The 134,165-nt window shown below is 62.3% G+C and overlaps 6 protein-coding genes across 21 annotated transcripts in view; all 6 read left to right on the top strand.

Annotated features, from left to right (window-relative positions):
- The window catches only part of PACS2 (phosphofurin acidic cluster sorting protein 2), a 60,342-nt gene extending 15,331 nt beyond the window's left edge, over positions 1 to 45,011 (top strand). The window contains exons 2-25 of one of the 6 annotated variants that reach the window (XM_060145067.1): positions 17,776 to 17,863; positions 20,888 to 20,977; positions 22,325 to 22,450; positions 23,419 to 23,581; positions 24,097 to 24,170; positions 24,523 to 24,579; positions 25,767 to 25,826; positions 28,776 to 28,933; positions 30,521 to 30,611; positions 30,976 to 31,050; positions 32,081 to 32,223; positions 33,674 to 33,806; positions 34,093 to 34,197; positions 34,487 to 34,593; positions 34,930 to 35,084; positions 35,536 to 35,646; positions 36,119 to 36,227; positions 37,006 to 37,038; positions 40,540 to 40,582; positions 41,996 to 42,038; positions 42,342 to 42,477; positions 43,274 to 43,500; positions 43,761 to 43,874; positions 44,555 to 45,011. In XM_060145067.1, the coding sequence (XP_060001050.1) occupies positions 17,776 to 17,863; positions 20,888 to 20,977; positions 22,325 to 22,450; positions 23,419 to 23,581; positions 24,097 to 24,170; positions 24,523 to 24,579; positions 25,767 to 25,826; positions 28,776 to 28,933; positions 30,521 to 30,611; positions 30,976 to 31,050; positions 32,081 to 32,223; positions 33,674 to 33,806; positions 34,093 to 34,197; positions 34,487 to 34,593; positions 34,930 to 35,084; positions 35,536 to 35,646; positions 36,119 to 36,227; positions 37,006 to 37,038; positions 40,540 to 40,582; positions 41,996 to 42,038; positions 42,342 to 42,477; positions 43,274 to 43,500; positions 43,761 to 43,874; positions 44,555 to 44,673 (2,560 nt within the window). In that variant the 3' untranslated portion in view covers positions 44,674 to 45,011. Of the gene's footprint in view, positions 1 to 17,775; positions 17,864 to 20,887; positions 20,978 to 22,324; positions 22,451 to 23,418; positions 23,582 to 24,096; positions 24,171 to 24,522; positions 24,604 to 25,766; positions 25,827 to 28,775; positions 28,934 to 30,520; positions 30,612 to 30,975; positions 31,051 to 32,080; positions 32,224 to 33,673; positions 33,807 to 34,092; positions 34,198 to 34,486; positions 34,594 to 34,929; positions 35,085 to 35,535; positions 35,647 to 36,118; positions 36,228 to 37,005; positions 37,039 to 40,539; positions 40,583 to 41,995; positions 42,039 to 42,341; positions 42,478 to 43,273; positions 43,501 to 43,760; positions 43,875 to 44,554 lie in introns of those variants that run through there. The other 5 variants (XM_060144980.1, XM_060145256.1, XM_060145161.1 and 2 more) reach the window with 5 other exon arrangements.
- Positions 45,012 to 48,279: 3,268 nt separating this feature from the next.
- TEX22 (testis expressed 22) lies at positions 48,280 to 67,903 on the top strand. The gene is made up of 8 exons (XM_060142259.1): positions 48,280 to 48,515; positions 48,924 to 49,157; positions 51,307 to 51,696; positions 56,717 to 56,835; positions 65,250 to 65,348; positions 65,973 to 66,121; positions 67,337 to 67,464; positions 67,550 to 67,903. The coding sequence occupies exons 1-8, from the start codon at positions 48,408 to 48,410 to the stop codon at positions 67,727 to 67,729; spliced, it is 1,407 nt and encodes a 468-aa protein (XP_059998242.1). The 5' UTR covers positions 48,280 to 48,407; the 3' UTR covers positions 67,730 to 67,903.
- A 6,221-nt stretch (positions 67,904 to 74,124) lies between these two features.
- Positions 74,125 to 111,779, top strand: MTA1 (metastasis associated 1). Of its 8 annotated transcripts, none has more exons than XM_060144349.1 (21): positions 74,125 to 74,249; positions 87,907 to 87,974; positions 92,458 to 92,551; positions 95,687 to 95,737; positions 96,135 to 96,261; positions 96,780 to 96,843; positions 99,186 to 99,303; positions 102,298 to 102,400; positions 103,175 to 103,274; positions 103,919 to 104,107; positions 105,424 to 105,498; positions 105,632 to 105,690; positions 106,081 to 106,196; positions 106,437 to 106,588; positions 106,683 to 106,872; positions 106,967 to 107,056; positions 107,950 to 108,102; positions 108,233 to 108,268; positions 110,993 to 111,024; positions 111,312 to 111,463; positions 111,552 to 111,779. In XM_060144349.1, the coding sequence occupies exons 1-21, from the start codon at positions 74,222 to 74,224 to the stop codon at positions 111,700 to 111,702; spliced, it is 2,148 nt and encodes a 715-aa protein (XP_060000332.1). In that variant the 5' UTR covers positions 74,125 to 74,221; the 3' UTR covers positions 111,703 to 111,779. The 8 variants fall into 8 exon arrangements, with proteins under 8 accessions (XP_060000332.1, XP_060000512.1, XP_060000420.1 ...); XM_060144621.1 differs by lacking the exon at positions 74,125 to 74,249 and adding an exon at positions 76,272 to 77,117; XM_060144529.1 differs by lacking the exon at positions 92,458 to 92,551 and having other exon boundaries at positions 74,166 to 74,249; positions 87,824 to 87,974.
- Positions 111,780 to 115,651: 3,872 nt separating this feature from the next.
- On the top strand, positions 115,652 to 121,202 carry LOC132517110 (cysteine-rich protein 2-like). Its single transcript, XM_060143766.1, is given in 9 exon segments — positions 115,652 to 115,960; positions 115,963 to 116,077; positions 119,054 to 119,148; positions 119,229 to 119,286; positions 119,643 to 119,783; positions 119,866 to 119,934; positions 120,014 to 120,108; positions 120,428 to 120,485; positions 120,568 to 121,202. Coding segments are annotated over 9 exon segments (930 nt in total). The 5' UTR covers positions 115,652 to 115,729; the 3' UTR covers positions 120,636 to 121,202.
- Positions 121,203 to 124,537: 3,335 nt separating this feature from the next.
- On the top strand, positions 124,538 to 129,878 carry LOC132517165 (cysteine-rich protein 1). Of its 2 annotated transcripts, XM_060143893.1 has the most exons (6): positions 126,952 to 127,694; positions 128,301 to 128,366; positions 129,268 to 129,362; positions 129,434 to 129,491; positions 129,572 to 129,618; positions 129,744 to 129,878. In XM_060143893.1, exons 1-5 carry the CDS (start codon positions 127,589 to 127,591, stop codon positions 129,610 to 129,612), a joined length of 366 nt encoding a protein of 121 aa, XP_059999876.1. In that variant the 5' UTR covers positions 126,952 to 127,588; the 3' UTR covers positions 129,613 to 129,618; positions 129,744 to 129,878. The 2 variants fall into 2 exon arrangements, with proteins under 2 accessions (XP_059999964.1, XP_059999876.1); XM_060143981.1 differs by lacking the exon at positions 129,434 to 129,491 and having other exon boundaries at positions 124,538 to 127,694.
- A 3,081-nt stretch (positions 129,879 to 132,959) lies between these two features.
- TEDC1 (tubulin epsilon and delta complex 1) overlaps positions 132,960 to 134,165 on the top strand; it is a 9,190-nt gene continuing 7,984 nt past the window's right edge. For 2 of the 3 annotated variants that reach the window (XM_060143542.1, XM_060143634.1), the window contains exons 1-4: positions 132,960 to 133,145; positions 133,243 to 133,321; positions 133,629 to 133,831; positions 134,121 to 134,165. The exon at positions 134,121 to 134,165 is cut by the window's right edge and continues 111 nt beyond it. In XM_060143542.1, the coding sequence (XP_059999525.1) occupies positions 132,999 to 133,145; positions 133,243 to 133,321; positions 133,629 to 133,831; positions 134,121 to 134,165 (474 nt within the window). In that variant the 5' untranslated portion in view covers positions 132,960 to 132,998. The remainder of the gene's footprint in view (positions 133,146 to 133,242; positions 133,322 to 133,628; positions 133,832 to 134,120) is intronic. The other variant, XM_060143461.1, reaches the window with a different exon arrangement.

Genomic DNA, 134,165 nt, shown 5'->3' with positions numbered 1-134,165 from the left:
CCACGGCGGCCCTGCTTGTCAGCGCACGCGGCCCAGGTGCTCTCCCGTCACCGTGGGCCTCGCTCCGCCAGCCCTCGTGGGCGCCTGTCCCTGGACTGTGCTGCCTGGAGGGAGCCTGGGGACTCGGGGTCCCCAGAGAGAAGGCGCTGGCTGCTTGCTGGTGTGGCCTGGGGATGCGCCTGGACAGGCCGGGCTGGGGCGAGGCCAGGGTGGTCTCTCTGAGCCCTGGGGAAAGCTGAATGTTAAAGGAGCCGGGGAACGGGCCGCCTCCTTCCAGGGCCACCCCCGAGTGTGCCCTCCCCCCTCCCCCCCCGCCCCATGGGAAGTTGGGAGTGGGGCAGGAGTTGGGTAGATTTTGGCAAAGAAGCAGGAGGAAGGCCATCGCCTTCACTCTGTCCAGGCAGACCGCAGGGCTTGCGGCCAGCTGGGCCCTTGTTGTCCCGGCTGTGAGTCACCTGGACCACAGCTTCCCGCCTGGAGCAAGACTGAGCGGGGCCACTGCTTGGTCCCTGAAGTCCCCTGTGGTGCGGTCCAGCCGGCAGGCTGTGCAGGAGGGCATGCGGCCCAACCAAGGTGCTTGTGGCCTGCGCCGTCCTCTGCACCCAGCTTCCCTGTGCTGGCCTGGCCGAGGAAGGGCCCCCCCCGCAGGAAAGTGCTGGGCAGGGGCTCTTTCCCGCCTGGGGACCCCGTCTCCCTCGCAACCAGGACAGTGCGGGGCTCCCCTCCAGTGGCTAGTGAGGTGTACCCGCGTGCCCAGGGCCTCTGGTCACTCAGGCGGGGCACAGAGGCCCAGAAGGCCCAAGGAAGGAGGTTCTGATGGCCAGGCCCGGGTCCTGGGATGGCTGACGGCTCTCACGTGTAACAGCCTTGTGGCCGGCTGGCTGGAGCTCTCTGGGTCCTGGGCCCTGTGTTGAGGTTATGCGTGTGTCCCAGTGTTGTCTGCCCAGCCCCCTTGGGGCGGCCCTCCCTGCTGTGGACACAGGGTGCTCTCTGCAGGCGCCTGGGCCCATGTGGCCTCTACCGGGTACCCGTGCTCAGCCCGGCCCACCCACCGGCCGGCTTGTCCAGCGTGTGGCCATGCTGGCCTCTGACGCAACACCCACCACTCCCTTGGAGGGACTGGCTCTTCTGCCCCCTCCTACCCGTGCCCTGGCCCCCGTCGCAGGTTAGCCTCTGCTGGGGCAGGAAGGTGGGCTCACAGTGATCCCTTCCAGGGGTCCCGGCCTTGGTGTTGGGGTGCCTGACTGTCCCTTGCTTCCTGCAGGGCCATCCCAGCCCCACACCGCTGGCAGGGAAGCTGAGAAGGCACCTCTGACCTTCTCTCCTGATTAGCAGGAAGCAGCCATGTCCAGATAAGGCTCGATCAGCAGAGAAAGCTGAGCTGGGCCAGCGAGAGCTGGCAGCCGCCTCAGGCTGCCGGAGGAAGGTGACCAGCGCTCGGGATGCGGGTGCAACTGGAGCCCTTGGCCCCCAGCAGGCTCTGCCCCTGAGAACCCTCCAGGCCTCCAGGTGCCCCAGTCTCACCCTGCGGCCCTGCCGTGACCAAGCTGCGTGGGCCTGGAGCCTGAGCCCCCAGGGTGCCGTGTGTGGGCCGGCCCGTCCCAGGGGGGCAGGCCGGGCGTGGGGGCCGCGTGGCCACCTGCCGCCGCAGGGCCCCCGCTCCCACCGGGGCAGATGCAGGACCGTGCAGACAGGGTCAGCTCCTGGAGACAGAAGGCCCCTTAGTTCTCCCTCCCACAGAACACCCAGCGCATGTGGGGCCACAGAGGCAGGCCCACACGTGGCCCCGGTTTAACCGCTGACGTCCTGGGTGCCGGCAGAAAACCGGGAGAGTCAGCGTCCTCCTCGGAGGGCCAGCCCGGCTCTGGGAAGCCCGGGGGCGCTCTCCTTGTGCGTCGCGGGCTGCCCGCTGTGCTGGGGTCTGGGCCCAGCCAGCCCCTCGTGGCCCGTGTGGTCGCCCTGCGCCCAAGCTGAGTGCTGCTGGCGGGACTGTGGTGGGGCGGCCACTCTGGGCAGCGGTCTGCAGCCCCTCTAAAGGCCCGGCCACGTCGCCACGTGGCCAGCACATCACTCTTTCAGAAGAAGAGGAACAGGGGCCGCATTCACGCTTGCACACGCGTGTTCAGGGCGGCTGCCCGGAGGGCCCAGTGCTGTCCCGACACCTACTGGGTGGGTGAACCCAGGACGTGGCGCCCCTCAGAGGAGCCACACGTGTGAGCCCCTCGTACCGAACGTCAGGCCGGGCGGGGCCCCTGTGGGCTGATGTCGCGGTCCTGGAGTTAGAGGGGACGCTTGCTCAACGTCGCCAGTGCTGAATGCCGCTGGTGGTGTGTGTGCTTGAGCACGGTTGAAATGGTCGATTTTACATCGTACACGCTTTACTACAGTGGGAGAGGTTTTAGGGAGGAGGGCCAGGGACGGTTCCAGATCCGAGGAGACCAGCCAGGCAGGCCGCCGACAGCAGGGAGGACAGGCGCCGCGGGCGACGGCCCCTCGCTTAGCGTCCTGATGCCCCAGCTCGCTCTCAGCCCGGTCGCCCCCAAAGCCTAGGTGCCCACGGGGCGGGGTCCCTGGCTGGTGGCGGGGGGGTGTTTGCTGAGCTCTTGCTGCAACTTTCTGTGGAGCTTGAGCTTTTCCTCATAAAAGCCAGGGCGGTGGGCGGCGGGCGGCGGGCGGCGACCCGCGGGCCCCGGAAGGCTCTGGAGCCCCAGGGCGGCGTGGGTTACGGGTCTGCACGCCTGTGAGTCGCCTCTGCGCCGTCGCCCGCATTTCTGTGGGTTGATTGTCTTTCTGCTGCTCCTCTGTAGGCGCCTTTGTACTTGGGACATTAGTCCTTTGTCTTCTGTCGGCATCGCGGCTCCTTTCCCGCATCTATTGTCCCGTCTCTGAGTCTGCTTGCAGTAACGTCCACGTTTCCCGTCTCGGGCAGAGTTTGTGTCTCGAGGAGCTGGGGGAGCCGCTACGTTGGGCACATCTGGCCCCCTTCCTCCGAGGACCTGGGTGCACGAGGTGCCGTCCTAGGCCCCGGACCTGGTCCCATCCCTGCGGAACTCAGCCCTGCTTAAGGGGATGCGCGGTGATCTGGGACAGACACTTCCCGCCTGAGCACCATCAGTGAGAGGGGGGTGAGGTGGGACGAGGTGGGATACGGAGCTCCCTGATGTTGGGGCGCCAGTCAGCAGGGCGGGGCCGGGCCCCAAGTGCTGGGCCCGGGGCTGGGAGTGCAGGACGTCTCTAGGGCCTTCCCAGAGGCTGGACAGAGCCAGTCACTGGGCTCTTTCGGCAAGGCGCCTCCACACCGGCTGGCGGCCACAGGACAGGGCAGGGTCCTCCTGGGGGGCTGGTCGGGTGGCGAGCAGGCTGAGGGGCTTCCAGGAGATAGGTAGAGCCCGGGGCGGGGGGCCTGGGATCGGCCCCTGGGCAGTCAGGAGGGAACGGGCCGTGTTTCGGAAAGGACTACGCGTTGGGCTGGAACTTCTAATTTTAGAGTGAAAATGTCAAGAAGAGCCAAGGTGGCAAAGATGGTGGTTGGCATGCAGAGGGGCACTCCTGCCTCCTTCTGAAGCCAGCAAGACGAGGAGTGGCCAGAGACCTGGGGGGAGGCCCAGGAGAAGGAGGACATGGGGGCCCAGGACCACCGGGTCGGGCCCGCTGCAGGGGAGCCCAGGACAGGCCCAGCCCTCAGATTCTCCAGAGGGCGGAGGCACAGGCACCGGGGCGGAGCCCGGAGCCCTCGTCGTGCCCGCTCTGGATGCGAGCAGACGCCGGCATCCAGGTCCGACAGTGACGGTCAGCAGGAAGCGTCAGCCACAGCACGGCCCTGCACCCGTGGAGCGGGGACAGGACGCTCCGGATCGCCCAGCTGGACGGCAGACGCGGACGGGCTCGGCGCAGGAGCCAAGTGCGAGCTGAGCAGCTGTCGCGGGGAGCGGAGCGGAAACAGAGGTGGACGGAGACGGCGAGGAGATACCGTGGGCGCTGCGTGTGGAGCGAGGGGTGTCTTGGCGCTACTTCCGGAAGGAGCCCCCACCCACCGCCGGTCCTCCCGCTGCCCTTGGCCCTGTGCTCTGTCCATTCTGTCCACAGGGCGGCCAAGAGCTGCCCTCCGCAGGCCATGCGGGAAGGTCGCTGCCCTGCCAGAGCACGCAGAGCCTCCCCCCGCGGCAGGCGGGCCCAGGCGGGGACAGTCCCCTCCTCAGATGTCTTTGCTTGTGACTGGCCCTGTCGCTTCCGTCCTGAGGGGGGCGAGCAAGGGAGGGGGTGAGGTCCTGCTGTGGGGCCCCCCGCGCTCTTGGTGGGCCTGGAGCAGTTGGGTGAGACAGCCTTGCTTTCCTCTTAGGGTTGGGGAGCCCTGTTGAGGAAGAGTCCCTCTTAGCAAAGGTTTTCATTTGTTTGTTTTTGTTTTTCTCTTCTTGGCCGCCCCATGTGGCATGTGGGATCTTAGTTCCCCGACCAGGAACGGAACCAATGTCCCCTGCATTGGCGGAGTGGAGTCTTAACCACTGGACCGCCAGGGAAGTCCTTTAGCAGAGGTTTTTAATCAGAAGTTAAAACCAAGCCTTGTGCACTGTTGGTGGGAATGTGAAATGGTGCATCTTCTGTGTAAAACAGTGGATAGAGCTGCCCCCAGACCCAGCAGTCCCACGTCCGGGCAAGTATCCTGAAGGAACTGAAAGCGGGGTCTCCAAGAGATATTCCTCCCGCCCGCCCCCCCGCCATGTTCCTAGCAGCACAGTTCACATGCGCTGAGACTGTGCTCATCAGTCCATGTGGTGACGATGACCCAGCCTGAAAACGAAGGGGTCCTGACACAGGCTGCATCATGGAGGGACATGCTGAGTGACGTGGGCCAGTCACAGAGGGACAAATCGTGTGTGATCCACTCGTATGAGGTCCCTAGAGCAGTCGGATTCATAGACAGGAAGCAGGAAGGTAGGGCCGCGGGCTGGGGGACGGGAGGGCAGTGAGTGTTGAATGGGGACAGAGTTTCAGTTTTACAAAATGAAGAGTTACGGAATGTGGTCGTGGTGGCACAACCGCGTGAATGTGCCTGATGCCCCTGGACTGGTTCCTTGAAGGTGGTAAATTTCACGTTGTATACATGCTACTGCAATAGAAAAGGAGAGAGGTAGCTTTGCCAGACTGTCCCCCAGACATGGCTGTAGCAGTTACAGCTCCCAGGGTGGGGAAAAGTTAGAGCCGGATGCCTCAGGGCTCACCAGCCCTGACCCTCACGCTGCCTGGCTGGACTCCAGCGGGGGCCCAGGGAGGGGCTCAGGGGCCCACCCGCCTGGGGTCCTGCTTAGGTGGGGAGCCATCTCCAGACCCCAAGGCCTGCTGAGCCCCTGGTGGGGACTGCCCTTCCCCCGCTCCTGGCCCACGTGGGGCCCTGGGGACCCTGTGGCGTTGCGCCATCAGGGAGCCAGTCCCCACCCGCCACCTGCCGCTGCCCTCCCCTCCCCCGCAGCTGAAGGAAGCGCAGGGAGTTTGGTTTAAAGGAGGCACTGCCCTGCTCCTCTGGGACCCCAGTGCCCCGGGGCAGCAGGGCCGGCGTCCCACACGCAGGATGTGGGGGTGGCCAGTCTCCCAAAGAGGAATCGGAGGCTTTGTGCTCTCTGCAGCCTCATCTCCCCACCCCACCCCACCCCACCCCACCCGGAGGCCCTGCCCCCACCACCTGGAGCCCAGGCTCCGAAGCTGGGTGGGCTGAGGTCTTTTGTCTGGGGCTGGGCGCAGGTGCTGGCCAGGTTTCCTGGGGCAGTATCGGGGAGCGGGGCCTCGGGGGAACCTCAGCTCCCTCCACTGCGTGGCGACTGGGGGGGTGCTGGGCAGGCTGCCCCCCCCCAGCCCCTGGGGGGCATTAATCGTGAGACCTTCCCGTCAGTGGGAATGCCCTGCGGGCCTGTGTATAAAAATATCTGCAAAACCAGCTTTCTGTGAACTTTCTAAAATGTCGCTTGTTTCGTCACTCACAAAATCCAGGGGTGTCGGGATACGGGGGCTCCTCACCCCCCAGCACGCCTTCCCTGACCTCGGTGTCCCGGCATAGCCTGACCCCACGGCAGAGCCCGTGCCCCTGCTCCCCCCCCCATAGTGTGTGCTCAGGTGGGCCTTGCTGAATGACACCCCCCCCCCCCGGAGGCCCCTGCTGCTCCTGCTCTCCCGTTCCCAGGGTGCTCTGCTCATCTTCCTGTCCCCGGCCCCCATGCCAGCCTTCTGTCCCAGGGCCTGTGTCCATTCAGCCCTGGCCCTGACCCCATGCTCATGTGATCCCTGCCCTCCAGGGCCCAGGCCCAGCACCCCGTGCCGCCAGGTCTCCCGAAGAGTCTGCCTCTTCAGGCCAACCCCAGGGAGGACGGGGCCGACGCCCCCCTAGGGCGCCATCTCCCCGCCCCCTTCCTCTTCTCTCCCTCCCCCCCCCACCCTGCTGGCGCCGCCCTTTTCCTCCAGACTCTGTCCAGCACCTTGGCCGGCCGAGGACCAGCCCCGGGAGGCCTGCCCGCCTTGCGGGCGGGGGTGGGCACTGTGCGGCGGCCCAGGCGCCCATCCCGTCAGGGCCCATGGGGCCCACTGACCTGAGAGCACATGGAAGCCCCAGCCCCACGTGTCACCCGGAGGGACAGCGACCGGGCAGCGTGGGCCCGGCCCCACCTCCTGGGACCCACCTGGTGGCGGGAGGTGGCTCTGAGGGGGCCGCAGCTGCCTTCAGCCGGATCACAGCCCAGCCTGGGTGTCTAGTTGCCCTGGGCTGTGGGCGGCGCCGCAGCTCTGCTGACCCTCACAGCCGACTTCCTGGGCACGCCTCGGTCTCTGCTTTGCAAGTGCGCGGTTGTCCCCTGGGTCCCTCAGTCCTGTAGGCCCAGCTCTTCCCGCACAGCAAGAACCAAAGACCCTGAGGACTGAAGTGTGTGTCAGGGCCTCTCTCACACCCACTCGGGGGCACTCCCTTCCCAAGGGCAGAGGCATCTTTCACACCCGTCTTTAAGGTGATGCCCCAGTCATAGCGGCTCCTCCCCCCACCAAGGACGACCTGTGGCTGGACATCCTAGTGAGATGCTGCAGGAAGGGGCGGGCACTCACACAAAGGGAGACCAGCTGCTTTGAAGAGGCCACCAAACATGGAAAGACAGAGTAGAGGCAGTTCTTTGCTGTGCGTGCGCATGTGCAAACAAAGGACGGGGAAATCCCCAGGTGGGATTCATCTGGACGAAGAGGGACCTGGGCCAGGGTGGAGCCAGGGAGGTGCCTGGGGGTGGCTGGGGGGCCTCCGAAGCACGTCTGTGGGGGGCTTGTGACACCGGGGCACTAGGTGGGGGGCTTGGGCCCACCCTCCCTGGGGTTATAGGGAACCCCAGAGTGGCAGGGAGGCTGCCCCTGTGAGGAGGATCGTGGACCGCCACGTGCTGTCAGAAACCCACGTTGGTGTCGTGCGTGGGTGTCGATTCTGAACGCTGAGAGCCTCTTTAAGTGCAAGTGTTAGAGAATGAGAGACCGAGCCTTCAATCACAGCATCATCTGACTCAAGTTATGTAAAGAACAGGGCAAATCTTAGAAAAAAATAGAAGAATGGAGGTAACAGAGCGAGCGTAATGAAATAAGAAAACAATATGAAATATTAACAAAAGCCAGAGTCAACTGCTTGGAGAGACTAATAATGTAGTAAACTTTGGCAAAAGTGATCAAAAGAGAAAGCACACGTAAGCAATTTGGAGCGAAGCGACAAAGTCGAAGAACGCTAAACAACGTCAATAAATATGAAGAATAAGTATGATGCTTTTCTAGAAAAAATATGAATCACTTACTAATTGACTTAGTAAAATAGAAAATGTGTACAGACCAGTTACATCAAAACCTCCTCTCTTCCCCAAAGCGCACCAGATGGTTTTATTTGTGAATTTTACCAAATGTTCAAGAAATAAACACTCTCATATGACGTGTTCCAGAGATGGAAAAGATGTTTAAAAAGAGGCAAAGCTGTCAATTTCATGAGGGCAGTAGAGTCATCAAAACTCCGAGAGGCAGCACAAGGGTAGGGTTGACCTCGTGGACATAGACGTGAAAATCCTAAAGAAAATGTTGACCCCCCCCCCAAAAAAAATCCCTACAAGGTATAAAGTTGCAAAAGCATTTCATGAAATAGGAATTATCTCCAGAGTGTGTGGGTGATTTACTTAACAGTAGACTATTTATTATTTTTATTACATTCAGAGTGAAAGAGAAAAATCATATGATCTATCCAGAAAAAACATTTGATGAAATTTAAGAGACATTCTTAGGGATGTAGAAATAAACAGGAACTTTAACCTGTTACAGGGCACCTGCTAAAAATCTACAGACCTTCACTATCCAGTGTATTAGCCTACATTTGGCTATCGATCAATCCGTTTATCCATTAAAATGTATGATTCACTTCTGCAGTAGCACCAGCCATATTCCAACTGCTGGCTGCTGGTTACCACATTAGAGAGTGCAGCTATAGAACATTTCCATCACTGCAGAAAGGTTACCGGGCTTCGCTGCCGTGCACACATCATTCTTAAACGCTAGAAATAGTACCTCTAAAACCAAGAAGGAAGGTAACTGCTATTATCCTTGAGGTACTGGGCAGTGCAGCAAGACGTGAAAAGTAGATAGGAATGGGTTGAAAGAAACACAGCTGCCATTTGCAGATAGCATTGTTGTTCAAATGGACAATACAAGAGCATACAAGCTGCTAGAACCAGTAACGGTTCTGGAAGGTTGACTGATACAGGATCAGCACACAGAATCAACAGTGTTGAAACACCTGCAGTGTTTCAATTTGAAAATAAGAAAAAGAGTGTTATTCAGAAAAGCAGCTAGTAGCTTGTCTAGGAATCAATTGGCCAAAGGGCATTAATGACTTTTGCCAGAGAACCAGCTAACCACGTACTCAAGGACGTAAAACACCTGAGTAAGGAGGTGCTGAGGCTCCGTGACGACCTAAAGATGTCACTTCTCCTTAAATGCCATTCAGTTTTGTAAAATTCCATGAAGGAATTGAACTTGGCAAGCAAATTGTGAAGTTTATATGAAACAGACAAGCAACTTTAAAGAAAAATGAAGTATTCTTGTGTTTAGGGAGTGTTTTCCTTAGCAGATGCATGTTTATTTAAATAAGCTGTACTGATGAAAACAATATGCAGTTGTCAGAAGTACGGACAGATTGACCTGTGGGACATAGAGCAGGACACAGAAACACACAAATGCAGCACGCTTCAGAAACAGCCTTCTTCATCCATAAGGAAGGGATGTACTCTTTCAGAATTGGTTGTGGGAAAGGTGGGCATCCACATAGGAAATAATAAAATCAGGTCCCTACCTCACACCATACACAGAACAGCTCCACATAGATTAATGACCTCAGTGAAAAGAGAAAAAAAATTGGGAGGAGGGGTGTGAAATTAACGAATATATTATCCAACAAGCATAACTCATAAAAGACATTTAATTAAATAAACATTGTCTGGAAACCCACTCATGTGACAGCCTGCAGCTAGGAGATGATAGATGTGATGTACATAGGCCAATGGTTACACCTAGAATAAAGGAAGAATCCCAAGACAGGAAATGCCAGTGCGGTAGAAAAATGGGCAAAGGTTGTGGACAGGCAGGCCATGGAATCGCTCACGGCCAGCAAGCACCCGAGAAGCTGCGCAGCCTCCCTGGAGGTCAGGGCGACACCAGATAAAACCACCGTGAGATCCCCCCAAATCTAGTGATTCTGTTCGTTTGGGGGGTGGAGTGCTAGGGGCTGAATTGTGTCCCGCCCCCACCAAATTCATGCTGTGAATTTGACTCTCCCAGTGCGTCGGGATGTGACTGTATTTGGAGACAGGTATTCAAAGAGGCGATTAGCTTAAAATGAGGCCGTAGGGCAGGTCCTTCTCCACTATGACTGGTGTCCTTAAAATGAGGGAGATCTAGACGCACAGAGAGACGCCGGCGTGGGGGTGGGGGGGCGTGCACAGAGTGGAGGCCGTGAGGGGCGGCCGTCTGCCAGCCAGGGAGAGAGGCCCAAACAGATCCTTCTCTTATGACCAGAGGAAACCAGCCCTGCAGGCACCCCGATCCCAGACCTCCAGCCTCCAGACGGTGAGAAACAAATGTCTGTTGTCTAAGCCGCCCTGTCTGGTATTCGTTATGGCTGTCCCAGGACACCAACACCCCCTGGGCCAACAGGAGTGCATATTAACCCCACAGCTTGGGGGAACGGTTTGACAAAACCCCCGGACAGGTTGTGACTGTGTGGAGCTGACCCAGTAACCCCACTTGGGCAGAAGGTGCCCACACAGCCCTGTGAAGACAGGGCCAGAGCGTGTAGTGTCGGATCACTGGAGCAGCCTGAACGGCCATCACGGGGAGATGGAGAAACCATGTGCTCGTACAGAGAGGAAGTACACAGCGGGCATGGGGAGTGCACACTAGTGACGTGCCCACGGCTCTCAAAAAGAAATGAGAGGTGGGGAGAGAAGGGCAAGTTGCAATAGCACACTCAGGGTGGTGTTAGCACGTGACTTGAGAAACAGAACGACGCATGCTGACATGTACATGCAAATTTAGTGAAAATGGGACGTGCCTGGCCGTCCAGAGCACAGCCGATGTCTCTGTGACAGGGAGTCAGAAAGGCAGAGCCACCTGAAGGTGCTGATTCCTGCCTCGTGTACAGCACAGAGTTAGGGGTCCAGGGCTGGCTGGGCCCTCTGCCGTCCCGAGCGTGTGGCTTCCACTTCTGGGTCCAAGGTGGCTGCCTAGGTCCTGCCATTGCATCTAGGGGGAAGGCAGCGAGCAAGGGCTTGCCACCCAGAACGTGATCACACGGCCTCTGCTCGGGGTCCGCCGCCCCGGCTGCTCAGTGGCCGTGCCCAGCTGCCCCAGACAGGACTGGGGTCTCTGGCCAGGAGGCAGGCGCCCAGCTAACATGGGGGAGGCCTGTTATCAAGGGAGGACGGGGACGCCGGAGTTGGGGGACGGCTGGCAGTATCCTGGGAGGAGACCCCTCCTCCAGATGGTGGTTTCTTCGGAGGGAGGGGGTGGTGAGCAGCGCACACAGTGGGTTTCTGTGGTCGTGGGTGCCTTGTTTCTCTAAGGAGGTCTGCAGCTGGCAGGGAGAACATTTGTCAGCGCTTGGTGGTGGGTATGTGGGTTTTGTGGCATCACGCTTTGTAACTTTTCTCTGTTTTAGAAGACAGGCCGGAACGCTGCCTCTCTGGGTTAGGTGTGGAGCTTGGCTTTTTCCTCTCTCCTGCTCGGCGCAGACACAGTCCGAGGAAAGAGCACACTGGCTGTGAGCGAGGCCCCCTCCCGTGGAAGACTGGGTTTTCACCTGCTGATGGGGTGGCGTTTTATAGGGCCTGTGTGTCACTGCGGAACCTAGTGCCATGCAGGGCGTTTGATGGAATAATGGCCCCAGCTTAGCGATGAATCACTGTTTGTGGGGGCTTCGCGGTGTATTTGTTTATGGTTTCCTTGAGGGCCAGGCATTCTGCAGTAATCTTGCCCTTGGCTGCCGTCAGGCCTATCTCAGAACCAACCTTGGCTAAAGAGCAAATAGCATTTACTCTGTTGATCTGGCTCAGGCTCTGGGCGCAGGGGATCCTTTCGATTCTTCTGGCGTTGTTTGCACAGATAGCATCAGCTTGAACATACCTTAGAACACACACACACCCCACAAGAAATCCCGAATGGCTGTAGGTGTCACAGTCACCTGGGAGATGAGCCTCTGAAGTGAGTCTGTCCGGGGTGCAGACGGGCTCGCTGCGGATGCACGGGCCCCTCCTTACGGGCTGGAAGCCAGGCCCTTCGTGGAGCGGTTTCTTAACTGCCATGTGCTCGTGGGCACCCGGCTCTTCTTCCTGCATGGTCCCCTCTGCGCTGTGGACTCTGAACGCTGGACTCACCCCGTCCCCAGCCAGATGCGTCATGAGGGATGTCAGCTTCTAGAAACGGGTGTTGTGAAAGCCCTGAAAATAAGAGATCGAGACCCTGAGACGCCCACCCCCAAATAAGGGCTGGAAAGTATTTTTTAATGATTAATTGATTCAGAGCAGGATCCAAATAAGGCCCCCGTTTGGCAGTTGTGGCTGGCGCACCTTCAGGTCTTCTAGGTTTTTCCAGCTCTTGAAAAGGTACTTTAAAAACCTACATGCAGGGCTTCCCTGGTGGCGCAGCGGTTGGGAGTCCGCCTGCCAATGCAGGGGACGCGGGTTCGTGCCCCGGTCTGGGAGGACCCCACATGCCGCGGAGCGGCTGGGCCCGTGAGCCATGGCCGCCGAGCCTGCGCGTCCAGAGCCTGTGCTCTGCGGCAGGGGAGGTCACATCAGTGAGAGGCCCATGTACCGCAAAAAAAGAAAAAAAAAAACGTACATGCAGGTACTTCCCTGGTGGTGCAGCGGTTGAGAGTCCGCCTGCTGATGCAGGGGACACGGGTTCGTGCCCCGGTCTGGGGGGATCCCGCGTGCCGCGGAGCGGCTGGGCCCGTGAGCCATGGCCGCTGAGCCTGCGCTCTAGAGCCCGCGAGCCACAACTACTGAGCCCACGTGTCACAACTACTGAAGCCCACGCGCCTAGAGCCCATGCTCCGCAACAAGAGAAGCACCGCAACGAAGAGCTCGCCGCAACTAGAGAAAGCCTGCACGCAGCAACGAAGACCCAACGCAGCCAAAAATAAATAATAAATAAAATGAATTAATTAAAAAAACAGAAACCGTATATGCAGTAAAATTCAACCCTGCCTGCTTTTTTGTCTGCAGCTCTGAGCCCTGTCACCCCGCAGGCAGGGCAGGACGCCCAAGACCGAACCTTGGGGCTCCTGCTCCACTCTCCGCCCTGTGCCCTCTGCTGCCTCTCCCGGAAGGTACATAGGTGGGCGAAGATGCAGGGCGCGACCTCTGGACTCTGGCTTCTCTCCTGCAGCGTGCGTGTGCGCCCCTGCATGCGTGTGCACGTGGCGGGGCTCGGTCCTCTGGTCCCCCAGCAGCACTCCCTGAGGTGGATGGCCTGGTGGCTTTGAGGGACATCTGGGTTTCCAGTTTGGGGCGAATGTGAACTCAGCTGCTGTGAATGATCGTGTCCGAGCCTTTGGGTGGATTCCCAGGGTGGGGCTGGGGGTCCTGGGAGCTGATGCCCCACCTGCGGGGTCACGGCCCCCCTCTCCGCCGGCTCGCCAGCACTGGCCTTTGGATCTTGTTTCCGCCTTTGTAATCGGTGTGTGGTATCTAGCTCTGGCTTTAATTTGCATTTCCCTAATAACTAATAATGTTGAGCATCTTTTCATGTGCTTATTTATTGCCCATATGTCTCTTTTGGTGAAGAGTCTGTTGAAATCTTTTGCCCGTTTTTATTGGGTTATTTATTTTCATATTGTTGAGATTTGAGAGTTCTTCATATGCTCTGGATAAAATCCTTTGTTGAATATGTGATTTGCAGATATTTTCTCCCACTCTTAGCTTGTCTTCTCATTTTCTTTATAGTGTTTTTCTCAGAGCAAAGTTTTAAATTTTGATGACATCCAATTTATCAGACTTGCTTTTTCTATTCTGTTGATCTGTACGCCTTTCCTTTGTCAACAGCACTGTCTTGATGACTGTTGGTTTATAGCAAGTCTTGATGTCAGTGAGAGGTGCCCAGCTTACTTTGTTCTCCTTTTTCAAAGTCATTATTTTTTTCTATCGAAGTGTAGTTGATTTACAATATTATATTGGTTTCAGCATAGTGACTCAATAGTTTCACAGATTATACTCCATTTAAAGTGACTGTAAATAGTGGCTATATTCTCTGTGCTGTACAATACATCCTTGTAGCTTATTTATTTTATACATGGTAGTTTGTACCTCATACCTTCCCCTATACCTATCTCTCCCCTCCCGCCTTCCCTCTCCCCACTGGTAACCACTAGTTCTCTATATTTGAGTCTGTTTCTGCTATATGCATTTATTTATTTTATTTTTTAGATTCCACATACAAGTGATAGAGTATCTTGTCTTTCTCTGCCTGACTTATTTCTAGGTCCACCCATGTTGTAAATGGCAGAATTGCATTCTTTTTTATGGCTGAGTAATATTCCATTGTATGTACACATATACATGTACATGCACATATACATACGTACATACCACGTCTTCTTTATCCTTCCATCTCTGAATGGACACCTAGATTGCTTCCATGCCTTGGCAATTGTAAACAGTGCTGCTGTGAAAATTGGGGTGCGTGTATCTTTTCAAATTAGTACTTTTTTTTTTTTTTTTTTCAAATTAGTACTTTTGTCTCTAACCGATATATGCCCAGGAGTGGAATTGCTGGGTTATTTGGTAACTCTATTTTTAGTTTTTTGAGGAACCCTCCATACTGTTTTCCTTAGTGGGCTTCACCAATTTACATTCCCACCAACAGTGTACGAGGGTTCCCTTTTCTCCACATCCTCTCCGGCATTTGTTATCTGTAGACTTATTTTTTTTCTTTCTTTTTGCGGTACGCGGGCCTCTCACTGTTGGGGCCTCTCCCGTTGCGGAGCACAGGCTCTGGACGCGCAGGCTCAGCGGCCATGGCTCACGGGCCCAGCCTCTCCGCGGCATGTGGGATCTTCCCGGACCGGGGCTCGAACCCGCGTCCCCTGCATCGGCAGGCGGACTCTCAACCACTGCGCCACCAGGGAAGCCCTGTAGGCTTTTTGATGATGGCCATTCTGACAGGTGTGAGGTGGTTTTGATTTGCATTTCTCTAATGATTAGTGATGTTGAGCATCTTTTCATGTGTCTTTTGGCCATGTGTATGTATTCTTTGGAAAAATATCTGTTCAGGTCTTCTGCTCATTTTTTAATCAGGTTGGTTGTTTTTTCAATATTAAGTGGTATGAGCTGTTTATATATTTTGGATATTAACCCCTTATTGGTCATATCATTTGCAAATCGTTTCTCCCATTCCGTAGATTGTCTTTTTGTTTTGTCAGTGGTTTCCTTTGCTGTGCAAAAGCTTTTAAGTTTAATTAGGTCCCATTTGTTTATTTTTGCCTTTTTCCTAAATTATTATGATTATTCTAGTTCCTTTGCCTTTCCATATAAACTTAAAAGTCAGCTTACTAATAACTACAGAAAAGTCTTGCTGGGGTTTCACTGGAATTGCCTTAAGTCTGTAGATCTAGTTTGGGGAGAATTAGTGTCCACGAGTCTGGCACGTCTTCTTTGATTCCTTGTGATAGCAGTGGGGAGTTTCTAGCATGCAGATTGTGCATTTATTTTATGAGATTTAGGTATTTCTTTTTTGTAAATGGAAGGTGTTTTAAACACTGACTTCAGTTGTTCATTCCTAGTATATAGAAACGTGGTTGCCTTTCATATGTTGAACTGATGTCCTTCAATCTTGCTAAGCTCATTAGTTCTTGGAGCCCGTTTTCACATTCTCCTACATTCCTTGGGACGTTCTACATAATGATTGTGTTGTCTGCAAATAAGAAGAGCTTTATTCTGTCCTTTCCTATCCTTCTGCCTTTTGTTCCCTTCTCTTGCCCTCTTTCCCTGGGCAGGCCTTCAGTGCCCACTGAATTGCAGTGGTGAAAGGGTGCGGCTTTGCCTCGTTCCTGATCTTAGGGGACAGTATTCTCTCTCGCACCATCCAGCGTGATGTTCGCGGGGGACCTTTGGACGTGCTCTTAATCAGGTTGAGGGGATTCCCGTCTATTCTTCATTCACTGAGAGTTTTTACTCATGAATGGATATTGAATTTGTCAGAAGTTTTTCTGAATTGACTGAGATTTTATGTTTTTTCACATTTAGTCTGGTAACGTGTATCACATTGATTTCAAATGTTGAACCAACCTTGAATTCCTGGAACAGACCCCCTTTGGTTATGGTGTATTATCCGTTGTTCCTTTTATATATGTCTGGATTCAGTTTGCTAATATTTTGTTGAAGATTTTTACATGTGTGTTCAGAAAGGAACTGGTCTGTAGTTTCCTTTTTTTGTACTGTTTTTGTCTGATGTTGGTGCTGGTATCAGGGTATTTGCTAACCTCATAAGATGATTTGAGAAGTATTCTTTCCTCTTCTGTTTGCTGGAAGATATTTTGTAGAATTGGTGTTATTTCTTCTTTCGCTCTCTGGTTAAACTCATCTGGAGTTTTCTTTTTCAGAAGTGTTTCATTATTAATCCAACTTCTTTAATAGATCAGGCTGTTGTTTGTCCTGGTGGGTTTGGGCAGTTTGTAGCTTCCGGGGATTTGGTACGTGGAATCTCAGTTCTCAGAGTTGTGTGCACTGAGTTATCTGTAGTGTCCCTAATCACGTTGTTCCATGTCTGTGAGCTCTGGAGTGATGTTCCGTTCCTTCTTTGATTCCTGATATGGGTCATTTTTGCCTTCTCTCTCTCTCTCTTTTTTCCTTTGTGTGGCTGGAGTTTTTGTCAATTGTATTACTCTTCCCAAAGAACCAGAATTTGGTTTTATTTTTTCTAATTGTTTCTTTTTTTTTTTTTTTTCTAATTGTTTCTTTATCTTCAATTTCATTGTTCTGCGTTTATCCTCATTTCCTGCCTTCTCACTTTGGGTTTAATTTGCGCTTTTCCTGGTGTCTTAAGGTAAAGCTTAGATTGTATAGTTGAGAATGTCTTTCTTTTCTAATATAAGCATTTAATGCTGTGAATTCTCCTCTCAGTACTGCTTTAACTGCATTCCACAATTCTTGACATGTTGTTTTTCACTTTCATTCCACACAAAATACGTCTAATGTCCTTCCGGGCTTCCTCTTTGTCCTGTTGGTGATTTAGCAGTGTGTGGTTGAATTTCCCAAGTAGCTGGTGTTTCCCAGCTGTCCTTCTATTGCTGATTTCTAGCTAACTCCATTTTCGTCAGAGAACATACTTTGTGTGATTCTGGTTCTTTTAGTTTGTGCTTGTGAAGCATTGTTTTATGGCCCGGGATATGGTCTGTCCTGGTGAACGTTAGCTGCTTTCATCCGTCTCCTTCTCTAGCTTTTTCCCTGGCCCTGCAGAATCAGAGCAGCCCCCATGGCAGAGGGACTGAGCTGTGAGAGTGGCCCCGCCATGAGGGGTCCTGCTGGGCTCCCCTGCTTCACTGCTATGTGTCAGGGACTATCAGGGACGCACTGTGTCTGTCTGTCTCCAACCTGCAGCAGTCAAATAAGGGGCATCCTCTGCCTGGGAAGCCCTGGTGTCTGTCTCCTGGCCCCTCTGGGCTCAGTGGAGGGCAGATGACGGTCTCCAGGGAGACAGGCTGAGGTGAAGCCCAGCTGAGGTGGGTGAGGCCTGTGGGATGGGTGGGACCATGTGGGTGGGCAGGACCCTGGAGAGGAGGGGGCGGGGCCTCGAGTGGACCCTGAGGGCAGGGTCCCTGGGAGGCCTGTGCTCTGGCAGCTGGGAGTGGGATTCCCAAGCACTGGTACCCTGGTCCCTGGGGGCTTCGGGGGTGTGTGGTCTCAGGTTTCCTGTCTGCCCGCCTGTGGACCCACCCAGGCCACCTTCACCAGAGGGAGACCCTCTGCGGAGGGGTGCTTGGTCCAACAGTCTGGGGGTGCTGATGGGTGCCCCCTACGTGCAGGGACCCCAAAGATGGCTCCCAGCCTGGCCGGGCCTGGGCATGGGCTCCTGGGATACGTGAGGGCCAGTGTCCATGAGTGACCGAGGTGCTGGGGTCAGAGAGCCCGCGGTCCAGCGGAGGCTGGGGCTGCTGCAGTTCGGGGCCTTCCTGGAGCATGAGAAGGCGTCGAAGTGCACGGTCACTGCTGAGCCCGTCTGTGCCCTTTGCAGGTTGTGCAGCCTGACCTTGAAGAAGCTGGTGGTCTTCAAGGAGCTGGAGAAGGAGCTCATCTCGGTGGTGATTGCTGTCAAGATGCAGGTGAGGGTCTGCTGTGTCACTGGCCTGGGGCCACGAGGATGCCTGTATTGCCCAGGAGATGAGAGGGGCACAGCCGCACCGGCAGCTGGCCCCTTGCCCGTGCAGGAGGCCCCACCCTCCCGGGCACAGCAAAGGGCACACCGCCAGGGTCCCGGGATGAGGGGGGAAGCAGGTGTGCTGAGCTCACCTGCAGACGGGCCCCATGCAGAAGCTGGGACAAACCCTCCCTGCTCCCCGCTCGCCCCCCCGCACTGTGTGCCCCTCGCCCGCCAGCCGTCCACCCGGGCCCAGCCTGGCTGTGCTCACCTCTCGCTCCCAGGCCATAATACTGCCTGTCCCTTGGGCCTCACAGGTCCTTCTTTCTGCCTTTGAACAAGTGTCGGTGTTTCAGGGGGACCCAGCTGCCCCAGCACTCAGCGCCCCCTTCCCCAGCAGCCCTGGAGGAGGGCCCCGTTAGCCGTGCGAGCTGCCTTGGCCTTTTGGTGGCCCCGGAGGTGGGACGTGGCTCTCGGGCCTGTGGCTGGCGTGGGTGCTCTGGGCCTGGCCTGTGGCTCCTCGTGAGGCTCACCAGGGCCTCCTGGCCGGACCTCCAGGAGCAGCTCGTGGGCCTCGGGGCCAGGCTTTCCTCCAAACTGGGAGCTCAGCTTGGAGCCCAGCAGGCGTGAGGCCCGCCCTTCCCGGTCATTTGCCGTCACCAGAAAAGCAGTACACTGTTGAACAAAGACCCAAAGAAGCGCTCTTCCCCACCGACGGGGCTGCCGCTCTCAGCGTGAAGCAGGCCGTGCCCGGCTGCACACCTGGGACGTGGGAAGATGCCCGCATGAGAACCAGCCCCGCCGGCGGTGCTCTGGGCCTCCTGGCTCGGGAGGGGTCGATGGCGCTCTGGGCCCTCAGAACAAGCTGGTTTACCCATCCCTGGCCTCTGAAACCGGCACTGTTGACCTCTGACACAACCGGTGCCCCTGTACTCTAGCCCCGTTCCTCCAGCTGCCCGTCTCTGCGGTCCTGCCCCGGACCCCGTCATTATCGAGAACTCAGCCTCTGGTCAGGGTCCCAGGCCCCTTGGAGCTCCCCCCCCTCCAGCTTGCCTGAGTGCCCCCATTGCCTGGGCCCGCGCCCCCAGTTGGCAGACACTCAGCTCCTTGCCTGCTTCTCCTGGGGCATCCTCTCCTGCCCGGGTCACCTGCCTTTTGCACCGGCTCCTCAGCTGCCCCCCGCCCCCCAGCCCCTGTGTCCTGACTCCCAGAGGAAGCAGGCGAGCCGGCCTCCCCCGCTGACCCGAGTCTCCGTACGTGTGTTCACTGCTGCCCCCTCGCCTGTCTGCGCGTGGGTCCTCCTTGCCCGGGGCACGGGCCCATCAGTTTAGGTCCTGACCTGGATGGGATCAGATGCGCAGGAAACTGGGGGGAAACGGCTGTGAGGGACAGAGGGGAACGGGCCAGGGTGTGGGGAGAGCACCAGACCGCACACGGGGAGCCTGCCCCCGGGAGAGCTAGGGCTGGGGGAGGACCGTCAGGAGAGCCCCTCGGCACACTCCGTGCTGGGAGCAGCTGTGGGCAGCACGGCCTCGGCACCAACGCTGCGTGCAAGCAGAGGGCAGTGTCTCCAGCAAGGCTTCTTAGCCGCTCGGCCACCCCACACTGCTGCCCACGCCCCTCCCCGTCACTCCCGTCAGCTCACACGTCTGTGCGGCTCACGTCTTTGTCCTGGACCCACACCCCACTCCCACTCTCACCCATTCCTCTGCACCCCTCATCTTGGTGAGACGCCTCGTCAGCTGCGTGGTAACCTCTGCTCTCCGGCCTGACTCTGTGAATCTGGCTCCTCGTGGGGCCCCCTGGACGTGGGCTCACGGGGTTTGTCCTGCTGTGTCTGGCTTCCTGCACTTAGTGTAACATCTCCAAGGCTCGTCCATGTTGGGAGACCTAGTTTTAAAACAATACTATCATGAACATCTTTAATCCATTTGGAACTTATTTTGGTACAAGGTTTGAGGTTGGGACCTGTGGGGGGGGGTTAATTATTTTTTTAAATTAATTAATTGATGGATTGATTTTTGGCCGTGTTGGGTCTTTGTCGCTGCGCACGGGCTTTCTCTAGTTGCGGCGAGCGGGGGCTACTCTTCGTTGCGGTGCGTGGGCTTCTCATTGCGGTGGCTTCTCTTGTTGTGGAGCACGGGCTCTAGGCATGTGGGCTTCAGTAGTTGTGGTGCGTGGGCTCAGTAGTTGTGGCTCGTGGGCTCTAGAGCACAGGCTCAGTACTTGTGGTGCACGGGCTTCAGTAGTTGTGGCACGTGGGCTCAGTAGTTGTGGCTCGCGGGCTCTAGAGTGCAGGCTCAGTAGTTGTGATGCACGGGCTCAGTTGCTCCGCGGCATGTGGGATCTTCCCGGACCAGGGCTCGAACCCGTGTCCCCTGCATCGGCAGGCGGATTCTTAACCACTGCACCACCGGGAAGCCCCCGGGACCTGTGTGTTTTATACAGATGACTCACCACCCATGTATCACAGCCACTTGCCGACCTGAAGGCTCCTTATTACACACTGTTTGTTTTTACATGTGTCTGTGTGTTTTCTGAACCTAGTTCTAGGCTTGTACTGCTCTCTCTGTCCTTGTGACGGTGCCGCTGGGCTTTAATCACTGACCTTGGCACCCACTCTGCTCTCAGTGGGGCGGGGGCGGTCCTGCTTTCCCAGGAGCGTGTGGCTTCTCGCGCACCTGCTTGTCCAGCTGCATCTCTTGCTGCACCTCCATCCTGCAGCTGTGGCAGTGACTGTTCTGTCTCCTCTCTCACAGCTTAGCACAGACTTCTAGAGGAGGACTTGGGGGTCAGAGGATATGGGCTCTTTTAAGGCTCCGGATAAATCTCCCCGCGGGGCCTTTGGGAATCACACGCGCTCGGGCCTCACCCCCACCATCTGCGGGTCTTTGCCTGACAGTCTGAAGAGAACTGACAAGCCGACATCTTCGCTGCTTCATTTTAAGATGCCTTCTTCTGAACTAGGAGGTGTCTTGTTCTGTCCCAGGGCTCCAAGCGGATCCTGCGGTCCCACGAGATCGTGCTGCCCCCCAGTGGACAAGTGGAAACTGACCTGGCGCTGACGTTCTCCCTGCAGGTGGGCCTCCAGGGGGACCCCCACCCTCACCCTTCCCGCAGCCCCTGTGGCCACGGAGGTCCCCTCTCCCACAGGGCTCACTCTCCGAGGTTAGAGATGTGCTTGCTTATGAGGTCGAGTCTCTCGTCGCATTCCCACGATGAAGAGAACGTAGTGAGGCCAAAACTCAGATGATGGGTTTAGGTCGCCTCATTCCTGTGTTTAGAAAAGATGGGGGAGCGGGGGCTGAGGGAAGCCACTCAAAAAAACAACCTTGTTTAAAAAAAGAAAAAGAAAGATGGGGAGGAACCTATGGAAACTTGGTGTCGCGAGTTCAAACCCCTCGGGAGTATTATTTTGGGCTGTGCTGGCGGTGAACGTGGGCTGTTTAGACTGGGACCCCCCCCACCGTGTGAAGCAGAGGCCCCCCGGGTGGGGGGCGTGAGTAGATCAGCTCGCCCCCGCCCCCAGCCTCCTCACCCCGCCCCCACCCCCGCGTCTCTTTGCATAATTAAGATCTGCATTATTTAAATTCAGTGGATGTAGTTCTGGCTGAAGACACTTGCTGTATTTAGTATCAGTGCTTTTCCGATACATTAAACTCCTCCGTTCTCCCTGTGAGTGTAGAAGACAGGGCCGCGCTTTGGCGAGTCTGTGAGAACCCTGCCCGTCCGCCTCTGCCCTCCCCCAAGACCACCTCACCGGGCTGTGCCTGGCTCCGCCGGAGCCCAGACCCACGGCAGCTTTGGGTTTTTTTTATTATTTTTATTTTTTGGCCATGCCCCGAGGCACGTGGGATCTTAGTTCCCCTGCCAAACCCACACCCCCTGCAGTGGAAGGGGGGGGTCTTAACCACTGGACCGCCAGAGGACTCCCTGGGAGTCAGGTTTACCGAGTATAATTTCCAAAATGTACGGTTCACTGTTTTTAAGTTCACGGCTTTGTGGTGCACAGGTATGTAACCGCCACCACAGTCAAGGTGGAGGGCAGTCCCGTCGTGCCCCAGCTTTGAAAGGAGGTTTTTATTGGTGAACCTTGAGGAAGCGTGCACGTCTGCTGTGGGCACACGAGCTCTGCAGTGTCCCACGAGCAGGCGCAGGCGGCCTGGACCTGGAGTGCTGGGGGCATGGCCCGCTGGACCGCCAGGCGGAAGCACTGCTGGGCAGTTACTGCATGTCCACAGATGCGCAGGGCCTCCCGAGGTCCTGGCCATGTGGCACGCATCTGCCACCAGGGGCTGTTCCTGGCGACCGAGGCCCTTGATGACCAGCAGGGAGGGAACCCTGGGGCTTGGGTGCGTGAGACCTCGTGGGTGTCGGTGGGCGTGGCTGCCTTCATTGCTGTGACCCCCCCCTCCTTCTCCCGCAGTACCCCCACTTCTTGAAAAGAGAAGGCAACAAGCTTCAGATCATGTTGCAGCGAAGAAAGCGGTACAAGAACCGGACGATCCTGGGCTACAAAACGCTGGCGGCTGGTTCCATCAACATGGCCGAGGTTAGGGCGGCTGGGCGGCGGCCTCCCTCCAGGCGCCCTTGCCCCACGCTGTCCCTCCTGGACGTCCTGCTCGGCGGGACGGGGGCTCCCTGGGTGGGTGGACACGTGCTGGTGTGGGTCAGAGGGGCTGCCAGCTCACCTTTTTTAACTTGGCTTTTTCACTGATGGTGATAGGTGATGTTACTTTTCTCAAAATTCTTACTTTCTTACTTGACTAAGGAGTTTCCCCCCCACAACTAAGCCCCCCCAAATTAAAAAAGAATCTGGTCCATAAAACCCCAGCATCTAGATGTGATCAAATGACCCCAAACGCAGCTCCTAAAACGCAGAGGCACGCATTCGCTGGGTTATCATGACGAGACCCCATGAAGGTGAATGGCTTGGGCGTCTGGGACCAGCGCGGGGCTCAGGCTGGCACCGGGCGGGGGACGCAGGGGGGCTCTGCCGCTCTCCCCAGTTTATTTGATTCTCTCATGATCAGAACGGCCGCAGGGTCTCATCATCCTGGTGGGCCAAACCTGCTGCATGTCAGCTCCGCGGCACCAGAGCCCCGGCTTGCACTGGGGGCCCGGTCCTCCTTGGTCCCCCAGGGACACGGGTTCCTGGGGTTGAGTCCCGAGAGTCGGTGGCTGTGCCTGGACTGGCCCCTGCGTGGCTTCACACACTGCTCGCTGCCGCCGACCCTCCTCCCTGATGGCCTCCAGTCCTTAGGGGCGGGGCCTGGCTGACCTCCCAGCCTGGCCCGGTGTGCTCCCTCCCAGCCCGTCCACCCTGCTCCCGTGTCTCCTCTCTTGGCCCGTCCGCGGGCCCCCTGTCCTCGTGTCCTCCTGCACCGCCCCCTGCCACCGTGCTTGCCCTGCAGAGTGCACCCCTGCCGTCACCGCCAGGGGAAAGCCCACCCGACCTCCAGCGTGTGCCCCCCGCAGGGTGAGGCTGGTGAGGCCTCTAGAACCGCGCCCTGCCCACAGGTGATGCAGCAGCCGTCGGAGGGCGGCCAGGTGCTGAGCCTCTGCAGCAACATCAAGGAGGCCGCGGTCAAGGTGGCCGAGATCTGGATCTTCTCCCTGTCCAGCCAGCCTATCGACCACGAGGACAGCACCATGCAGGCCGGCCCCAAGGCCAAGTCCACCGGTGAGGGCAGCTGAGGCAGCGCTGCTGTCGCGGGCGCCGCCTCCTGGCCGCTGGCCCGTGGGCTCGAGAGGTTGGGTAGGGGATGTGAGGGTCTGCGGCTACTCTCTGGGCTGCAGGCATGTCAGCCCTGCCTGCGCACTGGGACACGGTCAGGAAGCAGGTCATGGGGTCGACCATGGTGCCTCCCAGGGTCTGGCATGGTCGTGGTGTGGGCTGTCACCTCCGTCGCAGTTGGGGTCACCATCTCCCCTGAGGCGAGGGTGGGCCAGTGGGGGCCTAGTCGAGCAGGAGACCCAGTTTGAGCCCTGTGACGGGCAGAAGGGCTGGGGGCCACGGTGGGGGGCTACAATGTGCAGCCCCTGCCCCCTCGACAGTCCATCTGCCGCGTGTGGGGCTGTGTCCTCGTGGCTCCCCTGCACGCCGGGGGCGGGGGGCAGTCACTGGGGCGCCACCTTATTGCTGGGACACGGGCTGGAACGTCGAGGCGCCCCCCCTTCCATCTGCTCACCCCGCAGATAACTACTCCGAGGAGGAGTACGAGAGCTTCTCCTCCGAGCAGGAAGCCAGCGACGACGCCGTGCAGGGGCAGGTAACGCGGGGCCCGGGGGGCGCCGGCCTCGAGGCTCCCAGCGCCCCGTGCCCGGCCCCTACCAGACCCCCAGCAGCTGTGCAGCCCGCCGTGGACGGGCCCGGGCCCCCCCAGAGCCACTGTTGCCAGGGTAGCAGGGGGCATAGGGGGCTGGGAGCCTGGTCCCCGTCCCCGGGGCTGGAGGGTGTCAGCAGACGCACTGGGACGCCCAGGAGACCAGGCCCCTCCCCAGGCCGCCCAGGGAGGCCGCACATCCACGTGGGTCGGCCCGGGGCCAGGGGCACAGCAGGCAGGGGCAGGGTCCCACGTGTACTGAGGGTGGCCTGGCCCCAGGTGCCACGTGTCTCTGCAGGATTTGGACGAGGATGACTTCGACGTGGGGAAGCCCAAGAAGCAACGGCGATCGATAGTAAGAACGACGTCCATGACCAGGGTCGGTGGAAACTGGTTTTACTAACACTGGGGAAGGGCACGGGGTGGGGACCCGGGGTGGGGGCCGGGTGGAGCCCTCGGGAGGGGTGGGTCAGGACGTGAGGCGGCCTGCCCTGGGATCACATGGGCACACGCGCTGTCCCCTGAGCCCAGCCCTGTGGCTTCTTCAGAGGCCCAGTCTCTTCCCCAAATACAGCATGAAGGCGGGGAGACCCCGTGCCACGGCCTTGCCCTGGGAGGGGGGCTGTGGCCTACAGCCCAGAGGACAGGGGGCAAGGCCACTCTCGGAGCAGAGCCGAGGGCCGGTCCCCTGCCGCTTGGCCCAGACACGCCCAGTGTGAGGCCAGCCCCCGCCCCCGGCTCTGCTCTGTGCCCAGGGGCTTGGAAGGGCTGCCAGGCTCCTCCTTTAGGAGGGAAATCCAGGCAGGGGCGGTGGCCCATCATGGATCGTCCAGCCCCGGTGCCAGAGCCCCTGGGCGAGCTCACGGTGCCCAGCCACTCTGCCCTGCGGCCCCGGCCAGGCCAGCTCGAAGGGAGACCCGGGCAGCCCCAGTGCCGATGGCCCGGCCCAGCCCCAGAGGCCACTGCCCCCCCAGCCATGCTGGGAGGCCGTGGGCTGGTCCCCGTATACCGGGTGACGCGCGTGTTCTGGACCGTGGCGTGGAGGCCCGCACGCCGCTGTGACAGTACCTGTTTGAGCCTCAGGTCCAGGACCCGAGGCCCAACTTCTGTGGAGGGGGCGTGGGCCTCCTTTTGGGCGGCCTCGGTCGGAGGCCAGTGGCCAGGGCAGCACCAGGAGCAGATGGGCTCGGGCTCCGATGCGCCCTGACCACGCCCTAGGTCCCGAGGGGGGAGGGCGGGGCCTCACTGTCACAACCATAGGTACGCCCTCCCTGCGGCTCCCCTTCGCCGGCTCTGAGGCTGACCGCGCTTCTCTGGGTCCATTTCTTAGTCCGACCACAGCTGTGGTTTCAGAGGCTTGTGAAAACGCTTACTGTTGTTAAAGTGCCGGCAGCCGTGTTCAAGTTCATAGGTGTTGCCGCGTGTCTGAGCTGTGCCCCCCACCGGCTGAGGCCGCCCTCGCGGTGCAGCCCGGTGCCGGCCCCACTGTGTCCTCCGGGAAGCGGCTCCAAGGGCTCTGATGCCGGCCTGCTTGTCTCGCAGCAACAGAACTTCAAGCAGAAGGTCGTGGCCCTGCTGCGGAGGTTTAAAGTTTCCGACGAGGTGAGTGCGCAGCCCCTCCCCCCGTGGCAGCCCCGCGTCCCGCGGGGTAGGGCTCTGGAGGCCGGTTCCGGCGGGTCCCGCGCTGCTGTTCGCTGCCCCCGTGGCCCTCTGGACGTCACTGCCGTCTCCAGGAGCGAGGGCGATGGTGGCAGGCAGGGCCCCAGGCGACGCCTGATGTGTTTCTTGACAGCTTGCTCTGAACAGATCTGGAGGAGGGCGGGACGTTTTCTGTGGGGGGTGTGACCACGGGTTTCTGTGTTTTGTGTTTTTTATCAATCAACTTTATTTTTTAGGGCAGTTTTAGGTTCACAGCAAAACTGAGCACAGAGTTCCCATGTGCCCTGTCACCCCACCCACTGCCTCCCCACGATCAACATACTATGTGTTTTCAAATGTTTTCTTTTAGCTTTTTTCTAGTCTCCAAATGATGACTTTGTGTAACTGTGATAACCGGAAAAAAAAACACAACTTTTTTTTAATGTGATCAGAGGAAAATTAGTCCCCAGGTTCTGGACCCACCCAGGAGAGGTGGCACTTAAGTATCGAAGCCCCAAGACGTCGTTATCACATGTGTCACGATGGCCCACAAAGTGAGCTGTGTGCTTCCCGGAAGCCACGGCTGTGCGTCCACGCGCGGTGGTGGGGCATCCTCTTGCAGCAGCTCTTAGCGGGTCAGCTGCTCGAAATGGGCCCGGCTCAGCCACGGTCCTTCCCACACTGACCCACAGCGTCAACATGATTCCTATCAAATCACCAGCTGCCTTTTTGCAGAAACCAACCAGCTAGTCCTGAAACTTATGTGGAAATGCAAGGGACGCAGAAGCAACAAAACAATCCTGAAAAAGCACAAGTTGGGGCTTCCCTGGTGGCGCAGTGGTTGAGAGTCCGCCTGCCGGTGCAGGGGACACGGGTTCGTGCCCTGGTCCGGGAAGATCCCACATGCCGCGGAGCGGCTGGGCCCCTGAGCCATGGCCGCTGAGCCTGCGCGACCGGAGCCCGTGCTCCACAACGGGAGACGCCACAACAGTGAGAGGCCCGCGTACCACAAAAAAAAAAAAAAAAAAAAAAGCACAAGTTGGAGGACTCACCTGTCCATTTTCAAAACTTAGCTAAAGCTCCTGTCATGAGACTGTGGCGGGTCAACGAAGTAAGGTTAAGAGTCCAGAAATAAGTTCTTCTATCTATGATCGGTTGATTTTCGACAAGATGTGAAGAACGTTCAGTGGGGAGAAGAACAGCCTTTTCAGCAAATAGCGGTGGCACGACTGGATATCTGCACACAAGAGTGACGCTGGACCCCACCGCACGCCACAGCCTACAAAACTTAACTCAAAACGGGTCAGAGATCTAAATGTACAAGCTGAAACTATACACCTCTTAGAAAAAAACAGCGGTATTTGTGATCTTGGGTCAGGCAATGGTTTTTTAGATAATGACACCAAAAGCATGAGCAAACGAAGAAAAAATAGGTAAGTTGGACTACATCAAAATTTAAACTTGCTGTGCTTACAACAATACCATCAAGAAAATGAAACAACAGCCCACAGAATGGGAAAAATTTTTTGCACATCATATATCTGGGGCTTCCCTGGTGGTGCAGTGGTTCAGAATCCCCCTGTCAACGCAGGGGACACGGGTTCGAGCCCTGGTCTGGGAAGATCCCACATGCTGCGGAGCAACTAAGCCTGTGCGCCACAACTACTGAGCCTGCGCTCTAAAGCCCTCGAGCCACAACTACTGAGCCCACGTGCCACAACTACTGAAGCCCGCGTGCCTAGAGCCCGTGCTCCGCAACAAGAGAAGCCACCGCAACGAGAAGCCCGCGCACCACAACGAAGAGCAGCCCCCGCTCGCCGCAACTAGAGAAAGCCTGCGCGCAGCAATGAAGACCCAACGCAGCCAAAAATAGATAAATCAAATAAATTTTAAAAAATCATATATCTGATAAGAGACTTGTATCCAGAATACATAAAGAACACTTACAACTCAAAGACGGAACAATGCGGTTAAAAAATTAATTGTCCACTTTAAAAACTGGGCGAAGGATCTGACTAGATAGTTCTCCAAAGAAGAAATACAGCCAATCAGCCCGTGAAGAGATGCTTGGCATCTCTAGTCTTTGGCGAACACAGATCAGAACCACAGACTCCTCTTAATACCCACTAGGGCGGCCGTCACCAGGAACACGGAAGATAAGTGTCAACAAGGGTGTGTAACAGTGGGAACCCTCACACGTGCTGGAGGGAACGGAAGCGGTGCAGCCACTGTGGAGAACAGGCCAGCGGTGCCTTGGAAGGCTTGCCAGGCACCCAGCACCCACTGCTGAGTACTTCCCTACGAGAGATGGAAACACGTCCACACGTTTAGCACGTCCACTGATAAACAGTCACAGGAGCTTCACCTGTAGTGCAGACGCTGGGCACGTCGCCCTGTCCTCCACCGGCCGTTGGTCAGACATACTGTGACCCCTCCCTTGGGTGGCCCACTATCAAGAAGGAGCAGGCTGTGGGCAAGCACACTTACACACACACACACACACACACACACACACACACGTCACGCTGAGTGAGGGGAGGCTGCACGTGGAGCAGTTCCATTCGTGTACCATCCTGGGAAAGGCCCGGTGCACGGGGCTGGGTGGGGGGACCGTCGGGGGCAGGGGGTGCCTGGGGAGGGAAACCGTTTACGTCCTGATCGTGGCGGTACCACACCACAGCACACACTGTCATAGCACCGCTTGGTGCTCTAAAGGGTGCGTTGGGGTGTTAAAGCTTCTGAGGCTGGGGAGAAGAGCCCCCTGCGCAGCGCCCGGGTGACCGGAGGTCCCCAAGGGACTGGCTGGTGGCACAGGCTGGAGGAGGGGTGCTGGGCGGCCGTGCGCCCTCCTCCCACCTGTCCCTCAGGAGCCCCTTCCCACCGGGCCAGCCTCACACCTCGGATCCCACGTAGGTCCTGGACTCGGAGCAGGACCCTGCAGAGCATGTCCCCGAGGTGGAGGAGGACCTGGACCTTCTGTACGACACGCTGGACATGGAGAACCCCAGTGACAGCGGCCCCGACATGGAGGACGACGACAGCGTCCTCAGCACCCCCAAGCCAAAGCTCAGGTGGGCACAGCCGCTGGCCGGCGTATGCCACCACACTGGGACACAGTGGACACGGCCGTCTGCCTTCAAAGCTGGAGGTTGGCAGAGGCCAGCCCAGGAGGAAGTCCATCTGGGGGGTCGTCCGGGCCGGAGGGAAAGGTGGTTTGTGAGAAAGCAGGCCCTCGGGGGTGCAGGCTCTGGGGAGGGGAGAGCAGGAGCCGCAGACCCCAACGGTGCCCCAGGTCTGCGGTGCTTCCAGAGGTGAGAAGTGGCGAAGTGACAGGGTCCAGTTTGTATCTGGAAAAGGTCTCTCTGGGATCTGCTGGGAGCAGCTCGGGTCATCCCTGCAGGAGGCCGTGGTGTTGGGGCAGGAGGGGGGCGGGCCGGGAAGTTGTGTGGAAGGCGGGCCCTGGGCGGGGGGTGGGGGGATGTGGGCTGGGGAGGGGGTGCTGGCTGGGCATCACAGGAGGGGACCGGTGAGCACGGGCCCACAGGGCTCCGTCCGACGCGGAGACGAGGGGCGTGCTGGGGCCACCCCCCAGGGGCACGGGTGCGGCATGGCTGGTGCTGGAAGGGAGTCTGGGGGACAGGTGATGCGGGCGCTGATGCCCGGCCTGGTGGAGAGAGCGCACGGGTCCGAGTCCGCCTCAGGAGCCGGTGGGGGTGGAGAGCGTCCAAGTCAGGCGGAGAGGTATGCGGACCGGTTGGTTTTTAAACTTAAAACAAGCATAAGTCAGACACAAGGAAGCACACACGAGAAAGGGGTGGCCATGCTGTCACCTGCCCTCCGGCTCCCGCTGCAGCCTCGCACACCCACCTCCCAGTGCAGCGTCCCCAGCTGCTGACCGGCGACCTTTGACTCAACTGCCCAGTTACCCTCCTCTGGGAGGTTGGAGACTGTGGGCTCAAGTCAGGGTGTCGGCCACTGGCCTCCTGGGGGCTCAGCCAGGCGGCTGCAGGACGGGGCTCCTGCCTCCCTTCTACCTGCTGCCCCCTCCACCTTTAAGGCCAGCACGGTGGTCGTGTCCCTCGGTATTTGCCCCCCGACCCCTCTCTGCCTTCAGTTGGAGATCTCTGCTTTTATCAGCCGCCGTGATTGCCTCGGTGCCCGGCTGCCCCGGGCCGTCCCCGCCTGTAGCTCCCTCCATAATGTTAGCTGCACCTGTAGGGCGAGCCCTGGCCAGCCCGCGTCCCAGTCCTGGGGCTGAGGCGTGGCGTCTCAGGCCGGACCCTCCTGCCACGCACCGTGGTCCCGCCCCACGTGGCTTCGTCACCAGACACTGCGTGAGTCCCGTCCCTCGTTTTAGCTTGACCTTCAGCTCCTGCAAGCTGGCTGTGGGTTCCCCACCCGACAGGCCTCCAGCCCGGGTGTCGGGTGCAGCTGTCAACGTGTGCCGCTGGCCACCCCGCCAGGGCCGAGGCCGAGAGCGGATGGGGTTTTGGGGCACAGGTCTGCTCAGCTGCTCTCAGGCCCTCGGGTCCTCGCCTGTGCCACGGTCCTCAAGGGTGGGGGCCCTGCTGCGCGTCTGACCCCGCCAGGCGCAGCGGCTGCGCCTTCAGCTCGGGGAGGTACTAGAGAATAACGCGCTCTCCGTCCGCGCCACCCAGGCCGTACTTCGAAGGCTTGTCCCACTCCAGCTCGCAGACAGAGATCGGGAGTATCCACAGTGCCCGGAGCCAGAAGGAGCCTCCGAGTCCGGTGAGCGGCCCGGAGCCAGGCAGCCCCGTGCTCCCACGGGGGCCCTCGGGTGGGGGGGGCGCACCCTCGGGTGGGGGTGGGGCGCACCCTCGGGTGGGGTGGGGCACCCTGACCCTTCCTGTCTGAGCCCCTCGAGGCAGCTTGCGCGTTGGTGCTGGGCCGACCCAAGGCCAAGCATGCTCGGCCCGGGTCCCCCTGCCAGGCTCCAGGTGACAGTCGTGGGGTGACCCTGAACCCACAGTCCAGGAAATCCTGGCCAGTCTCCCCAGGCTGCCTCCAAGCCCAGAACCCCCTGCCCAGAGGTGAGCCAGCCTCGGTGCCATGGTCGGACACAGCCTGATTCCCTCCCGTCTCGTCCACACAGGCTGACGTGCCTGAGAAGACGCGGGCCCTCGGAGGGAAGCAGCCAAGTGACAGCATCTCCGATTCCGTGGCCCATGTGAGCAGGCGGGGCCACGTTCACGGGTGCCAACAGAGAGCCCACTTACGTGCTGCCTCTAGGGGTCTGATCCCTGACCGGCAGGTCCTCCTGCTTCTGCCACCCAGAACCTGTGCACAGAACCACGAAGGCGCCCCTGAACTCACCCCCACCCCAGGGAGGGGGCCAGGTTTCACCCCATGCCAGGGGAACGGTCAGGGCCCCCCGGATTCACCCCACTCCAGGGGGACGGTCAGGGCCCCCCGGATTCACCCCACCCCAGGGGGACGGTCAGGGCCCCCCGGATTCACCCCCACCCCTGGGGGACGTTCGGGGCCCCCCGGATTCACCCCCACCCCTGGGGGACGTTCAGGGCCCCCCGGATTCATCCCCACCCCTGGGGGACGTTCAGGGCCCCCCGGATTCACCCCACCCCAGGGGGACGTTCAGGGCCCCCCGGATTCACCCCACCCCAGGGGGATGGTCAGGGCCCCCCGGATTCACCCCACCCCAGGGGGACGTTCAGGGCCCCCCGGATTCACCCCACCCCAGGGGGATGGTCAGGGCCCCCCGGATTCATCCCCACCCCCGGGGGACGTTCAGGGCCCCCCGGATTCACCCCCACCCCTGGGGGACGTTCAGGGCCCCCCGGATTCACCGCACCACAGGGGGATGGTCAAGGCCCGCCCTGGATTCACCCCAGCTCTGGGAGGCAGCAGGCGTCCCCACGCTTCCCTGTCAGGAACGGCCCGTGAACACCTCGGCTGGTTCCTACTGCCCTTGTGAGGGTTCTTAGGGAAGGTCCAGAGGAGGTTTGGGGAGGGTTGGTGCGGGTCTCTCGGTGGCAGCCAGGACTGAGCCCTGTGGTTGGAGGGTGAAGTCAGCTCACTTCCCAGGGCAGCACGGGGCCGTGTCCGCACGCAGGGAGCCACCGACCAAGAGAGGCCTAGGCGGCCCCACCCAACCCAGGGCCCTCTGCCACGGGAGCGCGTGGCCGAGAGGAGGCCCCGGGGGCGTGCGTTCCTGACCAGCGCCATTCTCTGTCCGTCAGAGCGCGCCCACCCCGGGGGAGCCGCCAGCCCCGCCCGAGGACAGCCCGGAGGTGGAGCCCTCTGCCCTGGACACGTTCACCGAGAAGCTGCCACCCAGCGGGCGGATCACCAAGACAGAGTCTCTGGTCATTCCCTCCACCAGGTGACTGGCCGCCCGGCGAGGCCATCAGGCCGGCAATGCCTGTGTGGGCCCGTGTGGGAGGGACCGTCCGACCGGATGAGCGTCACCTGGGAAGCACTCAGGTCTCCAGGCCCGTCCCGGGAGGTCCACATTGGACCCCCACCCCCCATCCGCACCGAACTAGCCGCCTGCAGGTCTGACCGGGCCGAGGTGTGGCTGCTTGCTCCGAGGGCAGGGGAGGTCCCGCTGTCCTTGACTCACGTTCTCCTGGACCAGGGACTGTACGAGTGGAGCAGGGCTTGTGCTAGGTGCCGCTGCTCCCGTGGTGCTGGGTGCCGGAGCACGTAGGGTGTGCCCCGCTGAGCCCACGTGCGCTGCGTCGGGGGAGCTGGACCCAGCGCCTGTGTGGACGGGCACAGCAGCCCTCACGGACTGTGAGGGGTCCAGCGCAGGATGTCTGTGGGGCGGGGGAGGGGGTGGCAACTGGGCCGGGGTCCCGAGGACCCTGCCTCCCAGAGTGGGTCATGTAATTGGGTGAGCGCCGCATCAAAAGCTGGGGTCTGAGGTGCAGTGACCTCAGGTGGCTTCCTGGTGGTGGACGAACCTTCTGGGTCCCTCACGTGCCCTCTTCCCCTCCCCCACCTCGATCAGGTCCTTGCTCCGGCTCTGCTGCTCCTTCCTTGGGCACCCACCCTCGCCCTCTGAACTGCCCTGCGTGGTCACCTCCCCCCTCCCCCCCCCCCCCGCCCCCGGCCACAGTTGGCCACATGCCCACCACTGCCTCAGGGCCTCAGATCCCACCCCACAGCTCGCTGCCCCCTGGAGGGCCACAGAGCCGGCATGGGCCTCCGCCCCGCCCTCTCCCGGGGCTGCAGTCCCGTGCAGCTGTTGCTCAGCACGCTGCATCAGGCCTTATGCCCCGATTTTCAAGGGTGGTGCCCCACAGATCAGCCCTCACTGCCCACCGCCTGCCCGCCACCCCACGCACGTCTACTCACAGAAACGAGAAACAAAACCCAGCACTGATACGGCATTTGGTATTGAAACCCCCAGCCTAGCTCTTCACCCGATGGCAGCCCCTGCCCTGGCGTGAGACCCAGCGGGGCAGGCACCTCGAGCACCAGGGTGCCCTGTCTTATGTTTCTGTGACAGGAAGTTTCCAGAAGCAGTGGGTCTGGGCGCTGGCACTGGCCTGGCTGGGGCGCACAGAGGCCTGTGTCAGGGCCGGGAGGAGCTCCAGGCCGCCGGGCACTGGGCTGCACCAGGCTTGTGTCCCGGGCGTGGGAGGTCTCAGTCCCCACAGGTGCCCCTCGGGCCCTCTGGGGTTCGTGGGCTCTGTGTGGCCTTCGGCCCTGCTGCCTGACAGCGCACACCACGCCACGACCATCCTCAACTGCCTCTGCTGCTGGGTGGCCCCTGCCTGGGGCAGTGAGTTCCTGCAGGCTGCCCCAGCCCGTCCCTTCCCCCGCAGGGCCGAGGGGAAGCAGGCCGGCCGCCGGGGCCGGAGCACGTCGCTGAAGGAGCGGCAGCCGGCGCGTCCGCAGAACGAGCGGGCCAACAGCCTGGACAACGAGCGCTGCCCGGACACTCGGAGCCAGCTGCAGGTGGGTGCCCAGCCCAGGGCGGGGACCCCGGCCACCCCCGGCTGGCCCAGGGCGGGCGGCTCCAAGGCGAGGGCGCTTGTTCTCTACCTGGAGGGCTTGTCGGGACAGCCCACTGCCGCTGCTGCTGCCGCCCCGCTGCAGCGCCTTCAGCCCCGTGGCCGCTGTCCACAGCGAGGCCGTGTGTCTGAGCCCTCCCAGGTGGCTGCTGGAGAGGGAGTGGGGCTGAGCAGGTGAGGGGCAGGCGCAGCTCCCCTCACGCTGGGTTCGGCGGGCACTGTGTCTTCAGATCCCCAGGAAGACTGTGTATGACCAGTTAAACCACATCCTCATCTCAGATGACCAGCTCCCCGAAAACATCATTCTTGTCAACACCTCGGACTGGCAGGGGCAGGTGGGGAGGGGCGGCGCATCCTCCCCGCAGAGGGGAGGGGGGAGGGGCGGCCCATCCTCCCTGCAGAGGGGAGGGGGGAGGCGGCGGCGCAGCCTCCCCGCAGAGGGGAGGGGGGAAGGGCAGTGCAGCCTCTGCAGGGTGGAGCGTCCAGGGGCTGGGCGTCCACCCGCAGGATGGAGTGGCGGGGGTGTCTGGCCAGCCTTGCCTGTTTGTGGACCCTGACCGAGGCGCGCTCACAGGCGAGGCTGGTGGTGGGTGGCTCGGAGGCTCACCCTCCGCCGCCTCCCAGTTCCTCTCAGACGTCCTGCAGCGGCACACGCTCCCCGTGGTGTGCACGTGCTCTGCTGCCGACGTCCAGGCGGCCTTCAGCACCATCGTCTCTCGGATACAGAGATAGTGAGTCCCACACCCTCCGTGGCTGCCGCCCGGGAGTCCATGGGGATCTCTGCACCCCAGCGTTTTGTGTGGCTCCGTCCTGCCGATCCGCAGTCCTGCCAGGGCAGGGAGGAGAGCAGTGGCCCAGGCGGGAGCTTCCTCAGCGCTGGGGGAATCCTGGGCGGGTCTGGGGGGCCTGGGTTCCGGTGACTCCATCAGCGTGAGCCGTGGGGGAGGCCGGGTGGAGGGGAGCAGGGGCGCCCTGGGGCCCCCCTCGGGCCCAGCGAGGACGGCCCTCGCGGCGGGGGTGGCTCCCTGAGGCGTCTGTTCCCTCTCGTCCTGCCTGCGGGACCGCAGCTGCAACTGCAATTCCCAGCCGCCGACCCCCGTGAAGATCGCCGTGGCGGGAGCGCAGCATTACCTCAGCGCCATTCTGCGGCTCTTCGTGGAGCAGCTGTCCCACAAGACCCCCGACTGGCTGGGCTACATGCGCTTCCTCGTCATCCCGCTGGGTGAGGGGCGCGCTTGAGTCCTCCGCGGGAGCCACGCGGATGCCCGGCAGCGGCGCCCGCCCTCCGAGCGCCCGCAGGCCCCGCAGCTTGGGCGACTCGATGTCGTCTTGGATTTGTTGTCAAAGTGCCAAGCAGGGGTTGGTTATTAACCTCTTAAAGTTATCAGAATCCTTTGCAAATCAAAACCGAAATCCCATTTGTCGGCTTACGCAATATGTTGCAAACAAATCTGTCTCCTGGAAAGGGCTGAGGTGTAGAGGAGACCCCTCCCCGCAGCGCAAGAGGCCGTCTGGTCTGCAGGACACACCTCGGTTCGGCCGAGTGATCTGTGTTCCAAGGAGGCCGAGAAGCCGCTTCCTTGGGGACCGGGGGTTGGGGGCCGAAGTCATCGGGGAGGCGCGGAACTGCGCGCGGGGTCCGCGCATCCTGATGCTCTCCCTTCGGCTCGCAGGCTCCCACCCGGTGGCCAGATACCTGGGCTCCGTGGACTACAGGTACAACAACTTCTTCCAGGATCTGACCTGGAGAGACCTATTCAACAAACTGGAGGCCCAGAGCGCCGGTGAGGCCCGGGCCCCGGCCACGCCCCTTGCGCCCCCGCCCTCGAGCCCACGCTGCCACGCCCCTCGCGCGCGTGCCCACGTCGCCACGCCCCCCCCAGCCCTGGCGCCCACCCCACCAAGCCTCCGTGAGAACCCGAGTCGTTCGCTGTCCTCTGAGACGCGACCTGTGTGCCTGCCTTTTTCTCAGGCCCCTCTGGGGCCTGAGCGCCTGGGAGGGAGGTGGGGTCAGCGGGCCGGGCCAGTGGAGCCTCGGCCAGGATGCTTCCCTTTGCCCACCGTGAGTCTCAGAGGTCCTTGGCGACCGGGCCCCCGGGGAGGGCTCTTCAGGACTTGGACAGGCCTTGCTGCCCTCCCCAGGACCCCGTGAGGGTGGCTGCCAGAGGAGCTGCTCAGCCGCCCCCAGCATGGCCGCCTGGATTCGGGGTGCTGGCGTGCAGCATCCCACGAACCCCTCCTGGTCTCCTCGTGCAGTGCAGGACACGCCGGACATTGTGTCGAGGATCACGCAGTACATCTCAGGGGCCAACTGCGCCCACCAGCTGCCCATCGCGGAGGCCATGCTGACCTACAAGCAGAAGAGGTACCTCCTGGGGCCTGGGTGGGTGTGGGGCGGCGGCAGCGACCCACCGTCCCTCTGCGGTCTCGGCGGGCAGCCCGCAGTTCTCGCTGTCCCAGCTCCTTGGGTTGCTCATTGGGCTCTGCGGGAGGGAAGCCGAGCTGGGATCGGGGGAGCCTGTGAGCCATCCGAGCAGCCCCCAGTTCTCCTCGACCACTGCACCCTTTCCCGATGCGTATCGGAGTTAGAATGAGCTGGTCGCTTTTTCTTTCTCGTTGTGTGTGTTGGGACTTCCGGTAGTAAAAGTTACAAGAATAGTGGTCCTGGTGCTTGGCCCCCAGCAGCGACCTGCCTTCTCTAGCCTGGGCACACGCTCCTCCAATAGCGGGGCTTCCCGGCAGGGAGACCCGTTTCTCACCCCGCCCAGTGCAGGACGGCGGTCAGGGGCCGTGCCCAGGACGGGGTGGGCCTGGGCGCACAGGTTGGGGGATCGAGCGGCCCCTTAGCCAGCCCCCGGACAGAGGCGTCCGGGTGGGGAAGGGCAGGAATAGGCAGACCACGCCGGGCTGATGAAGTACAGCTCCCCCGCTCCCGTCGGGGACGGTGCTCAGCTCCTTAAGGCGGAGGCAGAATCGAGCCAAAGCCTCTGCAGGCGGCCAGCGCACAGCCTAGCGCAAGGTTCCCGGCTCTTCCTCTGCGCGGGGCACGGGGACCGCTGTGCTGGTGCCGTGCCTGGGGGTGCCTCGCCGCACCTGAGCATCTAGTAACGTCATGTTTTTCTCTTTGGTGGCTTTCTGAAAAGGAGAAAGAACTTTCATTTTGACTTTACTCTCAGGTACCGCTGTCCCTGGGGCCGCGCCCCCTTCTGCCCGCTGGCTGGTCTTTAAGGCTGTTTAGCAGTGTCAGCAGGTGGGCCCCGGTGCACTGCCAGCTGCCCTAGCCAGGCCTGCACTCGGGCCCCCACCCAGCTGCAGCGACAAAAGCCTGCTGCCTGCAAGTCGCCGGGCAGGCTCTTTGTTTCCGTCCTGAGTTTGGGTTTAAGAAATGGCCGACTGAACTTCTTCTCCCTGAGCTGCTCCATCTCTGAAGCCTGGCGGCGCTGCCTCTTAAATGAGCAGCAGGGGCTGGTTTCACCCCGAGAGCTGCCGGGTGCTGGCAGCTCTCTCCGACTGTGGGCCTTGCTCCCAGCACATGGTACCAGCAGCTGGGGGAGGATGGCGTTCATGCGGACCCTCCACGTGGGGGCGGTGGGGAGAGGGGATGGGGAGCTCGCCCTGGGTGACGGCAGTGGTCAGTGGCCAGCTCCAAGCCCCCGCCGCCCTGCACCCAGGCCGTGTTTACCTGGATGGGACCGCTGCACACGGGCGAAGTGCTCGTCTCCCCCAAGGCGGCTCCACCCTCGGTTTGGCTGTCTGTTGGGAGCTGAGCTCCGGATGCTCCCAGGGTTGCCCTTTCACACAGGGCCCCTGCCTGCCTGGCGTCCTGCACTGGGTCCCTCAGGGCGCTTCTCTGCCATGGGTCTCAGGTTATTGCTCTCCTGGGAAAGCCCCCCAGGGAGGGTCCTTGGGTCCCAAGTGGCCTCTCTGCTGGGCCCTGGGCCAGACCAGGAGGAGGGGTCTAAGCTCGTTGGACTGTCCTGCTAAACAAGCCTCAGGGGCTAGAGAAAGACCAGCCGTGGTGTGCGCTGCTGACCCCTCGGGCTGTCCTGTGGGCCTGCGCCGGCTTCCCTCCCCTCCCCCCCCCCAGCCGAGGCGCCGGGAGTCCGCGGCATGCTGCGCTGCCTGGGCCACAGCTTCTCGACTGTGCTGCGGTTGGCGCTCGTGAGCCCCGAGCCGGGGCTTAGGAGACCCTGAGCCTCCTCCGTGCCTCGTGCCCCCGCCTCCGCGTTACAGTGGTGACACCGGCATGGGGGGTCGGGCGGGGGCTCCGGATGCCCTGCTGGAGCCCTGTGAAGGCAACGTGCCATCCACGCTTGGAGCCCGGGGCTGGAAGCACAGCAGGTCGGCCTTTGCCTGCTGTGACAGAGAACAGGCTGCTGTCCACCTGGAGGGGTCAGGAGACCCAGGAGAGGATGGGCAGCGGGCACGGCCCTTCTGGTCCCTCTCCAGCCCAGGCCCCGTGAGGGCACCTGCAGGGAGGAGCCTATCTGCCCAGCGCCAGCTCCCAGCCTGGGCTCGGACCCGCCGTTTGTCCCCCCGGGCAACCGCTAGAGGGCTTCCCAGCGCCTCTACACCAGCCTCGTGTGGGCTGCGCCCCCTCAGCCTCCAAGCCCCCCCCCCACCTCAAGGGGAGGCACGCCACACCACCCCCCACGTGCGGGTCTCAGGAGCCACGCCCAGGGGCCTTGCCGCAGAGCCGCGGCTCAGGCCCTAGGAGTTCTGTCCGCTGCCCTGCCAAGAACACGTGTGCCCCTCCGCACCCAGGGTCCAGGGTGAGGGTCTCGGTGGAAGCTGGTGTCACCCCCGTCTCGCCGGGCGCGTGCCGCGTTCTGGATGTGGTCTGCATGGCCCAGGGGCGGCTTGGCTTTGGCGTTTGTGGCGAGCAGTCCCTGAGTCCCGTCTCTTGAGGCCCCCGTTTGCCTGCCTTTCTGCGTGCCGATCGTGGGGCGGAGGGGCGGGGGGGGACGGGCCGTGGCTCGCCGAGGGTGGGAGCCCTGAGGGTCCGAGCCTCCCGTGCGCTGGGCCAGGGACCCCACCCGGCTTCCTGCTTCTTGCCGCCCTGCATGCAGAAGGAGGTCTGGGCGCAGGATTTGGGTTGATTCGTTGCTTGAAATGAAAAAAGAGAAGTTTTCTCTTCCAACTGTACTCTCCTTGTAAGGGGGAGAGAGACTGGTAATCTGGTCATTTTCAATTGGATGGACTGAACCTGTAGGGTCTTTCACCCAAAGACATTTGCTGTCTCTTTTGCGAAGGTGGGGTGGGTGGTGCCGGGGCAGAGGTCGTGGGTGCCCAGATCCCGGGGGTGCCTTGGGGGGGGCGGCGGCTCCTGCCGGGACCAGCCTGACAGCACTTTGTGCTGGCCCCTGGGCCAGGGTCACTTGGCCAGCTGGTGGCCACACTTCACGGGGAGCGCCAGCCAGGTGCAGGCCTCCGCCCCCCCCACAGGGGCAGGGAGGGGAGGGCCTCTTGAAGGCTCTGGCGACGTGGGGCTCCTGGTCCCGGGAGTTGGTACCCAGGGAGGCCCCCCCCAACCACCTGCTTGGAGCAGAGGCTTCTCCCTGAGTGACACCCCTGGGCCACTGCCTTGCGTGGCGCGCACGTGTGGACTCACCCGCAGAAGAGTTGATCTTTGACGACAGGCTCTGGTTTAGGGAGATGAGACAAATGGAACTGGGAGGTCAGCTCGGAGAGCAGGCCCACGGCTGGGTGGACGCCGCCAGCCGAGGAAGCGGGGAGGGGCGCCTATCTTCCCTGAAGCTGGGGGAGGGACAGAAGGCTCAGGACCGGCCCCGCCCTGGGGACCTACACGGAGGCGGCCAAGAAGGAGGCGCTCTCCCAGCCGCCGGTGGAGCCTCAGTCCTGCGGGAGAACCCCTCGGACCACAGCCCAGGCTAAGGCGGACACCAGGCGGGGGCAGGAGCAGCCCTGGCTGGGGAAGAGGGAGAGGAAGAGACGGGTTTGCACCCCCTCGGCTCCTGCCAACACCCGCACCCAGGGCCCTTGGACACTGGATGCCTTTGCCACCGATGGGCTGTGACCAGCGGTTCCGGCGAGGCTGAGGTTCTGCCAGAAGTCCTGCAGAGCCCGTGGGCACAGAGCAGCAGCACAGCCCACAGAGCCTCAGTCTCGCCCTCGGGCTCCTCTTGGGGCATCGTTCTGTTAGAACGTGGCGTGTGCACCCCATCACCGAGGCCAAAGTCCTGGAGATAGGCCTCCCCCACAGTGGGCACCAGCTTTACCCAGACCGTCTGGGAGAAAACCTCCCTAGCCTGGCTTGGGCCAGTCACCCCCGATCACTGGCAGAGGCCCAGACTGTTCCTGGGGCATCCTGGGGGCACAGAAAGCCGGCCTCTCGGGGCTCAGTGAGTGGGGCCAGCAGGAAGACCTTTGGGCTAGGCTGGGCTGGCTGCCCCGAGCCCCAGGCCCCCAGGATAGAGTGGCGGATTCCTGGGCGAGGCTGCACTCTCCACCCTTCCCCTCTGGGCTGTCCCGTGGGCCTCTGGACCTCGGTGCAGAGATGCGTTTGCCCTTGCTGTATGTCAGAAGGGTTTGCGGGTCTGAGGTCCAGGCCAGGCGTCCTGCGGGAGGGTGGGAGCGAGGCAGTGGGTGGGGCAGGGCCGCTCCGAAAGGGCCTGTCCCTCGGGGAGAGCGCTAACTGTCTGTTTCCCTCGTCTTAGCCCCGACGAAGAGTCCTCTCAGAAGTTCATTCCCTTCGTAGGGGTGAGTACTGCTCGGGCAGGCAGTGCCATGCGCAGAGCTTCGCTGCCGCCTGGCTGGCTCCGCCTGCTGCCGCGAGACCCTTCCTCTGCCGAGAGGTCTTCCATAATCGCTCTGTTCTTGCATTAACTTGATCTGTTCCAGAACCTTCCTCACCAGTTTGAGCTGAGGACTTGCCTTATACGTTTCTCCCACCCTAAAGCTCTCTGTTTTTTCTTGCTGCGGTTGGGGGGTGAGCCCAGGCGTATCGCTGCCCCGGCTCTGCTGGGGCCTGACATGTGGAAGCAGGCAGCCCACCTGGGGGTGAGGATCCAGTTCTCAGCACCGTCCTGGGTGTCCGGGCCCAGTGTCAGGCTCAGCTCTTCAGGGGGTACCGAGGGTCGGCGGGCCTCAGGCCAGGCCCCGCCTGGGGTGGGGGCAGAGGGCTGCCTCTGTCCTCTGGGAGCCGCAGGGCAGGCTTGCTCGGCTGGGATCACCCCTGTAAGTTGGGAGGTTTTGCTTTTTCCCACTGCCAAGGAGTAAGGACTACTCCTTGCTGGCCAGGCCACGCGTCCACAGCCTGTGGTCCCACCGTGGTCTCCAGCCCGGCCTCTGCTGTGAGAGCCGTACGGCAGCCTGGCAGACAGCAGGGCCTCTAGGCCGTGGTTCGCTCTGCTCAGGCGTCAGGTGGCTGCTGGCTGTACTTGGAGGGGGCTGGTCCGGAGCAGCCTGTCCTGAGGAAGCTGCTGCGGTGACAGGAGGGCCTGTCCCGCTGGCTGCCTTGAGATGCCACCGCGTGACCGAGGCAGGAGCCGTTGTTGTCGTGATTTCTTTCACGTGACACAGCTCCCGCCCTGGTCAGGATGGGGCCAGGCCCCCTCCCCCACCAGCAGCCCACGCGGGTTTGGAGCAGGCCCCAGGGCTGCCTTAGGGCCCCGCTGGGCAGGGCTCCCTCACTCCAGCACCTGACCCGCTGACATCTGCGCCCGCCAGTCTCACAGGCACGCAGTTTGCTGAGTCCAGGGTGTGGGCCCCGAGAGGTTCGCTCGTGGAGGTAGGGCCAGTCCTGCCGGAGGCCACGTGTGTCCTGAATGCTGGCCACAGCTCAGGGCCAGGCCAGGGGCTGGCTGGCAGCCTTCGTCCTGGGAGTGAGGGGGGGCCACAGAGCTTGCTTTAATTCAAGGGCGCCTCCCAAACATGCCCCCTGCACAGGGAGGTCCCTCAGCAGGGCCTGTACCGTGGCTGACCACGCAGGCGGTGGCTCCCTTGAGCTTAGCTCTGTCCCACAGACTGAGGGGCTGGGACCTGGCTCGGCCCCAGGAGTTCCTGGGGGCTGGGGGCACATGGAGGATGGGTGGTAGGAAAACAGGTCCCTGCCCGGTGTGGAGTCCCAGCGCCACCCCCGGGCCACTGCCAGCACGTTCCGTTGCCTTCTAGGTGGTGAAGGTTGGAATAGTGGAGCCATCTTCGGCCACTTCAGGTAACTCCATCATCCCTGCATTGGGGGCTGGGGTGCAGGAGGGCCGGGGCAGCCCCAGCACCAACACGCACCTTGCTGAGGGGCTTCTGTTCCCCATGGATGGGCCACTCCTGACCCTGGAGGCCTGACAGCTCCCCCTCAGCCTAAGCGGGGGGTGGGGGGGGCGGGGGGAGGGGTCTCCCGCTTCCCACACATGCCCCCGCCCAGCCCACAGCTGCCTGGCCTCCCTGCCACGTCTGGGTCCAGAGGGCTTGGGGCAGAGCAGCGCGGGAGCTCAGCACTGGCCCCCGACTCCTTCCCAAGGTGACTCAGATGACGCGGCCCCCTCGGGCTCCAGCGCACTCTCGTCCACCCCGCCGTCCACATCTCCCGCGGCCAAGGAGGCCTCACCCACCCCGCCCTCCTCCCCGTCGGTGAGCGGGGGCCTGTCCTCCCCCAGGTAAATGCAGCCATGTGGGCGGACGCTGCCCCCCAGCTCACGCCGTCCGTCCCCCCAGCGCAGCAGGGACTGTGCTGAGAACACTGGCAGTTCCTCGTGGTCCCTGGCTGTACCCTGGGGTGCCAGGAAGCAGAGGGTCAGGGCGGAAGGTGGGCTCAGCGGCCCTGCAGGGGCCGTGGTGGTGTCGACCAAGGCTCATCAGACAAGTGAGTCGGGGCGCTGGACTGCTCAGTCCTGGCCTGGTGTCTCCCCACCTCGCCCCACCCCCTGCCTTCCTAGGGACGGGAACTACAGAGTACAAATACGGGGTGCTCTGCACACAGAGGGGATTTTGGAAACTCAGATGTGAGTAGAAGGCGCGGGGACAGTGGGTGGGGGCTCCGCAGCCCCCGTCGGATGCCCTCGAGGCTCTCGTGAGCAGAGCTCACCCAGGCAGGACCGCCGCAGGGTCGGGGAGGACTTGGGCCCTGAGACCGCACCTCCAAGGGGTCGGTGGGCCTGGGCCCACCAGACAGAGCGGCAGCGTGGGCGGGCGGCAGGTCTGGACACTCCTGGGTGGCCCCAGCATCGTGACGATGCTGGGGCCACGGGTGCAGATGGGGCTGCCCCAGGAGACCAGGACGGCCCGCCAGCGGGCTCTGGGCCCCGAGCTCCCCTCCGTCCTCAGCTGCTGCCGGTGGTCCCCCGACGTCGGGCAGCACAGGCACCAGCGGGCGCCTCCTCGCCTGTACCAGCTGTGGGGGTGCTGCCGTCACCCACTGAGGACGGAGGGGTGAGCCTCCCTCGTCTTTCACAGCCAGGGCGTCGGCGCCGAGCTGATGGGGCTGCAGGTGGATTACTGGACGGCAGCCCAGCCCGCAGACAGGAAGAGAGATGCGGAGAGGAAGGACCCGCCCACCACCAAAAACACACTCAAGTGCACCTTCCGGTCTCTCCAGGTCAGCAGGCTGCCCGGCAGCGGCGAGGCTGCGGCCACGCCCACCATGTCCATGACCGTGGTCACCAAGGAGAAGAACAAGAAGGGTGAGGTGGGGAGGCGGGCTGGCTGTCGGGACAATCGAAGGGGCCGCCGGGCAGGCCCCGAGGGCACCACAGGCCTGGGGGCCGCTTCTGTCCAGAGCCCCGGGCAAAGGCCTCCTGGTGGGCGGGCGGTGGCAGGCAGGGTCCGTGCGGAAGGGGGTCCAGATGAGCAGGGTCCAAGGGCCGAGGTGAGCCCACAGCCCCTGCTACCCCCCCATCCCTGAGGGACAACGGGAGGACAGCACAGCCCCTTTTCCTCCTAGTGATGTTTTTGCCCAAGAAAACCAAGGACAAGGATGTAGAGTCCAAAAGCCAGTGCATCGAGGGCATCAGCCGCCTCATCTGCACCGCCAAGCACCAGCAGAACATGCTGCGGGGTGAGCGCTGCCCCCTCCCTGCCTCCCTGCCTCCCTCTCTCTGTCTCTCTGTCTCTCTCTCTGTCTCTCTGTCTCTCCTCTGTCTCTCTCTCTGTCCCCCAGCGGGAGTGTGTGTGGGGGGAGGATATGGAAGTAAACCAGAGCCGAGCTGGGTGGCTTTTCTAAGTTCACCTCAGGAAATGCTTTGGTTTGCTATGAAGTCATACTGCGTAGTTTGAGCTTTGAACACGCGTGGAGGAGGCTATTCGTGTGCGTGGAATGGTTTTCTCAGCCCTTTGTGCTTTATCTCAGCCTTTCTATAGAAGATACTCTGCAAATAACAGAATATGAGCTCTCGAGATTTTTCTTTTTTCATGAGCTCAAGTCTGCCTGCCTCTGTTGATTTTCTGGTTTAAGTGGAGAGTGTTTTAAATTGGGTTTGCAGACCCCTGCTGAGGCAGAGGGGCTGTGGACAAGCAGGTCCCCTGAAGTCGGGAAGGGGCTGGCCGTGGGGGCGGTGGTGGGCAGCTGGCAGGAAGGTCAGCAAGGTGGGCTGGGCCGTCCCAGACCTCTTCCTACGGGGCCACTGAGAACCAGCGAGTGTCGCCTGGGAGTCCCCGGGGGTGTCAGGCCCTCCAGCCTCGTTCTGTGCCACGGCCTGGAGGAGGGGCAGGTGGGTCAGGCGGTCTTGTCCCCCACAGTCCTCATCGACGGTGTGGAGTGGAACGACGTCAAGTTCTTCCAGCTGGCGGCCCAGTGGTCCTCCCACGTCAAGCACTTCCCCATCTGCATCTTTGGACACTCCAAGTCCACCTTTTAGCCCCGCCTGCCAAGGGGCCGCGCCGGCTCCCCGCCCTGCAGCCCTGCGATGGCCGAGCGCCGGGAGGGCCCAGCTGCTTTTCTGTTAACATTTCAGTTTACTGCAGAGACAGACCCTTAAAAACCCAGAGAAAAACAGTCTTAAGTATGAACATGCTCACTACCTGGAAACTAACGGGGCAGCCCCCCACCGGGACCCCACAACTGCTCTGCTTCTTAACCAGAACGTTCGGCAGGGGTGGGAGGTCAGGCGGACAGTGTTGAACTTGAGAATCGTGGAAGGTGTGTTGTGGCCTCAGGACTCCCCCCACCCAGCCCCCCAACAAGAAGGGTTCTTGCCTTTGCGTCCTGTCCTTCCTGAAAGCCAGGACTCTGCTTCCTCGGAGCCAGGGTCCGGCAGGCGGCCACCCCGACCCCCGGCTGCCTGTGTGCCCAGGCACCGAGCTGGGTGGCCAGAGGCCAAAGGCCAGCCTTCTGTCGGGGGCGTCCTGGGCAGAACAGAGGCCAGTCAGGCCAGTCAGCCCAGCCCTGGGCCCCAGCCACCAACCAGGCAAGAGATGCCCCGGCACCGCCCACTCGTGGATCCCAGTGACCTCCAGCCACAGGGGGCAGTGGCGGTTTTATAGTCGCGGATTTTTTAATGCTTTCAAATACATGTTGCAATGTAGCTGCCAAAAAGACGTTGCTCTTCTGAAGCCCCGACAGCCCCTTAGGGCTGAGGCAGAGCAGCGGTGCTGCCCGGGGTCCCCGCCCCCCACACCCACTGCTCCCCCCCGGCCGTCCCCGCGGCGCCGCTCTGCTTCTGCGAGTTGTGCCTGCCCCAGGCTTAGTGGGCACGGTGGCTTCCGCAGCTGCCGCCTCCTGCCCCCACCCCAGCCCCCGTGCTGGCTGGGAGGTGTTTGGCCAGGCAGCCGGGTGTTTGTCCTCTGAAACACTAATGTGGCCAGTTAGAGCTCAGACAAGGCGGCCAGACCATAGGGGCCAAGCCCCGTTGGGGCTGTGGGTGAAGCTGGGGCCCCACCTCTAGGCCGGGCTCCTCAGGACGGAGATGTTTGTGGTCTGGGTCCCTGCGGAGGGGGGCGAGCCTACCCTCCACCTGAGGCCAGGGTCCTCGCCAGTCCTCCCACTACCCCACAGGCCTGCACCCCAGCACTCCACAGGAAGAGCCCCCCAGCTCCTGCCCCTTGGCAGCTGTGGCGGTAGGACCGTGGTGACCCACCCAGGGGGCTGTGAGCCCAGTTTCCTAGGGCCGAGAGCCACACATGCTGTGCTCAGAAACAGTACCAAACGCAGACAGGCTGCAGGCCTTTCCCGCTCTTCTGGAGGACGGGCCTCACCAACAGCCCGTGGCACAGAGGGGTCCCACTTAGTGGATGGAAAATGGCCTATTTTATTACCTGATTACCTCCCCCAGGTGGCTGTACGGGGTCCGAGTGTCCATGGCTGAGGGCCTTGGACCTAGCTGGCAGACAGCGTTTGGACATGGCCTTGGACCAGGGGCCCTGCCCCTCCCTGGGAAGGACCTGGGGGAGGGTGCAGGCCGCTGAGCTGAGGACCCCTTGGGCGGCCTGTGCAGCATCTGCCTGCGGCTACACTCAGAAGCAGCCTGGGGACCTTGAGCCTCCCCCCTCGTTCCCACCACTGGCCTCAGGGCCTTGGTTACTGCTCGCGTTTCCAAAGGTCACACTCAACGGGAAGGAGGTGCAGGTGACACACCCTTGACTTAGCTTTCCAGCTGCAGAGCTAGTTTTAGAAGAAGGGCCAAAGGGGGCTGTCCCATCCACCCCTACTGTGAGCTGTCTTCCTCACGCCTCCCTGTGTCCTTGTACGCACAAGGAGAAGACACCCAGCACCTCTACCCTGTGCCGCTGGGCCTGCAGAGCCCAGTTGTGGTCTGTCCAGTGCCACGGGGCCCACCGGCCACACTGTTTATGGGCCCAGGAGGTCGTGCAGAGGACCCCAACCACCATAACTCACTTGGAGACCTGGGCTTTGCTCACGCTGGTGCCTCGGTTTCCCCATCGGCTAAACGGGGATGGTCACGTTTCCCCAGCCTACCTCATGGAGCTGTTCTGAGGATACATACAAAAGCACTTTGTCCCTGGGAGGAAGGTGATGCAGAAGCCAAAGCCGTCTGTGACTGAGCCAGTGCAGCTGTGAGCACGTGGAGGGCGGTGGGGGCAAGTGAGGAACACGGGCCCCAGACCATGACCCACAGGACAGGAGCAGGGGTCCTCAGCCCATTGGGTGACCAGTGGTCCTTAGGACTCAAAGGTTAAGCCACCAGCCACCTTCGGGTAAGGCCAGGCTCCTCGTGGGCCTGGTGGCATGGTGTGGGCAAGCTCTGCCCTCGCTGAGGTCCCGTGGAGGTGAGCTCCAGCCCTGTATCCGGGCCACTGCTTCTCCCTCCTTGTGTTGGTCCCCTGGGTCCCCATCTCCTCAGGGCATGCAGGCCGGTGTCCCGAGTCAGTGTCACGGCTGCAGATCCGGAAGGAGAGGGACTCTGGGCCCAGAACCAAAGGTCTCTGTGCAGCGGCAGGCAGATCAGAGCGGCCAGGGCCAGCATTGCTGCCCTGTCCTCACTCCCAGATATGAAGACCTGACTGGCCTTTGTCCCAGAACAGGTTCCTCATGACAAGACCGGGCCACTTGCTCCCAAAGGCCAGTTGCCTGACCCCTACACCTGTTCCTTGACCCCTCCCGAGACCCGTCCTGTCCTCCAGTGGAGAGGAAGATAAGTCCTTGGCAGGGGCCTGAGGACTGGGCTTGGGGGTCCCTCCCCCAGGGGAGGCTAAGGGGTGCTGCCGTGCGTTCCTGCAGACCCCCCGTCCAGTTCTTTGTGCGTTGTTTGGTTTCTAGGATGTACGTGTTGCTAGGTTTTTGTGTTTTTTTTTTTAATGGAAAACAGGATTAATGTAAATAGCGTTTTTGGAAAACAGATTCTAATCTCACGTTATGTGACCACGTGGAGTATTTTAAGGTGCTGATGCGACACTAATAAACGCGGGGAGCACTCCCAGGCCCTCCCTCGCCTGCTGTGTGATTCCTCTCGAGCAGCCTCGGCCCCTCCATCCGTCCAGGCGCGAGCTCCGCCCGCCCGTCGCGGGCCGGCGCTCCGAGGCCCCCACGCGAGGCGGGGACCCAAGGGGGCCTGGGGTCAGGGCGCGGACGGCCGGGGGCGTCTGCGAGGCGAGCCCCTCCGAGCGGCGCGGGGCCGGGACTCCTCGAGAGCCCGAGATGAAGCCCCGGGCCATGGACACCGGAGTGGAACCAGGTCCGCGTGGCGAGCGGAACCCCGGTCGGCCCCTGACAACCGAGACCAGGACGCAGGCACGGAAACGGGCCGGAAGCGGAAACGGCAGGGCGGAGCCTGTCGAAGCGGAAGTTCGTGGGGCTCGACTCCGCCCCCTCGGGCCTTTCAGAACCGCTGTGGGCCCCACCCTTTGACCCTCCCAGCACAATGGGCCCGCCCCCGTCCCCGTAGTGTGCCCCGCCCCTCCCCGCCCCCACCCAGTGTACCCCCACCCCGTCCCCGTAGTGTGCCCCTCCCCACCCCCTTCCCCACCCCTGCACCCCTTGTGTACCCCACCTCTCCCCCACCTCCGTACCCGTAGTGTATCCCGCCCCTCCCCCGCTGGCCGCCACCTCCCATGGTTCCCTCCCTTTGACGCTCGCAGTGTGTCCCCATGACCCTTGCCCTGCCACCCCTCAGCGAACTCCTCATCCCCAGACCCCATGGAGTGGAGAGGGGCCGGCTGCCGTCTGCTGCGGCGTCTTCACGCGTGGTCGTGCGGGCGGGGGGCGCAGAGCCTGGACCTTGGGGTGTGGCCCGGGGGCGTTGAGGTGAGGGGTCGGGCGTCACAGGGGTCGGGAGCGGGGAGACGGGGAGAGCTGGGGGGGCCCTTCTTTCTCGTCTGGTCGTTCCGCGCCTTCAGTGCGCCCCGCAGGCAGGGTCCTGAGGAGACGCACCTGGGCCGTCTGGGGGCACATGCAAGGAGCTGGGGCCGCGGTGGGAGAGGGGGCGTCCCTGGGGGAGCCTGCAGGAGGCCGGGCAGGGCGGCGGCCCAGCTGCTCCGGCCTGGCTTGACCATGTGGAGAAGAATGGCTGTAGGAGCTGGGGACCCAGGACACCCAAGGGGGTCGACCCTGCTGGGTGTCCCTGGCTGAGGCCCACCCAGCACTGTCTGGGCAGTGGCTGGAAGATGAGCCCCGCAGATCCTGACGCGGCCTCCCTCTGCCCGAGGGGCCCAGGTAGCCGTGGGCACCTACCCCCAGAGCCCCAGAGGTGCAGGCGAGCCCCCCAAGGGGCTGGAGATGGACAGCGGGAAGCGTTTGTTTAAGGCCTTCCTGGGGAAGATGCCAGAGTCGCAGCCACAGCCGTCCCAAGAGAACGGGCAGCCCTCGGCTCCACCAAGCCCAGCGGTGGCCTGGGGCCAGCCCGGGGCCCCGAGCAGCAGTCAGCAGGTGCTGCAGACTCAGGACTGGGTAAGCTGAAGCGGGCTGTGGCCTCTGGGCCCCCGGGCTCCTCTCTGGAAACCCCGGAGACTGGCCGGGGAGGTGTGGGTGGAGAGGGGCCTCTCGAGCTGGGGTAGGGCCGAACAGCGTCTGGTAAGAAGCAGGTGCTGGGCTGGCGGCCATGCAGAGCGTCAGCATTCTCTTCCCAGAGCCCTGGGTGGGCACCAAGGTGGGCGTGGCCCCTCCTGTCCCCCACAGCTGTGGGCTCTGCCCCTCTGCCGGCCAACCCAACCCTGGGCACCAGCGAGCGGAGGCATCCCAGTCATGGGGAGCTCTGCCCCCGGAGCAGGGACGGTGTCTTGCTGACCAGGTAGGCGGGCAGTCGGCAGGAGGACCTGTCAACCAGAGTCTGGCCAAAATGTTTCTGGAGGCTTTGCTTTGAGACAGCCCCAGTCTGGAGGGGTGGGCAGTGGGTGGGCAGCTGCTCGGTCCCCGTGCAGCGGTGAGGGGACAGGACACAGCTGCTCTGGCCCCGGGGGCGCTTCACAAGCAACAGAAGCCACGCCCCCAGGAGTTCTGTATTGTTCCCTGGGCGTCAGGATCCGGGCTGTGGCAGGCCAGGCTCAGTGGAGCCCGTGGAGCTGTGTGCTTCGACCCGTCTGCGTGGGTGTTCTCGAGGTCAAAGGTTTACGTGAAAAGGTGGTGGAAAAGGAAAGCGGGCTCCAGGTGCCCTACCAGCTGTGCCCTTGCCGGAAACCAGCCGCCCCTCAGCTTCCATGAGGCCGACATCTCAGGATGGGCCAGCTAGGACATAGAACACACGAGCGTGTACCTGTCGGGGGCAAGGACTTCTCGGGAGGGGCCGGGGCATGGGGCCATCCCACCGCGCACCTGCCCATGGAGGGGCCGGGCGGCTCCTGGGCAGGGGCGACCTGCGAAGTTTGCAGTTCCGGGAGGTGGGGGCCCCTGTGGGTAAGGGGGGTGTGGGGATGAGGCTGGGAGGCAGGACGTGGCACAGAGGAGAGGGGCTTCTGGGGTGGTGGGGAAGGGGTGTAGACCCCTCTCCGCAGACTCCCAGCTTTCTGACTTGGGGGCACGGAGTCCCTGCAGTGTCCCCCACACCCTGGCCGCTCCTCCGGTGTCATCCTGCTTCTTCCCTCCACTGCTGCCAGCCCTTGGGCGATGTCAGCCACTTGCCGTGGCCTTGACGGGCGCACCAGGCTGCTGTCTCTCTGTCCTGCAGGGTGTCCATCCTCTTTGTTCCCTCCTGGTGCACCCTCGGCACGGAAGGCTCTTCCTAGGGATCTCCCCACATCTGGGCCTTGTCAGGCATCGTCTTTCAGGGACAAGCCCGGCTGGCACAGGTTGGCCCTACCAGTCCCTTGGTCCCTGCCCTTTCCAGCCCGAGCCCACGAGAGCCGCCCTCATCTGCAGTGGTCACTGCAGGGCCCCAGAGCCCCACATGGTGGGGACACGTGCTCACAGAAGGGCAGCAACCTCAGGCTGAGGCCTAGGTCTGAGAAGACCTACCCTGACAAGGGTTTGCAGACGTCCAGCCTCACACAGAAAGCTGGGCAAACCTGTGCCTTTCTGCTTCTGAGGAGTCCCACCGAAACGACTGCAGAGGGCTCTGAGGAAGGCAAGAACCCACAGGACAGAATCGGGTTGGAGGGCCGACCAACAGGAGGTGGCAACCACATTCCAGTGGGCGGCCACAGAGTGGGCAGAGCTGGAGAGTCAGCTCCCAGCTGCATGGTTGAGGCCGCAGAAGCAGGAATGCCCCAGCTGCCAGAACCCAGTCTGCCCACATTGATACCAACCATCCGTCCCTGCTTTATTGCCCCAGTCTGCCCACACTGATAGCAACTATCAGTTCCTGCTTTATTTTTCTTTTCTTTTCTTTTTTTTAGATTTATTTATTTTTGGCTGTGTTGGGTTTTCGTTGCTGCGTGCAGGCTTTCTCTAGTTGTGGCGAGCGGGGGCTGCTCTTCGTTGTGGTGCATGGGCTTCTCATTGGGGTGACTTCTCTTGTTGCAGAGCACAGACTCTGGGCACGTGGGCTCAGTAGCTGTGGCTCGCGGGCTCTAGAGCACAGGCTCAGTAGTTGTGGCGCACGGGCTTAGTTGCATGTGGGATCTTCCCAGACCAGGGCTCGAACCTGTGTCCCCTGCATTGGCAGGAGGATTCTGAACCACTGCGCCACCAGGGAAGCCCCAGTCCCTGCTTTAAACGCGAATTAACAGCCAAGGGCACCAGACATTCGGGGAAGATCTCTGTCATGAAGGAGAGCAAAACACCTGGAAAGAAAGGAGTCAGAAGGAGCACAGTGCCAGGCAGAGCACAGCAGAGCTGGAGATGTGTCACCATCCGCGAGGTGACCTGCGCCATCTTGGAAATATTGGCCCACGCAGCCGAGCAAGAGGGGCGGAGAACGCGAGCAACTGCGGAGGAGGTGATGCCGGCATCACGGGAGACACGTGACTGCGCCCCGCCAGCACAGGAAAGTGGACTGGAATCCACCCACAGCAGGGGGTTTGGGAAGAGGGTGCAGACAACTGCTCGGAAATCAGTAGTCTTTATAGATGTAAACAGACTCTAGGAGATAAATGAGTGAAAAAGGCACATTTGACAACAGGAATAAACTTAACAGGAAATAGTGCAAACCTGTTTGAGAGAAACTTTAAAACACTCCAGGGCATTACCAAGGGACTTGGCGGTGGGAAGACACCATGTTCTTGGAGAGGAAGACTCACCAGCACAGAGGGTTCTCCCCAGGCGCTTCACAGCTCAGTGTCATCAACGATCAAAATTGCTAAAAGCTCATCTTCCCTTGTCAATTCGGCAAACTGGTCAAACAGAAAACGAAGCAAGAATAGGTTCAGCTCTCACGTGAACTCATATCACAAAGCTTCGATTATCAAGGCGATAGTGTCCTGTCATGAGATGCATGAACCACAGTGTGGAGCAGGAAAGGTAGAAACCGATCCACACGCCTGCAGACACTCAGTGTGGGCGGAAGGTGGCGCCTCAGATCCGGGGCTGCTGGGGAGGGGAGGTGGTGTTTTTGATTGACGCTGGGACACTGTGCAGCTGCCTAGAAGAAAGTAAGTTGTAGCCATACCTCTCACAGAGTACCAGGATGAGCTCCAAATGTGTGAACATTTTAAATGTAGAAGAATAAAACCATAAAAGTACGAGGAGAAACCCTGGGCAGATCCCTTTATAACCGTGGAGTAGGGGCAGCCTTTCTAACCAAGCCTCAAAGTCCAGAAGCCATAAAAGCAAAGAGATACATTTAACCACATGAGAGAAACAAACAAAAAAAACCCTCCATCAAGGCAAAATATACACCATGAGCAAAGTCAGAATAACTGACAAGGGCCCTTCCGCCACATGAAGGCACAGCAAGAAAAGGCTATCTATGAACAAGGGAGCAGACCCTTACCAGATAGCGAATATTCCGGAGCCTTGATGTTGGAATCCCCACCTCCAGGACTGTATAAGCTAGGTTGTTTGTGAATTACAACCTCACAATGGAAAATGAAGCAGCCTGGTTAATGCCCAACTCCAGATACCAACTCCTCCATCACCACACTTCTGCGAGTCCTCTGCAGCCAGCCTACCCGCCAGCCATATCTCCTTGGCGAAGATTTGTTGAAGTTAAAATGAATGGCTCAGAACTACGTTTATCAACATGGATAAACCTCACATAATGCTGAATGAAGATAGCAAGTTGCCCAAGCATGTGTTCAATGTGATACCGTATGTAAAGTTCAAAAATATGGAAAACATAGGGTGTATAGTTAAGGGGTACCTATATCTAATAAGTGTATGAAAACATGCAGAGGAGTAAGCGACACCAAGTTTAAGATAATGGTTCCTTCTTTAGACGAGGAGAGAGGAGTGATAACCTGGGAAGGGGGTATAGAAGGAACAATATTTGATCTTTGGAACTCCAAGTGTGTTCTGCCAGACCAGCATCATCATCACCATTTGGTAACTTGTTAGAAATGTAGAGCCTCAGCCATCACTCCAGACCCACTGAATCAGAATCTGCATCTTGACAAGATCCCCAGGTGGCTCACACGTATAGTAAAATTTGACAAGCACTGTTTTTGGTGGAACTATAGTATTACTGTTAACTGTCTCAAGTGTGAAACTGATGAGTATGGCTGTGTCAAAATGCCTTAATTCTTAGGAGATGCATGTTGAAGTATTCAGGGGCAAAGTGACATTGCTGTCTGCAACTTACATTCGAAACGTTCAGAAAATAAAAGTAGTTGAGATGAAGTAAAGATGGCAAGATGCTAACAACTGGTAAATTGAGGTGAGGGGTGTACAAATGTTTATTGCACTATTTTCATCTTTTATGTAGATTATACATTTTCACTATTTCAAATGTAGTATATGTTTAATGGAATTTCTTTGAATTTAAAAATCTACTTGGGGGAAAATTGACATCTTGACAATATCGAATTTCCTCATCTATGAACATGGTATGTCACTCCACATGTTCAGGTTTTCTTCTGTGTTCTTCAGCAATGTTGAACAGTTTTCTTCATATAGATTTTATTCATTTATTTTAAATTTACACTTACTCCTAGATATTTGACCGCTTTATTGTCACAACTGTGAATGGATTTTTCTGTCATATTTCTATCTGTTGCCAGTATATAGAAAGCTACTTATTTCAGAATATTTATTTTCTAATTTGTTATTATACTACACTCTTATTTTTCTAATAATTTACCAGCTCATTTTCTTTTTTTTAAAAAAAAAACAAGTTAACCTTTTTTTTTAATATTTATTTATTTTATTCATTTTTGGCTGTGTTGGGTCTCTTAGCTGTGGCATGCGGGATCTTCCGTGTGGTGCACAGGCTCTTTGTTGAGGCACACAGGCTTCTCTCTAGTTGTGGCGTGCAGGCTCCAAGGCACGTGGGCTCTGTGGTTGTGGTGTGCGGGTTCCAGAGCACGTGGGCACTGTGATTTGAGGCACGCAGGCTCTCTAGTCGTGGCGCGGGCTTAGTTGCCCCACAACATGTGGGATCTTAGTTCCCTGACCAGGGATTGAACCCGTGTCTCTTGCATTGTAAGGTGGATTCTTTACCACTGGACCATCAGGGAAGTCCTCTCCCAGTTCATTTTCTTGAAATTTTGAGGAAGACAATGATAACATCTGAAAATAGTGAAAAATTTGTCTCTTCTAATATTTTGAGAATTGTTTTTAGTTGGCCTATTAAATTGATTTCCTGCGTGATTTGAATAGCAGTGATGGTGAGTCTCGTTGTCTTCCTGACTTTAATGGAATGGCTGCTAGTGTCTCACTGTTAATCTAATCTAATGTTGCTTTTAGTTTCTCTTATATTCTTTTTGTTGTAATACGCTAATAACTTTCATTGAATTAGAAATGCTTGTTAAATTATATTAAGTCCCTTTTTGACATCTTCGGAAATGACTTCATTGTTTTTTCTCTTATAATTTATGAATATAATAAACTTTTTGTAATAAACTATATTTGCATTTCGGAAATAAAAAATAATAATAATTGACAACGTTGCCAAGACTGTTCAATGGCAGAAGGCGGTTTTTTTGTTTTTTGGGGGGTTTTTTTGCCCACGCCACGTGGCTTGTGGGACCTTAGTTCCCTGACCAGGGATCGAACCCAGGCCCTTGGCAGCGAGTGCACAGGGTCCTACCCACTAGACCGCCAGGGAATTCCCTGTCTTTTCAACAAACGGTGCTGGGAATACTGGATATCTACAAGCAAAAGAATGAAGTTTGACTCTCACCTAATGCCACGTGAAAAAATTAACTCAGCATGGATCAAAGACATAGACGTAAGAACTAAACCTATAAAACTCCTAAAAGAAAACAGGGGGAAACATCCTGACGCTGGATTTGGCAATGATGTCTTGGATATCACACCAATAGCACAGGCGACAAAAGTAAAAATAGATGAATTGGGCTTCATCAAAATTAAAAACTTTTGATCATCAAAGGACACTGCCAACAGAGGGAAAAGTCAGCACGCGGCATGGGAGAAAGCATAATCGACTCCTGAACAGCTTGAGGGTTAGGGGCGCCGACCCTCTGCCCAGCAGTCAAAAATCTGAGTAAAACTTTATAGTTGGCCCTCTGTATTTGAAGTTCCACATCCTAACCCTAACCACTGCCAGTCCGCGGCCTGCTAGGAACTGGGCCGCACAGCAGGAAGTGAGCAGTGGGTGAGCGAGCGAAGCTTCATCTGCCCCATCACTGGCACTACTACCTGAACCATCCCCCTCCCCACCCCGAGGGCAAAATTGTCTTCCACGAAACCGGTCCCTGGTGCCAAAAAGGTTGGGGACCGCTGCTCTAGTGCACATTTATTGAAAAAAACCCATGTATGAGCAGACCCATGCGGTTCAAAGCCATGTTGTTCAAGAGTCAGCTGTATTTGCAAGTCCATATCTGCTAAGGGATTAATATCCTTATATATAGAGAACTCTAAAACTCAGCAACAACAACAAAACCAAGAACTCGACTCAAAACTGGCCAAAGGACTCGAATAGACGCTTCTCCAAAGATCCACGAAGGGTCAGCAGGTGCGCGAAAAGGTGCTCAACTGCATTAGTTCAGGGCAGCGCGAGTCAAAGCCGCAGTGAGGTAGCACTTCACACCTATTAGGATGTGGCCGTAATGATAATGTAAAAAAAAGAACACGTGCTGGTGAGGGTGTGGAGAAGTCGGACCTCTGGCGCGCTGCCGGGTGGGATGTAAATGGCACAGTCACCACGGGGAACAGTATGGAGGTTCCTCAAAAAATTAAGCATAGAATCATCATATGATCCAGCAATTCCAGTTCCGAGTAGATATCTCAAAGAATCCAAGGCAGAGACACAAACAGGTACTTGTAGACCCATGTTCACAGTAGCGCTATTCACAATAGCCAAAAGGTGGAAGCAAACCAAGTGTTCATTGCCGGCTGAGTGTGGTAAAAACATACAATGGGAGGATAACTCAGCCCTAAAAGGGAAAGACCTTTTGACACGTGACACAACATGGATGGACCTTGAGGACATGACGCTGAGTGAAATAAGCCAGACACTACATGGTCCACTCATGAGGTCCCTAGAGGGGTCAGATTTAGAGACAAAGTAGAAGTGTGGGTGCCAGGGCTGGAGGAGGGGTGGGAGTGAGTTTAATGTGGACAGAGCCTCAGTTTGGGGAAATGGAAAGTTCTGGAGATGATGTTGGTGATGGTTGCACAACAATGTGAATGTGTTTATGCTAGTGAGCTGTACACTTAAAAATGGTCAAAATGGTAAATGTTATGTGATGTGCATTTCATCCCAGTAAAGAAACTATGTAAAAAGGGAAGAAAAAAAAGAAGGAACAAGAGATCCCCTGATGGGACAGGGTGAAGCAAAACAAATTCCAGGTCCCGGAAGTGGAGCTTCCTGTAGTGAGTAGGGTCTGGCCTGGCCCCGGAGGAAGGGCTGGTGAGCACGGCTGGTCCTGGGTTAACCGAGGACACAGCCCTGAGAGGCTTAGATGAATCGCAGGTGAGCGCGGAAGTAGGGCTAGAGGCCCGGAGGGGCACTTCAGAACAAGTTCCAGAAGGACGGGGAGAGGCTGAGCAAGGCCACGCTGGGCCTGGTGCTCCAACTGCTGGCCCTGCAGGGCTCGGGCCGGTCTGGGCTGGACACCCTAGGCAGCCGGGAACAGTAGGTTGCACTGGAAACAGCGTGCACGCCAGTCACCTTCCTGAGGAAGCCCCAGGCCCATCCCTGTCCCAACACCCACACCGGACAGAGGGCCAGTGTGAGGCCCAGAGGGGCACCTTACACACACATGCACACACACACACTACACACGCACACCACACGCGCGCCTGCAAGAGAGGCAGATGGTCCCCAGAATGTACAGTCCCTTCACAGAAAGGGAGTCCCCACTGGCTAGAAAGAAAACTAAAAGGTATTTGATGTCAGGGAAATAAATGAGGTTCAGCTGACAAAAACATGAGAGGCCAGAGTTCTGGCCAAGATGCGGGGCGCAGAGCCAGCACCCCTGCTGGTGGGAGCTCTGGGGCGGCCCCAGGCAGCACCTGGAGAAGGCGAGACGCCAGCTGCCCCGCAGGAGCCCACGTGTCCAGCCTGCTGTCCCCACAGTGGGGGTGGTGAGGTAATCGGGGCTGTTGGTTCAGGTGAGGGCAGCACAGCAGTGACAGCTGATGGACTAGCCCCTGCAAGTCCACGGGGAAATGTCTCAAAAGCAGGTTAAGAGAGAAGCACGCGGAAGAGCACTCCGCACCCCGTGGCCCCGGTTACCTGCGTCAGAGACCAGCCTGGTGCCTCGCGTGGTTTGTGGCCACATCTGCTGGTGGCAGGACCGGAAAGCGGGGAGCAAACCCGGGCTCCCAGCTCACCTCCCTCACTGGGGGTGGAGAGAGGAGCCTTGCACGAGACCATATCAATATGTTTTATTTCTTGGGGGAAAAGATCGGAAGCAAGTACGGCATTGTTCATTTTGGGTAGTGGATTCCTGGGTTTTCTCATGTATTTTCCTTTGCGTTTTTCTCACGTGGTTACCATTAGTTTTAAACTAAACTGTGCCTAAGGCCGGGCTGAGGTGGGACAGCCCTTCCACGGAGGGGGCCTCGTGTGCAGGCCCGGGGGCTGGCTGCAGGGACTCCTCCGTGGTGGGCACAGCCCTCCCCTCACCTGGGGTGACCCAGGACTGCCCCAAACACAGCTGAGGCCAGTGGGACCCGAGCCCCAGGGCCAGCGCCCACAGGCGGCGGGAGGCCTTCACTGTGGGGGTCTCACCACGTGAGGAGCAAAGCAAGGACCCTGAACTGTGATGATTGGAATCCGTGTTACAAATTGATTTTCAAAAACCTGAAGAGACTGATAACAAAGGAAACTCTAAAGTGGGCCTGGATCTGCCCTAAGGAAGGATTTGTGGGTAGGCATCCCCAAGCAACTAAGAAACGAGTCCTCCCCGTCGACGAGGTTCACGCTGCCCAGGGCATCCCCCTGACACCAGTGCTGCGTGGGGAGGAGGGAAAGAGAAACGGAACGGAGGGGTGCGCCATCTAACTGAAGCACAGGTCGAAAAGTCCTGAACGTGCAGGAAGTTAATCGAACCAAGCAGCAAACTGCACGAGCACAAAGGGTCACCCCGTCCAGGACAGCAGGGCCTCTGCTCCTCACAGCTCTGTCCCCAGCGCCAGGAGGGTACACGGCACGTTGCAGGTGCTCGATGAACATACATTGAGGGACATCCCTGGTGGCGCAGTGGTTAAGAATCCGCCTGCCGACGCAGGGGACACGGGCTCGAGCCCTGGTCCGGGAAGATCCCACATGCCGCGGAGCAACTAAGCCCGCGAGCCACAACTACTGAGTCCTCGTGCCACAACTACTGAAGCCCGCGCACCTAGAGCCCGTGCTCCGCACCAAGAGAAGCCACCGCAATGAGAAGCCCGCGCACCGCAACGAAGACCCGAGGCAGCCAAAAATAAATAAATAAATAAGAAAATTAAAAAAGTAAAAACCAAAACCTGTTGATTCTTAACAAGGTGGGAAGAAATGGACACTTCTGTAACGTGGTGAAGGGGAGCATTAAGAGCGCACAGTGGATGTGTTTCCTGAAGCGTCAAGCGGCGGGCAGGGCATCGCCATGACGATGAGACAGCGTGTGGAGCCTGCTCAGAGTCAGGAGAATGAAATGAGCCACGCATACCGGGAGCAGTCACCGTGTGTGGCCAGCATACTGTCTACCTAGAAAATCCACGCAGGACAATTAAAAGACCACTAATGGAAGAGGAAGGTTGGATATATGATCACCACTCAAAACTTAATAGTTTCCAATGCACTAAAAATAACCAGGAAATGTAGTAGCAAAAAGGATCCGTTCACTTTAGCAACAGAAACTACGATGTCCTAGAAATAACTGTGTCTCGTTTGATGCCTATGTGAAGAACACTATAAAATGTGACAAATGGCAGAGAATTCCTAAGGGGAAAGTTGTATCATATTATTGGGTGGGAAGATTTAGTGTTTTAAACCTGCCAGATTTTCCCAAAATAAATAATTCACGGCAATCCTAATTAGAAAAAAAAATGTTTTTCATGAATCTTGAAAATGTTATCTTAAAGGTACACAGCGTTTCTGGCAGCGTATCAGTTCTCTGTTAGTGCGTAACAGAAGTCTCCAGATTTCAGCAGCTCAGAACAATAATAAATATTTTTGTCCCAGTTTCTATAGGTCAGGAGTTTGGGAGCCGCTTAGCTGTGTGGCTCTGGCTTGGGGTCTCTCGTGAGGTTACTCCAAGATGCCAGCCAGAGCTGCAGTCATCCGGAAGCTTGAAGAAGGCTGGAGATCGTGGTCCCCTCGAGTGGCTGGCGAGTCAGTGTTCTAGACCCCCGGCGCTGGTTAAGAAGCCGGTGGAGATGGTTGTCAACCTCAGGCTCAGGTGGGCTTGGCGGGTTTTGATTACACCACAAGACTAGGAAGAGAACTGCCTCTGAACAAGTGGAGGGGAAGTGGGCTAGAAACAGCACCTGATCGAGCCAGAAGAGGAAGACAGAGAAAGACCCGAAAATAGGCAAGACCAACAAAGCAGGAGACGCGGCAGAAGGGGAATTAGCACTGTCGGTTAACTCGGGTTAAAGGCAGCTGTTGTCAGAGTGGGTTGCAAACCACACAGCCCCTCGACACGCACATGGAAGGGTGCGGAGAGAAGGGTGGAATATTCCCACAAGTGGGAGGAGGCATACTGTCAACAGCCTGGCATTAGTTCAGCGGTGCTCAGCTGCCAGACGCCGCCAGCGTGCCGTGGGCTCTGGGGTCAGGGCGGGTGGACGCCCCTCCACACACAGCAAGGCGGCCTGGTGGGCGCTCTCCAGGGAATGGAGCAGCAGGCGGGGTACCCCTGCAGTGAGGGCAAAAGAAGACAGTGTATTACTGCAGAGTGACAACATAATTTGAAAAACTAGAGATTTTAAAATTTTTTACTTGCCAAAGAAGCCATGCAAGAGTTTTTTGTTTGTTTGTTTGTTTGTTTAAATATTTATTTATTTAGGCTGCGCCGGGTCTTAGTTGTGGCACTCGGGATCTTCGTTGCGGCACGCGGGATCATTAGTTGCGGCATGGGGGAGCTAGTTCCCTGACCAGGGATTGAACCCAGGCCCCCTGCACTGGGAGCGTGGAGTCTTACCCAGTGGACCGCCAGGGAAGTCCCCAGGCAAGAGTTTTAAAAAAGAAGAGCAGGGCCTCCCTTGCCTGCTCTGAGCAGTGCATGTTGTGTGGCGCTGGGGCAGAAGTTGGCAAGGAGACTTATGACCTGCACAAACAGTCCAGAAATGGACCCTGGTTTAAATCTGGGAATTTAATTTCCGAGATTCTGCAGAGCAGTGGGAAACAGACTTCAATGAATGGTATTGGGGTGACTGGCTATCCATTTAGAAGATCGTTAAGTAGATCCCCACCACTCATCACACACACACACACACACACACACATACACACGCGCGCGCACATACACACACGCGCACACACGCTAACCATTAAAACCAAACCACAGAAGCACAGGGAGAATGTAGCAGTGTTTAGAATCCGAGTGGGAAATGCCCATTTTAGGCCAAATCCATAAAGGAAAATCCTGACAAATCGACTGCCGTTTTTAAAGGCTAGTACAATCAAAGACACAAGAGTGTTACAGGACACTCTGGAAGAAAACACTTCTAATATTTAGAACATACAAATGTTTACCAACCGGAATCTGTGAAGAGATGCTTAATAGCAAAGAGAAAACAGTTTTTAAAACTGAGCAGGAAAGTGTGTTAAGTCTATGGACTTATAGTTCATAAAGGAGAAACGAAATGAGTGCTAAATGTGAAAAGATTGGCAAAAATGACAAAGATAGACCCGGGCTGTTTGGCGGGGCTGACGGCGGACTCGGAGGGCTCGCGCCAGGGAGTGCTCCCCGGGGCTTCCACTCCAGTGTCCTCGTCCTCACGGTGAGACACAGCGCACCCCGCCTCCGCAGGAGACCCTCCAACACTAGCAGATGGAGAAAATGAGGTCCAAAGAATGGAGTGATTTGCAAAGGAATTGAGTCAATGCTGTATGTGGAAGTCAACAAAAACTGATCAGCGTAGTGCGATATTTGAAGACGCAGTGATATTCGGAAATTTCTGGCAAGGTTTCCGAAGCACTTCTTTTTCCATCCAAGATAAAGCCTCTTAGCCAGGCCAAAACATTAAACTTTGCATTATGCAAAATCATTTGCTGGAGAGAAGGCAACACAGGGAAATTGATTACATTTTGTGTAAAATAATTACCTTAATGTAGCATCTCCCGTATGCAGTGTTCACTTGGAAACAGAAATGGCTGTCAGAATGGCTCTGCCTCAGTTTGTTAGCGTCAACTTGACCCAACTTAGTATTTGCCACATGCAGAAACCAGTGTCCAACAAAGGCTCTGGCATCTGTCTGGGGCACTGGGCTTGCATCTCAGCCCACCTCTGCTTTGCTTCACTGAACAGATCTAGGTGGCTGGGTCATGACTGTGTTCTGCTTTAGATCAATGACATTTCTGGACCCAGAGAAAGCGTGAATTAATTAAAGTTTCTAAGTAGCTAGTATGGGCTAGGTGTTCTGCTAGGTGACTGGGTTAAAATATACCTCTGTTCCCAGGAAGTCCTCAGCCTGGTTAGGGAGGCAGGCACAGTTACAATTAAGGCAGTGAGTGCTACAGTACACGCATACAAAGGGGATGGGGTAGTGGGGCTATCTCGTAGAGCCTAGAAGCAGAGTGGAGAGCAAAGACGTGCTTCCAGAGTCTTAAAGGATGAGTAGAAGTTAGCCTGATGAGGGCCCAAGAGGGGGATGACATGGCAAGTGGGCAAAGAACTCCAGGGAGAGGCCAGTGAATGGTTTTGAACAAGGAAGTGATTGGCGCTCCAGGAAGATTGTTTCTGTTTTCAATATCTGTAACTCTGTTTCTGTCTTGTAAATAAGTTCATTTATATGGTTAGCAAAGGGGAAACGTGTTGGGGGGAGGGATAAGTCAGGAGCTTGGGGTGAACATACACACACTACTATATACAAGGTAGATAACAATCAAGGACCTACTGTAGAGCACAGGGAACTCTACTCAATATCCTGTGATAACCTATATGAAAAAGAATGAATATATGTATAACTGACTCACTTTGCTGTGCACCTGAAACTAACAAAACATTGTAAATCAAGTATGCTCTAATAAAACTAAAATTAAAAAAGGAAAAAACATGATAAAGACAGATCTGTGTGGAGTTGGGGAGGACACAAGGGAAGCAGTAGCTGTTTTACTGGTTTTGCAAAGAACCAGTTTGTGATCATTGTTTTTTCCACTTTAATTTATTCACCAGCCTTTCCCGATTCTGTCTTTAAACTCTCCGTGAACTGCTTTTGTTGCTGTTTTCCTAGCTTCCTGAGTTGTTTGCTCTGTCCCTCCAGTTCCAGGGCTGTTTTCTAATCTTCCAGCGTTTGAAGCCATCGCATGTCTTCAGAGGGCAGCTTTGGCCGCCCTCCTGGCGGGGGGGAGTCCTCCCTGGCCCCTCCCGGGGACTGGGTTTCCCTTCCACTCCCCCATCTGTGCCCACAGGAGCACCTTGTTCTGGTTTCCAGTCGGGCCCACGGGGGAGTCTGTTCTGCCCGTGGCCTGGAGCCCAGCCAGTGTGCACGATGGTTCCTCTTGCTGGTGAGAATGTGGGTCCCCTGTGCGTGCTCTCTGTTAGGTCGCTCTACTTAATTGCTTCAATCTGTTTGTAAAATTTTGTGTCCGTTTTATTACCACTTGCGGGCACATAATTGAGAACAGCAGCCCTGCCTGGCCCTGCGGGTCATGGCCCAGCTGCCCGCATCTGCCGGCGCCCCCCACAGGGACTGCGGGCCGCACCTGCCCTGAAGACACCTTCCCCTCCCCGGACCCGGAGTCGGCTCATCCTTTTACCTCAATCTGCTGCGAATGTCTGCTCCCCAGTGACCCCCTGGAAGCCTGCCGACAGCTGAACGTGGGGAAGTTTCCCTCAAAGTGACGAGGTTACCCTTCTCCCACCGCTTCTCTTTTTCCCTGGAGGTAATAATCGCGCCCTCCTGCCCCTTCTTCTTCGTTTTCTGTGCACTGATTATCGATTCTTTCCCAAACTTCCCAGAGAAACTGTGACACTCGGCTCACAAACGACCCGACCCCTCAGGTCTGGGGGTTCCACCGCCCCTGCCTCTGTGCCACCCTGTACCTGCCTCATCCAGGGACCCTCCCTGCCGCTCCTGGTTGGGACCCCAGTTCCTGGGCCCTGGGCGTCCCTCCTGCCAGCTCCCCCCTTGTCTGCTGGAGCCCCTCATCTCGCAGCTCCTCAGAAGGCAGCTCCTCTGAAGACACTCAATTTCCTGAGACTTTAAAGTTTGAACATATCTTTATTCTACCTGCATACTTGAGTGATACGTTGGTTGGGTGAAAATTCTCGGTGGCAAATAATTTTCTTTCAGGATTTTAGGCCGTTGTTGCATTGCTTCCACCTTGCAGTGGGGCTGCTTGGTGCCCTGGACCCTGCGGAGTTCTCCTCCTTTGCACGTGCCCTGCTTTTTAGTCTCTGGAAGTCAGGCTGTTTCTCCTCCTGCCCTGGTTCTGAAATATCACCACACTGTCCTCTGGTGCCAGTCTGTTCCCTTTCTCGGTCCTGTGTGAGCCCCTTCAGTCTGGAGCCTTGCTCCCTCCGTGGCGTGTGTGCGCGTGTGTGTGTTCATCTTCTCTGCTCTGTCTCTTTCTGGAAACTCTATTAGTTGGATGTGGGCCCATGCGATTGACTCTCTTTCTGGAAACTCTGTTAGTTGGATGTTGGCCCGTGTGATTGACTCTCTTTCTGGAAACTCTGTTAGTTGGATGTGGCCCTGTGTGACTGACTCTCTTTCTGGAAACTCTGTTAGTTGGATGTGGGCCCGTGTGATTGACTCTCTTTCTGGAAACTCTGTTAGTTGGATGTTGGGCCCTGTGTGACTGACTCTCTTTCTGGAAACTCTGTTAGTTGGACGTGGGCCCGTGTGATTGACTCTCTTTCTGGAAACTCTGTTAGTTGGATGTGGGCCCGTGTGACTGACTCTCTTTCTGGAAACTCTGTTAGTTGGACGTGGGCCCGTGCGATTGACTCTCTTTCTGGAAACTCTGTTAGTTGGATGTTGGGCCCGTGTGATTGACTCTCTTTCTGGAAACTCTGTTAGTTGGATGTTGGGCCCTGTGTGATTGACTCTCTTTCTGGAAACTCTGTTAGTTGGATGTGGGCCCGTGTGACTGACTCTCTTTCTGGAAACTCTGTTAGTTGGATGTGGGCCCGTGTGATTGACTCTCTTTCTGGAAACTCTGTTAGTTGGATGTTGGGCCCGTGTGATTGACTCTCTTTCTGGAAACTCTGTTAGTTGGATGTTGGGCCCTGTGTGATTGACTCTCTTTCTGGAAACTCTGTTAGTTGGATGTGGGCCCGTGTGACTGACTCTCTTTCTGGAAACTCTGTTAGTTGGATGTGGGCCCGTGTGATTGACTCTCTTTCTGGAAACTCTGTTAGTTGGACGTGGGCCCGTGTGATTGACTCTCCCATTTTCTCATACTTTGTTACCTTGCCTTTTTGGGCTTTGCTGCCCGTCCTTCTATTATCAGCATTTGCTGTAATGATGCCCCGTGACAAACAACTCCCAAATTTCCATGATTCACAACAGCAAACTTTTGTTTTTCTGTTCGCAGGTTGTGTGTCTTCCATGCCGCTTACCCTCAGAGGTCTTCCCAGGGAAGCCTGTGCTCGGGCGGACACAGAATGTCAGGAGGCCCGCTCAGACTACACTGGGGATGCTGTTGGCACCCTGTGGACCCGCCCAGCAGCAGGAGGCAGGAAAATATACTCTAGTGGGAACCGGCGTGACGCCACACGTTAAAGGGGAGGCGTAGGATTCGATTACAGGAAGGGAGTGACGAACTAGGGTCAACAGCCTACCCCAGCACCTGCTATAGAAGTTTAAATTCTGACGTCGCATTTTTAACTCGAAAGAGCTCATCCCCGTTCTCTGAACAGCCCTTCTTCACGTCATCCTCTTCTTGTTTCATAGGTACATTGGATCCAGGAGAACAACAGTTACAGGGGGAGGTGGCCGGCTTCCTTCTGCTCCCTGTAACAGCCCCCTGTCCTCTGAGTTCCTTCTGCCCAGGTTGGTGGTTTGGCCTCTGTGTTTCACGCTGGAGACGTTCTCAAGTTGGGGGCGGGGCCGCTCTTGGTCTACACTGAAGAGTGGGGCACGCAGGGCTGGCTGAAGGCTCCGTGTGCCAGGGGCCGCCTCACCAGCGGTCACGCTCTTTGTGGGGTGATCGGGCAGGTTTGGGCTGCTCCGCATTGGGCACCCCCCTCTCTTGGTGTCTGTAGGCCTCTTCTCTGGGACTGGCCTTTCTCCCCAGAAAGGACCCCTCCCCTCTCCTGCGCAGAAGGGGAGCTTAGCCAGGCTGCCACCGTTCTTCGTGCAGAGTGGGAGGAGGGGCTGGGGGCTTCACTTTCTTTGTCTTAAACAAGAGAAATGTATTGTCTCGCAGTCTGGAGGCAAGAAGTTCAAAATCAAAGTGTCAGCAGGGCTGGTTCCCTCTGAGGGCTGCGAGGGAAGGGTCTTTTCCAGGCCTCCCTCCTTGACTTGCAGACAGCCGTCTTCTCCATCATCCTCCTTCTGTGCATGTTTCTGGGTCCAAGTATCCACTTTTTTTGGGGGGGGGGCATCCTAACCATTTTGAAGTGTACGGTTCAGTAGTGTTAAGTATATTTGCATCGTTGTGAAACCCATCTCCAGAACTTTTCCATCTTGCAAACCTGAAGCAGCACCTCGCCCTCGCCCAGCCCTGGCAGCCAGCATTCCATGTTCTGACTCTACGGATCTGATGACCCTAGGTAACTCGTACGAGTGGGCTAAAACAGCGGTCCCCAACCTTTTTGGTGCAGGTACCGGTTTCATGGAAGACAATTTCTCCACCGACGGGGGGTGGGGGGGGTGGGGGGTGGGGGGGCGTGGTTCAGGCAGTAATGAGAGCGATGGGGAGGGGCTCGCTCGCCTCCTGCTGTGCAGCCTGTGGCAGGGGTGGGGGAGCTGGTGCTCCCTGGACTAAACAATATTTGTGTTTTCTGTGACTGGCTCGTTTCACTACACATATCGCAGCCCGTGCCGGAATGTCCTTCCTCTTTAAGGCTGGATAATATTCCATTGTGTGGATGGACCACATTAGGCTCATTCATTCATCCGTTGATGGACGTTTGGGTTGCAGCCACTTTTTGGCTACGGTGAATAACGCTGCTATGAGCATGAGTACAGAAATAGCTCTCTGAGACTTGCTTTCGATTCCTTTGGATGTATACCCAGAAGTGGGATTGTTGGATCATATGGTAGCTCTGTTTTTAATTTTTTGAGGAATGGAGGCTGAGTTTGTCTTAATCCTCTCTTTATTTTTAGCATGGCACCCTTCCCTGCCCCCGTGGCACTCCAGAGGGTGACCTCCTGGCTTCCCCCAGGGAGGCAATGGGATGGCTCCCTGGCTGGGCAGAGCAGGAGAGGCTCTGAGGGTCTTTCACGGACAGCCCGCCTGGGAAGTTCTCCCTGGGGGGAGGGTTCCTGCAGGGGTGCAGCGCACTTCTGGTCTTTCCCAGTTAGTAACCGCTTTCCAGCCTCTGCCGACAGCCCTCTAACACCCGTGCCTCACTGCCTGTTCCTGTGTCCCTGTGGACACCTGAGCGATATTTTCCACCCTACGCCTCTTTATGGTCATTTTAGAGGGGTCTGGGGAGGAGGCTGACCTTTGGGTCCGCCTTTCTTGAGGCGGCCGCAGTCTGGCTGCCTGTTCTGGGGCCTCCCCAGAGTGTGGGCTAGCTCTGCCCGGCCAGGCCCGGGCAGCAGCCGGAGGGCCACGACCTCCGCGGTAATGGCCCCCAGCATCCAGGGGGCCGACCCGTGCATGGGAAGGCAGGGCAGGTGCCGGCCGGGGTGCCCAGGGGCCGAGCCGCCGGGCACGGCCACGGAAGGCCCCAGGACCAGAGGCTGAGGACCTGCCCGCCCGCCGGCACTGGGGAGGCTGAGCACACAGCACTTTGGAAGCGTCCCCCTCCGCGAGGCGGGTGCGGGACCCCCAGGCGCGGCCGGCGCGGACCCCTGCCCTGTCCCCGCAGGTGTGCGAGACGCAGGGGAGCAGGCCCCCAGCCGCCGCTGGAACGTCAGCATAGACGAGCGCTGGAGGCTGGCCGTGCTGGGTGGCGGCGAGAGGCCGGGCCTCGCCGGGGCGACCCTCTCCTACAGGGTGCGCGGGGCGGGGTGCGCCGAGCGTCCCGCCCCGCCCCGCCCCGCCCCGCTCGCCCTGCCCCCTGCCCCCGCCGTCCACGCAGGACCTCGCGCAGACCGTGGCCCAGCTGGTGTCCCAGGACGAGGACAAGGGCGTGCTCTTACCCCATCCACCGAGGTCCGCCGAGTCCAGCAGCGCCTTCCAAGCCTTCCTGGTCCGGAGCGCGCCTTTCTGGCACAACGTGGCCCTGGAGGCCCAGGCCGCGAGGTCGCCGCCCTCCTAATAGGCGACTCAGCCCCGCGTGTCTGTCTTCGGTGCCTCTCCTGTGCGTCCTGGGGAGGCGGCCTGCCAGGTCTGGGGCGCACGGCTCCTGCGCCCTCCCCAGTGCCCACCAGACAGTCATGACCAGCCCAGGGATGAGAAAACGTCCTGGGAGGACGTCTGGCTGCCCTCTCCTCAGAACACCCACCCCTGAGGCCTTGGAGACCACCTCCGGTTGGGGTGACTTGCCCCAGCCCAATCTCCAAGAGGCCACCTGGCGGGGCCTGAGGGACAGAGCAGAGTGGCCCTCCAAGATGGCCCTCTGGGCTGCCAGGAGAGGCTGCCCGTTCCCCCCAGGGGCCGTCATCCTGGGGACAGGCCACTGTGGGCGGCCTGGGAGGGGTGTGAGGCCTTGGCAGTCCCCCCTTCGGGGCCTGGTTCATGGACAGCCCCTTAGCTGGCCTGGGTGGAAGGGGTCTGGGCTGGGGAGCCTAGCCCCTTGGGGAGCTGGGTGCCTGCCTGCAGGGGGCAGTGAGGTGGGACCAGCGATCTTCCGGGAGCGAGGAGGTTCTGGTCATGAACTGCTTGGTACTGGTGCCCGCCCAGGCCAGGAGCACTGCCTCTCCAGGAGGCCCCCAGGGGCACGTGTAACTCGGGGGTGATGCCGTGATGGGGAGAAGCCCAGAGCCTGCGGGAGCCAAGGAGGTTCCCAACACAGAGGGAGGCTTCCTGGAGGAGGTGATGCCACCCGTCTCCGCACAGGGAGCTTGTAGCCGAACAGGGCCTGAGAAGGCAGGGTGGGGCAGCTGCGAGGAGCTGGCCCTGGCCTGCCACGGTGTCTGCCTGTGCCCCGAGGCTGAGGGGTGGGTGGGTGGGTTCTGGGCTGGGGGTAACATGGGGCTGCATTTTGGGGAGACCAAGCTGGAGGGGAAGAGGAAGTGGGAGGAGGGGAAGAAGGGAGGTGATGATAGGCTCCCAGCCCGTGGGGGGCGGGGTGGAAGGAGGGCGGCAGGTGCGGCGCCATCCCCCGGACTCGGTGACTGACACTCAGGGGCTGACTGGGGGCAGCGTGTGTGGGTGGCCGTGAGGGAGGGGGGCTCTGGGCAGGATGAGGTCATCAACCCCCGCCCCCAGGCCCAGGGTGAGGGCAACGCCCGGGTTTCTGCCTCCCTCCCAGAGCCAGCTGCTGAGGTGCTGCGACCCCACCTGCCCATCCTGGCCTCAGCTCAGGCCCCTCCTCCAGGAAGCCTTCCAAGATCATGCAGCTAGGCCCCCACCCCGTTCTCTCTGGGGTCCCCTGAGTGTAGTCTTGTTCCAGGCCTGTGCCTTTCTCAGGATCCCTAGACCCCTAGGGTTAGTGGTGGGCCGCAGGGATGTGGGGTGGAGGCTGGGGCTGGGGGAGGTGTCCTAAGACGTGGGGGAGAAGGGTGGACGTGAGGGTAGGCTGGGCCCTGGGGGACACCGCGACTCCCTCCCCCTCCTCCTCAGGGACCCTGGTGAAGTGGGGATAGGTGTCAAAGGCCAGAACCTGCTCTGGGCCAGGCTCCGTGCTGGCCAGGAGGACCCCCTCCCATGCTGAAGTGCCAACAGTTGCGATAGAGGTGACAAGCGCTGTGGAGTTCTCTGCCCCAAGCGGCCTTAAAGGACTTCGTGGCCAGGGCCTCACTGGGCTCACCCTGCAGGTCTCTTGGTCTCACTTAGGGTGTCTCATGAGGCCGCAGTCGGATGGGGTGGGTCCAGGATGCTGGGCTGGCCGGCCCTCTGTCCTGCGAGTGGTCTCAGGGCCTCTCCTCTGCACCAGGTCTCCCCCTCTGGGACCACCACAGCAGCAGAAGTCGCGGGGCTCCCCTGGTGGAGCCCGTGGCCCGCTCCAGTAAGGCGTGGAGCCCCAGGACGGGTGGCAGTGCCGGAGATGGTTTCGTCGTCACCCTGGGCGTGTTGGCTTCCTATCGCTGCCCTAACAAGTTTCCACAGACTTAGTGTCTTCACACAAATCCATGGACGTTAAGTTCTGTAGGAGTCTGAAACGGGTCTCGCTGGGCTGAGACGAGGGCGTGGGCAGGGCTGCCTTCCTGCGGGGGCTCCAGCCTTCTCCAGCTCCTCGGGACGCCCACACACCTTGGCTCGGGGCCCCGTCCTCCATCTCCAAAGCCAGCAGCGCAGCACCTCGTCCTCCGCTTTTAAGGACCCTGTGATGATGGGCCGCCTGGACACCCCAGGATAGCATTTTAAGGCCACCTGGTTAGCAACCTCAACTCCCCCCTTGCCACATAACCCAGCACGGCCACAGGTTTGGGGTGAAGATGTGACATGTCAGAGGGAGGGGCACTCTGGCATCGAGTGGCTGGAGGCTGGGGCCTGCGCAACATCCCAAGAGCAGAGGACGCCGCCCCCCCCCCACCCCCAGCTGAGAATGACCGGGTCCCAGCGTCACCAGTGACCCAGCTGGGAGCCCCTGGAAGAGAGGAGGGTCTAAGGGGGCCTGGGAACCCGGTGAGAGGAGGGTGTCACCCAGCAGACAGGTCAGACAGCACCACTCTGGTTAGGACACTGCCCCCAGTCACTGCTGACAGTGGACATTGCAGTGTCCCTTTACTCTGCTTCCCAACCGGGAGGTCCCTTCCTGAAGTCTAGGAGGAGCAATGCACCTCCCCAGACTCACAGTGAGTGAGGGCCGGGGGTCTGCTTAGGTTCTCCTGTGGCAGAGAGGACGGCCACCCTCCTGTGTGGTCTCCCTTGTACCCTAGCACCCGCCTGTTCTCGTGGATCAGGTGGGCTCAGAGCAGGAGCAGAGGCCACTCTGGACACCCCAGGCAGAAAGGGGAGCCCCCCAGCCCAGCCCACAGGGCACGCCCCGCCACCCCCCCAAGGGCTGGCAGGGCGCCTGGGAGGTGTGTGTAGTTCGTGCCCTACTGAGGGCCACAGACAGTCACTGCCCAGTGTTGCCGGTTGAAAAAAATGAGTTCATTGGCTTTACAAGAACACTTGCTCACTATTCAGCAATCCAACAATAAAGTTTAAAAATCTCGCCCACAATTTCATCATCGAGAGGACCGCTGTCGACATTAGGTGGAGGTTGTTCAGATATTTCTAAAGGCCTAGGCAGAGGCGAGAGGATATATGGAAATACAGAATAGGGACTTGCCTGGCTGTCCAGTGGTTAAGACTTCGCCTTCCAATGCAGGGGGTGCGTGTTCGATCCCTGGTCGGGGAGCTAAGATCCCACATGCCTTGTGGCCAAAAAACCAAAACATAAAACAGAAGCAATATTGTAACAAATTCAATAAAGACTTTAAAAATGGTCCATATCAAAAAAAAATCTTAAAAAAATATAGAATAAGTGTAGAATTCTTTCAAATTTTTAAAAATTTAATTTTAAGGGAAAACATGATCGCTGAAATTAGATGAATGCTTCTTCACCCCAAGTTTACAAGATTTTTCTAAGATTATTTTTAGAAGTTACAACAAACATTGAGAGATGGGTGTCACTGGGGTTTGGGTGGTGTGCGTCTATCCAATGCCGGGCTTTGAACGGTGAAGGGTGCCGGCACCTCCCCTCTGGCCCCGGCCCACCTTGCAAAGTCACTCCCGTCCCCTGCGTTCCACGTGTCATATCCGCATCCCACTGGGGGGCCGAGCTCACCGCCAGCACCTGCCCACTCAGTCTTCGTTTCAATTACATCTTTATTGGCTGTCTTAAAGGTCAGCTTTCACATTTTTAAAGAACTTTATTTCTCAGGTTCTTCTAGGTTTAAAAATGTTTCCCTGAGGCCTTTAAACACGCATGAGAACTTGGCTGGGGCAGGATTCTTCAGTTTAGCTTTCTTACCCTCGCAATTTGCTCTTCAGGCTTTGAATGTTGCTGGAGAGAGCAGGGCCAACTTGGGGTTTTGTTTTTGTATGTGACATGCTTTCTCTGAAAAACGCTTCCAAGAATCCCTGAAGTTCAGTAAGCAGGCGAGGTGGGTCTCCGTGTGACTTGCACCCCACCGTGGTCCTGGAGGCTCCCAGGTGACTCCAGGGGAACTCTCCTGTAGCGAGTCTCTGAGTGTTTTATCTAACCGTGCACGGCCTCTGGCACCGTGTGCCTTCCTCTGAGGCCTCTTGCCTCCACATCTGCTGCTGCTTCTCCCATCCCTCACCAGAGGTCAGCTCAGGTCACTCGGGACTCTCCAGGCCCTGCACAAGGACGCAGCCCTGTCGAGTGGCCTCTGGGCCACTTCACCCACCGTTGGACTCCCATGGATCCCTCCTTCACCAATGTCCCAGCCTCTCCAAACAGTGCCCTCACTATGATCACCCTGTCCCCTGACCCTCATCACTTTGTCTTCAAGGCCCGTAATGTCATGTTTATTACCTCTCCCCTGCTCCCCACTGGACCGCACAGCCGTCCCTGTTAGTCGCCCGACATCCTGCCCCTCGCTGTTTCTTGTTCTAGCGACGGCGTGATTTTGAGGAACTGTGTTTTCTCAGCTCCTAAACCTTGCTCTCGTTCTGCTGTCCCGCCATCTACTCTCTGACTTCTGATTACCGATCTCACGTTCTGTCAAGCTCCTAAGATTCCAGGGCTCCTGTGGAGTTGTCTTCTGCTTCTTCAGGTCTCTTCCGCCGTGCCTCACCCCCGCCCCCTGCTGTCCTTGAGGCCGTGGACTTGGCCACACCTTCACACACCCTCCCGGCTCTCTCCTGAATGTCTACTTCCTCTGCTACTAAATGGATGAATTCCTAAGTCTTTTTTGCAAGGTGTCTCTGGTCTGTTGGCCTGCCGCTGAGCTGGTGTAAGGGCTGGGCATTGCATGCAATCTCCCTTTTTTGTTAGTCTGGAGAGGGGAAAGCAGTGTGGAAGCCAACGGAGGAGCGGGGGCTCTGTGCTGTCTCCCGAGGGTTTATTAGACGTCACTGTGCTTTGGGAGCGGGGAGACCTGTTATTCCAGCGGCTTCCCTGAGACGCGGCCCGTGGCTTTGCTTCCGGTGGAGGTCAGCCCGGACTGCCGCTCACGCCCACGGCCCCGTCCAGGGAGGAGAACAGCCCCCGCCCTTTGTTGCTTCTCCCCGCAGCTGGCAGGCGGGCGGCCCTGCGGAAAGCTGAAAGCCCTGCCTGGGCACTTATCGGTGGTTCTTAACTAACTTTATGGTCGACTTGTTAGGTGTAGGTGGAAGGGGACTTCATGCTGCACCTTCGCTGTTCAGATGAGGAGATGCAAGCCACGAAGCTAGGACGGGGGCCTGGGGGAGGGAGACCATTCCACCCCCAGCGCCCCCGCTTGGGGAACCTGCCTAGATATCCTCAGCCCTAAGCTCCTCCCTTGCAGCCGCCGTCAATCACGGCGGAGGTGCTCGGCCGGGGGCCTCTCCTGAGCTCCACCCCTTCGCCACTCCCCTCCGTGTCTCGAAGGGATGTCCCTGAGTGGACAAGGCAGTCACCCTGGGGCCCCGACACCTCCCTCCGCTGGCCTCCTAGCAGCCAGGTTGGTCCTGGCTCCCAGCGTGGCCGGGAACCCGCTTCTCTCCACCCGGGACTCCCCCCTGCACCCACTGCTTTTCCTTGCGGGGTGCGCCCAGGCCACCGCGCTCCCCACCATCCTCGGACCTTAAGCTCACACTCGGTTGCAGGTTCTGCCGGGCCTGGGGAGGACAGGCAGGTGCCTCACCCACAGGGGCCCGTCCAGACTCGCTGTACTGGGCACGCACCGCCCCCCGCCCCACCAGCCGCGGGCTGTGGGCCGTGTCAGAGAGGCCTGCGGGACCCCCGCTCTCAGGCGGGGCCTTGTAGAGGGTCCTCTGGGCACGGCCACGCGCCTCCCTTGGCCTTCTCCTCAGGCCACAGTCCACGGAGGCAGTGCCCGCACGGAGGTGGGATGGGGGCGCCGCCGCTGTCCGGGCGGCGCGTGGGGCTGGGCAGTGGGGCAGGGACCAAGACCCCTGCCGTGAGCGGAGAGGCCCGGGCCGGGAGTCAAGAGGCCGCGGCTGGGCCGCTGCGCTTCAGGGAAGTGAGGGACTCGGAGGGGACCCTGCGACAGGAGGGAGGGTGGGAAGGAGGAGCGGGAAGCCCAGGAAGGACTCGGACCGGCGTGGACGGCTGGTGGGGGCCGCTGCGGGGAGGGGCTTGGGGAAGACCCCGGGGGGCGCGGGCAGGCGTCCGGGAGCGCGCGGCCGCGGGTCGGGTAACCGCCCACTCGGTGGGCGGTGGCGCCCGAGGCCCCTCCCTCCTCGCGGCCGCTCCTCCTCTTCCTCTCCCGCCCGCACCGCGGCCCTCGGTCCCTGCGCGGCCTCGGCGGCCTCGGCGGCGGCGGCGGCGGCGGCGGCGGCAGCGGCGGCGGCGGTGGCGGCGGCGGCGGCGGCGGCGGCGGCGGCGGCGGCGGCGGCGGCGGCAGCAGCAGCGCGGCCCCTTTAAACCGCCCGCCCGCTCGCGCCCCCGCGCCTCGCGCCCGCGCGCCTCCATTTTCCCGGCCGCCCGCGCCGAGCCCCGCGCCCAGCCCGGCCCAGCCTGCGGCCTCCGCCGCCGCCGCCGGACATGGCCGCCAACATGTACAGGGTCGGAGGTAAGGCCGCCGCCTGTCCGCCCGCCGCCGCCGCCGCCTTTATGCGCCGCGGGCCCGACCCTGCCACCCCGGGCCCCGCCGGCCCCCATCCCCCCAGTCCCCGCCGGGTCCCCATCCCCTCCGGGCCCCATTCCGTCCCCCATCTCTCCTCTTCTCCCTGCCTCGGTCCCAAACCGCCGCCCCGGGCCTCGCCATACCTCCGCCCGGGCCCCCTCTGCACCCCCTGCCCGGGTCCCCTGTCGTATCCCTCCCTCCCCCATTTTCCCTTCTTCCCCTTCTCCTCCTCCGCCCGCCTCCCCATCGGCCCAGCCCCCCCCATCGGCCCACTTCTGGTCCCCTCCCTCCGCCTCTGCACCCCTCCCCCACTGCAGGCCGTCCCGGCTGGGCCGTCCTTCCCCCTCCCCCGGCAGCGCTCACCCACTCTTCTATACCCCACCCCATCTCCTTCCCCTCCCCCCCCCTTTCTGAGCAGCCTGTTCCTCCTCCGCCACCTCTGCCTCGGCCATGCTCGTCCCAACCCGAAGTGACCCCTTGGGCCGGCCCTCACGAGCCGGTGCGGGTAGTGGCCGAGCGGCGCACCAGGGAGGCGGGGGCTCTGCCCACCTGTTGGGGGCCGACCGTGTAGCCTGTTGGGCCCTGGCAGAGGAACTGTGGAAGGCTCTGAAGTCGCAGAGCATGCTTCCGGGCCAGCGACCTGGCGGAAGCCCCCGACCCCGGAGCAGAGCTGGAGCACATGGTCTGGGGGGGGCGGTGCTGGCTGCCCTCCTGGGAGCGGGAGTTTGGGGGCCGCAGGGGTGTGGAGTGCCCACCGGGGCAGGCAGGGCTGGGTCGGGTGCTGGGGTGGGGAGTGGGTCCCCTCTGGGGTGCGGAGCCCCATGCGTGGGAGCCCAGGGGCGGCTGAGCTACCCCTTGGGCCGGGCGTGTGCTTGGCGGCTTCCCCTAGCAGGGTTCCCTCTCCGGGTCCTCAGCAGCCTGTGGTCGCCCCGAGCATGCTTTTCTAAGACACCCCCAAACTTTCTGCTGCGTCCTGTTTCCCCAGCCCAGCAGGGAGGTGCTTTGCAAGGGTGCAGAAGGGGCAGGTAGCCCCCCGGTTAGTGGGTCGCTGAGCTGGCTGAGGCCCTGGGGGGCTGGCTTCCTGGGCTGTTCGTCCTCCCAGTTGGGCCCCAGGAAGCCGCCGGCTTTGGGCCTTGTCCCTCTTCGTGGGGCGGGGGCTCCGGGAGGCTGTGCCGCGGGTTTTCCATGGGGTTCTGAGCTGGTCCTTCACAGGGAGGTGAGGTGCCCACCCTCTCTGAGCCTGAGATGCTCACTTGCCCACCTTTGGTGGAGTGTGTCAGGGCTGAGGACGGCGCTGGCCTCGCTTACCAAGTGTCCTCTGTCCTCAGTCTGCGCTCTCTCTGGCCAGGTGACCCCGAGTGTCAGGCCAGCCTTGTCACCTTGGGCGTAAACCCCCATCTGTGCAGGGGGTCAGTGCAGCACCTGCCTGGCCGGCAGGCCCTCCCTTGCTCTCTCTGGCTCAGAGGTGGTCATGGGAATGGGGGCCTGTACCCCGTGTAGCTCAGGCCCCTGGCGGACGCCTGTGGGGAGCAGGCTGCAGTGTAGGGGCCCTTCTGGGAGGGGCCTGTTCATTTCCTAGCCTCGCCACTCCAAGCAGGAGCCTGCTGTCTGTGGATGGAGGCGGGAGGGTCACCCCCAGGACCGAGCCGCCTTCTCCGCCCCGGTAGCTTCGGCCTCTGCCTCACCCCAGCTGCGTATCCCAGGGCTCCTGCCTCCCTTGCAGCTGCCCGTTCAGTGCTCCTCGAACCCGTGCCCTCTTGGGCCACCTTTCCGCAGTGCAGACCCCTCCTGGCCTCCTGCGCAGCCTGAGGCCCCTCCGGTCTGCCCACCCTCCAGCTCGCCCGGTGCCCCCTTGGGTTTAGCCAGCCGGAAGCCCCTCGGCAGGTGTGGTCTTACCTCCCATCCCAGGCACTGGCCCTGCGGTCACGTCGGCACGCTGAATAAACGAAGCAGTGTCCGCAGAACGGAGGCGCCCAGCTCCTGGTTGGAGGAGGCACGGAGGCTGCAGGAGGAGGTGGCGGCGGCTGGGGGCTGGAGGCCCTGAGCTGGCCCCTGCTGCACTTTCACCCGCTGCCAGGCACTTCTGCCAGCCCCTGCTTCAGTGGGTGGGACCTCCACCGTGCCTGCCTGTGGGGACTGGTTCCAAGGGGAGCTGTCCCTGCCCCATCCAGGCCGTGGATGCCCCGATCGCCACTTGTGTCCACTCCTTGACATACGGGCTTCAAGCCACCTATCTGGCTGCGAAGTCAGCGGGGGCCTGGCCACCCTCAGACCTTCCCGTGCCTCAGTTTCCCCACGGTGTTGACCAGGATCTCTGTGTCCTGCGGTGCCTCCTCCAGGGGAGCGGTCTGCGTGTCCCCCTGAGGGTGTCCTGGAGGCCCTCCCAGGGCCTGCGTTGCAGGACCGCTTCCACTTGGACTCCCTCTTGGTCCCTGCAGTTCCGTCCCCAGTTTCTGTATGGAATCGCAAGGCGCTGCCCCAGGTCTGCAAGGCCAGTGGTTCCGGTGGGCGGGGTGTTGGCAGGTTGGCACCCTGTCCTGAGGTGCTGCTTGCTTGGGGTCGGGGGGCGGTGTCTGGATTTCTCAGGGCCCAGACAGAGGAAGGTACGCCCCTCTCTTGCTGGGGTTTGGCCCTGCCTGGGCAGCCTGCTCTGGCCTGGGGGGCACTGCAGGAGCAGAGTCTGGGAAAGCCCCCCTCCCCGCCGCCCCTGTTGTCTCCACTCAGGATGCTCTACCTTTTCCAAAGGCGCCAGACTCAGCCGGGAAAGTACAGGATGCCCGTTCAGTTTGGAGTTCAGATAAACAGTTTCTTAGCGTAAGTTTGTACCAAATATCGCATGGGAGGGACAGGCACTAGAAAGTAGTTAGCAGAGTCCAGCGTTCTCTGGGTGGCCTGCATTCTACCTGGCGGGCCGTCCCGAGGCCCTGCCAGGATGTCTGGGCGGGGCGAAGGCATGGCTGCAGCTCTGTGCCACCTGACTGGCTGGGCGGAGTGGGTCAGCCTGGGAGGGGACAGGGCCTGGTTCTTCCCCGGGAAGTGACCCAGCCTTCGGCGGTGACAGCAAATGTGGTGGAGGAGGCCTGGACGCGGGTGGCGGGGTCAGGGTCCACGAACCCTCTTCCTCTGGGGTCTGCGCTCTGCGTGGGGAGTGGGGGCACCTGGCCAGTCTTCTGGAACCAGCCGTGGACTGAGGGCACCACGGGCACCTCTTTTTGTCTCTGTGCAGAGACGTGCTGTCACGTTTCAGGACAGAAAGCAAAAACCAACAGCTAGGAGCCACCGATACCACGGTCACTGGGGCGGTGGGTATGTTTTTAATGGGCGGGCTGCAGCCATCTCCCCTCAGGTCTCGTCTCTTGTTTTTCTTCTATCGTTGTAAGAAATTAACCCCCATTCTTTCGGATAGTTGATTTTTAAAAATATATTTTGAAAAGGTGATAGGAACACCCTAGTCCTCCAGGCAGCTTGACAGTGTCTCCGTTGCCCCTGCTGTTTTTGCCTTTGTCATCTGTATCCTGTCCTGTTGTCAGAAATGCTTCTTTGTTTGTTTAATTTTAACTTTTGACTAGGTAAGACACCCACACGCGGGAGAATGCCAGACTTGTGCGGGGCCAGCAGGGACGTTCTCACGTGGCAGGGCGGGCACCCCTGCAGTGCACAGTGGCCTTCCCAGGACATGTGGACATGGGTGCTGGCATGCGGGGCCCGAAGGGTGGCTTGGGTGAGGTTGGCACAGGGGCCCCTCCTCCCAGCTGTCTCCCGCTGAAGTTCGGGGCGGGGTGAGGGTGGTGGGGTGCCCTGAGGCCCCCCATGACCCCCAGCCTGCCTTCTCTCAAGAGTTTGATGTTGTACACAATGTCCTGTCCTGCCTTCCGTCTCTGTCCGCCCTGCACCCCTGTCCGTCTGTCTTCAGGGAGCAGGGGGCCCGTGTCCTGTAGCAGTGGGCACAGCCTTCCAGGGGCTCTGGGGGCCCCTGTGTGGACGGACGAGGGTGCTGGTGCCGTCTCCACAGCCGGGGGGTCCAGGCTGATGTCGGGGTGAGGTTCCTGGGGAGGGCCTGGCGGGCGGGGCTTCCAGGGGTGGCCTCGGGGATGCTGCCCATCGTCTTGCGCTGGCCATGCCCCTGCGGCCTCCCTGCTCCCGGTCAGTGGGATGCAGGTTGGAGCTGTACCTTCTCGTGGGACGCCTGCTCTCCCGGCCCTGCAGCGCCCTGATCCTCTCCTGGCTGCGATTCTTGGGCTGCCTGAGGAGATGACCCTTCTGAGCAGCTGGTCTGCTCCGTCTCCCCTACTTCAAACTGCTTAGTGGTTCCTGCGGTGGGGGGTCAACTCCTAGCATCTTCGGGGCCCCACGATTCGGCCCCGCCCTTGGGTGGCCCCCCATCGCCCCCCGACTGGGTCCTGGCCCTCTTGTTGCTGTGCGGGGGTCCCAGCTGGGCATGGGCCCCTGAGATGGAGGCCCAGGTTCCTCTGGGTGACGCGTGTGGCGGTGGTGACCGGAGGTGGGGGCTGCTTGCCTCGGGAGCGAGGGGCGTGACTGCAGCACGCCCAGAGGGACCCCCGCGCTCGGCACCCCTGGAGGGCAGGCCCGCCAGCTCCCTGCCCTCTGCAAGGCAGGGGTCCAGGCGGCCACACTGGCCCCCCGAGGGTCCGTCTGTGGGCGTCGGGCAGAGTGGGCTCCTCGGGCTGCGCGGGCGGGGCTCCCCTGGGGGTCGCAGGAGGTCGCCTCTCAGAGGCGGCCGCACCCCGTGGGAGGGGACTGGGTTCAGCTCAGGGCCGCGGGGGGACGTGCTCCAGTGAACTCAGCCGTGGGCACCGGCCGGGCTTTCCCCGGCGTGCGGGTGAGGACGGCTCTGTCCCTCTGTCTGCAGAGATGTGCGGGACACCTGCCGTGCTCAGGCCTGGGACCCGGCCTCTGGCGCCTGCGTGACTGGCCGCCAGCCTCCGCCCTGTGCTCCAGCCCCTGGAGGGAGGCCGGGCCCCGTGGTCATCGGCCACTTGCCCCTCCAGTCAGGGTCTGGTCTCCGTCCAGCGGGGTGTGTACGCGGGAGGCCTGGCTGGGGAGCTGGAGCCGCCGGGGCGAGGACAGAGGAGCGGAGGGGGCCCGCGTGCAGGCGTCCTGGCTCTGGGCTTGGGGGGGCCCAGGTGTAGCAGGTGAAAGCAGACACGGTCCTGCAGGGTCAGGAGTCTGGCTTCCTTCGGCGCCCCGCCGTTCCCGCTGCGGGGTCCCCAGCCCCAGGGGACCTGGTGGGAGGCGGTTCTGGAGGGATGCTGACGGGTCTGGCGGCCCTCCTGGGGTGTGCGCCCGTGTTCTTGTGGGGCCTCTGTCCCCGCTGGCTCCCCTCGCGCGGCCTCCTGGCTGTGACCAGCCCGCCCACTTGCTCAGCGGACACATCCTGTCCAGCCCCATCACTCCTCACGGATCGTCTTTGCGAATCCGCCGTCTCCCTAAGGTTGATGTGTAACGAGTGGAGCCACGAGGGATGGGTCCCCCGGCCTGTTTAGGACCATGCCACTTGAATTTTTGAGCTTTTAGTTGGAGATTTCGGTGTTTCAAGTGCCCCTCAGCATAGCCATGAAGTGCGTCCAGTATCCTTAAGCGCAGGGAGGCTACGGGCCCAGCACTCATGAATGGACGATGTGATGCGTACCGGATACGGTGTCTTTAAATGGACTCTCACAGAGGACAGGTTATGTGTCGATCTGCTGATGAAGAGGTGGCCCGAGGCTGGTGGGACCCTGACCCTGGGCTCCCCATGGGGCGATGGCTCAGTTCAGGATAGTTCGGTGTTAGTGGTGACATCAGGGTACATCATTACTGAGACAAATAGGAACGGCCTGTGTGTATTTTTTACATTTAAATTTGGGTCTATTGAAGTACACTTTTCAACACCCTTTTATGTGTGCGGTTCTTTGAGTTGGACAGACGCACACCGTTGTGTAACTGCCGCACACGCTTCCACGTGTGTGGTCCTAAACAGGCCAGGAGGGGGAGGTAAGCGGTTAGACTGCTTCCACGACCCGAGTGTCCCTCTTGCCTTCTGTAGTCAGCCCGCCTGCGCCCCACCCCAGCTCTGGCAGCCCCGATCTGCCCCTGTTGCTGCAGATCGCCTTTACAGGGTGTCATGCAGCACGCTGGCTTCTTCATGGGGTGCAGCGCGTCCAGGACTTGTCCTCGTGTCGGTGGCTCATCCTCTGCTTGCTGAATAGGTTCCATCGAATGGACGTACCGAGGTGTATTCAGCAGCGAAGGGACATTGGGGCCGGCTCGGTCCCTCAGGCTGCTGTAATGAGGCGTGAGCCGCTGGGGGCTGGGCAGCCACAGATGCCAACTTCTTGCAGCTCTGAAGGCTGCAGGCCCCAGGTCAAGGCTCCAGCAGCCTCGATGTCTGGGGAGCTCTGTGGGGTCTCCTGTAAGAGCACTAATCCCACTCCGGGCCCCACCTACGCACCTCCCAAAGGCCCTGCCTCCAGATACCATGGCTTTGGGGTTAGGATTTCAGCGTGACTTTTGGAAGGACCTGATATTCAGATCACAGCTGGGCCATTTCCAGGTTTTTTTTTTATATATAATTTTTTATTTATTTATTTTATTTATTTTTGGCTGCGTTGGGTCTTCGTTGCTGCGCGTGGGCTTTCTTTAGTTGCGGCGAGCGGAGCTACTCTTTGTTGCGGTGCACGGGCTTCTCATTGCCGTGGCTTCTCTTGTTGCGGAGCACAGACTCTAGGCACGTGGGCTTCAGTAGTTGTGGCTCCCGGGCTCTGGTGCACAGGCTCAGTAGTTGTGGTGCACACAGGCTTAGTTGCTCTGTGGCATGTGGGATCTTCCCGGACCAGGGCTCGAACCCGTGTCCCCTGCATTGGCAGGCGGATTCTTAACCACTGCGCCACCAGGGAAGCCCCTATTTCCAGTTTTGGTGGTTGAGTGAAGCCGACCGTGAGCGCCTGTGCTCAGCTTTGAGTGTGAACGTTTGTTCTTACGGGTGTGTCTCGTGGGTGAAAGTGCCCAGGGGTGGGGTTGCCTGGTGGGGTCGCCTGTCCGCGGTGCAGCCTCATTACTTCCCAAGGCGGCGGCATTATTTTCCTGTGCCCCGGCGGCGATGCTGAGGGTCCTGGGTCCTCTGCACGGGAGCCTGACTGGCACGCAGGTCATCTCACTAGAGTCTCGATTCACGTTGCCCTGAGCATCCGTGCTGCTGGCCCCCTCTCCGCGTGTTTATTTGCCGTTCCTGTGCCTTTGGTCAGGCGTCTGGACAAATCCCTTGCCCGGTTTTTAAAATTGGAAAGAAACTTACTGTTGAGTTGTGAGAGTTTCTTTTGTATTCTGGATTTCAGTTGTTTACGAGATATGTATTTTGCAAATTTTCTCTTTTACGAGAGAGAAGTATATGAAGTCTGCCTACCCCAAGGTCACAAAGATTTTATCCTGTTTTCTTGTAGAATTTTTATAGTTCCAGGTTTTACTTGCAAGTGTAGGACCCATTTTGAGTTCATTGTTTCGTGTGTGGTAGAGGTGATGGTTCTCGGGTCCTTCCCCTTTTGCGTGTGAACGTCCAGTTGTCCATCTCCACCTGTTAACCTCTTGACCGCCCCCCCCATCTGTAGGCACCTTGGTCCAACCCGTTTGCCATGGTGCCCTTTGTTCCTCCTCTCTTTTCCATTGATGCGGCCATGCTTGTGCCAATCCACGCCGTCTGGATTACTGTAACTTCACGGCAAATCTGGATCAGGTGGGAATCCTTCAACTTTTGTCCTTTTTCTTTTTCTTTTTGGTCGTGCCACGCAGCTTGCGGGATCTTGGTTCCCTGGCCAGGGACTGAACCGGGCCCTTGGCAGTGAGCGTGCAGGGCCCTAACCACTGGACCGCCGGGAATCCCCTGACTGTCCTTTTCCACGTTGTGGAGCCTGTTCTGGCGTCTCGGATTCCCCTGTAAAGTGTAGGACCGGCTTATTGGTTTCTACAGAAAGAAACTGTGGAGTCTTGATTGGGATCACATTGAAACTATGGTTGAGATCAGCGTGGGGGAGAATTGGCATCTTCACCAGGACTGAGTCCTCTGCTACAGGGACTGGCAGGCTGCGGCCCACTGCCTGTTCTCGTGTGACTCATGAGCTAAGAATGGTTCCTACATTTTTAAATGGTTGAGAAAAAAAAATCAAAAGAAGAATACTTTAGGACACATGAAAATTCCATGAAATTCAAATCTCAGTGCCCATAAATAAAGTCGTGTTGGAACGAGCCGTGCTCGTGCGTTTGCATTTGTCCTCACTGCTTTGGGGCCTCAGTATGGTCGAGCGGTGGTGAGGTCACCTCACTTGCTCACCTGCCCACCTGCGGTGCCGTCGTTGCGAATCACACCTACGTGTCGTAACTCGGCAGCTCGGAGCCCTGTCTGCATCCCCGTCCCCGCCGGGCGAGCAGGGCACCCGGGCTTGGGAGGTGGTGGCTTTAGGGGCGTGGGCGCTGTGCCGAAGGGACGCAGCGTGTGTGGGTGCAGCCGCAGGGCTCTTTCACGGAAGTTCGCGAACCGGACAAGAGCCTCCAGCGGGGTCTGCTTGCTCATCGGCTGGGCAGGCGAAGCCGGTTACTGGTGGTGGCGTCATTCAGTCGTGGTGGTGGCAGCTGGCCGAGGAGCAGCCTTTGGGAGGCTGGTTGCCCGGGTTGAGGGGCTGGGAGTGGGCACGGGGTGCGCGGGATGGGCTCCCCATGAGGAGACCGGCCTCTGTGAAGAGTCCGCCTGGACCAGGCACAGCCGAGATGTTCAAAGAAGTGGGGAAAATGCCAGCCTCGTGCCGACTGAAGCGGGCTCTACTAGGATGCTGTGTCTGCCCGGCTGGGCTCGGGGAGCCGGGGGGACGTCGTTTCCGGTGCGGCCACCAGGGCATGGCGGGACAGGTCAGCCTGGATCGGAGCCCTCCCAGCACAGCAGCGTCCAGTCTGTGGGGCCTGATGGCGCGGAGAGGCGCGGGGCTGGCATCCTGCTCGTTGCACTGGGTCATCCATCCTCTCCTGTCCTTGGACATCGGGCTTCCTGGTGCTCAGCCTTTGGACTCAGGCTGATTCTCGCCACTGGCTCCGGTCCCCAGCTTGCAGACGGCAGATCATCTGACCTCTCAGCCTCCAGACCCACGTGAACTGACTCGTAGGACAGACTGCTATGTGCGCGAACAGAATTTGGTGGATGGAGCAGAACGGCTCGGCTGGACTCCTGGACAAAGCTTGTTAACACATCAGGTGCCTGGAGCCCGTGGTCCGTCGGGCTGCTTGTCAGCAGGCGTTTGTGCAAAATGTTGAGTCTCGTGCTTCATCCCACCTGTTGTGTCAGCGGTGAGCTGCACTTGACCTCGAGGAGTCAGCCGTCATCAGTTCTGTGAATTTTTATCAGAAGTGGAAGCTGAGGACTTCCCTGGTGGTGCAGTGGTTAAGAATCCGCCTGCCAGTGCAGGGGACACCGGTTTGACCCCTGGTCCAGGAAGATCCCACATGCTGCGGAGCAGCTAAGCCCATGCACTGTAACTACTGAGCTCATGTGCTGCAACTACTGAAGCCCGCACACCTAGACCTAGGCTGTGCTACACAATAAGAGAAGCCACTGCTCGCCGCAACTAGAGAAAGCCTGTGCGCAGCAGTGAAGACCCAACACAGCCAAAATAAAAGGTGGAAGCTGAATATCTTGACTTGCCCTACCACGCAGCAGCTTGAGGGCGTAGCAGTGGTTAAATTTTACTGTGATTTCTTAAATTTGGGGCAGAAATTGGAATTTTTCAGAATGAGAAGAACACTCAACCACGAGTATCAAACGCTGAGTGCCTTTGGAAATTCGTTTCTGCTGCATGCTTGATGATGGCCCTTTGTGAACTCATCTCAGAATTGCATGAAATGGCCCTTCCTGCAGACTTATACTGTGGTACATCCATCTTGGTGATGACTGACGTTGTTTGAATCCCAAACTGCTTTATACGGTTTCTTACCGTCAGATGTTAAAACAAGAAATGGGATCTCCATTCCGACCCGGATTTGCATCGGGCATGTTTTCTGCGTTCAGACCACAGTCCCCGCAGTGTGTTCTGGGCCGCGGTGCGCGTGCGAAGGAGGTTTCTGTGTTTCAGAAGCCACGTAGCTGCCTTGAGGAGCTGCCCCACCATCTGTACTGTGTCACCTGCTGCAGTTCTGGGTCAGCAAAGCCATCATACTCATGGCTGAGTTTAGTACAACAAAAGGATATACACCAGAATCAGCAGAGGTAAAAAGGTCAAGGCTTCCAGCTGGCCTGTCCCAGGGCCACAGGTGGTGAGACCACACGCAGCTCGATGTCCAGGCTGTTTATCCAGGTCGGTCACGTAGCCATGACTGACCATCAGCGTGGCTGGCCTTAGTGTCCAGCCCTCCGGAGGTCAGGTTGATCTCTGGCCCACCACAGATCACACTGTCGGCATGGTCTGTGTGGCCCGTGCCCCCAGGTGGGCAAAGGCTCCCATCAGGCAGGACCCTCCAGGGGCTTTGGGGCCACCTCCCAGGAGCAGGTCAGGGGCCACACCTTCCTTTGGATGTGCAGGGTGTGGATGACCCAGGCCTGCTGGGTTCACCCTTCACTGCACAAATGCTGAAAGGGAAAGGTCGAGAGAAATCTCAGAGAGTCCAGTACGAGTGTGCTCAATTAAAATTTCATGCTTGCAGATGGATATCATTGTTTGGGTACTTTTTATGCAGAAGGACATAGAGGCCGCGTCACAGGTCAGCATTAACAGGGACGTTGCGATGGGTTTTCGTGATCCAGAACGTGAACTTGAGCCCCGATGAAGCAAATTGTCCTCCCCCAAAGCAGAATTCCTTAGTAGGCCAGGATTATCACAAAAAAGTATACTCAATTATTATTGTTTGGATTTTAATTTCATTGGCAGAATGTTTGTGGAAATGTATTACGTTAGTACCCAAGTGATATCTTTGGTTTAGCCTCTTGCGCGAAGCCTGAAGTATTTACTCTCTGGCCCTGTACTGAAAAAGGTTGACGGCCTGTGTTTTGATCCATGATGTCTTATGTTACGATTTATTTAGATTTTGTTGGTTTTTCTCAGTAGCGTTTTGTAGTTTTCAGCATACAGATCTTGGCACAGAGCTTTTGATCTTCAGAGATCTGTAGGTTGTTAATACTTCAGTACTTGTGTGAGCTATTGGAAATGGTACTTTTAATACACTATTTTTGTATCCTATGAGCTTGCTAAACCCTCACTCGTTCGTTTTTCTTTTTTAAGTGAAAGCAGGTTTATGGAGAGGGCAACGCATGCCATAGGCAGAATGCAGTCCATCTCAAGGCACGAGCGGCCCCTCACTCATTAGTTTTAATAGCTTTTTGTAAACTCTGGGAATTTCTCTGTGGACAGTCATGTCCTCTGCATTTAGAGAGTTTTCTCTCTTCCTTTCCAGTCTGTACGCCTTTCATGTGTTTATTTGTTCTCCTCGTGGCACCGACCAGGACCTGGTGGGTGAGCAGCAGAGCAGGGGATCGACTCCCGTGCCCTCTTCCGGCTTTAGGGGAGGGCACCGTGTTTTCATCAGTAAACGGGACTTCACTGTAGGTTTTTGGTAAACGCCTGCTAGCAGGCGAGGATGTTCCCCTGAATTCCTAGTTTGCGTCAGAGGTTTTTTGTTTTTTAACGAATTTATTTATTTTTGGCGGCGTTGGGTCTTCGTTGCGGTGCGTGGGCTTCTCATTGCGGTGGATTCTCTTGCGGAGCACGGGCTCTAGGCGCGCGGGCTTCAGTAGTTGTGGCTCGCGGGCTCTCGAGCGCAGCCTCAGTAGTTGTGGCACATGGGCTTAGTTGCTCCGCGGCATGTGGGATCTTCCCAGACCAGGGCACCCGTGTCCCCTGCGTTGGCAGGCGGGTTCTCAACCACTGCCCCACCAGGGAAGCCCCTGTGTCAGAGTTTTTATCAGGCATTGTGTAGGTTTCGTCAGCTCTTCTGCATCTGTTGAGATGGTGTTTCTGCTTCATTCCACTGCTGTGATTTCGACGTGTCCCCGGGTGTGACTCCCAGTGGTCAAGGGGCGTTGTCCCCTTGCTGGGTGGCCAGCTTCCATGTGCAGAGGTCGTGCTGAGAAGCTGTGCTCCAAGTTGGTGAGGGGCGCTGCCCTGTGGTCTCTCGCGGTGTCCGGCCTTCTGAGCCACCGGGGGCTCCCTGCTCTAGTGCTTTCTGGGAGAGTTCGTGTGGACTGTGTTCAGCCTCCCTTCCGTGTTCGGTGCGATTCACCAGCGACGCTGTCTGGGCCGGGGAGGGGCTGGGGCTTCTCCCCTCCCTTCGTTCTCCCTTTGGAAGGCGGTTGCCTCTGCGCTCCGTCCTCTTCGCGGGTGCAGGGGAGGCTCGTGTCTCCTCCCGCTGCTGCCGCCTCTCCCCCTCCTGCCTCTTTCTTTGTTCCCCACCTACCAAAGCACGAGTTACAGGCGGTGAAGCCCAGTCCTCAGAAGCTCAGGGCAGCTGCCGGCAGGTGTGTAAGTGCCGCCCGGGCACAAGACGCACAGTCCCCCGAGCCCCCCGCTGCCCCGTGTCCAGGGCACCTTTCCTGGCGCTGCCGGGACTCTGTCGCTGGACGCAGACCTGCTGTCTGCCTGTCTGTCACCCCCTACCCTCCCGGGGGAGCGTTTGGGTGGTTTCCAGTTCCTGACACGCAGGAGTAATTATTTCAGGTTTAATTTGCTCTTTATCTAGTTTCTTAGAACGAAAGCTTGGATGATTGATTTGAGACCCTTTTATAAAAACTGCTTAGTTGAGATAAAATCTACATGTGGTAAAACCCGCCCATCTGGAGTGTACGGTCCAGTGAGGTGCAGCGTGGCCGCAGTCGCCCTGAAACAAGCTCGAGCCGGCCAGCCCCTCCCGCAGGCCTCTCTTTGTCCAGCCAGCCTCCGGGCACACCCCTCCTGTGATCCCTCTGGGGTCTTCACCTCCGTCCGGGGGCACCTGGGCCGTGTGCACATGCAGGCCTCAGCGGACTCCAGCCAGGACAGCCTCCCGGTCAGCCGTCCCCTGCGGGGCTGGTCTCGCGGCTGTCCTGGGCTTTCCCGGGTGGACCCCGGGGCCTCCCTGAGCCAGAGCCCCACTCGCCCTTGGGGGCGTTGGGGAAACGGAGAGCACGTGTGGTTTTTCTGTGAGGGGAGCCTGTGCTGACTTGAAGTCTGGGGGACCCGGCAGGGCGGCAGCACCCTCAGGACCCCGCTCCCCTGGGCCCCCGACCTCGTGCCGCCCCGGCGAGCTCCGTTTCTCCTCCACCCGGAAAGCCCCGGCCTCCGTTCAGCTCTTTTGTCTTTGGAGGAGAGGTGGTGGGACGCCGGGGGATGTGCATGGGGGGATGGCCGGGGCCTGGCAGCCTCCATGCCGACGTGGTCTCTGGGGCCGGCCGTAGCAGTGCCTGTGACCGTCCTTCCCGCCCTGGCGGTGCCGCTCTTGGGGCCCCCTCCGGGCCGGCTGCAGCCCCCGCGGCCCCCCACACCCCGCCTGAGCCTGGCCCCCGCCTGCCGCCGCAGATGCAGCCGGGCCGCGGGCGAGCGGGGGGCCGGCTCCCAGGCTGGCGGACTCGCGAGGCTGACGCGCTCTCGCCCGTTTGCAGACTACGTCTACTTCGAGAACTCCTCCAGCAACCCGTACCTGATCCGGAGGATCGAGGAGCTCAACAAGGTAGCGTGCGGCCCCGTCCCTGCTGGGGGGCGGGGGTGCCCCTCCCCGGAGAGCCCATCCCTGCGGGTCCCTGGTAGGGTGTTAGGAGAGGGTCTGGGTTGGATGGTTCCAGCTGAGGAGTGAAGGAAGCCGCCTGGGCGCCCACAGCCCGAAGGTCCCCTGCCCGTCTCCCTCCTCTCTCGTCCCATGTCTGCCGAGCGACCTGGGCAGGCGCTTACGAGTGGATTAGGGGGCGGGGCCCTCCTGGGCCTGGTGGGGCGCGGTGGGCGTGGGCTCACAGGTTCAGAATGGCCTCTTTGGTCAGAGGAGTGGGCGCTGTCCTGTGCAGACCCCCAAGCCCGGTGGGGGAAGCCCCCCCACGTCTCCTGCCGCCCTCCTTAGTTGGAGGCGTTGGCGGGGGTACTGGGGGAGAGGGCATCAGTGTGACCCTCCTCTGAGGCCACGGCTGCGGCCACGGCGGTGCCCGGTCAGCAGGGCCCTTAGCTCTGCCGCTTCTCTCTCCCCTGGTTCCTGCAGAAGGGCGGCTGTGGACCCCCGCCCTGGAGCAGCCCCCGTCCCGGAAGCCCTGTTGTCACTCGTGTTGGCTAGGGGCCACCTTGTTGTGCCTCCGTGTGGCCAGCAGGGGAAGGGCTGCTTTCCTGGACCTCAGGCCTTGGGGCGGTGCAGCCGATTCTCAGGACCATGCAGGGTGGGGCGGGAAGGTCAGGGTGCCGGTCTCCCAAGGATCAGACTAGCCGTGGCGGCACCCCGACCCTAAGGCCGTGCCTGCTGGGACCAGGAGATGGGCGGCGTGCCCGTGCCCCGAAGCCTCAGCCCCGGCCTGGGCGTGTCAGTGACCGGGGCTGGGGGCGGTGGCCGGATGTCCCGTGAGGCCACCACACCGCTGGAACCAGTACGCTGGCGGGCGCCTCCCCCGAGCCCTGCTTTCCGCCCACTGGAGCCGTAGGGCGGAGGGTGCAGCCCGTGCCCGCTGCTGCGATGGGAGCAGGTGTCTGTCCCGCCCCACCCCGTGCGGAGCACTGAAGGCGTGGCTGGGGGCCAGGCCTCTGCGTGGAGTCGTCCTGGCAGGCGGGGCCGTGGCAGCCTGTGGTCGCAGGGTGGCCACGGTGCCCTCACTCTGGCCGCGACACGCCACGTGTGTGAGGGAGAGGCAGTGCCGCCCCGTGAGGGTGGACGCAAGTGTGGGCACCAGGAAGCTCTGCCGGGTGGGGTGGTGGAAAGGGGCGTGGGTCCAAAGCACCGGGGAGCACGGATGTCTGCTGTGGCCCTCGGGGTCCTCGGAGCCCTGCACCCCTGCTGGCCTCCCCTTCCACCCCACGGGGCATGGGGGCTTCGTCCCGGCTGGAGAGGTGGGCACAGCCCAGGCGATTGTAGTTCAGGCAGGGGCTGAAAACGGGGTCAGTTTGAGGGCCCTCCCCTGACGGCCCCAGGATGCTGGGCAGCCTCGTGTGCAGAGGGAGTGGAGACGGAGGGTGCTCTCTGGGGGCAGATCTGAGCCGCTGGCGTCGCGTCCCGGCAAAACGCCTGCTCTCAGCCTGCGACCTGGACGGAGCAGGGAGGACGGCTTCCACCGTGAGATCCATCAAAAGAAACCGAGGAGAGAGCTGATGAGGGCGCAGAGGAAACTGAGGCCAGACGAGCCGGGGGCATCCTCAGAGAGACGTGGCGGCCACTGTGACTGGGGAGACTCGGGAGTGAGAAGAGGCTCCTGGAAGTCAGTAGCAGAAACTGGGACGAAAACACAGAGAGAAAACTCAGAAAAGTAGAGAGTCCTCCAACGGCCCAACGTCCAGTTAGTAGGAGTCAGAGGAGACGAGGGCCCTGCAAGCAGAGGAGTGGCCTGAGAAAATGCCCTCACCCCAAGGTCCTCCAGAGCCACAGCCCCGTCCAGCCCCCAGGACAGCGGGCACCCCGGCGGAGGGCACCCTGCGGGCCGCTGACCAGTCCCCATGCCGCCGCCCAGAGCAGCGGGGGGTGGCGCGGGGCCCTGGAGCGGACCCTGGAGTGAGCACTGAGGGGTCAGGAGGAAGGGGGGGCATGTAGACTGGGGCAGGGGGCGCGGGGTTGCTCTGCGCTTTGTCTCTTTTCTGTAAATGAAAACAAGTCTAAAATGAGTTTCCTTGGCAAAGCCCAGCTCTTTTGAGCCCCTCGGAGCCCCTCTCCTGGGCCGTGCCCGACACCAGTTCCCCCGGCCCTCCCGGGACCTCTCAAAGTAACTGTCGAGTTTTCTTCTTAGAACTTTGATTGGATGTATGTGGCATTTACGTTGTTTTCATGAAGAGTTAAATCTTTATACTGCTGGAGAAAATTGCTGTTGTGAAAGCACGGGAAAAGGCTGGCGGGGGGGGGTGAGAACGGGGGTGCGTGGAGGGGGGCGCGGAGGGCAGACCCTCGGGACAGGCGTGGGGGGGGCGGCGTGGGGACCAGGCCCCGTGCGGGCCGGCTGGGTGCCAGCCAGGCAGGAGAGGCCCAGAGGGGACCAGAGGACGGGCAGAGGCCTCCCGGGAAGCCTCTGTCGTGGGATTAGAAGCCAGGTTTTAGGGAGGCAGGTTGGACCGTGGGGTGTGGGAGTCTCCGAAAAGTCCAGCAAAGGATGAAAGGCAGACGCCGCTGACCCCAGTGGGACATCTCCCCGCATCCCACGTTGTCCTCCAGCAGGGTCCTCCTGGGGGGCCAAGGACCCCACTCCGCCTGCTCCCGAGCCGTAGCCACCCCCAGCCTGTGGGAAGGCCCCCTGCCATCCTGCCCTCGCTCCCGGGCCGCTGAGCCGGCCTCCGTGGAGACAGGAAATGGGCGAGGGTGCCCTGCGGTCGTCCCAGCTTTCCTCCCACAGGCCCTTTGGGACCCCAGCCCCGGGGGAGATGCAGGCAGGTGCAGGAGACACGTGGGGGGTGTGAGGGGCGAGGCAGCAGGGGTCCAGGCAGAGCACCGGAGGGAAGAGCGCTCTGGAGCCCTGGGTCTCCAGGGTCCGGCCCAAGCCAGGCTCACAGAGCTGAGGTTGTGCGGAGCAAAGCACAACCCCAGGAGGTGCACGTTCTCGGGGGGCCCTGGGAGGGGCTGCACCTGGTGTGGATCCAGGAGGGGGCATTGCTGCGACTCCACAGGCCCGCTGGGGGCAGCCTCCGTGGCTCAGAGACTCAGACAAAGCCCTGAAGACGCAAGGCCCAGGTGCTCCTGGAGGCCGGGACCGTGGCTGCCGCGGGACGCTCTCGCGTGGTCCTTCTAGACTCTGTCCAGTTGCTTCTGTGGTCCTGACGCGGTGTCAGATCATCTCCATCGTGTTGAAGGCCCCTCGTCGTTCCAAGCTCAGCGGACAGTCTCCAGGACCATTTCTACGAGGCGCTTTTCGGTCTGGGAATCCCATCTTGCAAAACTCTGGGCACCCTTGAACACTGCAGATGTTTACGGGTCTGACACAGCCGTGCTGACAAGTTGACAAGTCGTGCTTCTAAAAACCCAGTCTCCACATGCCGAAGACGGACGCGTCATCTTCAGGCCCTCACGCTCACTTGTTTTGATACTTGATCTCAGCTTTCCTGGAAGAATTCTGCATGCCCTTTCTATTCCTTCGTGGACTGGAGTGAGGATGGTTTTCATCAGCGTGCACTCTGCAGTTTTGTGATGAACCTGTAAAGCAGCGGAGTTGATAGCACTTTTAACTTACGCTCAGTGATGTGAAAAATTCCGAAGGCTTTTTCTTGGGAAAAATTCCTGGTCTAATGGAATTTAATAACTAAAAGGGAAATAGTTTTCATAAAGATAATTTTGTTTAATGTTATAAATGCTGCTGTGCTAAACTCTACAAAGATTAGAATTGTGATAAAATCCTTGCATTATTATTAAAAATTTTGTAAACTCGTTAGTTAAGAAAAAACACGTTCTCGGTATGAGGTTACCACCCCGCGGGCCTCACGGTGTCCTTGCTGCTGCTCGTTCTGTCCACGTTCGTTGGACGCTTTGCAAGCCCGGGTGCGGGAGCCGCCGGGTGGAGGTCAGTCCTGGCCGCTGCCGCCCATCCTGGTGCCGAGGCCGACGCTGAGCCCCGCCGCGCTGCCCTGCCCCTTGGAGGCGGGTCCAGGCCTCAGGGCCGCGCCTCTCGGGTGCTGCCCAGGTTTCTGCTCGTGGCGGGTGACGGAGGCCCGCAGTCGTTGTCCTTGATCACACCCCCTCTGGTGCCCGAAAGGAAGGGGCAGCTCCCGAGGCCAAGGCAGAGCTGGCCTTTCTGGTGGCCGGGGTCCACCTGGTGTCCTCAGGCGGCTCGGGATAGGACAGGAGTTGGGGGTGCAGACTCGGTTTAGGTCCGGTGTGCGTCCCCTCCGTCAGCCAGCGTTGCCGCTGCCCTCCAGGGCCCTCCCTGGGGCATGGGCTCCGCATGGCGAGCCCGTCCCTGGTCACACCTGAGGCCCCGTCTGGGGGACACCCCTGCGGGGAGCCGCAGGCCCGCGGGGGCATGCGTGCCTTAGACCCTGCCTTGCTGTTGCAGACGGCCAACGGGAACGTGGAGGCCAAGGTGGTGTGCTTCTACCGAAGGCGGGACATCTCCAGCACGCTCATCGCCCTGGCCGACAAGCACGCCAGTGAGTTTCCCAGCCCCCCTCTCCAGCCCGCCTGTAGCTGCACCTCAGCCCCCGGGCGGGTGTAGACTGAAGTCCATGCATGTCCCTGGGGCCTCCTTCCTTCTCTGAGAAGCGACCCTGGCCGTGCTTGTCCTAGGGTGTAGCTGTGCTCATCTACCTGAGGAGTTTAATTGGGGGACTTTGCAGATCCTTGGTTGGACCACTCCTTGGATGGCGCAGGGAGTGCTGGGCCCTGGGCTCCAGGCCTGTGGCGGGGAGGGGCAGGGCCGCTGGCGCTCTTGTCCAGGCCAGGCCTCTGCGCCACGCAGGGTGGCCGCAGGCTGTGCGGCCGACCCTGAGGGAGCAGCCGGTTCTTTGCCGGCCTTGTCTGGCCTCATGGGAGGATGGGATCCCACCTTTGGGTTTTGGCCTCTGTCAGCAGCGTCCCTGTGGCACGCCAGTGGTGGACCCTGAGGCTGTGCCCAGAGGGGACAGAGATGGGATACAGTGCCTCTCGGCCTCCCACCCTAAAGCCTGTGCCCACCACCCCAGCACTCTGGCCTCCCGGTGCCAAGGAAAAGAGGAAGAGAGCCGGGGTCTTGGGGGTGCACAGCTGCGTGGCCCAGTGGAGTGGTCGGTGCAGTCGCTGGCCCTGTGCAGGTGTCAGCACGCGGGCTCGCGTTCATGCTGTCAGGACGCTGACGGGGGCCTTGGGGGTGGCCCTGGCGGTAGGTGACCTGGGGGTGTCGATGACAGAGGATCTCCTCCCCGTGTCTGCTGCTCAGCCCAGAGCGACTGCAGCCCCTGCCCCTCGGCACACGGCGCGCTGTGTCCACGGGCCCAGGCTCTCCTGCTCTCAGGCCCCCAGGGGGAGCTTGGCCAGGTGTTAGGCCCTGAGACCCGTGGGAGGAGGGGGTCCTGCAGAAGTGTTGGAGCTGGCAGGGTGGGCAGAGGCCCTGCGGTGCCGGCGGGGCTTCTGCGTGCAGGGAAAGCTCCTTGCCGGGGACTTAGAGCCAAGCTGCAGGGAACACGTGTCACGCGCACGGGGTGTGCTGCTCTGAGGAGGCCACCCGCTCCCACCAGCTCACCGCCTCTCAGTGCGGGGCCTCGGCTGTTTTCTCAGGAGCCTGTACTGCCTGCTCCGTCTCGCAGTGGTTTGTGCAGAAACCACGTTTCTCGGGGTTGACTCTCCAGGTGTGCGCATCTGTGAGCTCACTGCAGCTGGGGCGAGGCTGGTCCACCTCGCTGCCCAGGGCCTCGCCCAGCGTCAGGGCATGGGTGTAGGGACACTCTGCGGGCCCTTCTGGCAGGAGGGGTAGAGACCCAGGGGAGCCCACTGCACGGTCAGATTAGCTACTCGAGTTTCTTCTGGGCCCGGGGGCCTGAGGGACAAGCTTCCGCCCTGCCCCTACCAGGACGTCCAGCCCCTGGTGCAGCACAGATGCCCTGGGGCCACACAGGCCTCCCCGGAACGGTAGAGCCCTTGCTGGGGTCTCCAGGCCACATTCTGCTCCGCCACGGCCCTGTCTCGAGGTGTGTGGCCCCCTCCCACAGAGCTGTCCTGAGACCAAGGCCTTGCCCGAGGGGACAGTGGGCACAGGTGACAGGTCCTCCCTGCAACCCCCCAGAACCAGCTGCAGGGGCTCGGGAGAGCCAGTAGGGTGTGTGAGCTGAGCTGGCGTAGGGTGGGAGCCCAGAGCCTGCCTGGGCCTTGTGGGGAAGGCCCCCCAGCTCTGAGCCCAGGGCCCGGGCACCCTGGATCCCAGAGGGAGGGGCTTTTGTGCCAGGGGCCATGTGCCCTGGGTTCCTAGAGGCCAAGCGCCACAGCCCACGCTCGTTTGAGGGTCCGCTGGGGACGGGGTCTGGGGGCTGTGGGGAGGCTCTCTCCTGGTCTCCCGGGGGCTGGAGGTTGGCCTGGCCCAAACCCTGGCCACCCCTGAGGCCTTAAGCGTGGCCCTGGGGTGTGCGTTGCTGGGTCCCTCCTCACCGTTGCTGATGGCAGGGAGCCCTGGTGGGCTGGGGGTCTCAGAGCCACTGTGAGCTAGTTTCAGGACAGGGAGGGGTGGTGCCTGCAGACCCGGAATGGATGCCCAAGGGCCTGTCGCGGGCAGGGGCCAGGGTGGCTGCCCCCGGCCCGGTCCCTAGCCATGCTGCGGGGCCAGCGGGGCCGTCACCGGACAGGCGTGAGCAGGATAAGGTGTGGGGGTGGTGGGCCGGCTTCCGGGTGCTTGTGACGTCCCCGGGAGTGGGCAGGGAGGTGCCGAGGCCAGGCTCCCATCGCCCACGGCCCGGGCAGACTGGCCCTGCCCCTCTTCCCCCAGCGCCCCCGCCCCTAGCTTTGACCTCCGTCTGAGCTGCTGCAACCAGGGATTTTTTGGGGGGGCGGGGGGCGTGTCCCCTGCCCAGGGGCACCAGGACTCCTTGCAGCCACCACAGGAGGGCAGCAGAGGGCCAGGGGCCTTGTGGTGGCCCAGAGCCTGGGGGGGCTGGGCTCCACGCCCCTACCTTTGGGTCTTGGGGCAGAGGATGGGTTTCGCCATGCGTCTGGCTTCCCCCACCCCACTGTGCACGACCCCAGACCGCCAGTGTGTGTTTGGGGGCACTCCAGCCCCAGGGCTGCATGTGCTGGGGTCCACATCGTGGAGACCTTCCACAGCCCCACCGCATGCCAGCTTCGAGTTTCAGGCTTTCCCTGTGCCCATCGATGGCCCAGCCCTGGAGGTGTGGCCGAGGCCCCCCGGATCACCATCCGCAGGCAGGAAGCACGCGTTGCTGACCGGCCTTGGGACACGTCCCCCGCCCCCGCCCCCCCACGCTGTGGCTCGGCCGTGTCCCCCACCCCGTCCTTGCTTCTCCCGACTTCGTAGGGGCAGGTGTGTTCTGTGTGCAGGTAGCAGGGCCTCGCTGCCCAGGCTTGTCTGGGGCTCTGCTTGGAGAGTCTTGGGCAGCGTGGGCGTGGGATTGGCAGGAGCTGAGGTCAGCTAGTAGGGATGTCCAGAGGCTCAGGTGTTCTCTGTCTTTGGCTGGGTGGTCCGCGGCCCCCTTGTCCACCCTGCTTCCTGGCCTCGCAGCCCTCAGTCCAGGCCGGGCAGGGAGTGAGTAGCGCGGCACGCTGTCGCTGACCCGCCATCTGGGTGCTGTCTGTCTGTTACACAGCCCTGTCGGTCTGCTATAAAACCGGATCGGGGGCCGACAACGGCGAGGAAGGTAAGAGCCGCCCCTGCGGGAGGGTCCTGAGGTCTGTGCGCCGGGCTGCCCGTGTGCCCGCGCCTGTGTGCCCTGCTGCGAGGCAGGCCTGAGGGGTTCCTGGCGCAGGGAGGGCTGCGGGGCATGGTGGGTCCTGCCCCCCTGTCCTGGACGTGCAGCAGCTGCTGTCTCGCTTTCCCGTCTTTCTCTGACGTGCTGCTTCCCAGGCCAGCACAGGACATTGTCCTCCTTCCTGCTCAGATGCCCGGGGCTTCTGGGGTGCGCTGCGGGGACCTACACTGCCACCTGCCCCGGGTCCAGCGTGGGGAGGGGCCTGTGCAGCCAGCGGATGGGCCTTTGTCCAGCCGCCTGAGCGTGTGTCTCTGGGACCAGCTCACAGGAGCTCTGTGTCCTTCAGGTGAAACAGAGGAGGAAGTGGAGAACCCAGAAATGGCAGACCTGCCCGAGAAGCTCAGGCACCAGCTGAGGCATCGGGAGCTCTTCCTCTCCAGACAGCTGGAGTCACTGCCCGCCACCCACATCAGGTGCCCGGGGGCCGGGGGCGGCCGAGGGAGTCCCGCCACCCACGTCAGGTGCCCGGGGGCCGGGGGCGGGCCCGAGGGAGTCCCGCCACCCACGTCAGGTGCCCGGGGGCCGGGGGCTGGCCCGAGGGAGTCCCGCCACCCACGTCAGGTGCCCGGGGGCCGGGGGCGGGCCCGAGGGAGTCCCGCCACCCACGTCAGGTGCCCGGGGGCCGGGGGCTGGCCCGAGGGAGTCCCGCCACCCACGTCAGGTGCCCGGGGGCCGGGGGCGGGCCCGAGGGAGTCCCGCCACCCACGTCAGGTGCCCGGGGGCCGGGGGCTGGCCCGAGGGAGTCCCGCCACCCACGTCAGGTGCCCGGGGGCCGGGGGCGGGCCCGAGGGAGTCCCGCCACCCACGTCAGGTGCCCGGGGGCCGGGGGCGGGCCCGAGGGAGTCCCGCCACCCACGTCAGGTGCCCGGGGGCCGGGGGCGGGCCCGAGGGAGTCTGCCCAGCTCCCCTGACACATGCCCTTATCTTGCAGAGGGAAGTGCAGCGTCACTTTGCTCAACGAGACTGAGTCCCTCAAGTCCTACCTGGAGCGGGAGGTGAGGCCCGGCCGTGGGCTGGGGCTGGGGGGGGGCAGAGGCGGATCCTGGCTCCGCTGGTCTGGTCTGGGTGGGCGTTGCTGCTCCCACCTCACGCTGGGCTCAGGCCCTTCCCTGCCCGTGGCGCCCTGAGGCCAGGCGCCGTCACGGCCCTTCCCGGTGTCCCGTGCAGTCCCCACTCCTCGCACCTCCAGAGTGAGGGCCCAAAGTGGGCGTGACGGCTCCCGGGGGTCTGCTCTCCCCACCACCCCCCGCCCCCCAGGAGGGGCACGACTCGTCCTGGAGGGGACGATGGGACCCGTGCTGGCCGCCGTGGTCGCCGTCAGGCTTCCCCAGCGGGCGTGTGGCCCTGCTGCAGTCCAGGCCACCGTCTCCAGTCTTTGCTGGGTTGACCCACGACTGTGTTGGCCAGGCAGCCAGAGGGTTTCTGAGCTTAGGAAACCGAAACCGTAGTGCTGCCAGGGTCTGGGGCCAGGGCACCGACCTCCTCATCCCAGACCAGGGTGGGAGGGGAGCCACGGCGGCCGGTGCCTGGGCCTTGCTGTGACCCCCGAGCTGCTCGCCCTGAGCCCGCGGTGACACCCAGGGCGGGTGCGTGCTGCCCACCCAGGGCGGGTGCGTGCTGCCCGCCCAGCGCCCCTCCCCCGAGGCGGAACGACCGAAAACGTCCCCAGAGGGTGCACGCGTGAGTCCTGGGAGCAGCGAGAAGCGTGTTTGGGGACGATGGCAGGCCAGCGGGGTCAGGAGCGGCGCGGGCACGGGTGTTACCTAGTGGGGCAGGTCGCAGTGTAAGGGAGCTCCTGGGGCCAGGCGAGGAGTGGTTGTGGGTCCGGGGTCCCCTCCCTGCGTGTCCCCACGCACTGCGGGCTCCCCTGGGACCTGCGTGCGGCCACCCTGCAGCTCCTAGCAGGAGTGTCATCGTGTGTGGGCGACGCTTGTTCTCAGCCACAGTTCCCTCTCCCCGAGGCAGGGCCCGGCTCTTCCTGGGGGCCCAGAGGGGCAAGGTGGACGGGGGGTCGGACCGTGGACCATGGCGACAGCAGTCCAGCGAGGGAGGGCAAGCCCGGTGCCGTGGCCTCACCGAGGCCTGACTCCATCAGGCGTTGGAGCACCACCAGGAGGACGCTGCCTGGAGTCGGCGCTGAAGAGCCCCCAGGGCAGCCCGGGCTCCAGGGAGCCACCGCGTGCCTGCCCACGGGACAGAGCAGGGGCCGTGGCCCCCAGGCGTGCGTCCACTGGGGGCTGTTGTCTGCAGTTTAGAAAGACCCCTGAGTGACAGCCACACAGAGGTGGTGATGCGGAGGGACGGCCGTGAGCAAAACGGCGGCTGTGAACCACTTGGTGTCCGGCAGTGGCGAGCGCGTGGGCCCTGTTCGGGGACCTGTGTGTGTCCCGGGCGCACGCCTCGTGGTTTCTGCTGCTCTCGCTCACCTGTCTACGGGTGGGTGGCTCTTAGCCTGAGACGGCAGGCAGCCCACTGGGACGGCCTCCCCTCCCGGCCTGGGCGGCCCCGGGCAAGAATCGACTGACTGCGCCCAGGCCCGCCATCCTGCTCGGGCCTCAGGGAGTCGGTCCTCGGCTGCGGGTGCAGCCGCAGCCTGCACGGACCCGCACCCAGAGGAGCCCTTGGCGCCGACGCAGGAGCTGGCCGCCGCCGGGGAGCAGAGGCCGCGAGAAGCAAGCACAAGGGACTAAGAAAGGCGGCGCGGGGACACGGGGCCAGGTAGCAGTCCTGGCACGGGGTGCCGCGGCCCTCGGTGTACACGGGGAGACCCCCGGGGAAGCCCAGGGTCGGCAGGCTGGTTTCTGCAGAGCAGCCCAAGCCAGCTAAACGCAGCTTCTGAGAGGCAGCTTCGGCACGTGGAGTGCCGGGCAGCGAAGGGCCAGAAGTTCCAGCCGGGACAGCCCGGGCGCAGGCGTGTGGGGCGAAGGCAGGCTCCGGGGCCGAGGGCCGCAGGCTGCTGCTCCGCGACAGCTCTGGGCACCGGGTCCAGAACACTCTGTAACGTAACCCCCTTTGTGTACATCTCCTGTGACAACTGCACGAAAACGGCACTATCTTCTCAAAGGACGTGCCCAGAATCTGTCAGCTTCGTTCCCAGATGCCTTCGGATTTTTGTTGCTGTGAAATGCTCTCATAAACTCAGTTTTCAAACTGTTGCTGTGGTGGGCACGTGGCAGTGTGGGGAACTGGCGCCACAGCTGCCTCCCCTGCGCTCTCAAGCCTGCTGACCCGTCAGCTCTCTGTGTCTCCCCGACGGTCGCCCCTCCCGTCTGCTGACCTCCCACGAGCGTGGCCGAGGGTGCTGTGTATTGACGCCGCCCCGTGTGCTGTTTTCCAGGACTTCTTCTTCTACTCTCTCGTCTATGACCCCCAGCAGAAGACCCTCCTGGCTGACAAGGGGGAGATCCGTGTCGGGAACCGGTACCAGGCGGACATCACCGACCTGCTGAAAGAAGGTAGGGTGGGCCGGGGGGCTGGCGGGGAGGGCGGGGGCCTCTGGGTGTTGGGATGGGGCGGCAAGCCCCAGGACCCCCAGCAGGAGGGGTCGTCGGACCCTCTCTGGCACCTGCAGATTTTGTTTCCTTTCGTCAGTTGTTTTCATAACCTTTTCGAAGCCCTTTTTCTCTCCCAAAAACTCGTTTGAATGGATCTGCCTGTTTCACTGACTTCTGGCGGGTGGTGCCGTCCGCGAGGCTGAAGTACACGGGGACGCGGTGGCAGCTCCCCTGCCCTTCAGTCCTCAGCAGCCCGGGGGTCGTGGGCGGGCTTGACTCCCAGCTTCTCAGCCCGTTCTGTCCCCGACCAAGCTGCCCAGGCAGGAACGTGGACCCGCGGTGACGAGCAAGGCCGGTGCTGTCTGGCTTGGGGCGCCGTTTGGCGGGCTTCCTTCTGGGGCCATGTGGTTGAGCCCGGGTCACTTGGGTGGTGGCCACATTCAGGCAGCTCAGGTTGACCGGGAGCGCGGCGGGGTCCGGGCCTCGTGGTACCCGCCACCTCCCCTCCCCCGCTTCCTTCCTGCGCGGCCGCGTAGTTGCTGTGCGGCAGGCCCGACGGCTGACCTGCGCACTTGCTTGCCCGGGATGGCGCTCTCTTCGGAGCCTGTGCTCCTGCGGAGTGGTCCCCTGTGTGCAGGGTCATCCCCGCGTGGCGCCCAGGTGTCCCTCAGGAGCGCGGTGTCCTCCTGGCGAGCATCCCCAGCACCTGTGGGGCTGCGGGTTGGGCTTGGCTCCCCTGTGGTCTGTGCCTCAGTTTCCCCTGTGCTGTAGAAATGCCAGACGTCCCTCCTTTCCGTGGCTGCTGCTCCTTTCGGGGACGCAACTCCTGATCCCCAGAAGCTGGTCCGCTTGACCTAAACATCCGCTCTCGGCCTGTGTGCGTGTTTCCTGCTGCACACACGCGCACGAGCGCACACGCGCGCCACACCTCCCACGCGTGTGCATCTTACACACACATACACACACACACTTGCCTCCCCCGTTGGTTGGTCTTGGTCTCTGTCTCTGTCTTATGGGGGTTCCTGCCGCCGGTCGGATGTGAGGAGGAGGGCTAACGGGAAGCACTTGGTGGGGGCGGTTCCCTCTGTTCGTGGGTGTCCGGCTCCGTCCCAGGTGGGGTGAGGCTGCCCTTCCCACCAGCCCTGGCGCTCTGCCCTGTGGTCCTGCCCTGGGGCCACTCGCGTCACTTGTGGGGGCCCCCGCACTTGCGCAGAGTCAGATGCGCTGGCCCAGCTGGTCTCCTGGTGCAGCCCGTCCTCCTGCTGGGGGGTGCGCCTGGCACCCGGGCCCCGCTCCAGGGATGGGCATCCTCCAGTGGCCCCGTGGGGCCTGCTGGTCTACACCATCTCAGCCAGCCCGGCTGAGGATAAAGGGCCACATCCAGTGGGAAACAGCGGCGGCCACAGGAGAACACTGAGTGGCTGGAACGTCCGAGGACCTTGCTTTCTGGCCAGCCCTGGGTGCTTGGCGGGAGGACGCGTCTCTGGTCTCAGGGTGCCCCGGGGAAGCCCTGCCTGCAGCCCCAGGGCCAGGGGCGGCATCCCTACAGCCCTTCCTCCTCCCGACCCCTGGGCTGCTGGGGCGAGGTGGGGTCGGCCTAGGCCTCAGTTCCCTGTTCTCCTCCTGGAGCCTGGGCCCTTCCCAGCGGGTGAAGCTGTGCCCCTGCCTTGGGCGCGTGAGGCGTCTGCAGGTGCACCAGCTGGCTGTGCCCGTGGCTCTGGGCTCAGTTGCCCGGCAGTCGCTGGGGGCTGGTCGCGGCCTGCAGACCTTGGATCCAGGAGTGGGGGCACTGCCTTCCTTGGTACCCACTGTCCCTGGGGAGGGCTCTCCGTGCCGAGTCACCACCAGGAAGGAGCCTACCCACGACACCGGGAAAATCCCACCTGTGTTCGTCCTACAGATGCAGCCCCCAGGACCCCGACCCCTCAGATCTCTTCGTTCCCACCCCCGGGTCGGTCTGCAGTGCAGGGCTTCTCTCCTGTGAGCCTCTGGCCCGGCGCCGTCCCCTGGGGCCTAGCAGGGCCTGACCTTCCCCAGGGCGAGGGAGCACGTATTTCCTTGGTGACTTCCAGCCGTGCCCGGCCCTGCATGACCGCGCTCGCACAGGGCTCCCGCGGGCTTGCTGAGTGCCGTGAGGGGTCCTGCCCTGGGTCTGGAAGTTGGTCGCCACAGAGAGCGACAGAGGCTGAGAGGGTCTGCAGACGTGCAGGCGGAGCGCCTGAGCTGAGCGGGGTTGTGACCTCGGGGCGGGCGTTCTCTGGACCCTCGTGCTGGCCTCGTCTGCCCCTTGCAGCCTGGAGCACGTGGCAGGTGGCGCTTGGCATGGGCAGCTGCCCAGGAGAGAAACCCTCCTGGCTGGGCCCTGAGCCCCATGCCCACCGCATACAGGGTGAGGAGTGGGGCTCCCGCCTGCAGAGGGAAGAGGCCCCAAGACGGAGGCTTTTGACGCCGAGGGCGCCCTTGGGTGGCAGGCATGGGTCCGCACTGAGTTGACATCAGTGTCCTCGTTGTGGCAGGGCTGCCGCTGGGGGCTGGGCGCAGCCGCACCCCACCCCGCAGAGCCTCAGAGGAAAGAGTTGATTGGTCAGGTCCGAGCCGCTGCGCCCCTCTGTCTAGCTGGCTGTGCTCCCTGGGCCCTCCCGACGGCACCTCTTCAAGCTCTTCCATGGGGGCCGCGGGCTGCCAGCCCCAGGCGCCCACTGTTTCCAGAGGTGAAGGCCGTCGTGTGTTGAGCGCGCCCTGGTGCTCTGGGCCCGACCGCCCCGTGCGTGCACGTGCCTGCTCGCGTGTGTGTGTGCACGCGCGCCGTCGCCTCGTCCCTGGGCTCACTCGCCCTCCCAGCCCGCTCCCCACCTCAGCGGCCTGGTACCTCGTCCAACCCTGGGCTCCAAGCGGAGCTGCGGGGGTCTTCTCACGGCCTCGGTGTTCTCACCGCACAGTGTTTCGTCCTCCTAGGCGAGGAGGACGGCCGAGACCAGGCCAAGCTGGAGACCAAGGTGTGGGAGGTTCACAACCCGCTGGTGGACAAGCAGATCGACCAGTTCCTGGTGGTGGCCCGGTGAGTGCTGGGCTGGGGTGGCCATGCCCTGCCTGACCCCCGGGCGCAAGCCGGCACGGGGCCTGAGCCACTGCCCCGCCCCTGCGGTGGGCGTTGGGTGCCTGTCCTACAGGGCGTCCCCCAGTGAAGGGCCTGGGAGGTTAGAGGGTCCGGGGCCCTGCTCTGTTGAGACCCCCTCGTGGCTCCTAGGGAGGCCTGCAGGGTGGGGCCTGGCCCTTCCCTGAAGGTGGAGCCGGCTCTGGGGGGCTGCTGGGTCCCTGGGTCCAGGAGGCAGCCCGACCTGTGGACCTCAGGGGCCGCCCGCCAGCCGAGGCCACGTAAGCCGGCCGCAGATGGGGGCTCTTTCCCCGGACGGTAGGGCTTGCTCGTCTGGCTCCGGGACTGGGCACATGTGGCCTGGAGGCGCAGGGCCTCCTGGGCACAAAGGGGCAGCCCTCCGAGGAGCAGCTTTTGCCCAGGCCGGCCCCCCAGGGGTCCCTGGGCTGGGACAGCAGGAGGGGAGCTCCTGCGAGCACACGGGGGCCACACGCCCAGAAGGCGCCTGGGCCGGGTGCCGTCGGAAACAGTGTAGGAATGGGGTCCTGAGCCTCAGGACCTGAAGGCTCTCTTTTGTAAGAAGAGGTCTGCAAGGTCTCAGAAACGACGTCCCCGCGCTCCAGACCACAGTGTTCCTTCCCGAGACAGCCGAGTCTGGACGCCTCTGCGTGTCTGGCTTGGTCCGGCCGCTCCTCCTGCTTGTCCGCTCCAGTGGTCAGCGTCTCTCCTCCTCCCCAGCTCCGTGGGCACCTTTGCACGCGCCCTGGACTGCAGCAGCTCTGTCCGACAGCCCAGCCTGCACATGAGCGCCGCGGCCGCCTCTCGGGACATCACCCTGGTAAGTGAGAGGGCCACCGGGCAGCCGCGGCCCTGTGCGTCTGCTCAGATCAGCAGCCGCTGCCCGGGTGGCACAGCCCTCCCTGGGGGGCACAGCCCTCCCTGGGGGGCACAGCGCAGGGCTCTCACTGCCCCTGTGTGGTGACCCTGTCTCATGCTGGTGAGAGGCTGCCGGCCGGCACGTGGTCAGGCCGTACTGGGCCCTTGCTGGTCTGCGGGCCGCACGTCCTCAGCCCGCCCTTCTCTTTCCACACTTGCCACCTCAGAGGCAGCGGCATCTCCCAGAGGACGGCTCGTGCCCTAGGCCGGCCCCTCCTGCCCAGGGCACTTTGGCCCTGGGGTCAGTCACCCACTGTCTGCCGGCTGAGCCCCCCCCTCCTGGAGTCCCGCCCTTGCCGAAGTGGGCCTGGGAGCACACCTGCTCCCCTCTTCTGCTCCGAGCAGCTTGGCCTGTCCCTGTGCTCTCCCCAGAGGCCCCCGGCTGCCCCCCCGACACTGTCCGTATCCCCTCCCAGGTGGCAGGGAGGGCCAGCCCCTGGGTCCTGTGGCCTCCCACACGGCCCGGGTGTGCCTCCTGCCTGGGGCCGGGCGGGGTGGGGTCGCCCCAGCTCTGGGGCCCAGGCGACCCCGCCTCTCCTGCTGCAGTTCCACGCCATGGACACGCTGCACAGGAGTGTGTACGATGTCGCCAAGGCCATCTCGGCCCTGGTGCCGCAGGGCGGGCCCGTCCTCTGCAGGGACGAGATGGAAGAGTGGTCGGCCTCGGAGGCCAGCCTGTTCGAGGAGGCCCTGGAGAAGTACGGGAAGGATTTCACTGACATTCAGCAAGACTTCGTGAGTACCGGGGCGCAGGTTCAGGGCCCTGCTGTGCCCGCCGGGCCGCCGTTTTTCCGTCCCCTTGTCTGTTAGTGGCTCCGGAGGAAACGCCCAAGGCCGCCTGCTGGGGCCTGGGCTGAGCCACCAAGGCGAGGTCCACGCTGGTGTCGCCGGGGTCCTCGCCAGGCCTTGTTTGACTTGGTTCGTTTGGCTGTGTTGGTTGTTCTTAAGTGGCCGAGCGTCTCCGTGTACGTCCTTGCTTTGTGTCCCTTGCAAGTGTCCACCAGTGAGCCTGTGGGGATTCCAGCACCGGCAGGGCCTGTGCCCTCAGGGGCCCCTCCTGCCCTTACAGCCCCTGAAATACACTTGAACTCATCTGAAAGGTGGCCAACTGGTGGTCACTCAGAAGAGCGCGCCTGTGCAGAGAGGGCGGCAGGGGCGGCCGGGCCGGCCTGACCGCGAGCGCCTAGGAGGGGCCGGGATGCAGCGGCCTCGCCAACATCTGACTCTGAGCAGCACCTCTGCAGTAACGGACGAGGCTGATGCCACAGCACCCACGTCAGAAGGCAGGCGGCGCTACTGAGGGTGGAGAAGCATGTCGGTCCCCAGAGGCCATCAGAGGGACCCGCGCAGCCCCTGGTGCCGTGGACACAGGCTGAGCCCAGACAGCCGGCCCCCTGTGCGAGGCAGATGCACGGAACGTACTGAACACCTAAGCAGGGCAGCAAGGCCTCCTCACACGGGAACAAGCGCAGCGAGGAGGCGGGCGGGACATAAAGCACTCAGCTCGCCACGCCTCCCGCACGTCCTGGGCCCCGGTGCGCACAGAGTCTGAATTGTCGACACGCCCGGGAGGACGTCGTGGGAGAATCCGCGCCGCGGGACTCGCCTGAGACTGGCCCGGAGGTGGCGTGGAGACGCAGGGGGCGGGATGGCAGCGGCAAGACTCTGACGGCCACACTGGACTCACAGGCAGCCTGTGAAGCCCAGAGGTGGCGCCCGCACAGCGGGGGAGCTGGGACCCGGGAGCAGAGTGACCGCGAGGACATACAGGGGAAGCGTTGCAGCCCACGGTCGTGGGTGGGGCTGGTGTCTGGGCGTCCAGCGCCTTGCGCGACGGGAGGGGGCACCCACCGCCGACCGAGCAGGGCAGAGGTGCCGAAACCGGGGAGGAAGCTCTTGTGTTGAATGGAGTGTGCCTGAGAGGGAGAGAGAGAGGGCAAGGCCTGAGAGGGGCCCTGACGCGGGCTGGGGGGAGGCTTGCCCCCTCCTGGGTGGGGTTAGCGGCCCCGCCATGCCCCCGCCCGCCCCCTGACGTGCCCCTCTCCCCCCAGCTCCCCTGGAAGTCGCTCACCAGCATCATCGAGTACTACTACATGTGGAAGACCACCGACAGATACGTGCAGCAGGTGAGGGCCCGGCCTGGGCGGGGGCCGAGGGGTCCTGTGGGAACTTTAGGGTGAGGGGGCAGCGTGGGGACTGGGGGATCCCCTCTCCAGACCCACCTGCTGGCCGCCCTGACCCTTTGTTCTGTGTTTGAAGAAACGCTTGAAAGCAGCGGAAGCGGAGAGCAAGTTAAAGCAAGTTTATATCCCCAACTAGTAAGTACGCCCCTCACGGCGCCGTCCCGCGTCCCACGTGGCCCCGTGGTGCCGTCCTGGCTGAGTCCTAGAGAGAGTCGGGGGCCTGTCATCGAAGCCCGTGGTGGCCCGGGGGCAGAGGTGGGGACAGCACAGGGCATCAGGACGGGACCCCACCCGGCCTGGGGTTCAACTCTGAGCTGGGCTAAGCGCAGGCAGATGGAGCTGGGGTGTCGACAAGGTGGGAGCTGCTTCTAGAACTCGAGGGGAGAAAGATCACACACCCTCAGGCAGGGGTCAGCGTCTGCCCTGTGGCCAAGCAGGTCTGGACTGGGGCTGCCGGGCCCCAGAGCCGCGCGCCCAGGGCTTGGTGGTCCCGTGACGTCTTCCCTCTCTCCCTCCTTACCCAAGTAACAAGCCAAACCCGAACCAGATCAGCGTCAATAACGTGAAGGCAGGCGTGGTGAACGGTGCCGGGGCGCCAGGCCAGAGCCCTGGGGCCGGCCGGGCCTGCGAGAGCTGTTACAGTAAGTGCCCCGCCCGGCATCTGGGTGCCCCTAGCCCACAGCCCTGGGCGCCCCTGCACTGCCCCGGGGCCCAGCCTGGGGGCGGTGGCCACGCCCTGCCGGGGAAGCCCTCTGGGGGAGTACCGGGTGCCCGGGCCCACGGGTGGGTGGCGGGCGCGGGCGGGCGACAGCGGTGTGATGCTCTCTGCCGTCACTGGTTCTGCTTAAGAATCCGTCTATTTCCAACTTTGTTGTCCGTAGCCACCCAGTCTTACCAGTGGTATTCTTGGGGTCCCCCTAACATGCAGTGTCGCCTCTGCGCATCTTGTTGGACATATTGGAAGAAATATGGTGGCTTGAAAATGCCAACCCGGTTAGATGGAGAGAGGCCAGGACCCAACCGCAGTAACATGGTAAGTCGGTCCCCCCCACCCTGCCCCAGCGCACGCCCCGCGGTCCGGCCCGCGGTCATGGCGCTGTGTTGGGGCGGCTCGCCCCCTTCCGCAGAGCCCCCACGGCATCCCAGCCCGGAGCAGCGGGAGCCCCAAGTTTGCCATGAAGACGAGACAGGCCTTCTACCTGCACACCACCAAGCTCACGCGGATCGCCCGGCGCCTGTGCCGTGAGATCCTGCGCCCGTGGCATGCCGCCCGGCACCCCTACATGCCCATCAACAGTGCGGCCATCAAGGCTGAGTGTGAGTGTCCCTGCGGGAGGGGCGCTGGCGGGGTTGGTGGGGACGGGGTGTGCAGCCCCCGCGGGAGCTCTTACCCGGGCCTCGCACCCCACAGGCACGGCACGGCTGCCCGGAGCCTCTCAGAGCCCGCTGGTGCTGAAGCAGGCCGCGAGGAAGCCCCTGGAGGCCGTCCTGCGGCACCTTGGTGAGCCTGCTCTCCTCCAGCGCAGCCCTGGCCCCCCCAGGGGGTCCCAGCCTCTCCCCACCCTGCTCCCCTCGCCCCTGCAGTCCCCCGGGATCTGGGTCGGGGGCACTGGCTCTTGTGGTGCCTCTGAGCCTGGATCTCCCGCGGGGGCTTCTCCGCGCCCCACGCCCCAGGGCAGGGTCACGGCTGGGTGGGAGACGTGCACACCTAGGCAGCAGCCTGCAGGGAGGGGCCTCATGGCCTGGGGACCCTGAGCCCTTCGGCCGGCTTTGCCGCCCCGCCCCGCCCGGCTTGTTCCTGGGCCCTTGGCTCGGCTGGGCTCGGCTGGCCTTGGCTGGGCTTGGACGAGGGCGGGGCTTCCCCTTCGTGAGGGACATTCCAGAGCCGGGAGCTCCCGGCAGCACTTGCTGTGGAGTCTCGGTCCCGGGGCTGGCCTCACCCCGACCCGACCCATGGGAGGAGGTGGTCTCTGTTCCCTGCGAGCCCCCCAGGGCTGTGGGACCTTGGCAGGTGTGAGCCCGTGCCTTCCAGGCCGGCGCTCGTGGGCTCGTCCTCGGCCAGCCAGCTGGGCCGTTAAAACTCATCGTCTGTCTAGCGGCCAGCCCTGTGTCGTCAGCTCCGGTGGCCGCTGAGTGGACCTGCTTGTTTATGGGTATCTGGAGCCTGTAAGCTGCCGGTGGTCCCCGGTGTTGCGGCCCTTTGGCCAGGGCTGAGGAGCCAAGGAGCCCGGCCCCAGCAGCTGTCCCCGCTCGCAGGATGCCCGGGGGTGCTGGCCTGCGGTGCCCTCCCGGGCCCTGGTCGCCATGGGCCTGGGCTCTGGCGGCCCACAGTCGGGCGGCAGGGCTGCTGCCGAGGGCCCGCAGTGCGCCCACCTGCCCGCGTTGCCTCTGCAGAGACCCACCCCCGCCCCCCGAAGCCCGACCCCGTGAAGAGCGTGTCCGGCGTGCTCGGTGGCCTGACCCCGGCCAAGTCGGCCCCCGTCATCAACAACGGCTCCCCTACCATCCTGGGCAAGAGGAGCTACGAGCAGCACAACGGGGTGGACGGTGAGTCCGGCGGGGCCTTGGGCTTGGCCAGCACGGCCTGTGGCCCCGGGGCACCCGACCCTGGCCCCCGCCACGCCCGCACCCGCTGACCGTGTGTTCTCTCCTCTCTCCTGCCGCCGGGCGCTGCCAGGCAACGTGAAGAAGCGCCTCTTGATGCCCAGTAGGGGTAAGGCCCGGCCCTCCGCGCGTGCCTGTGTGTGCTGTGCTCACGCGTGCGCGGCGGACGGCTCAGGGCACGTCCAAGGGCAGTCCACGCGGGCTGGGCCGCACCCTGCTGCCCCGGCTCCTCCCGATTCACCTGTCGCTCGGCAAAGACCGGAGCGCTGCCCCTCGGGCCCCCAGCTCGCCCAACGCTGCCTCCTGCCCCGGGGCCTCCGGCTCGCGGGCCACCCCTCCTTCCGGGCCCAGCGCCGGTCAGTGGACTGTCCTCGCTCCGGCGGCCCTGGTGCCCCCGCCGCCCGCCTGTACTGTCTGCTGTCGTGCTGCGACTGTCCGCATGCCGCCAGCCTCAGCTTGCGTGGCCGCCTGCGCTGTGCTTGCAACCCTGCCTGCGCCCCTGCCCCAGTGGGGGGCTTTGGGACCCTGGTCTCCTCGGGGGGGCAGGTGGGACAGAGCTGTGGTGTGGCTGGCATGGCTGGGTGGGGGTCGGCGAGGCCCGGGTGGACGCTCAGGTCAGGGCCCCGCATGGAGGCGCGCCCAGGGCTGAGGATCCCAGAGCTGAGGCAGCAGTAGTGCCCTCTCCTGAGCGGGATGGGATGCTCGTGGGGTGTGCGCTAGGGCAGCCCTCTGTGGGACCCTCCTGCTGTCGGCGCCTCTGGAATGTGGCTCCTCTCACCTGCCCAGGGCCCGGCTTCTGCCCCCTCAGCTGGCGGTGGGGTGTTCGTGGGCTGGGGCTGCTCTAGGAGGGTGTAGCCACTGTGGCAGTGTGGGATGTGTCAGACCTGGCTGTCCCAGGGCCCCCCGGGGATTTGCCTGCGGCCGGACCCGTGTGTGTGTGTGTGTGGGGGGGGGGGTGAACAGGGAAGCAGCTGAAGGGAAGAACGTGGCAAGTGCACTCGGAGCCCCTTCTGCCAGCCTCTCGTGACGGCAAGGTCAGGTCGGGTGTGGGTACCCCAGCTCCATGGGGCAGCAAGCATGGACACGTCCAGAGCCCTCCCCAAGCTCAGGACTGGAGGACTACTGGCCCCAGGGGTCTGGCCGAGGCTTGGCTGTCCTGGGATCTGTGGGAGGTGGGCCGGACGTGGGGACCCGGGAGGTAGCAGCGGCCAGCGGCCACTGGCCCAGCCCTGTCCCCTGTGCGCTCCCTCTCTCCGCTGTGTCTGAGAGCCCCAGCGGGCACACCCTGAGGGTCAGCGGGGGTACTGGTGCCGGGTCCTGCCATCTCACCCCATCTGGACACAGGCTCTCGCCTGCACCAGGCCCCGCCCCCCCCGCCCTGGCTGCCTCACCCACGACCCTGCGGTGGGGCTCTGAGGGCGGGGCGCTAGCCTGCTGATCTCCCTTCTCCCCCCCATAGCCTTCGGGCGGGGAGGCTGTCGCAGCCCCTGGTCCCAGCAGCGGGGCTGGCTGCTCATCTGCCACTGCGACAGGTGCCCTGGGGATGGTCTGATTACACCCACAGAAGGGGGTGAGGGGCCGCGTGCTCATCAGCAGGCAGCTTTGGGCTTTGTGGTCCGACCTGTGAAAAAGCCGTTAGTTAGCGGGAGGGATGAAACCGTTTTGCTTCTGTCGGGTTTTCCGAGATCGATGTGCTTCCATACCTATCTACTTCAGCCCCAGCGTGCAGATCCCGGGTGGGGATATCGGGGGCTGCACATGAGCCCTGGGAGGAGGCCACAGCTGGCCTCCTGGGGTGCTGTGGGGCAGCGGGGGCAGCAGCGGGTGGCGGGGGCTGGCTCTGGGCGAGGCCCGGCCTCTGGCACTGGTGGGGCCTTAATGGGCTAACAGGCCCACGGACACGCCTGCGGCTGCATCCACCCTCTGGGCCTGCCGCATGCACGCGCTCCCCTGTAACGCTGACCGTGTGCTTTCTTTCCTCCGCCACCCATCCCTCTGGTAGGCACCTACCTGGGTAAGTAGCACAGGGCCTCGAGGGCTGCAGGCCGGGTGCCACGGCCCCTCCCTCTGCCCTGCCGGGGTTGGGGTACTCCAAGTTAGGAGGCGGTTTGCAAAGGGGAGGGCTGGACAGCTCTTCTCTGCTCGTCAAGAGATGAACCGTGGCCAAGGGGCCCTTTTGGGAGGAGCTGGTCCTGGGAGGCCTCTGGCAGGACGCAAGTGGTGGAGACCAGCCCTCATGGGCACGTGCTCCCACGGCCGCCCACAGACTCGCCCCACGTGTGTCTGGGAGCCACAGGTCTCGGGCGCCCATTGGGAATGTGGACTGAGACCTGGGACGGCGTCTTTCCCCTTCAGAGGGGCAGCTGCTTGTGGCTGCAGACCCCCGGCCGTGGGGTGGAAGCACTGGAACCCTGGCCAGAGCCTGGCCTCTTGGCCACTCGTGGGAGCTTCCATCAGCTCCTCCCTGGGTGGCTGGCCCCAGGGTTTGCGATGGGGGCTGGGGACCCCTCGGGAGGAAGCCCAGGGTAGCCGGCCTCCTGGGGTCTGAGTGGTGCTGCCCGGGGAGTGGCCGCCTTGCAGAGGGGCTGCCCGGCGCCACTGTATTTATACCCACCGTAGACCAGGCCCCGGTTGTCGCGGCCCAGTCAAGGGAGCGAGCTCAGATCCGAGACTCCGGGCCCCCACCCAGAGCGCCGCCTGGGTGTGGGCTGTGGCTCTGGGGGGACCTGGCCCCAGGTCTCCTGCTTCTCGGCTGCGGGTCCTCAGCGAGCGTGTTGAGTGCAGGACGTGCCTTGCCTCGGACCTCACAGCCTGTTCTCCTCCCTCTTGTCAGGTTTGGCGAATCACGGACAGACCAGGCACATGGTGAGAGGGAGGGTCCCCGTCCTCCACACTCGTACACACGTGTGTTCCCACAGCTCCTGCGGGCCTTTGGGGGAGGCCCCCCAGCCCTGCAGGCGCTGCATGGGAGCATCTGGGAGGCCCAGTGGGACCAGAGGAGGGGCAGGCGGCGGGTCTCCATGGCCCTCGGAGGGCCCCCTCCCCGCCCGGGGTGGCCAAGCCTCCATGCTCCCCGCTGGGACCGCCACCTCGGGCTTTCTGGGTGCCCACGTGGAGGCCCCGGGCTGACCCCTGGCGCCTCCCCACCGCAGGGACCAAGCCGGAACCTGCTGCTCAACGGGAAGGCGTACCCCACCAAGGTGCGGCTGATCCGGGGGGGCTCCCTGCCCCCCGTCAAGCGGCGGCGGATGAACTGGATCGACGCCCCCGATGACGTGTTCTATATGGCCACCGAGGAGACCAGGTGGGGCCTCCAGGACCAGCGGCGGGCAGGGGGCAGGGGCCACCGTGTCCGTGTCACTCGTCTGCGTCACTCGGTGTCTCGATCACAGGAAGATCCGCAAGCTGCTCTCGTCCTCCGAGACCAAGCGCGCGGCCCGCAGGCCCTACAAGCCCATCGCCCTGCGCCCCAGCCAGACCCTGCCGCTGCGGCCGGCCCCGCCAGCGCCTGTCAACGACGAGCCCATCGTCATCGAGGACTAGGCGCCGCCCGCCTGCCCGCAAGGCCCTCCATCCGCAGACCGCGCCCGCCCGCCGCCCCGCCGCCCGGTTTCGGTAGTGCCCCCCCCGCCCCCCCCGCCCCCCCCTGCAGAGAGACTGCTCCTCGGCCCCCAGCGGGGGTGGGGGGGAAGCGCCGCCTAACTTACTCCAGGGCCACCGAGGAGTCACCTTTTTAGCTTGTGTTTACTTTTTGGCCGGAGCGGAGCTGAGGGGCCGCCCCAGCGCTCGCCCTGCGACGCGGGCCTGCGGGCCGGCCGGGAGTTTCCTTGTGTTCTGTTGAAGGTGCCATTTTAAATTTTATTTTTATTACTTTTTTTGTAGATGAATTTAAGCTCTGTAACTTACACCTGGAATGTTAGGATCGGCGTGGCCAGTGGCCAGCTGAGCTGCCTGGTGGGGTTGGCCCCTTGTCTTTTCAAGTAATTTTCATATTAAAAAAAAACAAAGAAAAAAAACTCATAAAAACAAAAAATCCAACTAGCCCTTTCCGCGTCTTTTGTCCCCAGTCCTCTCCCCGTCTTGGGCCCACCTCACCCTCAGGGCAGAGCCAGCGCTCCCAGCCTGGGCTCCCCCGGCCCGCCATGGGGGAGGACGCTCAGGGAGAGGCACTGGCGAGCAGCGCGTGGCAGGCCTGGCCCGCATACCTGCCTCCCGGAGACCCTGGCCCGATGCCCACCACCTGGCCCTGGGAGCAGGGAGAGGTCCAGCCAGGGCTCGCTGGCGCTCACTCGGTGGCGGGGGCAGGGGTGGGGGAGCGGAGACCCTCTGTGTCTGTTCAAGGCAGGGGGTGGTCTGGACCTGGCCTGGGACCCAGACTGGCAGGTGCCTGGCTTCCGTCGGGGCAGCCAGCCTAGCTGGGTCAGCCGGCCAGCCAGCCTGCTCCTGGCAGAGCCCTGCCCCAGCTGTCTGCGGGTTTTTGCCAGGAACTGCAGGGCCACCCCTAGCAGGTGTGGAGTTTCCACAGGGAGAGCTCGCTCAGATTTCAGCAAGTCCGCTCTCAGACATCCTGCCTCGGCTGGCCCCCACACAGCCGCTCCGGGCCCAGGGGACAGGTGTGGCCAGGCCGCGGTGGGGAGGGGTCTGGGAGCCACGCTAACCTCCGCCAGCCGAGGGGCTCCCCTCCGTGAGCTCTGCCTCCTGTGCCTCCAGCCCCACTGTGACGCGTGGGCATCTCAGCTGGGGAACTGAAATAGAAACCACCCTGCTCCCTCGCTGGAGACAGATAAGGGGCGTCCTGGCCTTCCAGGACCCAGCTGCAGGGCCCCGCAGGGTGGCGGGCCAGGGTGTCAGAGGAGTGGCTGTGGCACCCGCCCCCCCACAGCCAATTCTAATCTGCAGTCCTGGCACCACCCCTTGCTGCCCCTGCTGCCCCAGGGCTTCGTTGCAGTGTCAGTGCGGTGGGGGGTGGGGGGGTGCGGCGCACGGCTGGGAGGCCAGGCTGGTGACCTTGAGAAAGACACTAGCTTCCTCCGGGGCCTTTTCCAGTCCTGGGGCCTGAGGATGGGGTGGGGTGGGGACGGGAAGGGAGGGTTCTCCCCAGGCCCGGTACTGACTTCCCTTCCCCCAACCTGGCCCTCCCCCCAGGCTGGTCGAGATCTCTGTCCCAAGGACAGGCAGGCCCTGCGGAGAGCCAGGAGCCGGGGGTCCCCCGCCCCCACCCCAGCACTGTGCTGGGCAGGGCCTGGGCTGCGTGTCCGCCTCTCCGCTGCTGGGGGGTCTGAGCCGAGGCTTAGCGGCGGGGTGGGGGCGGGTGTGGGCGGGGGGAGCAAGCTCTTGGGTGCCCAGGAGTGTTTGCCAGCTTTGGTCTGTTCTCGTGGGCCTGGCAGGGGGCTGTAGCCGTCTCCTCCACAACCCCCAGCGCCAGGGCCATCTCAGGGGGACAAGAGTCCCCACAAGGGACTCAGCCTGGACGCCTGCCCACCGCTGGGCGCAGCCCTGGGGGTCCTGTGGGAGAGCGAGACTGGGCTCCTGCGTGTGCCATTTGCCAGCGCTGCGGCCCTAGGGGAGGGGCCTGCCTTACCACCTAGCCACCTGGCCTGGCCACCTCGGGGCAGGCCCTGCCTGCTTCCCACGAACTTGCTGTCCTCACCCAGCCCCACGGCCTGCTCACCAGGAGCTGGCCTGGCCTGTACCTGCCCCAGTCCCTAGCCCTCAGTGGCCTCAGAGGCAGATGCCGCTGCTCTGTGTCCCGCGATCTGTGCCCCTTCCCGCCAGGCCCACAACAGCCCCGGTGCCACCAGCCCAGGCACTGCAGCTGGGTGGCAGGGCACCTGCGCCGCCCCACTCTCCCCTCCCTGGCTCCAGGGCATCTGGCCAGGGCCCAGCGCCATTCCTTTGCTCCACCCCCATTCGCTCTCCAAGCTGGGCGACACCAGTGCCCAACCAGTCCGCCCTCCACAGCAGTCCTGCAAATTTCAGGGGCGGGGTGGAGTCACGGAGGCTGATGCCCGGGGGTCCCCGGGGGCTCCCAAGCTACAGAGGAGGTGGTAACAGGTGCCAAGTGGGGGGCAGTGGGCCCATGAATTATTCAGAGACACCGGACACCCAGCCTGAGCCAGGAGCGGGATGTGAATGACTGACCTGCAGGCCACCTTGTCCAAGAAGGGGGGCCCGCTGAGGCCTCCTCTCTGGTCTCTGCCCTGGCTGGCTCGGGACCAGAGCCCGAGTGCGAAGGGAGAGGGGGCCGGCCAGGCTGGTCAGTTAGGCCTGAGGGGGGCCACATGTTTCTGGGCTGTTGTCCTCACGGAAATGGCACTGGCTGAAGGGTGTGGGTGCAATGGGTGGGGGCACCGCTGCGAGCAGGGCCGCGGCAGGGCTGCCATGAAACTGCCCTGTGAGACTGGCTCACCCAACCACTGTGAACACGCTAGCACCAGGGGCCAGGAGAGGCGCCGGACGCCACCAGGCAGAGGAAATGGGCAGTGGGGGGCAGACCTCAGTGTCCAGCACAGAGCCTCAAAGACAGGGCAGGGGGCGAGGGGGCTGGAGCCCGCTGCCCAGCCTGGGCCTAGTCGTCTGGGCTTGGGGGTCTGTCCATCTGCCGGACTTGAGGCTGAGCTGGGGATGGAGGTCCAGAGGAGAGCCCATGAGGAGGCAGAGCCCCTGGGAGGTGGCCCCAGCGTCCTCCAGGTCCCCCAGACCCCGGGGTTAGGGCCGGGTCCTGCATGGCTCCAGGTGCAGGTAGGGAGAGTGGGAGTGGTCAGGCAGGTAGGTAGGTCCCTGTTGGCAGGAGGGCTGTGGACCCCGGGGAGAGACCCCGAATGCTGGCAGATCCCTAGCTCCCCGGCCCTCCAGGAGGGTGCTTCGGCACCACCAAGCTGGAGGTCAGAGGCCCTGGGCCCTAAGCTAGTGGGGTCCAGACGAGGGATGCCCGTGGCGGGAGCCGGGGGAGGGGATAGGGGTAGAAGCTGACGGCAGGGTCCGCCCATTTGGCCGGCCACAGCACCCGCGAAAGGGGCACTCCAGGGGCCCCAACATCTCCTCTCCCTCCTCTCCTCCCCTCCCTACCGCCCTCGGGTGGGAGAGCTTGGGGAGGACAACTTCAGAGCCTGCAGCACAGCCCCGCGGGTCCCCTCGGTGCCAGGCATCCCCTCCCCAACCCCCTTCCAGCAGTTTCTCTCGCGCTGTTTTTGGAAGTGGCAGGCGCCCTGCCCTCCACCCGCTGGGCCTTCAGCACCACTGACAGTGTTCGGCGGGGCCGGGATCGGGCCTGGACCGGTGGCGCGCCCGCCCGGAATCCCGCTCCTATCCCACCGCAAGGCCGTTGCTATAGAAACCGAGCAACAAAGGGAAGCGGGGTGGCGGCGCGCGGCAGGGTGGGGTAGGGTTCCCTTGGGGACTCGGGCGCCAGGACCGGGCAGGGCGGACCGGTCCGCCGTCGGGGAGTCAGTCTGCTTGTCCCGACGCCGCCCTTCCGGGCCGAGGCCCCCGCTGGCCAGGACGCCCCCAGTCGAGGGGGCCGCGGACTCCCAGCCCCACCCGCGGCCCGGCTGGCTGCCCCAACGTTGCCATGGAAACAGGCGAGGACAGGGCGGGCCTGGGTAGAGGCCACCTCGCGCGCGCGACCCAGGGGCGCCCGGCGGGTCCAGTCGCCCCCCATCCGCCCCTGCAGGTGCGCCCCCGCCCCCGCGGCGCCCGGACCCCGAGGGCGGGCTCCCGACGCCCCGCCCCGGACGCAGACCAATGGGAGCACAGACAGCCGGTCGGGCGGGGCTGGCGGGGCGGGGCTGGCGGGGCGGGCGAGGCGGCGGCGGCGGCGGCGGCGGGGAGACGGGCGCGGGCGGAGGACACGGGCTGAACGGGAGCGCACCGGCCATGGCCTCCAAGTGCCCCAAGTGCGACAAGACCGTGTACTTCGGTGAGTGCCCGGGCCCGGCCAGCACCCCGCCGCCCTTCTCGGTTCAGGATGCGCGGCCCCGACCCGGCTCGCCGCGCTGCCCACGCGGGTGCGGCTGAAGGGCGGAGCGGCGACAAGCTGGGGGCGGCCACGCCCGAACCCCGAAGTGGACGATGGGGGTGGGGCGGGGGCCCGAGGCCCGGCGGGTGGGGGGGCGCGTGGTCCCCCCGAGAATACGCCCGGGCTTGGGGGAGAGCTCTGGGTTCGCGGGCGCATCGCGGTTCTCCCGGCGGTGCCGAGCGGGGCGGGGTCGGGCGGGGCAGCAATCTCCGGGCGCTTCTCGCGCGCTCCTGTCCCTCTCGGCCGTTTCGCGCGGACCCCAGTCCCGCCTTCCGCGGACACGTGGCCGGGCTGGCGTGGCCTCGACCCGTGACCCCCAGCCCCCACCCCGACCTCTGCCCACGCGGGGCTGGGCTAGGGCTGGGCTCTGTCTGGACTCAGTCCACGCGGGGGCGACCTTGGCCTCTACCTCCTGCGTGTCCCAGCGCGCGCCTTTCCTTGGTTCACGTCCCCCCAGGACTTTCCCGGGGGTGGGGTGACAAGCGAGTCCCCACAAGCAGGAGAGGACGCTGGAGCCCAGGTGGCCAGGCCCCCTGCTTCCTCAAGGTCAGAACAGTGGCATTCAGGAGGAGGTAGCTGGGTAGGAGGGCGTCCTCTCTGCCAGGATGCCCCCTGGGTTGGCGGCACCTGCCCCCCCCAGCACTGGCTCACCCACACTCTGGCGCTCTGACCCTGTTGTCTGGCTCACCCACTCTCGCTCATCCTGGCTGATCCGACTTTGCCAGGGCGGCGAAGTCCCTGCCCACCGAGCCTCCCACCAACGCCCACACAGACAGACTTGGTGGCACAAGCCAGGATGGCCAGAAGGGCAGGGAGAGACAGGGACAGACGGGGGATCCGATCCTTCTGTTGTCATCCTAAGGGCAGTGGTCCGGGTCTGGACTGGGGACAGGCCGAGGTGAAGATGGCCACTTGGCTTCCCAGCAGGCCAGAGCTCGAGGAGGAGGCCAGAGGAGGCCGACGTTGTTTGCTGTTCCCAGAGGGGAGGGACCGGATTTGGCCTGGAGTGCTTCTGGGCTGGCTGGAAGCCGAGGGGCTTCCGGATGCCTCCCCAGGAGTCCGCCCAGCCCTCTGTCCCCATCCCAGACAGGGCTCATCCTGTAAGGCTCAGGGTGGGGGCCAGCGCCAGGGTCCTCCTGCCAGCCCCGCTGCCCGCAACTTTGCTCCCAGTCATGCTAGCTCAGGACCGGGCCGACAGTCCCGTGGACAGCCCGGAAAAGCGCTTCTGCCTGCTTGGGCGGCCGCCGGCTCCCAGCAGAAAACAAAGGCGGCTCAGACTCGGCTGGCTTCTGTCCTGGTCTGGAGGCCCTGGTGGAGGAAAGGGCTGGGGGCCAGACCCTCCCACCCCCAATCAGGCTTCACCCCAGCAGCCTACCCCCAATAAGGCTTCACCCCAGCAGCCTACACCCCAAGCGTGTGCACAGTGCAACCTGGGCCAGGATACCCCAGGGTGACCTCAGGGACACCGAGCCTTTGTGTCCCCAACAACCGTGCAGCCGGGTGAGGGCCGGTTCCCTTCCGAGCCATTAGGCTCAATCGATTCTGCCTTCCCAACTTGGGCCGGTAATGTGTGGCCGTCGACCTGGCCAGTGGGTCTGAGGGTCATTCCCCTGCCCCCAGGTGGCCACATCCTACAAACCAGCCAGTGGTTCTGGCAGCCCTGAGCTGCAGCTGCCTCGGCCGCCGCTGGCCAGAAGGAGAACTGGGAGAGGATCCGAGCCCGCCTTGGGCTCAGCCAGCTCCCATCTGCCCTGGCATGGACCTGGGGCGAGGCCTGGCCAGCCTGCGTCCCAGCCTCCTTGGTGGAGTGGCCAGAGGGATCTAAGCTTGTGCTGCCCCTGGCCGGGGCCAGCAGGTTCCACCAGGGCCGTGGGGAGACATCGCTCAGGGCTCCGAACCTGGGCCACCAGGGGGACTCACTGCCCTCCAGCAGCACCCACAGGCCACCTGGGGCTCGGGGTGCCCCTGGCCAGGCTCTCTCTCCCTGCTCTGCTGGGGCCCTGGGGGAGGCCTGGCCCAGGTGGGGGCCCCTCTGTGAGGGGGACCAGAGGAGCCACTGGTCCTTGGCCTCTTCTTGGGGCTTGGCCAGATTCTGCCAGGGCGGAAGGGGCCCAGCCCACCTGACCCCCCTGCTCCCCTCCCCAATGCCTCTGGCCGGGCCCCTTTCCAGTTGGGAGGAATTCCAACTCAGCTCCGGCCTTTCTTCCTGCCCTCTCCTCCGCCCTTTTCCTGCTGTGCTCCCCTGGGGAAGCCTCAGCTTCCGTCCACTGGGAGGTGGCCCAGCAGCCCCAGCCTGGGGCAGGGGACAGGGAGGGGCCCCAACGTGACCCTCAGCAGCTGGTCTCAGACCTTGAGTGCCAAAGCAGCAGCCAGAGGCGGGGGGGGGGGGGCGCTCAGAGCTTAGGGAGAGGAAGCCAAATATAGACAGGCAGGCGTCCTGTCCCACGGGTGTCCCATGGTGGCGACAGGGACTGGCCTCTCGCAGGGGTTCTGGAGGCTTGGGGCCACCCTTCAGCGGGGGCGCTCTGCCAGCTCCATTAGGGCCTGATTGGAGGGTTTGGGGATGTGTGTGAGGGAGGGGCAGGTGTCCTGGTGAGGGGATTAGCAGGTGCTTGAGCTGGGACCCCGTCCAAGTTCCCTGCTGCAGCCCGTGACCCAGGGTGATGAGGGTGCCTGAGACCCAGAGGGAGAGCAGGGCCCCTGGGGAGCAGAAGGTGGTTACGGTGGGGGAGCAGGCAGGTGCCACGTGGCTCCTGGGTGGGGATGAAGGGGACCCGGCGCAGAGGCTGCCCAGGAGCGGGCAGGACAGCGGGGGCAGCAGGCGGCTGAGCGCGGGAGGGCAGGAGGGCGCGGGCCCTGACCCCTCTCCCGCCGCAGCTGAGAAGGTGAGCTCCCTGGGCAAAGACTGGCACAGATTCTGCCTCAGGTGCGAGCACTGCAGCAAGACGCTGACGCCAGGGGGCCACGCCGAGGTGAGCCCCTCCCCCGGGCAGGGAGGGGGGCCGGGGAGCCCAGGCCCGGCCCCCGCCCTCATGCCCTGCCCTCTGCCTAGCATGACGGGAAGCCCTTCTGCCACAAGCCCTGCTATGCCACGTTGTTCGGACCCAAAGGTGAGCCTGGGTGGGGCGCCACGGCGTGTGATCTACTCCAGCGCTGGGGGACGTGGCCAGTGCCGATCCTCGGCCCAGCAGAGACTTGGGGCTGGCCTGGCGGGACGCTGTGGACCCTCGGATTCCCCCGGCCCCCTTGTCTCCTTCCCCATGCTGGCCCCTCCCGTCCTCGAAGGACCAGCATCCTCCGTGCCTTTCCCGGAAATCTGCAGTCCACGGCTGCCCTCTGGGTGGGGGTCCTGACCCCACAGTGGGCCGTGGAGGACCCTTTTCTGAGAAGTTGGGGGGTGGCTGTGAGGGCTGGGTGGTGGGCGAGCCCACTGGCCACCCCCCCTACAGCGCCTGCCACCTCACAGGGGTGAATATCGGAGGTGCCGGCTCCTACATCTACGAGAAGCCCTCTGCCGAGAAACCGCAGGTCACTGGCCCCATCGAGGTCCCCGTGGCCCGAGCTGAGGAGCGGAAGGCCAGCGGCCCCCCGAAGGGGCCCAGCAAAGGTGGGCTGGGCTGAGTTCCCGGGGGCAGGGGGGCCGGGGCGTCGGAGCCGCTGTGCCCCGTCCTGACTCCTCCCCCCCCCAGCCTCCAGCGTCACCACGTTCACCGGGGAACCCAACATGTGTCCTCGCTGCAACAAGAGGGTCTACTTTGGTGAGTGGCCGCGCCCACCCCCAGCCTGGGAGGTCTCCGCCAGGGGGGCCCCCGACCTCACCACCTCTCCCGTCCCCAGCCGAGAAGGTGACGTCTCTGGGCAAGGACTGGCACCGGCCCTGCCTGCGCTGTGAGCGCTGCGGGAAGACGCTGACCCCAGGCGGGCACGCGGAGGTGAGAGGGGCGCCGGCCGGACGGTTGGGGGCGGGGCGCGCAGCTGCCGGGGACGGGCGGCGGGGGAGGCGGGTGCCGGGCGGTGGGCGTTGTCCCCTGGTGGCCAGCCTCGTGGCTAGCGTGCGCGCAGTGCTGCGTGGCGTGGCGTGGCGTGGCGGCGCTGTCCTCCCCTCCAGCTCCCCCAAGGTGAGCCGACCTGGCCAAGGCTTTGAGAACTCGAGGGTTCAGGGAGACCCGGAGGAAGCCACCAGGGGGAGTGGGGAGTGTGGACTCCGTGGCCCTCGCTTCTCACCACCCCCCCCCCGCATCTCGTCCCTAGCACGACGGCCAGCCCTACTGCCACAAGCCCTGCTACGGAATACTTTTCGGACCCAAGGGTGAGTGTGGCCAGGAGGGTCTGGGATGCGGGGTCCCCCTTCCTCCACCCCTCCCCTACCACCCTTGCCCCTCTCCCCACAGGGGTGAACACCGGAGCTGTTGGCAGCTACATCTATGACAAGGACCCAGAGGGCAAGGTTCAGCCCTAGGCCCGCAGGCCCTTCTGCGGGGCATTGGCCCGCCTGCGCAGGCCCCTGGCCAGGGGCCCACTGCTTGGCTACGAGGGGAGAGTGACCGCCGCCCAGTCCCACCTCAGCACCTGCGAGTCCAGGGCCTGCGTGTTGGGGAGGAAGCCCCTGAGCTGACTCCAGAGCCCTGCCCACCAACCCTGTCTCCCTGGGTGTGTCTGCCTTTGTGTCCCCAGCCACCCGTCACCCCTTTTGTGTCCTCCTGGCCCCCCGTGTCCCCATGTCTGTATCTCACGGCCCACACGTCCCTGAACGTCCCTGTGGCCTGGGTGGGTCTTTCTGAGGTGGCCGCCCCACGCTCCCCCTCCTGCTGCCCGAGTCCTGCCCACAGTGTTATTTATGCTCCCCCTGCCCGTGACAGCCACAGCCACGCCCCTCACAGTGTCCCAACGGTGGAGGGACATCCCTGCCAGGAGCCCTCTGCCCGCCTCCCACCCTGCCTCGCAAGCGCCCGCCCGCCGCCCTCACGTGGCTCACATTCGACTGCCGGGCGTTCTGCCGTCAATGAAAGGTTTGAGGATCGCACAACCCCGCACTGTGTCTGTGTCTGTGGCATGGGTGTGAAGCCGGGATAGCGTCCCTTCGTCCGGGGGTCCTCTTCCCAACGGCGGTGGTCGTGGCTGGGAGGCGGGGAGGCGCTGATTTAGGCTGTGGTGCCGACACTGAGGTGGGCTGGGCCCCTGAGAGGGACCAGACTAGCTGGACGTGGGGAGGGTGGGAGGCATCCGGGGGTGGGGTCCTGGTCCCCAGACATGGGCACCAAAACCAGGGGGTCCTCTGATCCATCAGAGACCCAGAGGGAGAGGTCAGCCTCGGGAAAGAGCAGAGGGCATGGCATGTGGAGGGAGAGGGGGCAGGTGAGCAGAGGAGGGGTCCTCTGCAGGGGGAGAAGCCGGTGAAGGGTGGTCAGGGACGAGGAGGAGCCTGGAAGTACAGAGGGTTTGGGGGAGCGAGGCTGAGCGTGGTCGGCCGGCCCCGGCATTGGTGGGAGCCCAGGGACAGAACGTGGGCAGTCTGGAGGAGAGGCCTAGGGGCTCCTGCCTGAACAGCATCTGCGTCTGGGCTTGCAGTGTTGATGGACTCACCTCTGGCCTCCCCAGGCTGTCCAGGCTCTGCCTTTGCAACCCGGAACTCTCAGTAGCTGGGAGGAGGCCTCTCCTCCTCGTCTGCCTTCCCTTTACCTGCTGGCTCCCGGGCAGCCCACCAGAGGGCGCCCCTTCTCTTCCACGCTGGGCGCGGGGGCAGAACCCTCGGAGACCTGCCCTCCAGTGCTCAGCCCTGCCCTGGCCTGCTCCCAGCACCCCACCCCCAGATGCCTCGCCCTCCCCGAGCCGGGAGCGTCATCCGGGCCTGCTCAATCTGGGCCCGTGTCCCCAGCACCATAGGCAGCCGGCTCCCCACGTGCCCTGCCCCCAGGGACAGCTCCCAGCGCCCCAGCCCGTGGCACAGGCCCGTGCCTGGCCCGCCCTCCAGTACGCGGGCCCAGACACAGCTGAGCCTGGGTGCCCGGCTCATTGTCCCTCGAGCAGCCAACCGTGTCCCTGGGGTGGAGGGCCGGCTCCTGGTGTCTGCAGTGCCAAGCCGCCCTCCTCCTGGCCAGTCCAGGCGCCCAGCGTGGGCGGCAGCGTCTCCTCGTACCTGGCCGGCGCCTGGAGCGCAGCCAGGATGTGCAGGGTGGGTCGGCCTGCCCTGGGGATGGGAGGCGCTGGAGCAGGTGCCCCAAGGGCACCCAGTTCCCACCCCAGGCAGAGGGGAGGTTCGGGCAAGCACGCTCGGAGGAGGGGCTGGGACAACACCCCTCCACATTCCCACCTCCCTCCCGCCAGCACGAGGCTCCTTGGTTGGGGGGTCGTTTGGGGAAGAACTCAGGCTTCCCTGAGCACCCCCAGGCCCGCCCTCGCTGAGGGCTCCCGGTGTCGGATGGGAAATTCCTGTCGTCCGGCCGGTTAGGGGCTGCTGAGAGCACAGCCGGGGCCCCTCCTCCAGGAGGCTCCAGGGGAAACTGCGTAGGGGAAGACTTGATCTGCGGCGCGCCCTTCCCCAAAAGCCGGGGAAGGGCGGGGCCTATTCTCGTGTGAAGGCCCGCCCTGGGGGGGTGGGGCGAGGGCTGCCGGGGTCGCCTGGAGGGAGGATCGGCCCAGCCCTGCCAGGGACGCAGTGCCCTCCCACTGCCGGGTTCTGGCCCGGGAGGGCGCGTTCCACTTCCTGCGTGCGGAGGGGGTCGCGCCTCCGTGTTTGTTTCCGCGGGGTTGTCATGGAAATCGGGGCGGGGCCGGTACCGTCTGTCTCTTCGCGGTCGCTGGGTGTCGTCGGTGGGGGCCGCGGGTGGCCCTGCGCTGCCGGGGCTCTCTTGGTGACACTAGCTCCAGGAAGCCTCCCCACAAGCCAGGTGTTTCCTCGGGCGCCCCTGCAAGACGCAGGGGAGGCCCGTACGGTGTGCCGCCTTCTCCACCTCCCCCCACCCCCGCCCGGCCTCCACCCCCACCCCTCCAGCCCGGTCCCAGCCAGTTGAGGCGGCCCTGAAATGCCATCTAACCACCTCTGTTCTATCCAGAACCCCAGGGCTGGGCACAGCGCCCGGGCCTCCTCCGCCATCCTGCTCCCCAGCTGTACCCCACCTCCCACCGGTCCAGTCTTCCCCACTTCCTCGCCAGGACCCTCCAAGACCCACCCTGCACCCCATTTCAGACCTGGGCCCTAGCTGGTACCCCCACCCTCCAGGCATCTCTGTGGGGACTGCAGCTCCCTCGGCCTCCACTTCCCTGAGGCCCAGAATCCCCTGCCCTAGGCCCCCACCTTCCCCTGGGCCTCTGCTGTTGGAGGCTCCCTGGGGACCCCACCCAGCTAGGCTAGCCTGGCTGAGCTGCTCTAGGCCTGAGGGAGCATGACCTTTTTCCAAGCACCGGCGCACTGGTCATGGGCTGTGGCCCCCTGGGTGCTAAGGGTCAGGAAGTCACCTAGTGCCTGTGACCCCGGCTCTGGGCCTCTGGGAGCTGGGACAGGCAAGGACTGGCGGGAGACCTGGGCGGCCAGGTGTGGGCAGCACGTTTTCTCAGGGCCCAGCTGGCTGCAGGGGTGGGTCTGTGGCCGTGAACATGCCCAGCTGCTGGGCTGATGAGGCTGGAATTTGAGGCGCTGCTGCATGGGCTTTGGCTCCAGGGCACAGAGATTCCCGGAACTAGGCTCAGCCTGGGGTGGGGGTGGGGGGAGGGGGAGGGCAGGGCGGGCTGAGGGAACTCAAGGCTGTAGGTGCCCGCATCCCTCTACCCCAGCCCCTCTGCATCCCACGCCTGCTTCCAGCAGAGGAGGAGAGGGGTCTTCTCCTACCCTGGCCAGGCCGTGGCCTGGTGGACAGGATCAGCGTCCTTCTGGGAAAGCACAGAGTCCGTTCCCTTCCCCAGCCCCAGGGCCGCCCGGGGCAGGACCTCGGGCCAGACAAGGGGCCCCGGGAGACAAGCTGTTAAAAATAGGCCCTGGGAATGTCTGAGTCTCCACGACTCAAGACTCAGCCGGGCCTGGGGGAAGGGCAGGGAGGGGTGGCCTCTGGGGGCAGGAAGCCAGCTCTGGCCCAGGGCTCAGCAGTGGTCCTGGAGCACATGTTGGCCCTGCAGGGCATCTGGGTGCAGGAACACCAGACAGGCCCTGCTGGCCTCCAGCCCTAGCAGGGGACATCCTTACACCTGTCCACACTGAGGAGGGAGCCCGGAGACTGGGGCACTGGGCACTGGGTGGGGGCTTTGAGAATGGTAGGGAAGAGGCCAGAGGCAAGTGTCACAGTGTATGGCATGACGGGGGGTGGGGGTGGGGGGGTGTGTGCCGGGGGGGGGGGTGTCTGTCCAGCCCTGAGGGGCAGAGCTCTCCTGGTGGATTCCTCAGCGGTCACTGGGGCCCAGCCCTGCCTTCACCAGTTCTCCCGGCGCCTGGAGCCCAGGCAAGCCCTGCCCTGGGGCCCCAGCCTGGCCCTCTGCATCCAGCATTCTGCGGCAGGGCAGGGTCCTGCCCGTTGCCATCTGGGTCTCCAGCTGAGCCTGGGCGGAGCTTCAGCAGGCGAGGGCGCGGGAGTGCGCAGAGAGAGGGTGAGCGTGTGGAGGTGGCTTTGGCCAGGCAGCCAGAACTCCGCAGTGACCTCCCCCCCCCCCCCCCCCGGTCTCAGGGCCCTGGATGCCCTTAGGCTGGCTTGGGGCAGGGTGGACATTCTGGGCACAGAGCAGCCTGGGGCAAGTAGCCGTCCTGGCCGCTGTCCCTCACACTCCAGACGCAGCCCCTGTGCCTCCAGCCAGTGCTGAGAGGGAGAAGAGCGCAGGGCCACGGTGCTGGTAGCGCTGGGGCGGGCTGCATCTTGGGGTGTGCGAGGTGCTTCACTCCGTGCCTTCCATGGGTTTGTGCAGCAAATGCCACTAGGGCCCCAAAAGAGTAAGGAAAGGGGTGGAGGGCCAGGCAAGGCAGATCTGGGTCTTGAACTGGACCGGTGGTCCCGAGTCTGGTTGACCTTGGGCCAGGCCATTGCCACTCCCCCACAAGTGCATCCTGGGCAGGTGAGCCCATGGAAGCAAGAAGCCTGTTCCTGGAGGGACTGTCAGGGCCCTGATGGGCACCCAGTCAAGCCTCAAATGGGGGTGTGCCTGGCCATAGAGTCTAGGGGGCTGAAGGATCTGTCCACCCACCACAGTCCCCCAGTGCTGGGGGGTCTGCAGCTGGAGGGGTCCCCACCCCCACAGGTGGGCAGGACAGACAGGGAGCTGGGGGAGTTGAAGGGACACGTCAGTCTGTGACCGAAGCTTTGGGACGGTTCCAGGCAGTGTGTGTGTGTGTGTGTGTGTGTGTGTGTGTGTGTGTGTGTGTGTGTGTGTGTGTGTGTCTGGAAAAACCGTGCTATGTAGCAACCAGAGGGCAACGCCCATGGCCCTCGGCCCCCCCTGGCATCCTCCCCACAGGGGCCCGTGCTGTGACCATGGCAATGGCAATAACAGCGGGGAAGGCCAAGAAGAGATTCATCACCCTGCTTATCAAGGGGGGGCTCTCAGCTCCGCCCACCCCCAGGGTCAGGCGGGTTTGGAGTCCCAGTGTTGGTGGTGTGGAGGCGTCATCCCTGGGGCCAGGTGTGTGGAGGGCAGACAAGCCGGCTCACAGCCCCACCTGGCCCGGAGCCCTGAGTGGGCTGGGGGTGTGGGCCGGGCAGAAACATGGGAAGGCAGCTGCTCAGAGAAGGGCCTCATGCACGCATGCCCCGAGAGACACCCTGATGGATACGCCCACCCAGGAAGGCACTGGGACACACGCGTGCGCATCCAGGCAACCTGTCGGTCACTGTCCCCCCCCCAGCTCATCATCCCGGTGGAGTTGACCTCTGCCTGGCACACCCACTTGGGGCAGCCTTCTCAGGGATCTGCAAGGCGGTGCGTGCAACACGTGTGGCCTGATGCCCGGGATCTGCTGTGACAGACGCCCACCTACCCCAGAGTGTCCTGCCCCGTGCCCCCTGCCCACGCGGTCCTCTCCATCACCAGGGGTCTTTGCCCTTCCTCCCCTCTCGCTGCTTCTACCTGTCTGCATTTCCTAGCTGTGTCTGTGTCTCTGTGTGCCCCGTCCACCCCCCCACCCCCCGGCACTCTCCTGCTTTCTTTCCTGCCCACCTTGCTCTCTGGATCATGGAGCCAGGAGATGAGGGAAGCCAGGACCACCTCCTGTTCCTGGCCTGGCCTGGTGGCATCAGGCGCAGGCCAAGGAGACATCAAGGGCCGGGTGGGGGTTGTGGGAAGGTTGGGCCGGTGGTGTCGGCTCCAGAAACCATGCTGAGGTGCCCCTGTGCCAGGCAGAGAGGGTGTTGAGGCTCCAGGCCCGGAGCTCCACCAGTGCAGGGCAGGGCGTGCACCGCCTCCTGAGGGCAGCGGGCAGCCGGGCACCGGGGCTACCCACCTTGTGGACCCCGGGGCTTGCACAGCTCCCGGGGTGGGGGGGCAGAACTGTGGCCTCAGAGAGGGGGTCCCAGGGAGGTGGGAGTGACTGGAGAGCGGTGTGGGGGGCCCGCCGCGGGAGTGTGGGGTCCAGTGGGCCGTCCTCCTCACCGAGGCTGGGGTGCGGCCGGCCTCCCTTACCCTTGAAGGCTTGGAGCTCTCACCGTCACCCCGACCCGGGCCTGGTGGGGCGCCGTCGGGGTGGAGGCAGCCACGGCTTCCACTCCTGGTCCCGTTGCCAGACTCTGGGGGGGGGGGGCTGCTCGCAGCAGGTGGTAAGGGTGAGGGCGTCACTGCGTGGGGAGGCCGGAGCTCCTGGGCCCTGTCAGAGGATGGTCTCCAGCACCCTCCATGGGGACAGGGCCTGGACAGGCCCAGAGATGACGTTTTGTTTGGCGAGATGGTTGAGGGCACATGAGGACGCTGGTGCTGGTAAAGGTTCAGGGTGTAGGATGGAGACACGGCTAGGGAGGTGGCCTGGGTGACAGTGATGGAGGAGGGTTGGCCCAGGCAGAGTCCTACAGGGCACAGAGCACTGGGACCCCACCCAGGCCTCCACCTCAGCCTGGGCTAAGGGGCAGATGGGAGGCTGGCCAGCCGCCTCCCCTCGAGGGCCCCACCCCCTTGAGATGCAGGCCTCTCCGCTGGTCCGCAGAGGCTGGCCTAGGACCCCGCAGCCCGCGAGAGAGCCAGCCCCCTAGGTCTTCGCCCATTCCTGGGGCGGGTGGGGTCCGCGGTCTCTGCCTGGCACGGCGGAGGCTCCAGGGCCGCTCCCGCTTTCCTTGGACGAACGACTTGGACCGCTCTGCACTCGGCGCTTCCCGCAGAGATAAAGACCCCTCCCCCGCCGGCCCCGGCATCTCCCAGACGGCCTGGGCCGGCCTGGGCGTCGCCGCATCCACTTCCCGCCACAGAACCCCCAGCCCCCGCAGCCGATGGCTGTCCCCGTGGAGAAAATGGATGCCCCGTCGCGGAGTCCCCTCTTCTGAATTCCCTGGGGACGTTCCCGCTGCGGTCCGATGGACTTCCAGGGGCGGGTCTGAGGTGGGGCGCGTGAGAGAGACCGGTATGTCCCTCGGGGGTGGGGAACTGGGGCGGGGCGGAGCGGGGCGGTCCTCCTGGCCCCGCGCGTGATGGAGGCCGCGGGGAGTTCCTGGGGGAGGGCTACCAGGCTGAGACTCCCCTGGCAGGTGTCCCCAAACCTCCATCGGGGGAAGGGGACACGCTGGTTTGCATCTCTTTGCATTTTAGAGGTGACCGGTTCCCTCCCTGGCTCCGGCATATCTGGGGCTGGGGGTGGGGTGCTCCCTCCTGCTCTTGGGGAGCCCCACTGCCCCAGATCCTGGACCCGGCGAGTCCAGAGTCCAGGGCGAGGGGCGGGGCTCCTCCGGGTGCGCCAGCCCCGCCCCTTCAGTGAGTCCCCACGGATCTCCTGCACTGCTCGGATCACGCTCTGTCGTCGGCTAGGCCCGGGTCGTACCCCAAAGCGGGCGTGGACCAGATGACCTTTCTCGGTCTGCTGGCTTGGGTCCGAGGCCTCCGGGCCCAAGTCCAGGGCTCAGGGGGCGGGGCGCTAGGGGCGGGTCCCAAAGGGGCGGGGTCCCGGGGTGCTTGAAAGGCGAGGACCTGGCGCGACCCACCCAGTCCCGCGCTCCGCTCTGCTCCCGCCCAGCCACCCGACCCGGACCCGGCGCCACCATGCCCAAGTGCCCCAAGTGCAACAAAGAGGTGTACTTTGGTGAGCGCACTCCACCCCCACCCTCCCCGGCTCGAACTGTGGGTCCCTGAGCCGCCCCACGCGGAAGCGCGGCCCAGGGTCCCCGCCGCGGGGCCGCTCAGGTGGGCCGGGGGCGCAGGGGGACTTGGGGCACCGCCTCGGGGCGACGCCTCAGCCTTGCCCGCGGCCGCCTGGATGTGCGGGTCGGGACCCCTGCGTCGGACGGCCCTCCATCTCTGTGCCCCGCTGTCTCTCCGGGTCCCTCTGGGCCTCCCGTCTCTGAGTCTGCCCGTCTCTGGGTCTCCCGTCTCCGGGTTGCGCTCTCTAGCCTCCTCTCGCGCGCGCCCTGGGCGGGGACCCCGAGGGGTAGGAAGGAACGCGGGGCTCTGGCCGCCCCTCCCAGCGCTAAGTAGAAACAGACTCGGAAACCGGCGTCCCGGGCGCGAGACCAGGCGCGCTCAGATCCCGGGCGCGGCCTTCCTGTCCCGCGCCCCGGGGCCCACCCAGGGGAAGGGCAGGAGGAGGTGGGAAGTCCCCCCGCCTCGCCACGGGGAAGGGCGCCCCTTAGGCCCCACCGCCGTCACCGGTGCAGAGGCGGAGGGCTCAACCCGGTAGCCGGCCCGGGTCCCGACCCAAGGCCCCCTCGCCTCCTCCTGCAGCCCCACCCAAGCCCTCAGGGGCGCGCTCAGGGCCGGCGCCCACCCCCGCTAGTTGGGCGGGACTGGTTGGGGACTGGAGGTGCCCCTCTCCCCCCGTGGGGCACAGGTGCCGCTGAGACCTTGGGTGGGCCACCGGGCATGCGTGGGCGAGGCCTTGAGCAGAGGTGGCTGGAGAAGGCGCTGTGCGAGCAGGTGGGTGTGCCCCGTGTCCCAGGAGCAGTGTCTCACCTCACGGGGCGGGGGGCATGTCTGTCCCTCTGCAGCTGAGCGGGTGACCTCCCTGGGGAAGGACTGGCATCGCCCTTGCCTGAAGTGTGAGAAATGTGGAAAGACGCTGACCTCGGGGTCTCACGCCGAGGTAGGTGGGGCCTGGAGGGAGGCCGGGGCATGGGGGAGGGGTGACAGGCCCTCATGCGCCTCTCTCCGCAGCATGAAGGCAAGCCCTATTGCAACCATCCCTGCTACGCGGCCATGTTCGGCCCCAAAGGTATGCTCCCCGCAGCCCCCACCTGACCCTGACCCCCACAGCCCCTGGCCACCCCTAACCCGCCCACTGCTTCCCCGCAGGCTTCGGGCGCGGTGGGGCAGAGAGCCACACTTTCAAGTAAACCCAGGTACACCCCCCTCCCCCTTGCCCTGCCCAGCCCAGCCAGCCCTGAGAGTGGGGTTCCCCCACCCTGAGTGAGGACCGACCACTCCTGGGGCCTGCACTCACCTCTGTCCCTGTCTCTCTGCACAGGTTTTGGAGACCCCATCCCTGGCTGCCCGCCGGGCCGCTGCCCCTCTAGGCCGATGGCAGGCCCTCCCCACAGGCACCTGGGGCTCCCCTGTAGACCCTCAAGCCCTCAATAAACCCGGACACTTGGAAGACCTACTTGTGTGTGCACTTCACTGGGGGAACAGTGCAGGGGGCTGCACCCTGCCGGGCACTTGCTCTTCCTGCTGCAGCCAGCCTTGCTGCCCACTGCCCTGGGGGGGGCGGGGGTACTCTGCCAGGGAGCCACCCTGGACAGCCCCGCGTTCAGCCCTGCAGATGCCCCAGCCCTCCTCTGCAGCTCTGGGATTGGTCAGCGGGAACATGAGGCTGCAGGGTGAATCCGCTGAGCTGGTTCCGTTTTTGAGAAGCTTTGGGGAGCTGTGGTGGGGAGCCCTCTCCTGCCCTCCCCACTTCCTGCTGCTCCTCCCTTGTCCCCATCCCCCATCCCCACCCTGCCGGACTGGGCCAGCCGTGCATCCACCCAGACACCTCATCTGCCCCCGTGCCATGCCCAGGGACTAGCAGGTGGGCCGGCTGCCCAGTAGGGACTAGCAAGCGGCTGGCTGTCCGATGCGGACTTTGAGGTGAGGACTGGCTGGGCGGCAACGGCTAGGGGCTTTCTGAAAACTCCTGTTTCCGTTCAGGGAGCAGCTGCAGACTGGGCCACCCTCAGAGCCCTCGCCGTTCCCCCCACTGGCCACTCACACTCCGGCCCTGGCAGACGGCCACTGTCCCGGGGCTCGGCTGATCTAAGGAGCCCAGAGAGTTCATCTCAGCCTTGCAAATGCCCTCAGCCCTGCCCCATGGCTTGGCTGGGGGTCCGGCAGGCCTGAGCTGGACAGGCGTGGGGGGCCCCAGGGCAGTGTGTGGGGTCACGTGTGCGCGTGCATGCGTGTGTGTGTGTGCGTGTGTGAGATTTGGGATTCATAGAATTCCAAGGGGTGGGAGCTGGAGTGCTTCTGGGGACAGATGCAATTCAGCGGGGGAGGCGGGAGCAGAGGATACTAAGTGAGGCCCGGTTTCTCAGTGGTGGGGTGTGGGGGGTGGAGGTGTCATCTGGGGGCCCAGCAGCTAAGGGCTTGTGGCCAGAGCAGGCACAGAGGGGGGAGTGGGTGCACCGGAAGGTTCGCGCCGAGCTGCTGGGAGGTGGCCCTGAAAAGGCAGCAGAAACTCCTGGCCCCTCCGCCACCGCGTGGCTCAGTCTGGGTGTGGGGGGCAGACTTGGAGTGAGCGCTCAGAGCGCTGAGGCCCACAGGGAGAGTGGGTCAGCCAGGCCTCAGGCTGGGGAGGAAGGCACTCGGAGCAGAAGGCCCAGCAGGTGCAAAGGCCGGAGCGGAAAGGGCTCATCGGGTTCCAGACCCAATGCGTCAGGAACCATACTGGGCGAAGGCTCCAGGGTGCTACGGCAGGCCTTAGCAGCATGGCCTCTGCGCTGTGGAGACAGAAGGCAGGGCCAGCCTGGAGGCCTGTGCTGGTCCCAGCCCCAGCTCAGAAGGGGACTGGAGGGGACTGAAGGTGAGGTGAGGGGCATACAGCAATACCCCCGTGCCTGTGGGGGAGGAGGGCTCTCGGGAGGTAAGCTGCCCTGGCACTTGTCAGGTGGCCACTGAGACAGCCTCCTGGGGTGGGGGTGCCCGGGTCAGAGGCCAAGTTCTGGAGAATGGGTTAGTTCCAGGGGGACACAGGGAGTGAGCAGCTGCTGTGCCTGAGACGGCAAGGGGAGCTGGGGGGGTGGGGGGGTGGGGGCGGGCAAAGGTGAACACCAGGCGGAAGGTGGGGCGTCAGGCGTGACCGCACTTCCTGTGGGCTTGGTGAGGGCTGGAGGGGGGCTTGTCTGGGGAGCACTTGGGATCCAGGGAGGCCTGCTTCCTTTCTCTTCATCACTTCTCTTTCCCTTCTTCTCTCCTTCCTTCACTCTGTCCTCTTTACAGCTTTATTGGGGTATAATTTCATACCGTAAAACTCACCTATGCACATTCGATGCTTTTTAACCAGTTCAGAGTTCTGCAACCGTCACCACAATCCAGTTCTAAACCATTCTCCTTAACCACAAAAATTCCCTCATGCCCATCTGCTGCCACTCCCCAGTCCTGGTCTCTTTCCAGGCCACCACTGACCTGCCTCCTGTCTCTGTACACTTGCTTTTTTGGACACTTCCTATAGATGAAAGGCACGTACAACATAGTGTTTTGCATCTGCCCTCCTCTGTGTCTGCGCTTCCTGGCACTTTGACCCGCCATCAGTGGTGCCGAGAGGGTTCCGTCCTAGGGCTGACTGCCCAGCTGGCGGCCCTTTGGGTTGTTTCGGTTTGGCTGTTAGGAACAGAGCTGCCTTGAATGTCCGTGAGTGGGAACACGAGTCCTCACAGGTTCCGGGCACTGGAACTGTGGGGTCGTCTGGTAGACAAGTCTAGCTCTGAAAGAACCGCCAAACTGCTTTCCAAAGTGGCTGTGCGGATAGTCCTTTGAAGACTGTCTCTTCAATGGCAGGAAGGAGAGGCTGAAGGTGCAGGGCAGAGGGAGGCCGGGGTGGGGTGGGGATGGGGGTAGGGGGTAGGGGGTAGGGGGCTAGCCGGACAGACGATGGACTGGACGGGGAGGGGCCAGGCGGGGTATGCAGGCGTAGGTTTGAAGGGGGAGAGAGTCGCCGCCGGCCGGCCGGGAGGAGCACCCGCCCGCGCGCTGCGGGGTTGAGCCGTCGGGGTACGTCCCCCGGTACCCGGGCGCTGGCCCCTGCGTCTCCGGCCTGGTACGCGCTGCGGGGTCCCAGGGCTTCCGGAGGCCAGAGAGGGCTTCCGGAGGCGGAGGGTCGCTCCCGCGTGTCGGTGGCGCCTCTCGGCCGCAGGGGGCACCCTGAGCGCCGCCGCTGACCCTCCGGCGGTTGCTAGGCTGCCATTTGGTGCAAGGGGCTGATTGGTGGGGTCCGGACGAGGAGAGTCAGGTGTTGCCGCGATTGAGTCGCGGAGGGCGGACCCCGCGAGGCTCTCAACGCCGATGGGTCCCCGACGCACCGGAAATGCTTCCGCACCGGACAGAACAGACAGCACTCAAACGCCGGGGGCACCGCTCATTGGGCAGGAGCTAGAGGCGCGTCTCAGCCTACTCGGCGGTTGGGCGCGGGCCCAGCAGAGGCGGCACCTGAACGGTGACTGGGCGCGGGGACGCAGCTCTCGCGGGGATTGGTCGCGGGGACGCGGCGGCGGCGGCGCGCAATCTGAGACAGGCGGGCGGAGGCTGCATGGGGCGGCGGCGGCGGCGTCGCCGGGTGGACCCGGCGGACGCGGCCCGGGCCCTGCCCGAGGCCATCGCCGCATTGAGTCAGACTCTGCCCGCCGGACCCAGCCCCGAGACCTTCCGCCGCGCCAAGTTCGACCGTCCGGAGGCGGTGAGGCCAGCAGGGCAGGCGGCTGGGGCCAGTAGGGCTCCGGGAGGACGCAGGGACGCCGCCAGCCCCGCTGACCGTCGCTCTTTGATCCTCGCAGGCCCCGGCGCTCTGGCGGCTGCTCTTCCGCGTGCTCTCGCCGCAGCTGGCCGACGGCGTCTCGGCCTCATTCTCCCCGGGTAAGGGCCGCCTTCCTGTAAGGCCCGCCTGGTAAGGCTCTGGCCCCGCCCACCCAGAGAGCCCCGCCCACTGCACGACCACGGGACAGCCCTCCGTAAGGCCCCGCCCACTGCCCCGCCTCCCCGATGAGACACCCCGTCCCCCCGCGTGAGCCTCTCCCCTTCCCGCCTCCAGGTTAGGTCCCAATGCCCCTGCTAGTCCCTTCCACGCATGGTCTCTGCTCTGCGTCCCGCAGGGGTCCCTTAGGAGTCTGGGTAGCGTCACCTCCAGTGGGTGTCCCTCCTGAGCTGGCGTCTCCTACCGCAGAGGCCCAGGTCCGCTCTGTGAAGTTGGCGCTGCTCACCCAGGGCTACCCTAGGCGGGCCCTGGCACAGCTCCCGGACGACGGCTCCCAGGGCGGCCGCGAGCTGCTGCTGGCCCTGGCCTGGCTCCTGGCCCGCGGGCCCCTGCCCGAGCGGCTGCTGATCCAGAACCGCGTGCAGCTGGGAGACGAGATGCCCGTGTGCGAGGTGGGTGAGGGATGAGTGTGAGCCGCGCCCAGCCCGGGCGGGAATCCTGGGTGTGGGCACCGGACCGGCGGGGTCAGCCCTGTGGGGGTCAGTGTTGCTGCCCCGAATGCCCGGGTGAGCACACGGAGGCAGGTGAGGGCCGGGGACGTGCCCACAGGCTCCTGACCCAGCTCTTCCTGGCGCCCCCGGGATCTCTTGGCTCTCACTCCCAGGGGCTTCCTTTCTCTTTCCCCTTCGTGGTCTCTGCCTGGGGTGTGAGAGCAGTGCGTGACCCTTGCCCCCTCCCCAGTGCGAGGCCCTGGCCAGCCCTGGCCCTCCTGCCCCCAGCGTGGAA

The sequence above is a fragment of the Lagenorhynchus albirostris genome, chromosome 1 (genome assembly GCF_949774975.1).
Source record: "Lagenorhynchus albirostris chromosome 1, mLagAlb1.1, whole genome shotgun sequence".
NCBI lineage: Eukaryota > Metazoa > Chordata > Mammalia > Artiodactyla > Delphinidae > Lagenorhynchus > Lagenorhynchus albirostris.
This window is presented reverse-complemented; position numbering and strand designations above follow the sequence as displayed.

Excerpts from the sequence above, each read along its gene's own strand:
- TEX22 (XM_060142259.1), top strand. The coding sequence starts at position 48,408 with ATGGAGTGGAGAGGGGCCGGCTGCCGTCTGCTGCGGCGTCTTCACGCG. Across the intron at positions 66,122-67,336 it reads CCCCAACCTTTTTGGTGCAG|GTGTGCGAGACGCAGGGGAG; the intron begins GTACCGGTTTCA and ends CTGTCCCCGCAG. Across the intron at positions 67,465-67,549 it reads GGGCGACCCTCTCCTACAGG|GACCTCGCGCAGACCGTGGC; the intron begins GTGCGCGGGGCG and ends CCGTCCACGCAG.
- MTA1 (XM_060144111.1), top strand. The coding sequence starts at position 87,672 with ATGCCGACGTGGTCTCTGGGGCCGGCCGTAGCAGTGCCTGTGACCGTC. Across the intron at positions 106,589-106,682 it reads GACCCAACCGCAGTAACATG|AGCCCCCACGGCATCCCAGC; the intron begins GTAAGTCGGTCC and ends CCCCTTCCGCAG. Across the intron at positions 108,103-108,232 it reads GCAGCACAACGGGGTGGACG|GCAACGTGAAGAAGCGCCTC; the intron begins GTGAGTCCGGCG and ends GGGCGCTGCCAG.
- LOC132517165 (XM_060143893.1), top strand. The coding sequence starts at position 127,589 with ATGCCCCGTCGCGGAGTCCCCTCTTCTGAATTCCCTGGGGACGTTCCC. Across the intron at positions 127,695-128,300 it reads GGGGCGCGTGAGAGAGACCG|CCACCCGACCCGGACCCGGC; the intron begins GTATGTCCCTCG and ends GCTCCCGCCCAG. Across the intron at positions 129,492-129,571 it reads GGCCATGTTCGGCCCCAAAG|GCTTCGGGCGCGGTGGGGCA; the intron begins GTATGCTCCCCG and ends GCTTCCCCGCAG.